Raw genomic sequence first — 141,591 nt, 5'->3', positions numbered from 1 at the left:
GCAGGCAGCAGTCTCCCTCTTTTTCTGTCTCTTTCTCCCCCCTCTGGTTGTGCAGATGCAGACAAAACACAGAAGTCATTATTGAAATGTTCCCCTCTCTCTCTGAAGGAGCAGGAATTAGATTTGTTGGGGCTCATGGCTGTTTTAAAAAGATAGGCGACAACATGTGACAGCAAACCTACACAGATGTTTGGGACATATATTGGTGAGTCTGACAAAGGTCAGGACCCATGTGGTCACAGTCTGCATTGGCAGAGACAGACTGCACATGATTGTTCCTGAGGCAGACTCTGATGCAACTTTTTACATAATGAGCACATCAAGTTGCCCATAAGAGCACCTACAGTAAAAATCCTGTAAATACATCATAAAACATGTTGAAGAATAGAAATGGTATTACTTTAAGTATAATTTAGCTTTGACTAAATGTTTTACAACTCCTTACAAGTTTTTACAGCATTTTCCTCATTGGTCAAATATTTCGAATACACATCCATACTTATAAGTTGTAACTTATTCCATGCAACACTGGAGTAAATATACAAGTGTAATGCATCACTAACAAACTAGTTTGCATTATTTGATGGAAATAACACCAAAATATACATGTTCCACATCATACATGTTCTAATGTTGTAATTTTTGACCCTTTAGTTTCATGATTCAATTATGGCTAAAACATGTAGCTGCAGTCAACCAGCGAGTTCTCATTAAACTCCAGAAATACTTACATTTCAGAGATTCTGAATATTCAAATTTTAACAAAATACAGTTACTGTACTGTATTTTATTGTCTTGCGATTAAAGAAAAGGTGCATAAATATACTGTACACTGTGACACATCTCTGCAACTAAACTGTGTTAAAATAATGTTTGCCTATAACTGAAATGTGTCCCCATGTTGTTATTGCTTAAGAATATGTGCTTAAAAAGTTTGTTTGGTTTTGGAATTAATAACCATTTAGCTATGAGTTGTGACTTTTAATAAATTTAAATCAGCTGTTAATGAGGAGACCCCAAGTGAAATCTTTAATATCTTCTACACTAACTCTTCAAAATGCTTTTCCTTTTAAGCGAGCTGCATTCATTAGAATGTATATTCAGCATAACGTTCCCAAGGAACGTAATGACTAGTTATACTATCTGATATCTGGCACATCACCATGCTTATTAGTCAGTGTGTTTTAGATCTCGCTCACTTTTTGTATCCTGCCAAATGAATTTTAAATAGATTTTTTTTCCAACTGTGTAAACATTTGCTCTGGGGCTGGTATTATGAGTGTTTGAAGCATGAATGGACTTGGCAAAATATTCTTTTTTGATATTTCTTCCTTATCAAGTACAACAAGGGGAACAGGCCGTCCGTTCAAATATGGGGCTTATTATAGCTTTCAGGAATACCCCCAGGAATGGAGGAAGAGTCATTCTAAATATCACATTTCCTTCTTTTAGCTTGGTCTCTACAGATGGCAACATGAGGGGGGGCACAGAGACTTTGTTGTTATTTCAAGTTTGTGAATAAAAAATAAAAAATCCTCAGCTGTATCTGCAAAATGTGCATAATGTTGTTTTTCCACTGACAAACCTGCCACAAGGCTGAATGTTTTAATATTCAGAAGTGTAATAACCAGTGTAAATACAAGCTCATATATGTGCTTATGTTTATTCTTATAAAAAAACGGTTCCAACCACACTGAATGGTTTAGAATGTTGACAAAACAACATATAAGGCGGCTGAGGTGAGGAGAGCATGTAAATATTTATATACATTTCACTGACTGATTACATACACTGATAGATGGATCAATGGAGATATAAGATTCAGGATACAGGCTGATTTGTATCTGAACTTTGCCTTTGACAGTTTTATTGCATAAGCTACTCATTCTCTGCCATCTGCTGGACAAATGTCATATTGCATACACAACACACTGTTATATGTCTATATTTCTATACTAAACAATGAACTTTGTATGTGATATATTGCTGCTCTATAGCAACAAAATACAATATAACACATTTTTTTTGTTGTTTTACTACTGTAAAACTTTTTTTTGCACTGTATGACAATAAGGACAAGCTGGCTTTGTGATGGAGGATTATTTTGTCATTTTTTTGGTAATGTGTCACCAGTAAATCAGTCAAAATCAAAATAAATCAAAAAACACAATACTATGTGCAACATCAACTTCACTGAAATCCTAGGGTAAAGTAAAGACATACAGTTATGAGGTGGCAACTTAACTTTTTTATCAGGCTTCTGTAGCCTGACTGTTTTCATTGTGCTCATTTTAAATTGAGTGTGACACACTTTTCAATGTTTTTGTATAATCCTTTGTTCACAGACTGAGCCAGTGGAGGTGAAGCTGGAGTCAGAGAGGCCCTCTTCTCAGGACATCACTCTTCCCATGTCCATAGTCTACAATGACAGTGACACACTTGCCCATCCTAATGTAAGTTCACTTCATCACCCCAAGCCAACTCTTTACCGGCCTCTGGGCCAAAAAGGACTTAGCAGTCCTCAGGCAGGCACGCTGAGGTTGATTCAACTATCTCCTATGATGCTTTAGGTTTTTGACTGATGGCCAAACTTGGTCAACTCTTTCTTTTTAAAAGTCTCTCTCCACCACCACTTAAGCATATTCTGATACAGTGCTTCACATCATGCAGGATACTGCAGTTGAACAGTTTATAGCCTCCTAACATCACCTCCTCCTCTGACTGCAGACCAATGATGAAAAACGAGAAGGAAAACTTTAAACTCCAATAACGCTCCCTGGGGCTTCCCAGTCATCTATCTCTACTGGGGGAAACTAAGTTATGCCCTGACGTATGCAGATAACCCCCTTACACACACACACACACGCATGCACAACATCCCCCCTGGAGTTCAATGCACACACACCCTCAGACAGGCTGATGTATGGTAGCAATATGCCCCAGGCGGGCCCCGGCCCCAGCTCCACTTCCAATTAGAACAGATGAGTCCCATTAGCCCAGCTCAGATACTGTCATCCCACACACACAGCCTCATTAGCGCCATGACACCGGCACAGGGCCGACAGACAAGAACTCACTGCTGTTGAATCTAACACACAGACAACACGTGGTGCAGCTGGAAGCAGCGTAGGTTAAGGACGGAGGATTGATGTGCCTGTGTTTACTCAACAATCTGCATAATAATAGACACACATCATCACATAGTGCAGTATGTACACATAGCCAGCGTGTCAACATTGTTCCTTGCACAAACACACACAGTGTATATAGAAATAATCTTCCAATTTTCTCCTATGTCTCAGTGCCGTGATCCTCGGCCTCATAGTCATTATGTTACTTCTTAATAAACAGATGCCTTCATTCATCAGACACATGCAGCAGCAGCAGTTTTATAGCCCTTTTACAATCAATATGATTACAGCCGGTGATGTACTACGTTGAATACAAGTCACATGCCGCCTCACACACATACTTTCCCATCAAAAGGCTTACGCACAGAGGCCCACAGATGAGTTATATATGATTAAAAAATGATGCTGTAACTCTAGTGTTATAGCATCATTACCGAGGTCACATTGGGTGCCTTTGTTCAGTGCTGACAACTCACAGGGAAAGAGAGCTAACTTATTTCCATCAGAGGTAAGAGGTTTGGAAGGTAGGACTGAGCAGCCATAACAGTTACTACTACAGTTACTGTCACAAGGAGCTGGTGGACTGTGGAACACTGCTTACACTGCACCTAGTGATTAAAAAAAAGGTTTAAAGTGGAAGCGTATACTTGTGCACCCATCTTCACCTTAAGCACCATAGGCTGTTGTCTTATGGCTTCTACTGAATGTCAAACTGGTTTATAGTGTGCATGTATGAGTCCTCCAGTAAATGATAACATATGAGCAGCTTTTCCTTATATTTCTTTGAATTGATGTTGACATTTCTTGGTCAGACAGACTGACATGTCCTCTCTGCACTGTTCTGCAGCTGTTCATGGACAAAGAGAAGGCAGAGGAGCTGTGGCTAAACAGACTGGTTGCACTGCGACAAGAGAGGCTCATGGGAAGTCCTGTGATTTGAAGGAACCCCCGACCATTCTTCCTGGACAGTTTCAGCTCACATCCTATGCCTCCTTTATTCTGTTGATTCATTGCTGTTGATATTTCATTTGACACCACTTCCACTAATTGTTTTTTGTATTATTACACAGACCCATAGACAGTTTTTGGTCCTGATGTGCTCATTACCTTTATCAAAATTAACCAAATAAACAGTTTTTCTTTATTTGGCATCATTTGTTTTGTGAAGGGAATATAAGGTGTTCTGTTGAAGCATTTGATGCTTTTTCCCTTTTTGTAGATGGTTAATAAAGGTGAGAACTGTTTTGTTGAGCTTTTGCAAGATAGTAATAAACAAACAACTTCTCAACACTACCTGGCACATTTGTATATCTGTTTTGTCTGGATCAGGGATTGACATAAGAAAGAATTATTTTCATTCCCAACCGCATTGAACTTTGCTACTTTGTGATTTCTCTTTTTCCAGTGTTGTGTCCCTGTTTGAGCAGAGGTTTGCAGCAGTGTATAGAGTCCACACTCAGGCCTATTTGTGGAGCTGCCACATGGTAAACCTATACTGAGCCGAGGACACAGTGTGTCACTTCTCCTGCACCCTTCAAATAGTCTGTGTTGTAATAACATAATAAATAAGAATGAACAAGTGATTCAATAAGGCACACATTAAACCCAGCTGTGTGAGTGTGTGAAATATGCGTTCTCACATGTGTTGACTAAAGGTTTGAAATCTTTGCTGTCTACTATTGGCAAAGGGAACCCAGCAGTCCCTAATTTAACTGTAAAAGTGTCCTTATCTAAAGTTTTAACATTCATTGAACTTTTTTATTTTTGTGTATAAATTATTCTATAAATGTTATAAGCCTATGTGTGGTAAGATATGAGCACACAGCATGTTTTTTTGCACAGTTTAGACAGGAAAATAAGACTTTTACAAGAAATTACTAGAGTTGCGTTGCCATGGCAGCCACCCACAACACCCATCGACGGAGGGAACCTGTTGGGAGCGTTTGAATTAACGAGCCAATAGGAAGGCCGGATTCGCGTCACATGGCCGTTGTCACAGTGACCAGTGACTTTGATTCTGGTGTTTGCGGCGACCTCTTGTGTAGTGATACCACAGAGCCTGAGCTGCGGTGCAGGGGGGACTCCTGCGGCGGATTTATTTAGCTGAACATCTTGATAAGGCTTCTCTTACTTTGTGTTTAAAACTGTAGAAATGTTCAACAGCGTTCCCAGGGATTTTGATGAGGATCCGTTCTTCTCGTGAGTAGCCTAAAAGCCTCACTTAATCGTTATTTAGTTTGAATGTTTTGACTTTACATTTAGATGTTGGCTCTTAGCCTACTATCAAAGTTTTACAATACTGCCACATTTAAGCACAAGCTACTGCATAAAACACCAATTCCACATTGAATTGATCAGACATGTTAAAACGGCACATTCGCAGTTTAATTTGTTATGTCGAACTTTCTCGAATAGTTAAATGTGTAACCTGATAATACATTAGCTTCCAACTCAAGGGGTCTGTCCCTTTATTGGCTGGCTGACCAACTTGTGTTGTTTTTCTTGTGTTGTTTTGCCGGGTTTAGTATAGTTTTAAATATGTTTTTTAGCAACCCCTGCTAAGCTACCATGTAAGGGCTACTATAAAGACTGTAAAGTAATTCTTATATTGCGTGTTGAAAAGTAATCTTTAAATGCAGTGACCTGATGTGGGTGGTTTCATGCAGGTTTTGTCATTATAGCAGAAAATAAAAAATAACATTTAAATATTTACTAATAATGTGTTCGTGTTTGACATTGAAGTATGACACATGACATATGATATATGAGTGGATGCCTGCTGAGTTAGTGTGGCCACACTTGACCCGACTTCTTAAGGCGACTGTTAATGGGTGTCTGTTATTATTTTAGGGCTGCTTCTTTTTTCGGTGTGTTGTGTTCATTGAGGAATTTATCACTAATGAGCTCCATGCTAATGTGTCAAGTCACTCTCAAATATAGAGTGACTTGTATTCAGATGTCTCTGTTTCTTGCATTTAAAATTACTTTTGACATCATGCAGAGTTGATCTGTGAATGTGGGTTTTGTACTTTGTGTTCACTTTCTTTTCCTCCTCTACAGGGATCCATTCCGCGCACACAGGGAGCACATGCGGCAGATGATGCGCAGCTTCTCTGAGCCATTGGGTGGGTCCTTAATGCCGAGTATAATGGATGAAAGAAACCGTGGCCGCAATGCAATAGAACATCCTGGGCCATCCCTGAGAAACGAACACAGGGTGAGGACATCAGTTGAAAAGGCACTCCTTTTACAGCTCTGTACACACACACACACACACACACACACCATACATATCCTTTCTCATACATCTAATGATACTCTCATGGGTTTATAACCTTATAGGAGTGATTGGAGAAGGTTTACTAAAGGTTATGGTGGAAGCTGTACTCACTGGCAACCTCACTCACTCAACTCTTGCGTGGGGCCATGTGAGTCTCTAGTTTTGTGGAGAGGGCAACCCCTTGGCCTCTCTGGACAGTTATATCTAGCCCTGAGGAGCCCTATTTATAGTGCATTGTTCCACTGACACACTATGTTTTCATGAATACACACTCACAGCAGTGTGACCCCTGTGTTACTTTCTTCAAACATAAAACATAAATCAAACTTTCTTATATATATCTTATATAAAGGACAGAGATCACTCATGGAACAGGCGTTTGCCCTAGAAAATGTTAAAGTTTATTCTTCTAGCTTGTAATGAAAAGCCAGTACGGTAGTTTTGATGTGCCACATTGCACCCATTGATCCCAAATCTCCCCCTTCGCTGCCTAGTTGTCCCTGCTAACTCAAATTTAGTCCATGTCACCTGCGTTAATCCCACTACCTCATGAGAGCCTGTATATTTATCCTTGATAATGACTTTCATCAGAAGCTGGGCCTCAATTGCCAGCAGGCTAGCTGCTTTCTTCTTATTAGCATTATGCTATTAACTAGCTAATCACAGCTGAGAAGGGGCTCTGAGTGCTTGACTAATGCTTGACAGTGAGTCAAATGGGACTCACTGTCACTGTGTGTTTTTTTAGTGTAAGCCTATTATTTTATTTAACATTGGGTGGACTTTTTTTGGTTTATTAAGGTGTGTTTCAGTCCAATGTTTTCAAGGAAGGGGTTCTATTATTTGCTGTTACTGAAAGGGACGAAACTTCTTAAACCTCCAGATGTGTAGACTACGTGGTAAGATTTGACGATTCGATATGGATAAAGGCTGTTGTTCTAGCCTGGTATCAGTGGGAACTGTCAGGTTTTTTGTCAGTCTGCTCAACCGTGTGTAATAACAGGAAAAGGTGTGTTAACGGATTTCTTCGTAATTGTGATTGGCAATAGTCATCCAGCTTATAAAATCACTGCAAAGACTTATTATATAGAGTGTAGTGTATATAGGCAGGACTCCTTTGGAGATACAGCTAACCATAACTTCGGTGTATTTCTATTACCTGAAAAAAATTCTTTCCAACTGCAACAACTCACCTCCCACCAGATTTCAAAGCAAAGCCCCCCCATCCTGGAACCCCATCCATAATGTTATCATACACTCACATTAACAATCAGAGCCTTTCAGGAGCACTAACAAACACTTTTATTTTTACCCCAATTAAAATACAAAGAAAAGTTAGGCTCAGGTTCATGGCTGTTTGGCAGAACAACTCTCTCAAATCTCTCACACACTAGATTATCTGATGATAAGGAGACGTTGTGCCCCGCATTGGTCAGTTTGTGATGCTGTGTGTTGTTGTCTTTAGAAAGACATGTGTGTTCAGATGACTGTTTTCTCATTGTTGCTCTTTTCTGCCATCTGTTTCGAAGAACGTGCCTTGGCAGTGCTGGTGCATTAGTGGCTAGATGACAGACAGCTCTCTCTCAAACTGCTCTCCCAATATCACAGGCACAAATGTGCACATTGAAATACATACAAATACACAAAGAGGCACAGTTACACAACACAGATGCACTGGCATGTGCATACACACAGAAATGCACACATACAATGCTGGAAGCCTTGTAGCTCTTGTATTAGCTTACTAAGCATTAGATTTCCTGTGGGTATAAGCCCCTTGTCTTACCTTCCAAAGCTGCTATGAGGACTTGCATTTCTCCATTGCTTGCCAATATCAACTGCTTCATATCACCATTCAAAGCACTTATTCAGCTGGGCACTTGTTTACTAAAGTGTTGTTGAATGACAGGCATGTGCTTCCTTTGATTCTTTAGTTTGTTTTCTGGTGCTAAGGCTTCAGAAAATGGGTAAACAGCATAGGAAAAGCTAATATTCGGTCAGATTAATACTGCTTAAGTCAGATGTTCCAACTGTAAATTGAGAAGAAAAGTAACATTAAAATGGGCAGGGCTGTGACCACTGTCAGATATTGTGTCTCCTTACCCTTGCTGGAAGCAGTGAAATAAAAGCCCTCTACATGCTTGGTAAAATTGTCCTGACTTACGTGTACACTTTGGTTTAAGTCATAGCTCCCACTGGGGAGTGGGAGCTAGAGAGCACAGTGGCAGCTTCAATATCAGAAAAGGGGATGTCAATAGTCCAGACAGCCTAAAATAATGTGTAACGTGTACACCACTGGGTCTGTGTTCCTTATTCTGCGCCCTCAGTCTCTCCTCTGCTCAGCCCTAGGCTAAATATAATGTGGGAAGATATGTAACTGGCATTTATTAGTTCATAGATGCCACTGTGGGATAAAATTGGCTGACAGGCTTCATAGATACGGGTCATCAGCTTGACCTTTTGAAAAGAGCTGAGAGAGCAGCCTTGGACTCTCCGACCCCTGTCAGATCCCCGTCCTGGCCGGTCCACCCCTGCCCACCATAGCCTTCCTAGAATGAAGCTCAGTTTCAGTGTTAAACCCACGCTAATCTCTGGCAATGCGACCCAATTACACATGGAACACAAGTCATTCAACACTCCGCTGATTACCCACAATACCCCTGCACATCACACCCTAGCCAAAAGAACTGACACACATAGTGATGGCTTTTGAAATGCTTACCCAGGGCCAGTAGGTCACAAACACCTGTGGGTTCTGGCCCAGTCTGACAGTAGGCTGCTCGCTCCTCACATGCTCCTCGCACTTTGGTGCTCACACTCCCAGATGGTTGTGGCCTTGAATGGCTGTGCTTAAGGCCACGAAGAGCTATGCATGTGTGGCTCTGTCAAGGGCTTAGTAATTGATGTACACAACCTAACAGCTTACTGGTAACAACCTCACCAAACATGCAGAAAGTACACGATTTGCATGTAGAACATCAAAGAGTTAGGGTATGATGCTAATATCGCACTTTCTGACAGGCAGCATGATTGTGTGACACAGGTGGTGTTTTTTTACCCTTGAGTATCAAAGACTAGCATCTGTGATCATGTTTTTATTATATTTATTTATTGTCATTGTTGTAGTCTTCTTAGGAAGTGGATCCACTTCCATGGAGTACGTCTGCCATGTTGTTTGTATAGTAGCCCAAAGTGGGCAGAGTGTTAGCACTAAAGCAGAAGGACATTTATTTGTATTCAGTTTGACAATTTACTGTGACATGGCATGGCAAGTTCTCCACACTGGTCTTTAAACATGATATTTGGTCTTAGATAAAAATGGATGGATAAATTAAAATGATGTAGCTCATAGATGATTGGCATGTCTTAAATGAAAGGCCTGACCTTCCTAAACTCTTGGATACCATATGAGTCATTCATCCTAACAGCCTTGGAAGGATGCACACCCTGAATTAAAACATATACATACTGTGTGCAAATATTCAGATGCAGTACCACAGTATGTGCTAAACTGTTGTTTGAATCCTCAGGATATGAGCCGGTCATTGCTGCCATTTGGCAGTGTGGACAGCACGGTCAGTGGACTCCTCTGCTGTGTAACTTTACTAACAAATATTGGGCTAGTGCATGCTCTTTTTTTGGAAGTCTCTCAGAAAATCTAATGTACAGATTTTGTGAATGTATTCTGATTATACAGCTATGCTTTTTTATTATTTAGGAACCTCCTAAATAAAACAGGAATTTTGTGCTGGTTTGTAATTTTGTTTTAAATGTCAGTAGGTCACTCATGGTGAGGTGATAAAATTTGAATGCCCTGGTTACAGTGTCCCCGAAAGCACACTGCTTTTTGACACATTTAGCACACTGCATTTTGTGTGTGCATGTTTGTACACATGAAGGAGTTGTTTACGAGCTGTTAATGCCCACTGGCCAGGTGGAACATGCACACAGCTGCTTGACTGTTATTTTCCCGTTGTGTGTTTGCCCAGGACATGATGATGAACCCTTTTGGCATGATTGACAACATGATGTCCAACGTGAGAAACAGGATGGAGGAGATGAACAAAAACTTTGTGAGTTTACTCCAGTATTGAAGTTCTCCTGTAAACAGACTGCTGAGTTACATGTTTTGTTTTTTTAACTGTATCTGTGTGTATTTTAGGGGAGCATGGCAACAGATTCAAACGCCCACTCATTCAGCTCCTCGTCAGTGATGACATATTCAAAAGTGGGAAATGAGCCTCCTAAGGTCTTCCAGGCCACCTCAACAACACGCCGTGCCCCTGGAGGGGTAAGTATTCACATGTATTACTGTATCATAATTGACTATAACATAAAATGTTGTGTCATATTTTTTCCTTCCAGATCACAGAGACTCAGCAAGCACTTAAAGACTCTGAGAGCGGCCTGCAGAAGATGAGAATCGGTCACCACATCCAGGACAGGGGTCACGTTGTTGAGAAGAAATACAACAAGAAAACAGGAGAGAAGGAGTTTAACCAGGACTTTCAGAACATGGATGAGTGTACGTATGTACAGTTTTTCTGTAAAAAGTTCCTGCCTGGGGACATGGAATGTCACCTCGCTGGGGGGGGAAGAAGCCTGAGCTTGTGCGGGAGGCTGAGCGGTATCGACTAGATATAGTCGGGCTCGCCTCAACGCACAGCTCGGGCTCTGGAACCCAACTCATTGAGAGGGGTTGGACTCTCTTTTATTCTGGAGATGCCCATGGTGAGAGGCTGGTGTGGGCTTACTTATAGCCTCAGTATGTGAGTTTTCCCTAGTATGTGAGAGGGTCCCCTCCCTGCGCCTTCGAGTTGGGGAGAGGTCTCTCGCTGTGGTTTCAGCCTATGGACTGAACAGAGTACCAGACCTTCTTGCAGTCCTTTGGAGGGGCGCTGGACAGTGCCCCGACCGGGGACTCATCTTGCTGGGAGACTTCAATACCCACATGGGCAACAACAGTAACACCTGGAGAGGCGTAATTGAGAGGAACGGCCTCCCTGATCTGAACCCGAGTGGTGTTTTGTTATTGGACTTCCCTAACCCACCAACAAGCCTTCCTAATAATTTAAGGTAGTTACAAATTGCAAGTCACTGTCCTAACATAGTAATTATTTTCCACCTTCAGCTGAAGCACAGTCTTTTGAAGACGAGTGGCAGCAGGTTGTGTCCAAGTTTCAGCCTTCTGCACCCATGTCTCACCTGAAGGAACCCCAAGCCCGCGCTGTTCACCGGGCAGCCATCGCCGGCCCTGAGCAGACCAACAGGTGACACATACTGAATCTGTAGATCAGGATAAAAAGACAAACAAAGTGGAAGACACATTCAGTACACGATGCTGTTATTAAGATATGATACCAAAGTGAATGAAATTTTGTCTGTCTGTGTTTCTCACAGAGACCAACCAAGGAGCAAAGGTGTAGGAAAAGGCACACCTGAAGCCTCCAGCTCGACAAAGCAGTGAGGACATCTGTCCGTCTGTATACTCAATAAAGTCTTTTAACATCATACAGTACTCTCCAGTGCTTTCCCAAGACTCCGACACAAACCTGGACTGCTTTTACATGTTTTGGCCCAAGTGCAGTTATTGTGCATTACTGCTGTAGGTTTCTGTAACATGCTGCACAGATTTAACAGTAAATGGCTGCTGAACACAGAACGTTGAATACTTAAACCAAAGTCCCAGGTATTCCAGGTATAAAAAAAATCATCTTTTTACCTCAGTGGCATTAAAAACGATCAAATTTAAATTGTGCTTTTGAGAATGGTTGCCTGTCATGTACAATTATTATGCAACAAGACACGGATTGTAGTGAATTACTGACTTGTGTGAAATCCACTAATGCACTTCATTTCAATTTGTCTGTTTGTAATTATGTTGTCCACACCCTGATGTTATAGATTCATGTGTTTTATCTGCTGTAATCCTTGTAAAAAGAAACACCTTTCCCTTTTTATATTGTTACTTTGGTTTCTCTAGTTTTTCATCTGATGAGCTCAGTGTTAGACAGCACAAACTCTTTACAGCTGATGGATGATTCTCAGTTTTATTCTTGTATATTTGTACAAGCTTGTCTGGAAATAAAAAATGTGAATTTTACTCTGGTGTGCTATTTGTTAGATTACAGTTTTAAAAAAAGCTGAATAATTGTTAGGTCTATGAGCACAAGTCAGTGTCGTGGTGAACCTCTTATACCCTGGGTGGTATTTTTGGAGCTGAGCACTTGTCAGAAGCTCAGATTGGTCTGAGATGTTTCACAGCTGCAGGCCCGCCCTGCTCTCCTGTCACGTGCATGTATGTCACACGTTGGCATACAGTAGGAAAATCTAAAGAGCCTTACTTGGCCTAGAAATAGACTGTACAATTTCACACATCCATTGTGTTGTTAGTGTGATGGTGGTAAATGCAACACAAATACAGCAAGGAGAAAACAGGAGTTTCATGCTACTGCTCTGTTGCCACTTTAGATCAACAGGATCCTTCTTTTAAAATATCCTCAGAGGGCAGAGAGCTCAACTTGTTATTCAAGCATGTGACTTCTTCTAGTGAATAGACACTTTATTCCACTGCCTCTGTGAGCCTGGAGCTTTCTTATTTTCAATGCAACATTTGCGTGCACAGTATTTATGGTTGCCAGGTGTAGTTGTGTACAAAACAGTTTCTGCTTAAAGCAGTCTGGGAATCTACTTGACTAGGGTCGAGTTTTCTGAAAAGAGAAGTTACTGTTTTTCCACTTTAAGCTCCACATGAGTTTCATCGAGTTCTTTTACATAGAAAGAAGGCAGAAATGTCCAAAATTCAGCACCTTGCATCAAAACAATGTAGGGTAAATATTACGTTTGTATTAAATTACCCCTCTAAATCTTCATGTAAGATGTTACCAGCTGACTCTGTGTGAAATGAACAATGAGAAAACTTAAGTAGCAGTAGAAAGGTTTTAATACAAATATTCTACAAAAAGCCCTCAACTGTGACTTGGCTGCCACCTGCTGCTCACACAAAAGATGTTTGCAAAATATATACGGCTGGTGACAAAAAACAAAAAAAATCAAGTTGAAACTAAATATACAAGATTTTGGAGAATCAGCATCTTCACCAGCGTAGACTGAGATTTAAATATGGGACAATCCCAAAATATAAAAGTCCACCAAAAACAGCCGAGAAGGTGATCCCAGGTCCTACATGATTCCCTGAGGTTGTCCCTTTCCTGCGATCTTCTTTGAGCATTCCAGCAAAGCATTGTGGATGTCTTTAGCACAAGAGATCTGAGACTTGATCATGCTGAGGTACTGCGCATAAGACATGGACTCTGTTTGCACTGTGTCAGGCTTGGTGGCTGTTGGAACCAGGTTGGGTGAGTGTTTGGCGCTGTCGATGCTCTGGGAGAGGCACTCATACGCCAACCGCTGCAATTACAAGAGAACACATGTTTATCTTATGCACATATAGTATGGATAGATTGATTGGATCTCTCTACAATGAATGGGCAACTGCCCTGGGGGTGTTTTTGAGGTTAAATATTACCAAGCACAGCTCCAGTTGATCACAAAGGCCATAAAACTCTTCTAAGCTTTTGTCAAAGCGCTGAACGGCGGCGTCGCTGCTTTTGCTAAAATCAAAACAAGCAGGAAGAGAAGCTGAAACCTCGAAGAGCTGACGGACAGAGCTATCCATGTTCAGCATCACACCAGCAATACAACCAGGCTTACTTACATGCCGTTGTCTATGGTCGTGTTATGGGCCAAATTCAGAGAGGCAATCTTCATTACATTCTAAATGTGAAAAATAAACGGACATGTTTTCAGAAATTATGAGGTTACAATATTCAGACTGTGAACATAGCAAAACCAACTTCATCGATTGTGTTTCTGTTGTGTGCTCTGTCCGCTAGCTCAATGCGTACTTGCAAACTCTCCTTCAGCTGCGGAATGAGCATTTTAAATCTGTGGACAGGGTCGAAGTCTTGTTGTTGTTGCTGCTGTTGTTGTTGTTGTATTGAGGTGGGCTGTTGTAATCCAGGTTGAACCATCGGCCCACCGGGTTGCTGCTGTTGAGACGCCATCTTAACCAGCTACGATCATCAAATGACAAAACATCCGGTTTGTAAATTTTCAAAGTAAAAGCACTACCGGTAGTATACGCCTACTAATATATGCATTTTTTTTAAAACAATATTACATTTTGCCATCATAACATTATATCGGTCCTGCCTTGTTTGTAGTTTATGTTGTGTTTTTTTTGTTTAGTTTTTTTTTTTTACCAACCACAAGTTGCAAGTCGTAATATTATCAGAATAAAGTCGTATTGTGATAAAAAGAAGTACCAATTGTAACAATGCACTTTCGTTTGTTAACAATTCAGGGGTTATTTTTGAGGCTCTGTTTTGTTTAGACGGACTTAATGGTGAATTGCTGTTTTCTCGGAGGATACTTGAAGGCAGCAGCGGAGGAGGGAGGGCCCTGCAGCCGCTCTTCTCTGGCAGAAACCCCGTAGTGCAGCACAGCAGCGCCATTCGGTAACTACAACAGTATCCAAAATGGCAGGAGCTGATGGAGACGACTCTCTCTACCCTATCGCCGTTCTCATTGATGAACTGCGAAATGAAGACGTTCAGGTTGTAATATTGTCTTCGAATTACCTTCCTTTTTTATATCGATGAGTAAAATTTTAACACGTTGCGCATCTTTTTATTTAGTCGACTCATTGCTAGCTAATAGCAATTATGCTAGCTAACGATCCTGGCTAAGGCCTCTCAGGAATTTTCAGCCTGGCGCACCCTGTCATTCCAATCTGATTTGTTGTGTTAAATTCGAAATGTTATATCTAAATCATCGTTGCTTACGCCGACAGATACTTAATGACATAAAAATGTTTGAATGACAAGTCAGCCGGCCATTGGTTTGGCAGCTAGCTGTAACGCATCCCTTGTATATATAGCAATATGCTAGCTAACTCACCAACGTCAAAGTTAGCAATCACAATAGCAAAATGTTCAGGGCCGCAGTGGTTACACACGACTGCTGTTAGCATGTATATTTTATGTCAAGTAATATTTAGCTTTGATGTAGGTTTAGATTTTTATATATATAGCCATTTTAAATGTTTGCAATCTTAGCTAGCTAGATAGGAGGAAGACGCGGGCCGTAACGTTAGACAATGTTGTAATAATCTTACGTCTCTCGCAAGTTGTACCTGTTTTAACAGGACGATGCATATTTGTTGACTTGGGCCATTAAATGTGCTTACATTTTTGTCTAACATCTTCAAATGTGTTTGTATTGTTTAGTTACGTCTCAACAGCATTAAGAAGCTGTCCACCATTGCTCTGGCCCTTGGTGTAGAGAGGACTCGCACTGAACTCCTTCCTTTCCTAACAGGTGATAATGTCTTTTTTCTCAACTCTTTAAATCCTTAACCTTACACTTTATTTTAACATACAATAGTTTTATCTTCAAATTATTGACACAGTTGCACACTGGTTTTACAAATGTTTATGTTATTCCTTAGACACTATCTATGATGAGGATGAAGTGCTCTTGGCCTTGGCTGAGCAGCTTGGCAATTTCACTATGTTGGTTGGAGGGCCGGAGTATGTCCACTGTCTCCTGGTAAGTTTAGTCATGGAAGAGTTGATGCACAAGTGCTGATTGTGTTATGTATTTTCTGTGGCTATAATCATAAGTTCATATTCTCAGTGATATGCAATATAACTCTGATCATTTTTGGTTACCAGCCTCCTCTGGAAAGCCTGGCTACTGTGGAAGAGACCGTAGTCAGAGACAAAGCTGTGGAATCCCTGCGGAAGATCTCTCAGGAGCACTCTCCAGTTGACCTGGAAGTACATTTTGAGCCTTTGGTGAAGCGGCTGGCCAGTGGTGACTGGTTCACCTCTCGTACATCTGCCTGCGGTCTTTTTAGTGTGTGTTATCCTCGTGTCTCCAGCACTGTCAAGGCAGAGATTCGTCAGTAAGTAGCTTATTAATGGAGGAAAACTGCTGTAAGTTGCTGATATGTCCTGAACTAAAGCTGATTGTGTCTCTAGGCATTTTCGCACCTTGTGCTCAGATGACACTCCAATGGTGCGTCGTGCTGCAGCTTCCAAACTGGGGGAGTTTGCCAAAGTCCTTGAGCTGGATTATGTAAAAAGTGACATAATTTCCCTCTTCACTGCTCTGGCCTCTGATGAGCAGGTTTGGACTATTTCTACTTAAAATAAACTGCTATTGCATTCTTGGAGTTTATTGTTTGTTGTGAGTGTTTAGCGATAAAACCCAGAAATTACCAACCACTAAAATTTCCTGTCTCCATCAGGACTCAGTGCGGCTGCTTGCAGTGGAGGCTTGTGTCAGCATTGCCACTCTGCTGCCTCAGGAGGACCTGGAGACTCTGGTGATGCCAACTCTGCGCCAGGCTGCAGAAGATAAATCTTGGAGGGTCCGTTACATGGTAGCAGACAAGTTCTCTGAGGTAAGCAGAAAGTCTATGTGAATTTTATGACAGTTGGAGACACCTAATTAGAGTTTCCTTTAGTTTGTCCTTTTTCTTACAGACACTTGGTTCTGCCAACACAGCCATATTGCTAGACATGTCTATTTTTTTCCTCAATGTGTTAATTCCAGTAAGTGCATACATTTAGCTTGGTGATATCAACATTCAAGTTCAATGATGTGTTAACCTCATTCAGGAAGATTTCCCAGACGTAGCTCCGTCCCTTAGAATCCATTTTACCAATATGTTGTTGGTACCTAAATAATCCATACTACTTTAATTAGACACACAAATGTTATTGAAAGACTTTTTGATTTTCCTCTGTAGCTCCAGAAAGCAGTGGGACCAGAGATCACCAAGAACGATCTAGTCCCAGCCTTCCAGAACCTTCTGAAGGACTGTGAAGCTGAGGTTCGTGCTGCTGCAGCAAACAAAGTCAAAGGTAAGAGATACTTGTTGAAAGTAGGGGTCCTCTAGGTTAAACGTATTGAGCCTCTTCCATTAAATTTTTAATGGTGTGTATTTCTTTTTCTTTCTTTTTTTTTTAGAATTCTGTGAGAACCTCCCAGAGGATAATCGTGAACAAATCATCATGACCCACATTCTACCCTGTGTCAAGGTAAAAAAAAATCTGTTATTTTTTTCTTCTCAGTTGAACGAGACAGACTTTGATTAAATCGGTTGTTGATCATCAAAACAGTGGCTTATCTTTTTATTGTCCCCAAAGCATTTATGAAGACATGTGGTTTTGTGACCTCAATTAAGCATTGGTTTTACATACTACATCTTATTTTTATACTATTGGCCTTCCTGTTGATGATGTAGATATCTGTAGATATCAGAAGTGGTCAATAACAGAAACAAGTTCAGCAGCACTGTGTGACTTGCCTACGGGTGTAAAATTAAATGTTTATAGAGCACATAAAAAGAAAACATGCGCTCATGATAAGGTGTATGGTGACTCAGTTCTGTCTGTCTTGATTCATATTCGCCTTTTTTTCTATACTATGGAAAAACTCCCATCAGCTGTTTACAAACTGTACAAGTTAGCCTTACAAGAATGTTTCCACTTTTGTGATGTGTGCCTGCTCTAATGGCCCCATTCAAGTATGCTAAGAGGCTAGTGCCAGTGGTCTGACAGTCAGTAGGGACAACATACCTTTAGAATCCCAAATTAGCCATCTTAACATAACCTTTGCAGTAAGTGGCTTTCAGGGTTATGTGGTTTGCTGGGCTGTGAGACATTGTGAGACATGGGTGTTTTTTGAACAGCAGGTGGCACTATTGCTTTTTTTAACACATCAGTTAGTTCAGTTGTAGTGTTGCTTGTTTGAAATTCTTATCAAACTAGTTGATCTCAATTAAGTAATTGTGGGGGTAAACGGATAGCTGTGTAGAAGCTCCAAAACAATGTCCTAATTATATTTGAATTACCAAAATACAGAAAAACACACTGAAAAACTGCTCAAAGGTTATGATAATACTACAAATATATAGGCATTATGTAGCCTAGCACATGCCATTGGTTCTGTTAATGTGTCAGTGACATGCTTGGATTGTTAAGCCTGAAGAAAGTATATTTGAATGTTGTTGCTGAGGTAAAATATTTTTCACCTCATTTTTTAAACATTACTTTAGTTAATTAATATTTTATTGAAAGCTTCTGTGTGTTATTTATTTGGTCAATTATAATAGTAACCAGTGAACTATAATTTAAGTGCAGCAACTGTTGTATACACTATTATTAAGTTCACTTTACTGTGTGTTTACACACAATTCAATTATGGCCTCCCTGCAAGTAATGTGTTGAGAATTTGACCCAGAGCCATACTCTTTGTTTATTTTACTTCTGAACTAATTGTTTGTACTAAATTCTTTGCCTCCTGTGTGTCCTGTCCCTAACCAGGAACTTGTTTCAGACACCAACCAGCATGTGAAGTCAGCCCTGGCTTCAGTCATAATGGGCCTTTCAACCATCCTGGGCAAGGAAAACACAATAGAGCACTTACTGCCTCTCTTCCTGGCTCAACTCAAGGACGAGGTAAAGAAAATACGAATTTATAAATGTGGGCTCCAATGCTCTTCTGTATGTTTGAGGCAGTGCTTAGTTTGGCGACATGCACATCAAAAAACTTCTTGGGAAGTGGCTGAGTTTGACCAGCGTCTTTGAACTTCTGTGATCAGCATGTCTGAGACGGCAAAGCTACTTGGCCACGTCTATCGGGTGTACCTGGCCACCACCTGGCTGGGTAGGAGGATGATTCATGCAATTGGCAACAGTGAGACCAGGGAGTTTGAAGACTGATTAGCTGTCTCTGGGTGGAAGTATAATGAGAAGTCGGCCACAATTTGAGATATGTTTCCCCTACATGCAATTTGACTGCATTTACAAAATGGATGGGGAATTTGCTGGTTAAATAAGGTTCCTTATCTGCGGTGCACATAAAACAGCTTTGGAATGGAGTACAGTGTGCTGCAGTTGTTTGCATTTTCAGTTATGATTTACTGTGAGGATAAGACATCTTGAACAGTTTTACCCAGAATGATAGCCCATTTATATCCTCTGGAATGAACACACAATGTCAGATTGAGTATAGAGATCAGATAAGTGTTTGGCAGGTTAGACACAAAAAGTAGATTAATGTTTTGGGAGGTGTGTGATCCAAGTTCAAGTTCTTCAACTGCTTTCCTTTAATCCTATTTAAAGATGGCCCATTTTCATCACAGTAAAACACAAGCCCAGTAATGTCTAACTAGATTACAGTCAAAACTGACTGCTTTGACTTGCAAATTTTTAATTTCAGGCATCGATCTGAAAACATTTCTCGGATAGGGAAACATTCAAGTCAAGAGTTGTTCCAGTACCAGGTTGCAACTGTGGCTGCTAATTTGCTACCTGTCTCAAAAACCAGAGCGATGGAAACATGAGTAAAGTAACATTACACAAGTTAACTATAGATATTATTAAAAAGCGTACCAATAAGTGTCATGAGAGCCTGAAATGCCCAATAATCACTTAACATTGGAAACGGTGCTAGAAGCTATACTGTATATGGCAGGGAAATTAGCCCTGACTCAAGCATTAGTAGCTCTACTTCTGATTTATATCTTCACACCATGACAATCGGAAGAGAACAGGTTAAAAAGAACATTTCACCTCAAAGAATCAGATGAAGCTTTAATCATTAAGCCTCAAAGGTTTGTTAACTTAGTTTATTTCTGTTTTTATGAGATGTTGTGATTAAAGCATAGTGCTGTAACCTTGACTCTTTCCTTGTGTCAAAGTGCCCTGAGGTGCGTCTCAACATCATCTCCAACCTAGACTGTGTGAATGAGGTGATTGGCATCCGTCAGCTCTCCCAGTCACTGCTGCCGGCCATTGTGGAGCTGGCTGAGGATGCTAAGTGGAGGGTCCGTCTCGCCATCATAGAGTACATGCCCTTGTTGGCAGGACAGCTGGTGAGTCGGAGTCTAAGAAAGATGGCAGATACACAGTATATGTTTAAATGGCGTCCTATTGTTTTTTCAAAAAAAAAAAAAGATTGTGAGCTGTGTGCAGACAAAAATACTATCGGGCCTGGTTTTAACTGAAGACATCAAGGAAACTGCTCTCATTATGCTGTGTCCTTATTTCCCCAGGGAGTGGAATTCTTTGATGAGAAGCTCAACACCCTTTGTATGGCCTGGCTAATTGACCATGGTAAGGAATTCTTGTGTGTTTTCCAAGGAGTCATGAGAGACAGTGACAAATTCCTGCCCACTTCAAACACAAAAATACTGTTCACCGTCATAACCGGGATGATTTGGTTAGAGTGGATTCCCAAACCAACGTGTCTGTGGGATGCTTTTTTTTAAAAATCGTCTTTATCCTCCGAGTATGGGTTTATATATTTAACCTCAAATATTATCCTGGTATTTTAGTCTTGGGCAGATTTGCTTGAGTTTTTTACAACACACCTTTCAGGAATCATTAAATTAACCCTGAATCTTATGTTTTATTGTCCAGTAGTGGTCATTTAATTTGCTCTGCCTTTCTGCACATTGTAGCAGCCTGTGACAACCACACTCAACCTTAGCTCTGCTCAGTTGTTACACACTTCAACAGGTTTACATTCAAGCAGTTGTATTTGACTTTCAAATTCTGTCGCTATATCTTAAAGCACCAGTGTCCTATATCTCATTTCTCTATCACTGCTCTTGTTTACCTGATCTTGGCAAGGAAGCAGACAAGTCATCTCTAACCACTGATACTATATACTAACACAGATGCACAGCCTGGGAATAAAAAGAATTAAATTTTTAAAGTGTGGAGGGTGGTAGTGGAAAAACTGCAACCTAAAGGAAGGACAGAATGTGGTAATCTTCCACACTGCTGTTTTCTGCATGCAAACAAGAAGACTTGCTGCTTCAGCTGTCAAAGGGGAAGAAAGTATGTGCTGTACAATAAAGGTTGGGTTCACAGTTTTAGGTCAGAATTCTTATGTAAAAATGGATTTTCAGTCATAGTTACAACTACAGAACAGCATGTCGTCTGTGCTTTAGGTTTTTTATTGTGTAAACAGGCTTTAAACACTCAGCTGGGACACTTGTTTGCAAGTTTGCACTCTTCTGTCTACACAGCAGTTTAAACTGTCAGAGGCAGAGGGAGTTATGTGCCCATCGGACTACACAACAAAGCATGCTGCATTTTATAACCGAGAATATTGTGTCTAGTTTTTGCACTGAGTATGTAGTGTTCTCTTGACATTGAGTTTTCCAGTTAGAGACACATGCTCCCTGTTCAGGACAAAGGACCAGCTGGATTACATCATTGGAATGCTGCTGGTGTGAGTTTCTGTGTGTATAGCTGGGGTTAGGGCTGTGCCACCCTTACGTAAGACCATCAAAGACAGACAAGACTACACGAATCAGCCCAAAATCTTTCCTCACAGAGAGAAATGTTCTGATCATTGTGGCTTCTTGCCTAACATGCTATAGTTTTCTAGAGTTAAGCGATGAAATTTGAACATTTGTCTTTCCACAGTAATATATATATATATATATATCTGATTATTCTAGTAAGATTTTTCACACATGAAAGGAACACCTTTGCTCCTAATTTAATCAGCCCAGCTGTCATGTCATGTTTTATTACATTGGTGGCCCACTGATCCCACTGGAGCTCCTGTTATCATGCTGCTCCTGTTGCACCTGTGTAGATTCCCTTTTAAAACATTGGAAAGCATCGAGTGAACATCCCTCCGGGCTGGTGTATCATGCACTGAACACTTCATAGAGCAGAAACACAAGGGATGAGGATATCGAAATGGGAAATTCTAAAAATCTGCCACCTGTTGCATCAAACGCATAACATGTCAACCACACACCTATAAAATGTATTCTAAATTACTCCTTGTTTTTCTAGTGTACGCCATCCGTGAGGCAGCCACCTGTAACCTAATGAAGCTCGTAGAGAAGTTTGGTGCAGAATGGGCCCAGAACACCATTGTGCCCAAAGTGCTGGGCATGGCCAACGACCCCAATTACCTCCACAGGATGACCACTCTATTCTGCATTAATGTAAGCCTACAACATCCTCTTATGTTCTTTGTTTAAATATTGATTCCATTAAAAATAATGTTGGCCCATTACATGTAAATGCTTTCATCCTTGTTGACTTCCTGCATTCTGTCCCAGGCCTTGTCAGAGGTGTGTGGCCAGGAGATCACCACTAAGCAGATGCTACCAGTGGTCGTGAAGATGGCCAGTGACCAGGTAGCCAATGTACGCTTCAATGTGGCCAAGTCCCTTCAGAAGATTGGCCCTGTGCTTGACAACAAGTAGGTCCTCACTACCAATGGATATTTGTCACCCCTATAAAGTGTGGACCATGTTTGTTTTAATTTTTATCCTGTCTTTGTCTTCCAGTGCCCTTCAAACACAAGTGAAGCCAGTGCTTGAACAGCTGAAAGCAGATTCAGACATGGATGTCAAGTACTTTGCCCAGGAGGCTCTTACTGGTAAGCCATTCGCTCCTGTTCTCTCATTCTGCACAAACTTTGAATTGAAATGATGATATATTCATAAATGTTTCTTTTCCCCCCACAGTTCTGGCCCTAGCATAACCACCCCACCATGGCTAAACGTGACACCCACCCAAAACAACAAGGCAAACACTTTTACAGAATATTTATTGATGTTCAGGAACAACTGGTTAATGTGTAGAGAAAGCTGTTAACAATTGTTTTATCCTTTTTTCTCTTTCCTGTATTTTTTGTTTTTTACTCTCTTTGACAGTAGTCTATGTCTGGGCATAGCACAGGCTTCATTGTTAACCTTCCTCTTTGCTGTAAATGAGTTTGGCAAAGTGTGAAGAAATTAAAATAAGTGGTGCATGCTGACTGTGCTACTGTATTTGCTAGGCATTGCTAATCAAAACCCCGTCTCACATTCCTCCCTCTTACACCTTTGGCCACTGTCGTATTTTAGTCAGTCGTTGCCGAATGCCGCGTCTTTGTTAGCTACCTAGGCCCGTGCTAGCTCTCTGTGCTGCTCCCAGTGCTAGATGGAAACATTTGGCAACAAGTGTTTATTTTGCTGAGCTTCCTCCTGAATCAGCCTTTTGATAGTGCTCTCTTTCCCAGAGACACAGATGTGGCTCTCCAGAGAAGTGATTGAACGTTCTGTGCGGGGCTAGTGTGCTGTCTTTTTGTTTTGTTTCTACCAGATAAAACCTGTTGTTGTCTCCTAAATGCTTCACAAGCTGTAATCTACAAAGCTCTGACAAAGAAATAATGGGGTGTCCATTACTGCATGTAATCTGAACTCAGTGATGTACTTATCAATCTCAAATAGTGTACGTTCCCAACTCCATTCAAAAGACCACCATGCTCTTCTGCACTGCTTGTTCTTTGCGGCAACACCAATTGAATTGGTCAAACAAACTAATTACCTCGGCCCAGTGTAATAGGGACCAGCTCAGTTGTAAAGTGTTGCTCATAATTATCCCTCCTCCAAATCCTTGGTGCATGTGTTAATGTGCAAGGGTGGGAAGTAGTCAGTTGTGAATGTTCTGCAATATGTTCTCAGCATTGCTCTTAATGTTTGTGCCAATGACTTTGATGAGCAGTGGTGTTTTCTTTTAGTATGCCTGGATAAACATTGTTCACCTTTTGTGTAAAGAGACGGTGTTCTTTTCTGTAAGAGACACTTTATTCGTCTGACGTTAATGGGATGCTAAAAGTAAATTGACTACAGCTTTTAGGGCCGACACAAAAAAACACGGCACTTCTTGTGCCCTTGAGCCACCCGTTTTCCTTGAATGCATGCAGAGTCCTCCACTAAACACGAGGTTTGAAAGCAGAAGGTCGGTTAACATGTGGATCTTTGCTTACGAATCTCTACACAAAGCGGAGAACAAGTGCATGCTTTCAAAGAAAGTGGGTTGGGGTGAGGTGGAGCATGTGTACGTAAGGCTGCATAACATTTTATGATGGGGTGGGAGCTGCGGGTGGTTGTGGGTGGGTTGAATAAATGTATCGTCTGTTTAAATAAGAAACTTTTGTCTTTCCCTGAACGGCTCCTGTTGTTCCCCTCTCCTCCCTCTCATTCTCTTCTCTTAAATAAACCTTGATTGTCCTGTAACACAAATACAGTGCTTTTATTTTTATTTTGAATTCTCTTAGCAATTGGGATGCTCTACTACTGTATCTTGATCTGAATAAAGTAACACAAATGTACCAGTGTTGTCATCTTTTAGAACTTGCTGTTAGTACATGAAGATCTATTTAAATTGGCAATTTGCTGCAGGGTTAAGTGATTGTTTTGGTCCAGGACATTAGCTCTTGAATTAAACCATGGAAAATGTTTTTTTTTTTCAACCTCATAACATTGTAAAAACCTGCATAGGACATGAAAGCAGGAGATTGCCCTCAGTTTGAGTCTGCACAGTTATAACATGGTTTAGAGGCCACTACTGTACCTCTGTGGCTTCCTCACTGAGCATCTTGTTGAGAAATACTCAGTCGCTGTTCATTGCAGACTGCAGCTGGACGTCCTGAAGGAATTCTGTCTTTTTACCGCATTAATTTTCTCCTCCGTCTTAACCAGCTTTCTAGGCCCAACTGGGGGGTAGCTTCCCCAGAACAGCATGGTGCCACCCCTCAGGCTCCACGATGATGCATGAAAAGAAGCCTGAGGTCTAATGATGAAGATATAGGTCTGTCTAACCTGTTCAGCCTCCAAACTGATGGTACATCCATCACAAATGATTGAATGACACCTCCATCTTTGCTCCAGAGTGTCTGTTTTACCTTCACCAGTACTGGAAAAAGGACTACAAAATTTCCCTACTTCACGGCCTACGTCACATCCACAAATGAAGTTCAAAGTCATGGCTGAAGCAATTAGAACGTGTTGATAGAGTGAGGAGTCCATACTTTAAATCCGGTCAGCTTTTTATTTGGAGCTTGTGGCAACAATACTGAACACGCAGTCAGAGGGAGCAAAGTGATGAAGCTGTTACCGCGGGACATACACACCAGAACCACAGACTACTGAGCATGCGCGCATCCTAGAGGTACGGCGTCCACGTAGAGCGCGAACACAATCAATCACTGGAATGAGAAGGTGGTGTCCTGGCGAAAATAAAAGATGAGCGTGATAAAGCAAGAGATCGAACAAGGATTAATGTCGGCCCGGCTTTTAGTCGCTGGCGAGAGCAGAAACACGCAGAGGGATGACCCAAATGATCTGGCGCCGTTTCTGTTGGATTGGTAAGTAAAGTTGATTGTTAGCTAGAAGCTAACATGCTAGTTAATTGATGATAGTCCTGATGACATGTTGGAGCACACAGCTCCAGCTTTGAAGGAGCTTGCTGGTGTTTCTGGCTGCTAGTTAACAAATATGCGTGTAGAAATATGTTAGCACAGTTGTAGCGGACGGTAGCGGTCATCGGGCTGCAGGGGGACCCCTTGGAGGAATGCCTCCAAACCCTCCATAGTGTTGCTTTAAGTGTGGGATTCACTTCACATGCTCCTCTTCTCATATTTGCTCAGCCCCGCCTTGCTCAGGAGATGAAAGCGCAGGTCATCTGGGCTGTTTTGGCCACAGGGAACCATGCGGAGCAGGGCAGGACCTGCAGCTGACACCTGACTACCACCGGGAGCGCTGCAAAATAAAGGGCTGGGCGAGCTGCTGAGAATCTGTCAGTGAATGGAAAACAAGTTGAGCAACTTTAACACTTGAATTTTTGCTTTATCCAGCAGATCTGAGACGCCCCGTCGTCTTTTGTTAATTCCAAATGAGCAGTCAGCACAGAGGATCAGGGCTATAAATCACATGGCATAGATCTTTATGAGAGTCTCAACCTTCCTTTTTTTAATCTTTTCAAATCTCCCATCAGCCCTGATTGGAGCTGTGTGCCCTCCCAATCCTCTACCCAGCCCTTTTCACTCTATACTTCATTGCCTGAGCACAGTATGCACATACAGTGTAATGCACAGGTTGCTGTGTGTCAGCACATTTTGTGACACACTCAGGACCCACAAAGGACAAAGCAGGATGTGATTTGAACCACACTCTTCCTCACATGTATCAGATGATGGAAGAGTTTTTTTTAAGAAGCTGCAGAGCTGGAGGAGGAACATGCCAAGCTTTGAATTGCGATTTTTTTTTTCCTCCTGCAGAACATCTTCATTAAAACACGATTACTTCAGGACGAGGGCTAATCCGCACCCTAAATCCACTGGAGTTCATGAGGCAGTAATGAAACAGCAGCAACCTATTTCTTTCTATTTAGATCCTGTTATTTGGGGGGGGGGGGTTTAGCAGCTAGAGCCCTTGACAGAGCTGAGAGCCCTGACGTCAATGCAGCTGCCTCCCAGGACTGTGTCATTTATAATGAAAGGAGTCAAGCAAAGCCCCCACACAGCACGGCGGAGTGAGGTCAGAGGCTCTCAGGGTGACAAATGACAAACATCAGTCAGGGAGAAGGAGGAGCTCTGGCTTCCTTAAGTCACCTTCAGCTCCCCTCTCCTTTTTCTTTTCAATGATGTGTCTTATGCAAACTTTCTCCAGATAATATCGTGACAACCACTCGAGCAGTGTGTGTGTCTTATGTGTGTGTGTCAGAGAGAGAGAGACTCTTGGCTGCCTGTAGAACCTGAATTTTTTAGGCACTACTGGGTCGTGTGTGCTGGGATTTTCTGACTCTGTCCATCTGCCGGTCAGCATGTGTTCAGCCAGTACTCAGAGATGAGGAAATGGGGGACATATGCCTCTGTGTGTGTGCAGTGTGACCTTCAATAAAGAGCTAATTTAACATAAGAAAATCTTTGGCAATCCTCCTACGCACACACACACGCACACCAGAGAGCATTTACGTCAGACCCACTGACTACAAACCTGTAATGCTGTACTGCATGGATGCAGGTTTTTAAATGATTTTTTTTAAAGATGTTGCATGAAGAGGGGAAAATGTGCAGCTTTGTGTCTGAGTATTTTCTTTTTTGTTTCCTCTTTTTGGTGCAGCTGTAATCCTGAACTGTGCTGTGATCTCGTGCTCTAAAAAGACGCAGTAGGATGTTGTCATCCACCCTCCTACGGTTGTCATGACAACCATTGATGTCATTACAGTATACTTTGGCCTGATGAGTGAATAGGCCTCTGATATTGTGATATTTTGCTGGGAATGGGAGGGAGAAGAAGAAGAAGCAGAAGATAACAGCTGTCTGTGCTTGTATCAGCTTTCTTTTCTTTGTCTCGTCCCCTAAGAGTGTCTGTGACAGACAGCATGCTGGAGGTCTTGGCGGCATTCAAGTGAATAGACGCTATAAATAACTGCATTTAGCGAGAGAACGCATAGAAATCTGCTGAAAAGGTTAACACCTTTCATATAAATAAATATATCAGTGAGTTCGAGTAGACTTATTATTTATTCTGCAGGACATCATTTGAAGCTGCTGTATCTCATTAACTTTGCATTGAAGACTACAGAAATGTGATCAGCATTGGGGGGGGGGGGGGGGGGTGTACGATGAGTGTGACCCACCCTGTGTTTCAGACTTATTGGTTTGGCTCAGCCAGTGCCCCGCACACATGGCCTGATCCCAGGAAAAGAAGTGAGACCCTGGTTTCCATGAACAGATTGACCCCTTCCTCCTCCTCCCCTTCCTCACCTCTGGTAGTAGTGGGATTAGCTGTTCCCTGTCTGAGTGGGCTGATTGGATTGACGTGTTCTCCCTACATGATCCTTTTCCAGAGAAGAGGGACAAACCTCTGCCCTCACAGAGATCCCTCCACTGTCTTGCAGCATGTTTTTGTTCTGCACTTCATCTCAGATCAGGACAGGGAAAAAAAGTGTTTGGGTTGTTTGATAAATATTGACAGTGGAGACTAGAATGCGATATCAGGGCGGTGATCTCAGACACTGCTCAGAACCTTTAGTTCTTATCAGGGCTGATGAATTATTCAGCCCCTCCTGCCTGTTAACACCGAGTATAAAAGAGGCCTGTAATTGAGTGTAGCGCCTCACGGCAGCACAGAGGGAGAACGAAGACGTCGTCTGATGCGTGGTGGTTTTTTTGGTTAGTTAATTTTTAGTATGAATCGTCCATGATAATAATAATGACTGCATTATTATTATGCAGTTTTTGTCCCTATGCTCAGACGCCGTCCGTCAGTACCAGTTTGTAGATTCTTGGGAGGATATTTAAATATATCGATATGTCCGATATGTTTTGAACTATTTGTCACCTAAACAGCAGTGAGCTGGAACGACAGCGTTCCTGGAAAGTCACGTAGATGACTCATCCAGCACTCATGGGTGTAGACTGATTTTGTGTACAAGTAAATGCTTTTAAAATTCCCTCCCGACATCTGTGAACATGTGTCACCCAAGAAGTGACATCATCATCTTCAGTTGTCATTAACTCTCAGTCCAAAGCTGCTTTATGGTGCAGCAGCAGACCTTTTGGATTATTTATCAGCCCAGCAAGCTTCAGTAAACATTCCCTTTGTCAGCTGCTGTCAGTCTTGATTTTGCTTGATGTTTATTTAATGTTTTTACACGTGTTGTTTTTTCTTTTTTGTTGTTGCAGTGCCCGTCCAATCAGAGCAGGTTTTTAGGTAAGATTGTAGCCTCTTTTAAAAAAAATTCAAACATTTCATAGAAAGAATAATTGTAGATGTGATGGAAAATATGCAACACAGAAGTGGAGCATGAGACGGATAAATATTTATATGCGGAACAGAAGCAGCGCAGTAGCTGCTGCTGGATTGTCCACCTCGGGTGCTTTAGTTCTGGTTGAAATGATTTCAGGTTTCAGCTATGACTCAACAGTTTATATGGAGCTCTTGGTGTGATTCATTTTTCCAGGTCATTAACCCACGCCTCCACCATGAAACCCTGGGGCGCTATCAGACGACTGCAGTGTGAAGTTACAGGACAATTGGATTATGTGGAGAAGACGGCGGTGTGTGCAGGAGAAAACACTCAAGTGTCAGCTGGGTAACTACGTTTTAAAAACACAAACACACACACCGACTCATCAACACAAAACAAACACACACGTTATTCTGTTCAATAAACCTTTTTAATCTCAACAGCAAGTTAGCTTATGTGTGGTCAACATCAATGAAGGTAAATATAAAATTTCTATTGATAGATTTTTTTTTCCGTTTGTTTGTTTTATCAGCAGTTGGTGAAATTATGATACTTGGAAACACATCCACTAGAATCTTCATGACTTAGTCTTCAGCTAGAGAAATATTGCTATAATACTTTTAAATGGCATACACTGATTGACCAACAAGAAGAAAAAAAAAAACAAAAGCACGGTAGAGAAGCAGACAAAGAAGCTCCAAAACTCCACACGGTGGGTCGTACAGGGAAACTTCTTAGGGACTTTGGTTTTGTACCTTTGTAAAACCTGGCTCTACTTACTTTCAGGAAGAAAACACAGAAAAGAAAGAAGTAATCAGAATAAAATAAACAATAAAAGGGTCCAACCAGAAATAATGGTGCTATTCCCAAAAAAAAATAATCTTAATTTAGACTGAAAATACGAAAAGTAAAAGGCACACTGAACACTATTCACGTTCAACACAGAATTCAGCGCAACCTGAGTGTGCACTGACGATTCACTACACCCCTAATCTGTACAAAGAACAAACTGAAGTGTGTCACTCTTTCTTAGATTAAAAACCAACAATCAAATGTTACAATGTCTGGTCTTTGAAAGAAATGTTGTTTTGTGTCCATTATTGGTGGGGAAGAGAGAGGAGAAAGATGTTTCCTACAGATTACGGGTTTGTTTCATCTGCCAGGAAACGGCAGAGCGATACAAACCTTTCCCACCTCCACCACAGTCACCTCCTCCTTTCTCGCTACATCTCTTCTCCCCCCTTGTTGTCAAAGTGCTCCAGTATTCAACTTCCACAGATCATCCTGTAGCTTTTAGCCTGACAGTAAAAAAAAAACATCAAAACATTCAGGGTAAAATCCACCCTTAAATGCTCTGTCACCATTACTATTCTAACACTTCTCAGTGTCCCACAAACCGAGTGTGAGTCAATAAAATGTGGCTGTATGATCATACACACCATGCAGCAAGTGGACTCATTTGTAAATTGAAGGGTGGAACCTTTAATGCAGCCACAGGACCTGTTTTGCAACATGTCTTGTGGCTGCTGTGCACTCTGCTGGCTTTATTAGCATCCTTGTCCATTTGACTGGTAAATGTGGAATCAGAATTTGTTTGTAGATCCTGCCAACAGTGTTAGTGTGCAGTAAATGGCGTGGCACAAGCTGCTTTTTGATTAACAACATTGTTAAACGTGTTTGACAAATCAAGCCGTCTGAATAAACCAGCTGGGCTTTGATTTATCATCTATAGGCCAGTTATGGAAACTGAAGGTGATTGATAAGTCTGTGGCCTGAGGTAGAAAGAGATGCAGTTTTTGTGGCTGCATACATCATCAGATCACACACACGCAGCTTCCTCTTTCCCAACATAAAGAAAGGACTCAGTAGTTGTATTTTGACAGCGGTCACACAAACTAATCCTAGCGATGTGGTTATGTCACGTGACTTTCTTTTGCTGTGCAGAGGATTGTGGGTCAACAAAAGGCATGGCTTTAAAACACAACCTGCTACTTCCTGCCACATCTTAAATCATACAGCAGCAGTGATGTTGGAGCTTAGCTAACATGTGCAAGTGTAGCAGAGACTGAGTTCTCTTGTTGACTCCTTCTGCATTAAGCCACAAACTTATCAATCAACAGTGTAGTCAAGCCTTTTAGGGTGGATTTTTCCTTTAGCACAGCACTGTGACCACAGTTGGTTCACTTCTTCTTGCCATGGACTGCAGATTTAACCCGCCTCTGTACAACAAGTCTGATTGTGAACACTGTAAGATATGTGCTCAGTTTAACCACTGAAGGTGGCGCAGTCTTCAATAATCTCATCTCAACCCTGTGATGTTCATCATCTTGTTATGCCAATTGAGAGATTTTTTAAAATCATGTGTCAGAAGTTATATCTGTGTACTTCAAGTAGACAAAAAAAACAAAAAAACCTCTCGTCTTGTTGCTGGCTTGCTGTCATCCAACAGTGAAAATCCAGCGTTCAGCTGGCTTTTGTCTCACAGCAGACGTCCTAACGTCAGAGAGGAAACATTCTTTCATGACATCTAATGCAGGGAATCTTTAAGGGGGCTGTTCCATTAGAACAAACATCATTAAAACAACGCAGAGGCATGACTGGAGCAACGAGGATGTGAACCAGAATTCATCTAAAAGCTACAACTGCACTAAAAGAACACAGTTTGTGTTTCTGAATAAAGCTGTCAATACAGTGTTTGTCTTTTTCAGTAATAATAAATTGTTGCGATGGATGCTGAAAATCTGAATTGTGCAAACATAATCACTCACACACACCCTCTCACGCTCTCTCTCTCACACACACACACACACAGTACTGTGCAAAAGTTTTATCTAGGGAGGCATCTGAATGGTCCCACATTCATTCTGCAGCACTGACTTCAACTTCTATGGAGTCAGTCTGAGATTACATGAAGCAACTGAGACGCGACAAGATGCCGGGTACCTCAAAAAAAAAGCATGTGCAAGAGGAGAACTGGTGCTGTTTGAAAGGCAAAGTATTTAGTTTAAAATCTATTAACGCTTCACTTTTAGTGCCTTAAAACGTTTTGCACAGTACCGTCCACACGGCTGTCACTCTGTTACATCATCAGCTCAAGTGATGTCACTGCTGACGACTCAAGAGATCACCGGTAACCAATCAGAGCTGGCTGTACAGGCGAGGCTTCCATTCACAATCCCTCCACATCAAGGATTAATATTGCTTCAGTATTGCCACAAAAATAGAATAATAATATTGACTGTTCAACACCGCAACATCTCAACCTACCATGTTAATTACATCAGCCCTCATTTATCAGGCAAACGCATGACCCACATCTCAGCTGTTGGAACAGACATGTGCCTGCAGAAACTGGCGTGCAAACGGATGGGAAAGTGGAAAAGCTGTTCAGTAGTGTAAGAAGTACATCAGGATCAGTAGTTACAACTTAAAACAGAACATTTATGTGTCAGATAGCCTACTACTAGTCAAAGCACAGAGGAGGCATGTTGAGGGAAATTATAAAGCTACCTTTTGTTGTTTTCAAGGAATACTGCTAGTGTTTAAATCATGTTAGCTTTTGCACACTGGTGTGTAAATAACGAAAACCTTTCACATCTGAATCTGTGGTGATATTCACGGTACCATGATAAATGAGGGCCACTTTAACTTGTTCAGTATTTTTTTTTTTTTTTTTAAATCTACTGGAATCTTTAAAAAAAAAATGCACAAAAAGTGTTTCAAGAACCAGTCTACTGTTGTCCATGGTGTCCTATTGTAAATAAAAAAAGCACTGCCAGCCATTGTGCTTTTGGTTTCGGTCAATTCTAAATGAGTTCAAACCATTTTTCGGGTGAAAATGCTACACTCTTATAGCAAGACTCCATGATGTGCAGCAACCCACCCAAGGGCTGCATGATGCAGTCTTCATGGGTGGCACAACGTACGTGACAACAGCAGCCTTGCCAGGTCGGCATGGCGAGGCTCATATACTGTATGTGCCACGCATCCAGCCTGTTCCTGCCTCACAGGGCTGATGAGAACAAGAACAGAGGAGTAGAGGGAGACAGGGAGGTAGGTTAAGGGAGGATTTTGGTAGAAAGGTTGAGGTTCATCACAACTAAGTAGTAAAGTTTGTATTAGTTGTACAGAAATTAACACTTCCATCCCTTTTGCTACGCTTATGGCCTCCACTTACATCTCCATTCTCTCTGCTCTTAATGCTGTTTAGGTTCTCATTGCTTAATACTGTTTTAAATCAACCCCCATCAGCTGGTTTAGTTGACCAGTACAAAGCCGTGCTGTGAGTCCACGGTCTCCATCATCTCACTGTCCAGGAGGGAGCCCTGCAGCTCGGGCAGGCTCAGGCCATCTGACTGCCCTGAAGCAGCCAGAACTCCAGCCATAGCCCCAATCTCAGCCTCTCCCGGAGCAGGTGGGGGCAGTGAGAACTCATACTGCTCTGGGAGAAGAACCTCAGTTGAAGGCCCCAGGATCTGCTGCTCACAGCCTGCAGGGTAGCTGAATCCCAGACTGCTGACAGAAGCATCATGAGGCTGGGTGCTGAGGTGGAGCTGGTGGTGGAGGTGCGACCCTGGAGGCAGGTGTTGGGGGTAGTGGTGATGGCTCATGTAGGGATCGAAAATCAGGCCTTCGCCAGGTTCCATCAAAGGGCTCAGACTGTGAGGGTGGCTGAAGGGAGGAGAGGCCTGAGGACTGCCCTGCTGCTGGGGCTGAGGCTGGTGGGTGGCTGACATGGGGGGGCCCTGAGGGGAACTTTGAGACGCTGCCACCGGGTCCAGAGCAGGGCTGCCTGGTGGGTAGGATCCTTCAGCTATCTGCATCTGGTTGAAGTAGGCCTGCAGTCCCATGCCCTGTGATTGCTGATGCAGATACATCCTCTTCTGGTTCAGTCTGTGGACAAAGCACTGGCACTCAAAATGTATTCATGAGCACTTGTGAGCAAAATGAGGCAACATTCTAACATAATATTTCCTATTGGCTGAATCCCAATCAGATAAATCAAACAGGCCATCAAACAGCTGTTATCCAATCAGTGCTTAGTAAAGTCAGAGATGAAGAAACAAACTTTTTATTTTTTAGATTTAGAGCCATTTAAAAATAACCACAAAAACATGGTGAAAAGCATGAATGAGATACAGGTAGAGCACAAGCCACTACCAAAAACCCGCGCCTGAAGCATTAATTTGAGTGGATGACATGACCCAGTTTCCTTTTAGAATGTTGTGCATGTAGCAGAGTAAACAACAAAAAAAATCCCTGAATGGAAAAGAGGCAATAAACGATGTGCTGTGGGTTTACCTGTGTTCCTGCAGCTGTTGCTCTAAACTTCGAGGAGTCTCCTTTGAAAGGAAAGGATGGCAGCTAGCAGGACTGTTAGCCAAGACGTTGGCCTTGTGGGCAGAAGAGAGATCGGGACTGATGACTGTTGTTCATGATAGTTGCCATGATAACTGTCTACAAACTACTCACGCAGGTATAAAAAAAAGCATGTGTAAATTCAGACTGTACCTGTAGTCTGTGAGTGAGGTACTGTGTCTCCAAACTCTGTCTGCGCGACAGGAGAGGCGGCTCTGGACCACCATGGTATAAAGCTAAGCCCTCCTGCTGCCTGCATGCCTCACCCTTCAATCAAAAACATAAAGCATTAGAACAAGGGATGTTTGCGCGCACGTCAGAACCTAGACCCCTCCTCTCCTGTCTGTTAATAAAGGAGTGTCGAGGTCTGGGTGCTTCAGAGTGTAGCCTAACTAAATTATCTTTGCCATCTCCTGCCCAAATGCCTGTGTGGTGACTTATCAGCCAGATGCGTGTCTCTAAATGGCCTCTACCATAGGGATTACCCATTAGGTAAATGAAATGAAAGCAAATTAAAAGGATGATGGGGCATGAACATCATAACCAACAAAGAGCTGCTTCATTGCATTATGCGAGAAAGAAAAAAGGAAAACAGCTACAGTGGTTCTTTTCTGCTTTTACAACTGATATTTTTGAGGAAATATATGCAGTTTTCATCCAACATTCCCCCCTTTCACGTGTGTATCATTTTGTGTGTCTGGGTGCCCCTCTTTTTGTGTGACTGTAGTTCCAGTCACTACTATGGCTAAGTCTGATGGACTTCAACAATGGCTGCATTCAATGTGGCCTAGGCGTCAGGCCCTAAGGGGACGGGAGACAGTAAACAAGCCACAGTTGGCTGCCTCTCCTGGGGTTACACAACAGCCTGGGTGCCTGTGTGTTTTTTTTTTTTTTTTTGGAGGCAACGTGGGGTCAGGACAGTAAAAGACTGAAGCTGAGAACGGGTTTGTGAAAAGAACAATTTTAACGGATGCTGTGTGTGTGTGTGCTATTATGCAGCAGGACCGACCTCCAGGAGATTGTGTAAGTGGTGCTGCGGTCCCAGGGGGCCCATGGCACCCCCTTCTCCGGAGCCCATCTGCTCCACCAGCATCTGGACTTTGTTTAGTTCCAAGATGCCTTTGGTCCGTGCCAAGTTCTGAAGGTGCTGCCGAAATGCGACCAGTCCTGAAAACAAACAAAACAAAATTCACATCTTGGATGTGTTTAACAGAATCACATTCATCTTCATTACAGAACGCTAACAATTTAGCAAGTTAATCTATCTATCTATGCTAAAAGTCCTGTTCTTTCAGACAGCCAGGCTTAATCCTCTTGTTGGCACTTTTCATTACATCTACTGACAGTGTGACTGGATGTACGTCAGGAACTGTTTTCAGTGTGTATTTGTGCGTACACATGTGGCAGTCTTTCGATATGTGCATGTGTGCGTGTGGATCAGTGAGTAGCTCTGATAAGACCCATCCAGTGGTGACGAGCTGTGGCTTTGAACGATAGGACATGACTCACTGTGATGGTAGGAGTTATTTAAAACCAGAGTCAGCAGTCTGACGCAAAAGAATCCACCGCATCAACACTCTCCAAAGAGGATTAGGAAAAAAATAAATAAATAACTGAAAATACCAACTGGGAGTACACAGTGCAGCCTATCAATGTGGAGTCAGGAGAGGAAGGCGGTCTATAGGTTCTACTTAAGCTAAAGCACAGGTGATTTATAATGTTTGGGGAAAAAAGTAAAGGAGAGGTAGATGGAGGTAGTTTAACATTCTCTCTTATATTTTGGCTCTGCTTTCCCTCTGATGTGGAGAAGAAACAAATCCTGTCTGCCACACATGATGGAAACTTTGAAGAGAGAAAGAAAGGCGATGCAAGAAAGGAAGCAGTACAGAGGGAAGAGAGGGATGGAGAAAGAAGGGGGAATAGAGAGAGAGAGAGAGGTATGTGGGCCGAAACCTTCAAATATCTTCCTGTGATTCATAAGGTGAATCATGTAGTCATAAGAGAGACTGCAGAGGATGAGACAGGGGAGAGAGAGGAGGAAGAGAGAAATAAGTGTGTGAAAAAGAGGGGAGGGGGGCATATGAGAGGGTGGAAATGAGGCACTTTTATCTGGCAGCAATGCATACATATACATGTGACACTGCGAGGGAGCAGCTGTAGCAGAGGTGTTGCATTTATGTCATGATTCCTGTTCTTGCTATGTGCATCCTGGATACTTTGTAATGCATCATACTCATGTTAGATATGGCATTTAATCGACAGAAATGTGAAAATCAGCTGCAATTTCAAACCTCTTCAAACCCTTCTCTCAACCCATCTTGCCTGTATCCAGTAAGACAAAAGAGATGTCTGAACCTGCTGCTGTTAGGAATAGCATCACAATGACAGAAGATGTCAAAATGTTTAGTTGTAGGCTGAAAACCGCCGTACTGATTTAGCATTGCACTTCTGCAATATCACAGCCATGGTAACAAAACAAAACTCCAGTAGAACCAGGGATATGGAAGATATTTAACCCATCATGAAGTCAGTGTTGTTTTTATGGCCTGTATGCATACAGACAGCTGCGGGTTCTGACCTTGGGTGAGGGAGGTGTCCGAAGCGCGGCGTCCTTCTCTGAAGCTGATAGGGGAGCGGTTGTGCGTGTCCCTGTGCTGGGAAGTCAGGGCAGCCATTGCTGGATTGGCAGGCCGAGCACTCAAGAAAGGCGTAGGGGCGACGCCTGGGGCAGAGCTGTTGGCCTGCACCACTTCACTGAGAGAGGGGGAATCTTCCAGCAGCCCAAGGTCACTGTGCATGGAGCCCATGTCGTGGCCAATGTCCGAGTCCACACTACCCATAGAGGGGTTGTGGCCTAGAGCGAATAATTTACCTGGAAGAGGCAACATTTTTATTCCTTGTCAGGGCAGTGATCCAGAAACAGATGCATGTTAGAGAGCCTGCTGGGTGATGTCATACCTTGGTTTGAAGGCCCTGGCTGGTTGGTGACCTCAGATAGGGTGTGTCGCCGTTGGCCGAATCGAGCTGTCTGATAGGCCGAAAGTAGGTGGGGCGGATCATCCTCTGTGTCGGGCTCCTCAGTCTCAATGCCCTCATCAATCGATGTCTCCATCATGTTGCTAGGCGACGAGGTGGAGGACTTGCGGAGGACAGTGGGGGGAGGCAGTGGGTCTAGCAGGCATCCGTTCACCTAGAGGGAAAGATAGGAGGAGGAAGAGAAGGAGAGACAGAACAATGACTACACATTTAATATTGATTGTTCCAGAGTGTGACAAAGGCTTAAAAACAAAGTCATGTCACACAAGATGCAAACTCACAAGAAAAATCCATCTTTGTGCTGGACACCATGCTAAGAATCAGAGCACCATTAGTGACTATCCTCCCTCAGTTTTCCCTGCACATAGTTGGTCTCACACTAGGAGTGTGTATTTGTTACAGCATTCAGGCCTGTGTGTGTGTGTTGGTGTAGAAAAGTGGAGGGTGGGGATAAAGGAATGCAGGGCCAGGAAGTGAGCTTTCACTGGAAGTGCCGTTTGACTGACACACATACAACCACACACACAGACATAAAATCATAGATCATCTGCATGAGTTGCCGCAGTTACCGGAAAGCCTGGTGTTGGTCTAGAAAGAGCAACTTTGCCCAATACCCCATCTGCGATGGGATAGGAATGCTATTACTCAACAGACACACACACACACACACAGTGAGGACAAGAGGGGGAAACGTGAATTGAGAAACAGGCAGAGAAGAGGTGGAGGCTAAAAAGAGAGAGAAGTTTCAGTATAAAATAGAAGCTGAGTTATAAAGAGTCGGAAGAACACAAGAATGATGAAGACGGCCAAAAACTAAAAAAGAAAAAGATGAGCTGTTGGTTGACTGGTAGGAAGTCTGGGCGGCGAGATCGCTGGAGCAGCACAGCAGCTTCCTGTCCATGTGTGTTCACTCAGCTCTGCATTAGGTCACATCATCATCACAGGACCGCTTACATAACCAGACTCCATTCACGCAGATAACACGCACTCTGACTCTGCCCTGTTCTGTTCTGTTCACCACAGACTCATACTCACACACTCACGCACACACAAAACAATGTACAAATCATTCATTATTGGAGCCAGGAGTCAGGATAGAAAACCATGTGTTCAGGAGTGTGTGTGCAGCCCTGCAGGTATGCAGGACTGTCAACTCGGACCACTGGTGTCTGTGTTCTGTAATAGGCGGCAACAACAGGCCTGGAAGAAAAGGTTAGCACAGATAAACAGAGAAAAGAAAGCACAGTGTGTGTGTGAGTGTGTGTGTGTGTCTAGGAGCCTTGCAGGACAGGCAGCTGTCCTGTCTGATGTGAGTGCTGCCTGAGTGCTTACATAAGAGGACAACTCAGCTGCACTCTGGTAGGTTGACAGTGCAAGCCGATGCTCTAAACCTGAAAGAAGTCTGCAGCGTGCACACACAAATTTCACAGCACACACAAATTTCACAGCAAGTGGGTAAAATCAATGTCAAGCTTGTACAAGCTGATAATGAACGTAGCAACTGCAACTTCCAAGTTAAAAAAAAGCCAGATATGCACGGACAAATGCAGAGAGACAAAAAAAAGAAGACGAAAAATATACCCCAATCCCCTCAATCCCCTGATTTTTACTGGTTTTGGACCTACTTTGGGTGTGTTGACATCCTCCACCATGAAATTCTGCTCCAGGGGACATGCAGTCTGGGGGAAAGTGAAAGCATCAGAGGAGGCTTGGGGCACAGCAGGGGAACGCAACAGACGAACGCCCTGCGGGAGCAAACCCACCTGGGCTGAACCACTGGTCGACTGTGGAGAGGGAGAGAACAAGAGACAGAGAGAGTCTTTGACAGCGCCTCAAAAAACCTTCTTCAATTCATGACCAGTTCTTTACAAAATCCCACATAATGCCGCAATTACAACGCAAATGAGCTGCAGCGAATTTGACTTTGTAATCCCAATGGTACAAGAGAGCCAGATTCTAGATAGTGAGAAGAAATAAAAGAAAAATTGGTTGGTAAAGAGACTCAGAGGGCAAAAAAAGAAAATAATGAATAATGTAAGTGAGAGAGATGCATTAAGATCAAGGCTGGGTGGAAAAGATTTGCAAGAGAGCACACGAAGATGTGGCTGAATGAATGAAAGGGTTGCATTTGTTCCTGGTTGCAGGTGTGAATAACACAGCTTTGATCAGGGAGGTATGGAGAGTAATCTGTACACATTATTCAGAAGCCCCCTGTTGCCCTGACGCCCCGTGGTTACCTTGACGACGGTCTGTTCGGCGATGGTGCTGGGTCGTCGCTGACGGGCGTCAAGCCTCTGTTCCACAGGGAAACTGCAGCGATGGGCCTTGAGCCGCTCCACCAGCAGGTAGTAGATAGCAGCAAAGTGGTTATAGCTCTTGTTCTGCAGAGACTGGAGGATGACAGGCAATGTAATTGTAGGCATCTTTAAATGAAGTTATTAGTGATGCTAACCTTAACTCTGACACCTCTTCAAATCAAACCCACAAAAAAAGTCTGATAAATCTCATTTTTAATCAATGCTTTGCATAAAGTTCTGATTTCTTCAGTAGATATTAATGTATTGAGTGGGATAATGTGCAGTGAGTGTGTCATTATAGTGAATTTAGCCCTTACTGGAAAGTAAGAAAAAAAAACTATTAATATAACCTGCAGCAATTGCGCACCATTAAGGCATCCCTCACCATCTGGCACAACACATCTGATCTTACTACATATGTACTGCGGTAAAGGGCAAAGACGACTCAAGATAGTTGCAGTTTTTTAAGATGGCAAAGTAGCATTCGATCTTGTGTGAAACTACTCAGTGAATTGCATCTCTCATCTCACACAAAAAGGCATCAGCGGCACTAACACTAACATCACCCTAGCACATTTCACCTCTTGAATGAGGGGGAAAAAAATATTAAAAGAGGTGAAAATCACAAGTCTGGCCATGCTGAGAGCTGCAGCTATGCAAAAGGAAGAGTCTGTAAAAGATAGCAAACAGGACAAAGTCATGGTTTTATTCTATTGTTACATAGGGTCAATTGTGGGACTTATGCCTGTATAGCCTTTCTAATTATGTACTCAGTCTCAATCAAAGTACTTTACACTGATATTTAATTTTACAACAAACTGCAGGTTTCTTGGCCGATTATTTAAAATTAAAAACATGTGTATAACTTTAAGGCAACTTTAAAGCATAATTTACCAGATGTATGTCTCATGATCTTGCATAGGAAGGCATGCAATTTCTACATCTTGGTATGTGTGCAGGTTCATTTCTTACTTGGCAGCAGATTTACTGGAAGTCAAACTCCCTTATAAGCATGCATGTCACACCCAAAGACCAATTTTGCCATTAGTTAAGGATGACAACTGCCCGAGGTGCCCAATTATGGCCTTGGTACTAAATCTGCCCCTGATATTTTCATCCTAATTTTTATCTGTGTGCATGTCGTTCCATTAGACTGCTGCAAGGATGCACACAGTTTCTTCTTATGTGAAGTGACACGCTCTCACCATTATCTCCTTCACAGTCTGAAGCGTCGACCTTTACACCTCACACCTTTATATCCCTGTTGAGTAAATAAAGGCCTTTCTTTCTTTCCAAGCTCCGTCCTCACCTCTACAGTCTTGTGCTGGTCGATTCCAAGGCTGTGCATGAGGCGGAGGACCTGTTCACTGTACTCTCCTACACCTGTTTCGCCCTCTGTAGACAGAGGCTGTTGGTACAGGACGGGCCTCTGTACTGGAACATCCAGAGCCATCCACTTGTGCTCCTTAATCTGGGCCACAGACAGACGCTTCGACGGATCCAGCACCAACATCCTGCGGATCAGGTGCTCACAGTCTGTGTGAGTGGAAAAACAGCAGTTATGAGACAGGACTTTGAAAGCATTTCATTCAAGATCAGCACCCTTTTTAAAGAGGAAGAGTTTTTTTATGTGTGACGCTGAGAACATCTTGTATAAGCTATGATGAAATGAATTAAGCCACAACACATCATGTCCTCAAAGTAGTCTTGATGAACTGGGGCAGAAATAACACTTTAAGAGCTTAAATCTGCTAAATTCTTATTTTCTCCTGCACTCGGTTCTAAACAGCATGACGCTGCTCTTTTCTACTTTCCTCCCCTCCTAATGAGAGCTCCTCACCTCTAGTTAATGGCTAGATGAGTTTGACGTCAGACACAGCTGGGTTCTTAACAGGATTACTGTTCCCCTGGCCGAGCTGCATTGGCCTGTCTGCACCCCTACTACCTACTACATTCCTGCCTGCCACACGGCATGCTTACCCATTTACTCGACCGTTACGGTCTTAAAACAAAACAGGTGCGCTTTTAACAAATAAACCCCACTTGGTTATCTCATAGCATCACAAAAACAGGATTTATGTTCAGTGGTTTGTTTTTTTTCCAGATGAATTTGCACACCGAAGGAACTATTTTCTACCAAACTAGCAACCATATCACTGTGCAAAATGTTTACATGCTGTCACAAGCATGCAGTTATTGGTGAACGCAAATTCTGCATTCTGCGCAGGATATGATAATAAAGTGTTCCTACATGAAATTGCTCACAATCTGTGGGTCATTTGGTCGTCACTCATGGGAACAGATTTACGTGGCATGCAGGATGCCATCTAAATGCACAAATAATGGGGCACAGTTAAGCTAAATCTTATACACACAACCTCCACAGATCGCCTCCTTGCCTGATAGGATATCCTTCTTTCTCAGCACCTCATAGCAGAGAGCCAAATGACCTGTCTGCCAGCATTAAATCCCTGCTGCACATTCTTCTCAGTTGCCCTGCTGATCTACTAGCGTCTGCTTACATCACATTTTTTTCTACCTCGTGCCTGGTAGTTCAGCCAGCACATTTTTTTCCCTCTTGCCATTATGTGCATAACCAGTGTGCCCCTCACTACAATTTTACTTCACACTGAGGCCGTTTAAGTCACAGCCTGCTTCAAATTCAATGCAGGCTGATTTGTTTGACCCAGAAGTTACTCCAGCTCAGCTGGTTGCTGCAGCCATGTTTATAGCAACGGTTAGGGCTGAGCTTTTACAAACCACCAGGGGAGGTTAAGACTATGCAAAGGGGTCAACACTGTGTAGCTGGCTGCTTGATTGATTGACACTGTTCATAGCTAGTATATTACACCAGGATGACTTAACCACAGAGCCATCCCAGTTAACACTTGCAACGTCCCGGTGGTGTAGGGTTGCACTGAGTCCTCCAATGCAGAGAGGGGGGCATAACACTGTGTTGCAAGAGGTTGAAAAGCAAATACTTTATGTGCTTTATAGTTTTTTTAAAATCACACAGCAGCTAAAAACATTGAACATAACAGTAAACATACTGACAGATGAGGTGCAAATTTAAATCCCAAAAGCAACAACTTTTTTTTGCCTCGGTGAGGGCTGTGATTATCTGGTGGAAACGTAGAAAAAAAAGAAAAATGCCACAAACGGCATCACATACATGCACATAGCTTGTTTAATATGCATGGCAGAATAGACAAAAGACAACATCTTTTGTAACTACACTGGGAGTACACCACAACACTCAGAGGTTAAGAGTTTACTGTGCAGTGCTAGGCTGTGCTGTGTACCACAGTGCTGGCCAGTGAGAGCAACGTGAGGAAAAAAGATGGACTGTTTCTGGATGAAGAAATCAGCACACTATGTTCTCCCTGTTCGGGGAAACAGGGGCTGGACTGGGGGTGGGTAGGCGGGTTCGAGTGTCAGCCTTGCCACGGAGCTGACATTACACTCCTACATTCCCCCATATGCCTTAATTGTTTCAAGGTCCTGAACAGAAGAGAGAAAAAAAGAGATCTGGCCGACTTTCTCTCACCCCACCCCCTGTGAAGTTGCTTCAGATTTACAGATGGGATACACGGAAACAGACAGAGCCACAGACGGACAGGAAGGTGTCTCACAGACACAGAGTATGAATCAGACAGACGTACGAACAGACAGACAAAGTCTCCACATAGGGACAGACAGGCGAACTGATGGAGGGCTTCACTGGCTCTGCCCCAGGTTACATAAACAGCTCTGGACTTAATCTGCAGCCAGCTAGCTAGCACAGCCGCTAACAGCAGGACAGCTTTGAGACCGTTAGCCGATCTGACTCACTCTGCAGCCTGCACGCACGCACGCACTCACACATACTGTCACATATTGCAAAGGACAATGACAGAGTGCCTTATACTGTATCCCCTTAAATGAGCGTAATGCTCCATCGCTAATGAAATGACCTCCTGACTGGTTTGAACCACAAGAGAGACTGCCAGCGAGCATGACTCAAATAGGAAAGTGTGATTTATTTGTCTGTGCGTCACTGTTTCTCACACCAAAATTCTTATTATTCTTATGCCTTTTTTCCTCACTTTGACTCCATGCTGTGTTAAAAAAGACTGCAAGGTGTCTCATAGATAGGCGTTGCAGAAATGCAAGGTGTGGGGGTTGACACAGTCTCCTGTTTTTATTTTTGTGTTTATCATGCCAAGGAGAGAGAGTGAGGCTCATCTCTTCTTACCTTCAGTCATGAAGTAAGGGATGCGAAACCTTCCTTCTAGGACTCTCTGTCGAAGCACAGGCAGAGTGGGCCCATCAAATGGCAAAGCACCGCACACCAGCACATAAAGCACCACCCCCATACTCTGAAACATGAAAAGATGCAGATGCAGAGAACCAACGTCAAGGCAGGAGCAACCAGATTAATTAATTAGACATATCTGGGTGAAAATGCAACGCTTAATTTTTTAATCTGCACTGACACACAAATGTACCAACAACATGCACAAGCACACACTTCCATTTTCATGACAGAGTATGGTAAATGATTGTGATATACTGTACTAGAGGCTATAACTGTAACTGTGGTTGGGAAATTACGCCCAACATCACCACAGAATCATGACAGGAACAAAATCTGCTGATGTTCTGAAATTGAAACTTGATTTCTATTGTCATAAATGAAGACTATTATTGTCGATGTCTGGTGCAAATTGTGCTCAAGAAATGCAGAAAAGACAAGACTGGTTATGACAAAATGTATTACTCTCTAGTGAATTTTTTAAAAAGAATGTGGCACAGTTGTCTTCTTTACGCAATCAGTCATCTTACCCAGATGTCCAGCTGTGGGCCCTCATACTGTTGTCCCTCAAAGACTTCTGGAGCAGCGTAGGGCGGGCTGCCACACCATGTGGCCAGAGGCTCCCCGGGCTGGAAGAAGTTCCCAAACCCAAAATCTACACAGGGGGAAAACATCAGGGAGAAGTAGATTAAAGATGAAGTCTGTAATGACCCAGATAAAAGCACATGTTATTAAAAGTGTAACAGAAAATAATTCAGTGTCTTCATGCAGATTTTACACAATGTAATGTGTCATCCTCATATTTGTACGTTGAGGAAATGGGCCTTTGTGTGCAGTTCCTCTCCTGTTGACTGACACAAGGCCATCACTGCTCTAGTCTGATTGGTCATTGGTGGAAGCCGGTCTTTAATCTTCCCAGAAAGAGAACTCAAAATGAGAAGTTCATGTCTGCCTTTCATTAAAATCCAACTAAAAGCTGCACTAAACTCTGCCAAATCACCCTGAGCCAACTTGTGTGCCTGCAATCACTCCAGCCAAACTTTTTTTATTAGTTCATATCACTTGCACATATGTTCTCTCCAACTCATCCTATTTCTCTTGTTCTCAGATTTTCTGCCTCATTTGGTTTTTATAAGACTTGTTACAGGTACAGAAATATGCATATATTTGACATCATGTTATCTGTTGATCTGAATCACACCTATTTTTATTACCAGACCATTATACAAACATTAGACAAAAATAACAGATAAATGTTTTTCAGTTTGGTTCATTATCAATGGGATGGTGTCATGGGACCTGATAGCTGCAGGAGCAGACAATCACAAGCCTCTCTTAACCCCGCAACAACACCCCCACCCCTCCTCTTTTTCCATCATTCGAAACCGTTACATAAACAGAAAAAAAAATTATATTGCAAAACAAATAACGGATTTAAAAAATGGGCTTACATAATGGGGCTGGAGGTAATGTGTTCACAGACACATTAAGCAGTGCGTGAGAATAGGAGACAGAACTAATTCCATCTTTCCTCATTACGATCGTTTAAAAATTACACAATTTATTCTACAACAGTCTGTTTGAATCCAAACTGACCAGTCACACATAACATCTTATTGTGTAGAGCTGTACTGAAGGACCAAATTGACAATTAATATAGTTTTATAATTATCTATAAAGCCTATAAATAGTTTGTTTTGTCAGAAAGACCAAATCCATGACAAAAGAACACGGGTTAAGCCTGTCAGTCCTGGTCTGCTACAAATATCTAACCAAAAGACATGCAATAAAAAAACCCATGGATGAGCTAACAACCAACATACTGCATGAACAAACTTCCAAAACATAGTAAGCTTGAAATACTTGTCAGTCCAAATGTTTATCTCCACATTGCTCCATGTTTGCCTTCTGCTTATTTTACTTTGTTAGCATACAGTGTACTTTCCATGTCGACCAATCACATGATTTTTAGGATCACATCTTGTTTATCCTGTTTGTTAAGACATCTCTGGTCTATGTCCGCTTCCTATTTCAGTCAAAAGTACACCGGAGTTTCTTTGGAAGCATGCAGTCTGTTCGATTCAGATGGCAGCGTTCACTGTTGTTCAAATAATCTGCCCTAACAAAGCAATCACACTACAGTTCCTTTTAATCGAGTCAATCCTTCCAAGACAAATCAGCAAATTGTCACACTGAAGTGACACGGTGATCCTGGATTTTTGCCGTTTTCTGTCTGAATGTGATTAATAATAATTGTTCTGCTCTGCTTTTAGGATGTGGGTGTCTGGCGGTCTAATAGGTTCTACACACTGAGTTCACAGTGGTCATTTCTGGACAGCGACCTTTGCCAGCCTCTCGCTCTCTACAGTCTGCTTTCACATAAAAGCAAAATCAATGAAAAAAAAACTAGACTGCAGACTGCTTTTGATTCTACACAAAAGAAAGAAAGAGTGCAGGATATTTGAGCCCAAATCGAAATCAGATATGAGAGATTAGCACAGTGCAAACAGTGTGTGAGTGCATGTAGTCAAACCATTTAATTTTTGCAATGCAGGCAGCAGCAGGTGTGGCTAAAATAAAGCGGAAGGTGAAGTATTAAGACGTGGGGGGGTTTTTACAAGTATGTTTGCTGTCTGATTGCTGCTGCAAAGGTGAGATGTGAGACGTAGGCAGAGTGGAGCTGAGCAGTGCAGTTGGTTTATCGTCAGAAGCTGTGACCCATTTCATGGAGCTGAATACTGAGCAGACTGGTTGACGTCAAACACTCCAGCACGCTGCAGGCTACCAACAGCAGTCACAGCTCAACAGGAAGGGTGGGATGGTGGTTAGGGAAACGTGGCTGCTGCACACAACAGTATTAGCATAATATTAGCTTAAACATGTCACACCTTAGCAAATGGTTCCTAACAGCGTGTGTGGATGTGGCGAGGATATGAGTGATATCATCATGCTGTGGTCTCAGCCTTCCAGCAGGCAGAAATTTGTCATTTCTTATAACAAGGTATGAATATTGATGCTATAATGGCTGCAGCTCCCATTATTTACAAATTATCCTTTTCCTACGACTCCTCTCCTATGCTTACTGTCACCTAAAAAATATTTTATATAATTCTAACTGAAAAAACATGCACCCCTTTTCGTAACATGTTTGGCTTCATCAGTTTGTTAAAGTCATATAATTCAGACAGAGGTCTCTTTTTGGTTCATGTTCCCCAACAGTCAGCCATGCTCATAACGTGATGGAGAGAAAGACACGGTACATGTGCAATGTCTGAAGTTGCAGGAAGCCTTCTGCCCACTCATGCCTCTGTGATACTGCCCTCTTATTCCTTCTGGTTGTGCAGGTCCACAAAAAGTCACTAGGTTGTTCATTCAAGCCTGAATGTTTGCTGTCAACTTGATGGAAGGATTGTATGTCAGGAAGGGGCTCAAATAAAAAAGATGTTTTTTTTTTTTATTGGAATTAAGTTTTAAAATACATAGTACAAAGACAAAGAATAGTCATAATGCTGTGTAGTACATCAGAAATGTGTCCTGATCTGGAGACAATTTGTAGTGTCTACATCGTTTAATTGACCATTTAACACCATTTAGGGTTTGCTTCACTTCCAGCAACAGGTTCCTGTGGATGGTTTCAACCTTAAAAAAAATCGTTAATTGGGCTGTATGTTCATAACATTATGAGACAATATGAGATGGGTATTTTTTTAGTTGGCCCTCCTATGCAGTAGCATTTTTGCACATGTAAAGTGAATGGCACCCATGATCCTAACATTTCTTGGCTAAACCACAAGCGACTCTGATCCTTGCGACTCACTTTTGTTTTTGTTATTCCTCCTCCTCCTCCTCTCTTTCCATCTTGTTCAAATCTGTCAACTCGGACGTAAAGGGGCTGTTTGAAGTGAAAACATTAAGGGCGCTCCCTGCTGCTACGGTTCCAATCTCCTCTAACGCCACCATGAGCATGACCTTTCTTTGACTGACCGTCGGCTAAGCTTCATACAGACTGACCAGGGGTGGCCTTTACAAAGCAGGGAGGTATAACCCCACAAGCATCATCTAGACTTTTTGTCTGCACCTGCATAATCAGAGTAGTAATCAGAGCAAGATTATAAACTGATAATAATTTTTTTAGATAAACAATAAAGATAAGCGCACAATGTAGACACTGAAAGAGAAATGAGGTGATGGACATATCTGCTCAGATTGAGTTAATCCAGCCCTGCAGTTTGGACTTTGGTAACTGATTCACATTATTTACCTTTTTTCTGTCATTTTTCAGACACAAATTACTTCTTCAGTTTAGTCAATCATTTTTTGTTAGTTGCCAATTTTCATTTTATGGGTCAAGAATAATTGCTTGAAAATGTAAATGGCTGTTAGGTAATCCTGAACTCTCTCTTCCCCTGATTGCTGTAAAATGAGCCATTCTCATGTACTAATCTAACATGTGTACTCATCTAAACTTCATGTAACTTGTCAGAGCTTGTTATGGGTAAGAGAAGCACATGCTGTACCTTTGCCGCTTATGTCCTCCCAAGAGACATTTTCTCTAATCACAAGCCAGGTAATGTTCTGTTCATTGTTTTCCTGCTTTAAATCTAATCTGCTGTGCCGACAATCGGCAGTGAGTCAGACATGTCTGTGAAAATTACTGCTGGGGTAATAACATCTCCAGGTTATCATCTTAGGGGCCTTCGAAGAAACACTGGACAGGATGAGGGGAGTACTGATGCAGGTAAAACACTTATCCTACAGTTTGGTTGTTTTGTCATCATCTGGTATAGAACAAATAAAATGCACCGATTTGAGGTTTGCATCTGTGCATTTCCTCACTGAAGTACCAATCTTGAGACTTATAAACGATTTGAAGATGCTGAGTCATACTCAGCATCTGGTATCCTCTTCTACCTGTATTTTTAGCCACTCACCTAAGATGGATTTCAGTATGAGCTCTGAATAAAGCCTCAGATAAACCTCTTCTCTGATAGCTCTGTCCCAGCTGTGGCCATGTCTCACTGCTATGCATGCTCCTTATCGCTGTCCCTTCATCCTCTTATATGCTACTATGTCTCCAAAGTAGCCAACCCATTTTTATCACCTTTCACCTTTCATTACACTCAAACTCACCCCTCCTCCTACCTCCTGCCTTCCCCTTCCTTCTCCACCTCTTGGGACACAGCAGTAGGGTGACATTCTCACTAGCTAGCTCTAAATGCCAGTTGCTTAACCCTCATGCATTGTTCGCAAACACTACCCTAATGTGTTGTTCGGGGACAAAAACGTCCTCTAACTTTAACGGTTTTAAAAATATATTAGATAAATATTTTTTTGAAATTTTTTTGCATAGACCTTTTAATTAACTTCAGTTCTAATCAACAGTAGTGAAAAAATCATTTTCCCCCAGGATTTTAACCCTTTAATCACCAATTTTATAAGGGGTGGTGCTGAAAATTGAAAAAAAAAAAACACAAAATGGCTCATTTTTAATAGAAAAGGTGAATGTGGACTGGATTCTTTTGAACCTTTATTACAGTCTTGGTCATGTCAAACATCAGTAAAAAAATTGACTTGATTGCATTATTAGTTTTTGCACAGCACTGGATTTTCTTTTTTTCTCCCTAATGTGTTGTTCGGGGACAAAAACGTCCCCTAACTTTAACGGTTTTAAAAATATATTAGATAAATATTTTTTTGAATTTTTTTTGCATAGACCTTTTAATTAACTTCAGTTCTAATCAACAGTAGTGAAAAAATCATTTTCCCCCAGGATTTTAACCCTTTAATCACCAATTTTATAAGGGGTGGTGCTGAAAATTGAAAAAAAACCACACAAAATGGCTCATTTTTAATAGAAAAGGTGAATGTGGACTGGATTCTTTTGAACCTTTATTACAGTCTTGGTCATGTCAAACATCAGTAAAAAAATTGACTTTATTGCATTATTAGTTTTTGCACAGCACTGGATTTTCTTTTTTTCTCCCATTTTGTCCCATAGACTTACATTATAAACACACTTTTTTTGACTGCACAGCCATGGCACTACATAATCATGCATTCTTGATTGTTGGTGGTTTACCCTGTTGGTAGGAGGTAAAATTTGTGATTTTTACAGTTAACAACTTAATTACCATATTAACCCTTTACCTGCAGGCCTGTGCTCATGTAGTGTAGTTTCTGGCTTGTATATGGAGTTATAGGGAGTATTTTAGCACATAATTGTGTGTCTACACACTGTGTGTGTATGTTAGAGAGGAAGAGAGCCATTTGCACACTGATCTTGTTGTCTGTGAGTACACACAACCACAGAGTCTTCATAGTAAACAAAAACAAAGAAAGTGTTGCTATGCACGTGTGGCCCTTTGATGTCTACAGGTGCAGACTAAACAAAACAAAAAGGCAAGTGGTCTTACATGTGACCTTGTGGTCATTTGATGGTGAGAAGAGCAGAAAGCAACATGAAGAGAGGATTCACTTGTGCACAATCTCTGGAAATGATTGTGCAGCCTGGCTCTATGAAGGGCCAGGCTGTGAAGCTGTGAAGGCTGCACAAGTAGATCCGTCACTTGTTCACAAGCGAATCCTTCATTCGTTCACAAGTGAATCCTTCACTCATGCACAGGTGAATCCTCTCTTCATGCTGCTTGCTGCTCTTGTCACCATTAAATGACCAGGAGGATGCATGCAAGTCCACTAGTGTTTTTGTTTTGTTTAGTCTGAACCTCTCAGCATCAAAGGGCCCGGCACTTACTTTTAGGGCTGCAACAAATTTACTTTACTTTACTTTACTAAACTACTTTTAATACTAATTTTAGTAGGGGACTAAACTGTAGATTAGATTTGGTTAGTCAATGATTATTTATTATGTTATCAAGTTATCTATCTATGGTGTCTATTTAGTAACATGCACATGTACGTATGGTCGTGTGGAGCGCAACACACCATGGAAAAGGGGCACTTAGACCTCACTTAGACTAATTCAGTGATCTCAACTGAGACACTAACCTAAAAGTAAAGTCACTCTACTGGAGGACGTGTTTTCCGAAAGCTAAAAAAAAAAAAAAAAACAGCTATTTTACCCATCCACAACTTCAGACGCCAGAACTCCTGGATGTTTTCATTTTACATGCTTATGCATTGCCGTTGTACGTCTGAATTAGGTACACTTCACTTACTTAGTAACTTTATTTTCCTGACTTTCCTTCCCTGACAGTGTGCAAATGGCTCTCTTCCTCTCTAACATACACACACAGTGTGTAGACACACAATTATGTGCTAAAATACTCCCTATAACTCCATATACTTAAGCCAGAAACTACAGTACATGAGCACAGGCCTGCAGGTAAAGGGTTAATATGGTAATTAAGTTGTTAACTGTAAAAATCACAAATGTTACCTCCTACCAACAGGGTAAACCACCAACAATCAAGAATGCATGATTATTTAGTGCCATGGCTGTGCAGTCAAAAAAAGTGTGTTTATAATGTAAGTCTATGGGACAAAATGGGAGAAAAAAAGAAAATCCAGTGCTGTGCAAAAACTAATAATGCAATAAAGTCAATTTTTTTACTGATGTTTGACATGACCAAGACTGTAATAAAGGTTCAAAAGAATCCAGTCCACATTCACCTTTTCTATTAAAAATGAGCCATTTTGTGTGTTTTTTTTTCAATTTTCAGCACCACCCCTTATAAAATTGGTGATTAAAGGGTTAAAATCCTGGGGGAAAATGATTTTTTCACTACTGTTGATTAGAACTGAAGTTAATGAAAAGGTCTATGCAAAAAAAATTCAAAAATATATTTATCTAATATATTTTTAAAACCGTTAAAGTTAGGGGACGTTTTTGTCCCCGAACAACACATTAGGGAGAAAAAAAGAAAATCCAGTGCTGTGCAAAAACTAATAATGCAATCAAGTCAATTTTTTTACTGATGTTTGACATGACCAAGACTGTAATAAAGGTTCAAAAGAATCCAGTCCACATTCACCTTTTCTATTAAAAATGAGCCATTTTGTGTTTTTTTTTTTCAATTTTCAGCACCACCCCTTATAAAATTGGTGATTAAAGGGTTAAAATCCTGGGGGAAAATGATTTTTTCACTACTGTTGATTAGAACTGAAGTTAATTAAAAGGTCTATGCAAAAAAATTTCAAAAAAATATTTATCTAATATATTTTTAAAACCGTTAAAGTTAGGGGACGTTTTTGTCCCCGAACAACACATTAGGGGGTAAAATTTGCCCACAGTGTACCGTTGACCTATGAAAAATTTTAAAATCATATTAACAAAATTTATGTAAAATTAAGCTTATTGAGGAAAAATGATTCAATTTGTCCACATATTGACAAAGTTATGGCCAAAATAAACAGAAAAATTTCTCTCAGAGGACAAAAATGTCCCGAACAACGCATGAGGGTTAATAATCACACTTTGATGCTTGTACTACAGACCTCCAGCTTAGTCTCAAATCTCTGCCTCTGGGTCTGTTTTTTTTTTTCTTTTTTATGTCCTCCGTCTTTAATGTTCACCCCTTAAATTAAAGCTGTGGGCAGCTATTTGCCTCCTCTGATAAACATGTTTAAAAAGGTTTAGATTCATGCTGAGATTTTAAGATGACTACCGTGGCATCTTTCAGCCAGCAGCTATCTTACTAACAACCGCTGACCACTTCTCGACACTGGGCGAACAGCGCAGGCAGGTAGAGATTTCCGAACGACACTTAGCACTGAGACCTTAGCAGGCAGTAGATCAAAAATTTCCATGCATGTGTTTACCTGCAATCTTGATGTTCATGTGGCCATCCAGCAGCAGATTTTCCGCTTTTAGGTCTCTGTGAACGATGTTCCGGTTGTGACAGTACTCAACTGCTGACAGAATCTGCCAGAACTTCCTCCTCGCCTCGAGCTCACTCAGACGGCCATGCTTTGCCAGATAGTCTGCAGCCAGAGAGACAGACACAGGAACAAAAAATGACGTGCCATGTTAGAACTATATATTTTATGATTACATAACATGACTCAAAAGCCCTTTCAAACACAGTATTAGGTATCATTGCACTGCTGAAAAGAATGCATTCGAGCAGATTTTTCATTCCACTGAGCGTTAGTGGTTGTGCTGAAAGGATAATTTACTTTTGATGAGGTGCCGGCCTGTTGCCAACAGTAGTTTACAGCTGCTCTATATTACAGCATGCTCTGTAAACTGATTCAATGAAAGATGTATGATGTAACTTTTCTTACAAAAACCCCAGTGTCACCCTGTGTGTGAGTGCGTGTCCCTGTAGGCACAAAGGGGAGGAAAGAGATGTCTCAGAAGTGGTCTTCTACTGTATTATGTCCACATTACTATAAGCTGGATCACAATCTGAGTTTGGAGGGGTGGGTTGATGTAATAATGACTATTGAGTATGTTGCTGTAGGATTGCAGCACACAAACTTGACAATTTGAAAGACAAGTATGAACCCAAGTTCTTATCCAATGAATAAGAAAAACATTCGATTTATCTGTTTATATGTGAAGTGCACAGGCTGTGCACGCATGCTGAGTTTGTGGTTGTTTAGAAAGACACAAGAAACTAAAGTTCATGCTGTCTCTGGGGGGCCAGAGTCATAAAGTGTACTGCTGTCTTGCAAAGATCTAGATCACTGAACTTTCTTTCTTTCTTTGCTCTCATGCAGCTCTCCATTTTTTTTACAAAGTCAGCTGGACATACTACTTTACAAGATGCATTTTTTATTAGCAGCCCCATGAACTTTAAAAGTGTAATGTTTGTTGCTGTCCGCAGGGTTCCTCTTCACACCTCTCTGTCCAGATAGCTTGCTAACTCTTCAATTCACACTCAGTGGTAAACAAGATAGGACACTCTGTGTTGGCTTTCCTTCCAGCTGGCAAGAATACAGATACCACCGACCAAACCTGACAACAACGCACAGCAACCACAAGATACCCCAACAACAAAACATCATATAGGAGTAAACAGAGCAATATAAGGAACAGGGCCTCTATGAGAAGGGATAGTGAAGTCACATAAAGGCAATTTTACAGCCTATTAACATAAAGAAATGTGCTGACTAAACATGAGATACTTTATTTCCTCAGCTCATAGTGGACCAAAGGGTAAGAAGTTTGTTGGGACAAAGACTGTACAGTTAAAAAAAACACTACAGGGAATTGATGCTGTTCCATTAACAACAGCATGGTTGATAAATAGCTAACATGTTACAGAGTTGAGAAAACCTGATTAGACCGAAGCTGGGAAATTCCATCAAGGAGGCCTTTCTATGTAATAACCGGCTTTCAAGCAACATTGCTAATCAAAAAACACACCAAGGAGGGGAATGTGCCAAGGAGGTCCAAATATGCACCTCCGACAACAACTGGAATCCAAACTAATAATTGGTGTGGGATTATAAACCTTTTTTTTGGTGTGTTGGCAAGCAATCTGGTGGTTGTGCCTCCCTGTGTTGCCAAATGTTGTACACATAAGCAGTGAGTGAAGTAGCTTTGTGAAGAGACAAAAAGGAGCTTAAAAGAGACACCCTGCATGCTTCTTCACCTGCACACATTCAAACGAACTCTGCGAGAGACAGGGTGTGAACTTGTTGGACAATGTCTAGAGCTGTGCCGATAAAAAAATTGGCAGTTGTCAGACCAGCAGGTCTGTGCTGCATTACATCATGGTGTTCAACTGTGGACACAGATATGCACCAAATCCACAGACATCCACTAACATTTCACAGCCTCCCACTTTCTTATACTGGGAAGTTTCTGATGGCACCAATGGACTATACATTTATCTTATCAATACAGCAACTGTATTATCTTATATTGATTTTATATTGTTCTTCTTCTTCTGTTATTTGTATTATAAACATTTTTGTAGTCACTGGTTGGTCAAACAAACAGTTCATTACCTAAAGAGCTCCATCCATTAAAAAATGATTGCTTTTAAGGAACTAAGACATTTAAAACACCAGGGCATGAACGTCACAACTTATCTGACCTCTAAACAGCAGTACTGTGTAGCTGCTGCTTGTTCTACAGTAGCATTAGAAAAACAAGCCATTAATGTTTTAGCAATCACACACACACAATGCAGTATGTTGCTCCAGTGGAAGGATGAGTAATCCACTGGTACAATGTTGGTGAGGGTAAGGACCTCTGCACAGTGAGGCATGCAGAGCTGCATTCTGGGAAAGCCAACAGAACAGAAGCATGAATCATAGGGGTATTAGGGAACAGCTCAACAACCACTGTGTTCCACTTCTGCTGAGAGCCGAGTGAAGAGCTAAGTCTCTCAACAGCTGCTAAGGTTTGGAGGGGACAAACATCATGGGTACAAACTGGCTTGTTGGATAGAACTCTGGCTGGGCTTCAGATAACACTGTAGGACAGGCGTGGGGAGTGTAAACATGTGTGTGTGTGTGTGTGTGTACTTGTGGAAGACAAGGGCGGGCAGCCACGCTCTCATACACACACTTTCCACATCGGTAACCGATACCTAAACCACTTAAATACAGCCGCCTCATTAAAGCCACATCTACAGTATGCATGTTGACAGACGTGGGTGATGATTTAATACTGGCACCCTAAAGGGTTAAAGTTGACTAGATCCAGCTGGATTACCAGCCAAAGACATTTAACTTATTTTCCAGTGGGTACTGACAAATACTCAGGGGGCAGTGAAATAAAATGAAAAAAATAAATGAATAAAAAGCTCTTGAAAAGAACAAACTTAACCCTTTTGATTCAAACTCTTTGGTTGTTTTAAATCATCTCTCCTCTGGGAAGGGTTAAATATAGTGGGTAATGTGTCAGTAGTCCCGATTGCTCACATTGCTATATTTTACCTTTGTTGTGAGATCATCTGAGCATAGTTCAGAATGTGTGGGCCTGAATTAAAGTGCAGTTCTAAAAACACATCCATGGCTGGATGAGCTCATTCATTAATGAAAGACAAAAATATATATATATACCAAACATTTAAACAGCAAATTTAGAGTGTCCACCTACAAATAATTTTTTATCACTGGTGATAGAGAGCCGTTTTTGTTTTTATCCAGTGTGAAGCAGCCTTAATGTTAGTTTAATATAAAAAGACACCACAGACACCACAAGACTGTGTAGGTCATGATGACACATATCTTAACTTATTAACCAGATGACCGATGCCAATTTTCACTAATGGAGACATGAACAGTCATAAAGCCAGTAAATTGGTGGCTACAATACTAATAAAGAAATAAATGTCATGATGGAAATCCGATCAGGGATATAGCTCTATTTATTCATTATACAGTTGGACTGATTTCTACAGAACAAAACAAGAGTATGTGTTTTACTAAAAACCTAAACTGCTTCCAAAAACATCAATCAATCACTAAATATGAGAAAATAACTAAACAACACTTCCCTGCTAAAAACGATACATCAGGCTTAATAGACACTCATTTATTTAAGAGAATCTGATAATCTGAAGCGTGATTTCGTTTTTAAAATCTATGCTTCATGTTGTCCCAAAGGTTGGGGCCATTTTTAGGTCACAGGGCACAAAGTTCAACAGGCTCTGTATTCTTGCAGTCATCAGTGTCAAAGCTGCCACACCCTGATGACTGACAGAGAGAAAAATCAAAGCTGACAACCTAACAAACAATGTGTCTCAAAAATAGTCTTTGAAGTTCTGCACATCTCATTCCCCTCCCAACAGTCAGACAAAAGATGTGCATGAGTGATTTTACTCACTGCCAGCTATTATACTCCCCTCTCTCCAGCAGTGCTTTCTTAAATATGCATGCCCTACATTTCCCCACCTTCCAAAATTCAAATGGATGTCCCCTGCTCCATTCTCTTCTGCCTCATATCTCCTCCTGCCTCTGCTCTCTGCAACTCTGCCTTATTTGTGGTTGACCCAATTTCCAGGTTTGATCCATCCTGCGGTGTTGAGGCAGACTGTAAAGCAGCAGACTGACAGACTGACTGACAGAAAGACACAAAGGCACATCAACAAGCTGGCATCGATGCCTATGCTGTGCCCATTACTGTGCCCACCCACCCCTTCTGCAAAAATGAACCCATCACTATCCGCCTCCTGGTGCCAAACCCAGATCCGCTTCTTTGTCTCTTCAGCTCCAGACTCAGACACACACACACGCACATACAATCACATACATCCGCATGCTACCCCTCCTGCTCCTCCACAACCATTTACTATTTGGTCTACAGAGAGAACTGAAGGCTCATCCATCGTCTCACTGATTCGCTGTAACCGGGTGGGCTGCTAAGCCTCCACTACACCACAGCTCTACATCCTTTGCTCTCTGTGACCTATGGTCAGGAGCTGACCTGAGAAATTCATCATGTCAGCAAAGCAGAGGCAACTCTCTGGAGGGCAGTAGAAGCAGGAAAAAAAATGGAGCTCTAGCTTGGCAGCTTATGCATGTGTTCGTGAACAGTCAACAGCTTAATCCACCTCCAGAAACTGTATTTAGAAATCAGAAGTGATTGAATACTGTAATAGTTGTCTACAGAGCGGTGCTGCAGCTACCAGTCAGTGTCTGCCTAGACACTGAGTTAAGACCACTGTTGCTGCTGCAGCTGATGATGACATAAATGTCTTACATAACTACATTACATTGTGCAATCAGGGCAGAGGGGTCTGAGGAATCAGGACACAATGGTTTTGTAATACCCAGACATGGCCCATGAGAAAATCTATGTATTATTACAGTCAATGAGGCTGACCAATCATGATTGACTGTTTTTAAACAGGAAAGCAAAAGCAAACTATTGTTAAGATCTGGATGACATGTGTGACCTCACACTTAGATGACAGGTAAAAAACTGAAGGAAGCTTTCAAGCTTTCAATTAAGTTGATTTAATCTTGGTTTCTCTCAAGGGTGGTTGGTCTGAGGTATTACCTACACTAGATAACAGACATGCTTCTAGTTTGTAATAGGAAGCAAACTGAAGTGAATGGGGGCAGTAACAATACAAACTGAACTATTTTAGCCACCTAAGACACTATTCCAAAAATATCAATGCTTCATCTTGTTGTCACCAGACAGACCACCAGACTACATTGTCATTGTCAAAAGCAATCATTTTACTTTGCAGACAGCAGGAGACGCTGAGCTACTGTTTCAGTTTGTTATGTATGACTTGGCCCAAATTACAAATGAATTGTCTTGCTTAAAAAAAAAAATCAAAGTCGCACAGCAGCAGAACAGCGACTCCCAGGTTCTGCAACATTAAAATACTTTAAAAAGTCTGGTGGCTTTAAAGATACAAGGGAGCAATAGAACAGCTTCTGATTGGAAAAGACTGTGTGATGATGAGGTAAAGCAGTGACAATATTCTAAGCATGTCAAGGATTTCAGGATTGGATGCAGTTCAAGAGTGTTTTTTAATGCATGAGGCACTTTCTGTAACCACTTTGTAACATTACCAAACAGTAATTAATTAGATGTCATGTTATTTTGCCTCATATTCAGGACAGACTATGTAAATATCCCATACTTTTAGTGTTTAATACAAAGACAGCATTATAACAGCTCTGCATTTCTATTTAAGCTATAGACATCAGGCTAGGTGGCACTCTTGGTGAGAAGGAGTCCTATTAAACATGTAAAAACTGGAGCATTTCAGATATAATCATTTCCTCCCTTATATAAGTAAGTATGTAAGGGAAATTTGCTGCAACGCCAACAGCTGCCAAAAACTCAAGCTTTTAAGAACTTCATCGTTAAGGACCTTAGGAGGAGGCTCATCACAAGTTGGTTGCAGAAGCAGAAAGAAGTACTCACAGCTTCAGTGTCAATACTTCTTTCTGCTTCTCCAACCAACCACCACAAGTATACGACTGACAATGGATGAGTACATGTCTTATAACACAGTACTTCCTCGCGCTATATCCATACTTAAGCCACATTCTTGGCATTAAAGCAAATGAGCATATTTTCAACAACACAGCCTGAGGGAGTTATAATATCAGTTACTGCAGTGACTATAACGTTCTGTTCTTCACATTTTCACCACACTATCCTATCATTCATTTTTTCTTGGATCTGTTCCCTTGCTCTCTCTTTCTGTAGGTCAGAGGAAGAAGAGTTTGCTACTGCTGAGTCAACGTCACAAGTGGAACACTGACCTCACCAATTACAAAAGATACACACACACAGACGTGACCATTAACTTCTTTACCATAGACTTGTGCTTAGGTAATCCTCTCAGCTCCTGCGTCTGGAAGTAGGCTAACATTCTCAGACCGTCTAAAAGGTGAGGCCATTAATCGGTGTGGATCACGAACCACGTACAGGTCGTCCACGTCAGACAGGTCTACACCTGTGTTAATCATTTCCAGAGCACTAAAATGGGGGATATAGTTCATGCCTGCATGATTACTTTTGAAATGAACTAAATATTTAATACAACATCCAACGTCTCAAAAAAATGGGCTCATGTCCAACATACTGGATTGAAGATTGCCCTCAGTACACATTGTACAAATTGAGTGTGTGTGTTGTGCATGCTTGGCAGTGATAGAGTGCATGTGGTGCTAAGGCAGACCAAGATAAATGCTTATCTTCATGTACTATTCTTGCTATGTTCCGACTTGTCTGTCCCCTCTAGCGCCAATTCCATCAAACCATGTGCACTTCTGACCACAACAGTGTGTGAAGTTTTACCGACTCACTGGAAAGACTCATTACTATGCTGCATATGCTCAGAGACTGTCCACTTGGAAGACTTAGAGCATCCACTTTTCATACCGTTATTCTTAGAATGCTGTTTAAATGACTGCTGTGTGCCACTTCAGATAGTTTTAATAGATTTTTTCTTAACTGATCTCTTCTCCAAAAAATTGGAGACATAGCAGAACTTTATTATTTTATTAAATTAGCTGATTAAATAAAATTTAAGTGATTACTTTATTTGTTTATTTTGTAAGTTGCCAAAACATTCCCTTATTCAAGCTTCTCAAACACAACAATCTGCAGCTTCTGATTTTGGACTTTTATACTAAACTGATCGTCCTGTTGGAGGTTTTGGTTTCTTTATTAGACATTTCTGTCTTTCTAATTTCTAGATTTAGGACAGGAGATCCTCTTCAAGTCTACAGCTTCTTAGCACATGATTTGCCTTTGTTATCTTTAATAGCTGACTGTATAGTGCAAATAAAGATAAAGTAAACAAAACTAACAGCTGCACCTACACAAGATGTTATACGTTTCATAGATGGTATTCAGTTTTTAAATCAATTGTCACATCAATTTAATTGCTTGCCAGCATGAAGACGGTAATCCTTACATCTTGAATAATCTTAACATTTGAGCAGTAAACCCATCAGGATGGGTGCATCTGCAGCACATAACAATAAATCAACCCCCTTTGCTCTTTGAAGTTGCTTCTCTGATGTCATTTTATGTGGTTAGAAAACAATGTCAGCACTTTTACAGCAACAACACTAGCAGCACATGACAAGGGTTACATCAGGATATTCCTCTCAGATTTCAATCAATTATATGACCTTTGAGACTGAGGCTAGGATAACTGTAAGACCAGCGCAAACTTAACAAGACTTTGATACTTCCTTGTTTGTCAAAAACATAACTGACGTTATGTACAGAGCTGATTACTTCTTTTAAAACGGATACAGGCAGATAAATGAAGTGGGTGGGACAATGTCAGTGTAGTGTCAGACTGATCTTATACTTGAAAAGATCACTCACCAAAGATCTCCCCATTCTTGGCATACTCCGTGACTAAGTAAAGCATGTTCTTCGTCTCCATCACCTGAGAGAGGGAGAAGACGAAGGAACAGGGGGCCGAGGAAGAGGGGAGAAAAAAGTAGTGAGCAAGAGTGAATACACATTTTTAATAACAATATTACCATATAATCTCACAGTCTGATGCAACAAGAGAGGATTAGAATAAGAAAACCAACACAAATCATCACAATGTGACACCACTGACCACAGTGCTCACTCACAAAAACTGGTATCTACAAAGTCATGAGCAAAACCACCAAAAATAAAATCCATGAATGGCACAGGGTCTAAAAATGGCAACCATGTAAGAGAATGAAGGTGGACGGCTGGTGCTGCAGAGTATATCTGAATGGTACTTAAGCCCTTTCAGTCCTCACACTGCGCTGTGTTGTGTAGGAGGAGGAGAACCGATTTAGAAGCAGAAACACTCATGAGATGAATAGAATTAAATGCGGAGGAAAGAACTGGAAGGAGAGGGAGGATGAATCAGACACAGCAAGCCAGACGTTCACACTAGAAGTCCCACGCTCATTTTTCTGATCAATTTTCCATCTGTTACACTGACCAATTCATGGATTTAGGAAATGAAAGCCATTGTTTTTTGCTGATTTGGTCTTGTGGTGGTGTAGTGAACGTATTTTGTTCTCTCTGACCGCAGCTGATTGATTAATTAAGCCCGGATATTGGAACTCTGTGTGAGCTGATCTGATTATCTAATAAACTATCTAAAACCTTTCTCACAGCAGACATTTTGACTTTTCACAGCAGGAAAAGCACAGGTGTAACTAATAGTATTAAGGATGGCTCAGTTTCATTTTGGTGTGCCAGTTAACCAGCATGAACATTAGCAGGGCTCTGGGTCTGGCACACCTTTGTGGAATGTAGCCATTATTTTTGGTATTATTCAGACACGTGTTTAAAAGGTAGAATACACAGTAAGTGAAGCCATCATTCATTTAATGGCCTATATGTTTCTGACGTTTGTTGCTTATGCTGTGAGGAAATTACGCAGAAAGACTACTTTACTATCTACGTGCATTAAGTTGACTTCCCCTTGTCCTCCTCCGTACTAAGAAGAGGGGATGAGAAGAAGACAAAGAAGAAGAAAGAGGAGGAAGATGATGAAAAAAGAAACTGTGTCTAATCAAAGAATAATGCTGACATCCACTTCTAGATTGCTGGGTCAAGATGTCATTTAAAGCAATCTGAACAAACAACTGCACTTTGTGTTCAGTGTGTTTTATGCTCAGACTGCCCCCTCACTGTTATGGTCATGAAAAGAGGTTAATCATTTTAAATGTAATTATTTAAATGGGTTTAGGACTGATGATTGATTATAGAGTATTGAGTGTATTGGGTTATGGCCAAAATCTAATTCAAATAATACAACATTTATTTTAAAATGATAAATCTACATCAAGACTGAAGTGCTGATAGACACAGTGACTATATTTAATCTTTGTGCTTTATGAAACAGGACAGAGTCAGAAGGTAGTGAGATGTTAGAGAAAAGAGACTGGTGGCAGACTGTGGGGTCAAGCAGAAAAGCACACTAGACTGGGGTACACAGTTGGTTTGTCTCCATCTTTGTGTGTGGGGCTTTCTTCCGGGCAACATAGCCAACCCCAGTTTATGGGACTGGAAAGGAAATCACTAATTGACCAGCACCAATTGGATGGACAGCCTGCTGGAAATAACGATACACACAAAAATAACACAGCACAGTGCTGGAGCTGTGCCACATGGTTGTGTAATGATAATGAACACTCATTTACTTTTCCTAAACAAAGCAACACAACCCAAAAACTTATGTAATGTAACTGCCTCCCCAAAAACTAGGGTTAATGGTGGTTTTAGGCAGGTATATGCCAGAATGTAGCCTTCATGACAACCTGGCGAGTCTTCCTTTGCCTGCCTAACAAATCGATTAAGTGCAACAACTTAAACAAATCATTTTAGAAAAATTATTTCTGTCTTGTAAATTCTCTGTGAACTTACCTTATAAATATGGACATGCCTGCAACTATAATAAAGATGACAACAGGCATGAGGGAAAAGACACATGTGGGGGGGGGGGTTACTTCTATAAAAACTTTCAGCAAACTTTAAATTGTTGCACAGACAGCTGTCCACCAAACAAGATAATTCCAAACTTTTAAATAAACAAGAAATTATTTTGAAATCAGACACAATTTTGAAGAAATACTTAGGACAGAAAAACACCACTTTACAGAATGGATTGTGTCTGAATTTTGTTTTAGAGATGTCAGAGAGCCAACCAGTTTGTTGCACAGAAAGGGAAAAAGTGCATCTTCACTAAGACAGACAAATAAATACTTATTTATTACTGTCTAAATTGGGCATAAAATGTATTTACTGTTTTAAAAGGTAAGAGCTGTTGTGCCAAACAGTATTCAAACATTTATATTATCTTAAACTAGAAACAATAGTTAGTTAAAATCATGCCAGTAGCTCACTAACATGGTGCAGAACACATACAGAGATGCAAACAGAATCGAGAGCCCATCAGTCATTAACTATGTCCTCATATCTTTATCCAGCAATGGCAAGTTCTGCTAGGCGGCACTTGTTTGCTAATGCATTAGAAAAAGACCTGGATTGGTCCTGCGCTTCAACACCCCAACTGTTTAAATACCTGGAAAGAACATCAACAAGGAGCAGCAGTGAAATCTGCTCCACAAAACCGACTAAATTCTAGTCAACACAATGCAACGTATGGTTTGTCAGTGCTGCTCTCTGAGCGGCCTTCTTAGACCGGCTCTCTACAGCTTTGAGATGGATGTTTTAGAATTCTGTGCAAATTGAATAAAAAGAAAAAAATTACCAAAAACTGTTGTTTAACGCCTCAGTTCTATACAGAATGCAGTTTCAGTTTCAGTTATGCAAGCTTATCTTTCCTTAAAAAAAAGCTTTTAGAACAGTTAACCCCACAGCCAAACATCTACATGTACGGTACATGTTTAACACAATGCTGCACTCTTCCCGCCCTCATTACTTGCTCCTCAACATTTTTTCCAAACTACAAATGCTTTAAAGTACTCAGAAAATGCAATTAAATCTGGCCTAATGCTGTAGGCTATGTAAAGATATATAATTTTGGAAAATAGTCATTACATTACAATAGTCATTAGCTAAAGGAATAAAACAGGAAAAAGGAAAACAACAAGCAAAAACATAAATTTATGTCATCATTTTGCATGTATACTAGTGTAGCTGCAGACTCACCTGGTAGAGTTTTATGATGTGTGGATGATCCAGCATCTTCATGATCTTAACTTCTCTGTAGATCTTCTCCAGGTTTACAGCATCCAGCTGGGTCTTGTCGATGATCTTGATGGCCACCTGAACAACAATGACGCATCAACAAAACAATTGTAAACAGTCTGTTTCTCGACAGTATACAATAGAGTCATTGTTGGGGTTCATTAAACTTGACAAACACCTCCTCAGACTCACACAAACACTGGCGCAGACAGTAATTTAATATTCTCCAAGCAGCAGTAATAAGACAGCATGTCATCCCTTTCAACTTTTCTTTCTGAGACACAAGATAAATTGTGGAAAACAGCTTGTGCTAAAACCTAAAACAGCCTAAAAATCATTCATAAACAGTGCAAAATAATCTGAGGCATAGTGTAAAATCATATAAAAAAAAAACAACACATGCAAACACACCTTGGCAGATACACCCACATGCAGACAATGACAGAAATATGTTCCATTTTGATCCAATCAATTAATGTTTGATAAGAACCAAGCAACATTTTCTAACATCTCCTCTTCAGACTGGCACAGAAACAACATTTCATGAGCGTGACCTAAAGTGTTCTGAGCATCTGTGAGCAGAGCTGCAGGAGTAAACAACAGGAGATGCCTGTTGTCAGCACAACACTGGGAGAAAACTCAGACTAAACTGGTATAAAACATGAATGTCTAAAGTCAGGTACTAGAGAGACACAGATAATGTTTGACTGATGAGTAGATTACAGTTACAATTTGCTTATGTTAAACTGATGTCTGATGACCAGACAGAAAAACTACATGAATATCACTATATACTTGAAAACACAGTAATCAATGACTGTAAGGTTGCAGCCCTAAGACAGACACTAAACAATGGGTCTATCTGTACCTAGGTGAGAGTAACTCTTCAATAACTCTGCCTCCAACTAGCATAGTTAGTAATGGAACACTGAGTGCAAATACAGGAAGGTGAGATTTGTATAAAGATTTCTCAGGTGCCACAACAATACACTGTCTGATGCAAGATTCTTCTCTGGAAACTTATCATCGTAACATTTAATCCTCCAGCTTCACTACTCTTATTACAGGATATTTCTCCAGGAACGTACAGATGCATTGACCCTGCGTTTTTTTGCATTGTCATGTTCACTGTGCCAGTGTGGGAGCATTATTATAATGCCCTAATAAGAAGCCTGTCGCCTATTTTGATCCACCTTTGGCATATTTGTAGTTGACACTTACAGAGTGTAATGGGTGTTTTGATCAGTTAAACACTCTCCATTATTATCTCCCGAGCCACAGTACAGATTGAAACAGGTATGCAATTTGGCAATAAATCCTGTGAAGACATCCAAATCTTTTAATGGCACTCAAGCTATAAGCAGGGACCTCTAGGGCATAAAAATCGAACATCTCTGGTCTGGCACAGAGGGACAACTGGGTACTTAGCATGAAAAGATCTGAGCAAAGGGGTTATATTGTCTACAATACAAAAATACACACACATCTCAAGACTTCAGGTGAGCTCTGCTGGCACAAGGTCGTTTGACCTCAGAAGTGATTTTAGCTTATACAGAAAGAACTGTAATCAGAAAGAGGGGACAATGCTATAATTAGGTTTGGATAAATGTACAGCTGATAGACAGGACCACGAGGGAATGGGCCAGCAGCTCTATGTAAACCCACAAGCTGCAGTATGTACATAATGGGATGAATGGGTCAATATAACACGTAGGGGCCACGTGTAGAAAAAGTAGGTTATGCACACAGTGATGCACCTATCCAGCAATATGCACACACCGACACTTCAGATGTGCTGTTTCACTTGTCATTACCCTGCTTTTCTTTACACACGCACACACACACACCAGACTATCTTTCACCGTGGCATATTCCAAAGGCAGATGGTATCACATAAAGTTGATGACCTTTGGCCACTGGGCTCTGGCCACAGGTCTGGACGAGCAGAGCAGCTGCAGTAGTCCTCTGTGCAGACCAGCAACAAGCGACCTCTAACAAACGAGAGACCTGAAAACAACATGCGTGTTTTCATTCAGCAGCTTAGGGGAGAGGTGCATCAGCTCAGTGAAATCACCTGATGCATTCAGGCAGTGTTACAGGGCTGCAGACAGCCTGGCTAGACTAACACTGTGCCACTTTGCAGATTTTAATAACCAGATTAACACGTTAAGAGCATTAAGATCCATTTTCTTGCCTTGGTAATTATTACACCTTCCAAGGGTCCTGCTTGGATGATGTAAATCTTTTGTTTTTCAGTACAGTATAATCTGTCACATTCAACAACAAGCAGTTCTAGAGATCAAAGATTAAACTCTGTTTTTCACAAGTCTCCCACATTAGTCGTTATCCTCTGTCTCAACACAACACAGCGTCTTTACAGTTAATTCCTTGTGTCTCTGCGTGACAATAGAAAGTCGTGGCACTCCGTGGTACTGCTCGAGACAGGCCTCTCTGCAGAAACTGACAAAACTGCAAGTATACTCAGACAAATCCAAGCCCTGTTCCTTTGTGTGCTAGGGCTCCACTGCCTCTGAGCGTGCAGTGTTTATGTGTATGTAATATCCAACCCTCTCAAAGCCAAGTGAAGACCCCCCCAAAGCAGTGTCAGTGGACTGACTGTCTGCATGCATGCACGCACAACACTTTACTTTCCAATTACTCTAGCTGGCATATCCTGCTCCTCACAAAGCTCTGGGCACTGCTGAGACAAGAAACCACTAAAAAACTCACATCATTATTTGGATTACATAATGAGACCACCGACCCAATGCTGCATGCCCCAGATACTACTGCAACTGTGGATGTTCACAGAGTTTGCACACACTGTGGAAACTGGTCTGGGTCATCACAGGTGTGTGATGCCGGTTTCGCGTGGAAAAAAAAAAAACAAAAAACAAAAGAATGCATGCATGTTTACAGTTTATGTTTCCCAGCAGCACTGGTGGTCAGAGCTCTTACTGGCAGTGATGTTAGCTGAGGGGGGTGAACGTGCAGTCAGTCACCACTCCTGTACCTGCAGGACTCAAACACAGACACCAGCTGTTGCTTGCACCAGAGCAGCCAAGTGTCCGGCAGTTACATGATCCTGAAGTTGCTAATAGTGCACCACGTGGACAGCATTTCGGTATCTGGGGTGTCAACTTGTGCATAAAAAAAGTTATATAACTCAGCTGAAGAGTCGCCTAAGTTAGCTTCTAGGCTAACTACACTCACCTCGGTCTTGGTAATACGGTGTCGGGCCAGCTTCACGACAGCGAAATTGCCCTTTCCTAAAGTGCGCTCGATGTCGTAGAAGCCCACTCGGACCGGACCCCGGATCAGCGGTTTCTGGACACTGTCAGCCATGACCATGCTGTTCTAAATGGGGACTGTTTTGTGGAAGAGTAGGAGGTAGCCAGACGAGAGCAGGGACACACGAGGGGGGCTCACACACGGGCAGCTACAGATAAAGACGAAAGGAAAACAAACCGCCCGCCGCCGCCGCCACCGCCGCTCGAAGCGTGTCCATTAAAAAATAGACAAAGTTGATTTTTGTGTCGCCCTGCCAGCTTGAACGCCAATGTGGCGACACTCTCCGTCAGCGCGGCGATACGAAGCAGGCCATTTGCTGAGCCCCGGGGCTGTCACACCACGTTCTCCGACACAATAGAGCTATAATATTTCAGCTTGAGGTGCCTCTATCAGCTACAGAGCACACGAGTTGACTTGCAAAGAGGCATCATGTTCTCCGGTTGACGTGTATTGACGTCAAAGCCATAGGGGTATTTGTACAGGGGGCGGGGCCACGGAGCGGCTCCACACTTCAGTGCCAATTGGTTGCCAAGACAACCAGACCCACCTCTTACGTCAACCGGTAAAATTGCTATTCTGAAATCTGTTTGCTTGCCTGCACTCCTTGATTGCACGCATAGGTAACTTTGAAGTTTTGCCCTGCAGGTGTTTAATAAGCTTTTGTTAAAAAAAAACCAAAACAAAACAAAAAAACAAAAGAAGAAGAAAAAACACAACCGTCCTGAAGCTGCCTCTTTTTATACAAACAACATGCTCTGCAATAAAATCAATAAAATTAAAAAAATAAATGGAAAAATATATTTATATATATATAACATGCAATTGCTTCACATATGCATGTGCATACTTTATCTTACATAACCCAGCAAAATATAAAATGCAATGGTCATCTAAAATCTATAACATTATATAATGTAACATGCATGTAAAAACCAGACATTTTATCAGCCACAAGGACACTTTGGTGAGCAACATGACAGCGCCATCTGTTGGCCAAAACAGAAAATTGAAGCCACTTATTTATTTATTTGTTTATTTTTTTGAAAAATGCTATTCTCACACCACTGTAGTGTTAATAACACACACTCCTACACACTTGATTTCAACATGTTGTAATCTGATTACTTTTTTAAAAAACAAGGAGCATTCACTCCCAGCCGTGGTGTTAGTGGAGTCGCAGCCCAGCAGAGAACAACAGACTGCTGCTAAGCAGTTTGCTCTGAAGGGCCTCCGCTGTCACGCACAGACTTCCTGAATGTAAGAGTTCCAGATGTGCTTTTGGCATTTCCTGTCTAACATTCTCCAAGAACACACTCAGCCTCTCCTTGCTGGGCTGGCTACATCTTTTCCAACACAGCAGCCCACTCAGTGCATATGCAGGAATAATAATAACACAGGCATTTGATTTTTACACATTACACATGCACACTAACACTGATGAATGTGTAGCCCATCATTGTTATATGATATGCTTCTCACAGCCAGGTGGAGGCAGGAAAGCCCTCAGCTCTGTGCTTTACTTTAGTCAGCAGAGTTTCTGTCATCAGTGTTTCCGTGGGTTCTGTCCTGTTCAGAGTCCAAACAGGAAGTCTAACACAGGGATGGCACCACTCTAGAGAAAAGGTCAAAGTAGTCCGTGAATTGGACGACATCACAGCACAGACAGAGCCAGCAGGATCCTTTTTGTCTCATCATATCTGGTGACAAGATGAGTAACCTTGTGTGTGTCTGCGCAGTTTTCTCAGGGTTACATACGTAATCTGCCATTTCAAATTATGCTGCTGCACCATTGACATGACTCATTATGATTATGCGGAACCTTGCACTTAGGATCATATGACATAAGAAAATATGTGGATTAAATACAAAAATGTATATTGTTCCAGTTTGAACATCTATTAGCATTTTAGCCATTTTAGCCAAGCCAAGGACAACAATAATACATCACTTTAGAAGATCAACAACTTTGGATGAACATTTTTTACACACTTTACACACTAAAAAAAATGGCTGCATTATCACAGCCTCAGCTGTACTTTGTGTTTGGTAAAATTAGTACACATTAACGTGTTTCATTAGCAGTCCTCAACTTTATTTATATTTTTTATTTAAAAAGGATTTGAAATGTATGTGTTTATTTCATTTTCAGGCCCTACATATGTAGTAATAGGTGTCAACACCCTGCTATAACCTGATATGCAGTTCTGGATGCAGGATGTCCTGGGTCCAACACAGTTTAGAAATCCAGCACCACACAGGCACAGAGAGAAAGAGACCAGTTTGTGTTCCTCTGTGCAGCTGAGTTATATTCAATGAGGCTGGCGGCCCCAATTGGTATGAACAGTGTTATCCATAGATCTCATTCTCCACCCACCCCATCTGACCACGGCAGCGCCGGCTTTGAGCTCTGCAGGTCTCGTAGATGTCATTGGTCACAAAGCCGCTCTCCCTGTCTGCACATGACACGTTCTCATAATCTTCACACTGGGAGTCATGGGCAGGAGTACGAGGGTACTTTGTTAGGATGTTTGCAGGGACGCTGCAGTCCAGGGCAGTGTGAGGCAGTTTGGTAACGTCACTAAAGGCATATGGTCCTTGTATGGGGCAAGGTGACGCTGGATATCTCTGTGTTTCTGTCTTTCTCCTGCACATGAGAGATTACTGTTACAGTCTACTCATCAGTGCTTTTACAGACATGTTCTAAAAGCACATTAGACAAACACGTTAGAGTCACTGTACCTCTTGGCATGCTGTTTGTAGCAGAAGAACCCAGCCGCTGCAAACAACAGCAACAACAGAGCAGGAATTGTTGCATAAAGAATGTAGGAAACATAGAGTGTGCTGTCGGAGAAAGATACTGGAAAGAAAACAAATGACTCGTTTTAAAACTTTGACTTTTAGTCTTCAGTGTTTACTGCACATCACGATCTGATCATCTAAACATAATTTTAACTAGTATCTGTATAAAAAAGACCATTAATATCAAAAAATGTTCCTTTGCTTACCTGAAGACTCTGGCAGTCTTATTTTTATCCTTTCATCACTTTCTGTAGTTGAAAATATGTTTGGTCTCAGAGATGGAACTAAAGCAATAAGAAAATATAAAAAAATAAATCCTTGATCTTTAAAACAAATCTTATTGTTTATATTCCACAGAAATATGAAGCATGGAAACTACCTGCATGTGCTGTGTTCCCGTCCTCTGTAAATACTGGTACCTTCTCTACAAAAGGCAGATAAAAAAGTCTTTATTCAACTACTTAAAATATGCATGTGTCTTATCACATTTTCAAACTAATAAAAAATGCCCTTTATTAAAGGTATCAGGTAGGCAGAGGGAAACAAATCTTTTTTTAGGTTGTCTTTTTAGGAGTATTACAGTAATTTAAGCACTCAGCATCGTCCTTAAAAGAACAAAATATAACCAAGCATTAGCAAATGTCACTATTTCCCAGCACTGCAGTGCCAGATAAAACAGCCGTGTCTGCGATCCAGAGGCTCACCTTCCGGGTATTTGCAGACAAAGTTGTTCTTGGAGTTGCAGTTATCGTCATTCCACTGGAACAGGAAATGACCTGCTTCGTCAGGTGGTGCTGAGGGCTGGTGGTACAACACCACACACATTTCACCACCACAGGATGGCTCATCCCAGTGCCAGTTCCTACAGTGTATAAATCACAACTTCACATTGGTATAGGTGCAGCAGCTTACTTTATATTTCTCTTACCAAATCCATGCGGAGGGCATTCCTTCACTCCCACACAAGCATCATTTAATCCAATAATCTCTGACTGCAGGATTTTTCCACTTCCATTTTAGTGCTCTGTGTCCTTTGAGACACCTCTGCTGAACTATTTTCACTGATGCAGCCAAAGCATTCAAACACAAAGTTTAAAAAAAATGACAAAACCTGAACTTGGCCTTGCTTCCATCCACCCAGTAGTACTGTGAGGGACAGCCTGGGCTTGCGGCCCCTGCCCTGCGCCACTGTGGGTTGCGGCGGAGCCCGATCCAGAAGTCTCCATCTCCGGGTTTAAGCTGCTGTATAAACTTTTCAATCAGCTGCTGCTCACTTTCTGTCTCGATACTGAGCAGCTCGCCTCCATCCAACCTGCAGGCCTGCCTGGCATCCTCAAAGGTCAGCCTCCGTCGGCTGTCCTGGATGAAGGACACCTTGTAGCAAGGGCGCTCCGTCCCACACCGACAAATTGTTTGGCCTGGACAGCGAATCAAGAAGAGAAAAGATTTTTTTTTAAACAAATGTTCTAAGGCACCATATCCTGTTTTGTCCTTGTAGCCAAAACACAGAATTTTTAGGTTTCATTCCTATGCCAAATTCTTCCCAAAGCAGCTTGGGTAGAGTAAACAATATGAATCCAAAAATGTCAGTAGAAAACCTGTGTTTTTACACTGAGTCTTGTGCCAGTCAAAATAGTTCTGATGCTGTAGAGTTCTGTCCCTGACAATATGAAATTACATGTCTGAAATGCAGGGATCCAGCTGTTATTGTTCAATCGTTCTCAGGTCATATTACTAGTTAAACATCATGTAATTTTCATTTCTGTTCTGATATGACGCTCTTGTCGCCTCCATGTGTAACTTCTGCAAGTCTTCCACAAACTCTTTACTTTGCTTTTGTGCGTGAGCACAAGTTGCTCAGACCATTCAGTGTACTGTGAAGAACTATTAAAGGCATGCGTTAGGTGTGATTGGTGACAGCAAGGAGCAATTTGAATGCTTGAAGTTGACATTGCATGCTCTTTCCTTAATAGTTTCCAGTGTGTCAGCTCCAGAAATTCCATGTGTCTCTCCTCTAGCAGCCCTGTTCACTCAGTCTGAATGTGAGAAAAGTCTGGGCTTACAGCTGATTCCTTCAGTTAACTGATGGTGATAACCAACATTCAACATTAGACATAAGCTAATCAAAATAAAAAACATCTACGAGTTAGCAGATGCAGTGGTTTCCAGTCACTGACACTTCAACACAACGAAGACATGATAGGAGCAGAAATATGAAATCTGAGGTCTGTGACCCCAGACGAGGTCTGCACGTTGATCACGTGCTGAGATGAAGTTAGTTTTAGTTTGATAGCTGACAAACTGACACGAAACCAGACACACACACATACACACACCTTCAATGCTGACTGGCAAATATGTAAACTCTGATTACAAATTAGACTGAATTGGTGTCCTGTAGGACATCTATGTTGACATCTAATGTCTGATTAGTTTATTTAAGCTTAGCCTTTCATACAGAGCCTGAAATTATAATGAGTCTGTCGGATGTGCATCATAAAACCAGCTTCAGTGCTGCAGTGTTGTGGTTGTCTGTTCAGAATTATGATGCGCAGACACTAATGGTTTTAAACTGTAAACTCTACGTGGAAATTATATGAATGCCATTGCATTAAAGTTCGTTACACTACATTTAAAACTTTCTTTATTAAACCAAACAAGCTGAAGTTCTACGTAGAAGATAAGCACACATTTGTCTACAGAGTTTGGAAAATGAGACGCTTTCCTTCCTCCGAAGCGCATTCTTACCAATGACATTAGACGCGGATCCAGGGTGGACCAAAACGGCAAGAACGGTGCCAAACAGCGTCATAAAATCCATCTCTACATGATCACCCGGTGAACTGGACGATTGATCTATACTCTGAAGTAGTTTGATTGGAGATGATCGATCAGTTTCAAAACCAGCACAGACTAATGACAGAGAGCGCAGAGTGGGTCTGTTCCGTCAGAAGTGGGTCGACTGCTGAAGGCGTGCATATGGCGTCTGTCTAAGGAGGGAAAAATCAACAGGGAGAAAGTCCAAGTTTTTTTTTGTTTGAAAAGAAACAATAATAAAAAAATTGCTGTTTTGCTGTTGTCTTTCTTTTAGCTTCACTCCTGTTCATTCAGTGAACACTTCTAAAATCCTGTTTCACATCTGGTAATGTCATTATGGGATGAATAGAGTTCTTTGTGTTTACTATCATGCGCACTGTATTAAAATAGCTCAATTAATGAGTATCTCCCATTCCTACACCACACACACACACACACACACTGGTGTCTGTGGAAAGCAGGAGAAACAGAATACATTTTTTTTCAAGTTTATTGTCCACATATGTGAAGTTCACTGCTACAAACAAAATCCAGGAAAACAAGTTGAAGTGTTTAAAAGGAAACTGAGTCATACTGTGCTGCAAGTAGACACACAGCAAGGACACAAAGAGAGAGAGGACAAGAGAGTGAGAAGATAAAGGAGGGGTGCACATGGAACAAAACATGCTGAGGGGGGAAGAGGAAAGGACTTTTTTTTCCAGAACTGTACTTCCTGTTCGCTGCTTTGGTTTGGTTTCCAGGCATTTCACCTTCATTTCCAGAATGTGTGACTGGCCATGAATCATTTTTACATAGAAAACATCACACTGAGATTACTCTCACTGAGAGACGGGGGACACATCTGCTCAGCTGGGATTGGTTGGAAGTATTGTTGTTGATTTTCTCTGTGAATCATGGGACCACACTGTGGGGCTGATCAGTGGGCAGCTGCCTGCAGCAGTCAGGGCTTATGTGCCTCGCTCAAAGTCACGTCAGCAGTGCTCTCCCCCATCCACACACATCCTGGTGTGAAAACAGTGACACTGGTAGGTCATGTTAAACTGTGTTTTACTAATTTTATAGTAACCCCCCCCCCTTTGTTTTAAACCTTTAAATCTTTTAATTTCTGTTTGAATGATGACTTTCATTTTGTTATTTACAATAAAATGGAATGGAAACATTGAAAGTTGAAAAGGATCAGAGCCTTCCTTTGTGATTAAGATTATTAAGATTTTTGTGTTTATAGAAATATTTATTTATTTGTATCATTTTATGACAACCGGACAAACAATGGCAGCCAATGTGCTGGGGTGGAGGCACTGGTGAATCACGAGTGTATCAAACCCAGTAGACAACAAGGGCTCTGAGCTCTGCCTACTTTTGTCCAGCAGATGACACCAAAATACTCATGAAGTGAGGACAGACAACAGCTTTCATTCATGTACTGTCCAATGGTGGAAAATAATTAAAATAGATGCTGTATTCCTATATGGGAGACCTGAAAAATAGTCACTTATCCAAAATGTTATTCCTAATTTATTAAAATATTGAGTGTCATCTTCACAGCTTTAACAGAAGAACCTGTTTCCCCCTTCTGTGTTTTGGTGCAACTGTCATCCACTAGGTGTCAGTATAGGACCAAAGCAAAGACAACTTGTCTTTGTGTCTGTCGTTTGCACTCTGTAAACATGCAGTGTTTGCTAAGGTACTGTATACATGCTGTTTGCTGTCCTTGTAATTTAATAAACAAATGTGATAGCCTTTGCCTATTAGCCTATTAGAAGTTTATTATATTACTGGTGTTCTAGCACCCTCTTGTGGTCATATGTGTTTTGGCTCATTCATTGTAAAGGGCCTGTTTTAACAGGCTTTTAGGGGCCTTTATATGCCAGATCCATATCCTGTTTTGTCCTTGTAGCCAAAACCTGACTAGAAATCACCTCATTCTGATGTTCATGTGTGAGCACAGGTTTCCCTTCTAGTAAACTGGAGTGAAGCTACAAAATTACAACATTAAATGCATACATGAAGTGCCATTGATACATGTGTAATTGATATTTTGGTTGCAGGGATGTGATTTAAAGTAGTTTTATTGTTTTTTAAATACTTGAAATTTAACCTAACAATTACTGGTGTGTGTGAAATGCTATATAATTACACCCACAGGGGTCATTAGCAGAACTGGTGATCGTCTTCACTGTACATGCCCACAGAGTACAGTACCATCTCCTCACAAGCTTCCCAGTGTATCCTCTTTCTCCTGCATCTAAATATGTGTCTTCCCCTGGGCCTTGTTTTCATTGTTTTCTAATGTGATTGTATGCCAGTAACTGATGTCGCAATGAGGGGGATCAGTACAGAGTTGCACAAATATTGTCCACACTGTCGCAGTAATCCTGATGTCTGACAGACATTAGCTCTCCTGCTTAAAAGTCGATCTATGCTGAATTTTTATTCTCTTCTCTGCAGCTCTGTGATTAATATTGTGCACTTTGATGATTTGTCTCAAAATTTGCATAAGTTAAGAAACTCCTGACAGGTACGCATCATGTCCAGACATCCTGACCCTGCAGCCAAAGGGATTAAAAGGATTAAAGTGCAAAGGATTGACCAGTGAGATGTTTCTAAACAGGTTTCCAGGGAGGGGACTGAAGAGACTGTAAAAAAAAGACTGCTGAGTGACGCATCTGTGGATTGTGTGACAAATGTCTTCTCTAACCATAGGCATTTTGGCAAAAGCACATTATGCTCCTTTTCATTCTATATTTCTGATGAACAATGGGTCTTCTCAGCTAAGCAGTAACAGTTGTGGCCCATAGCTATAGAGACAACCTGTAATGCAGACAATAGAGGAGAGGATTGACATGCAAGGGAAATTATGAACGGTTTCTTCTGGTGAGCACTTCATAGCTTTTGGCAATCATGATCACCTTTCAAGCATTCAAGTTTTTTTTTTATATCTGGGAAGAACTGTGCCAAGCTGACATACAGAAGATAAAAAATGGAAAAATAATAAAACAGAAAATAAAAAAATATGTATTATTGTATTATAATTGCACCAAAGTTTAAACCCTTGCCCCCTCTCTAGCTATATGACAACAGCTATAGCCACATATTCCATTCTATAATCATCTTAGAATTTATTTATTTCCTTATCAAGTCTCGCTGATGCAGTCAAGGTTGAAAATCTGACATGAAACCCTGCCAGGAGCTGTTGCTGCTTAAAGTCAAGCTGGATCCTACGACGGCGTATTAGGGCCAATGTAAGAAAAAAAAATACTGACCCGGAAGAGGAGGGGGGGGCAATATTCTGAGATTTAAAGTCGTAAATTTACGAGATTTAAAGTCGTAGATTTACGAGAAACAAAGTCGTAAATTTACGAGATTTAAAGTCGTAGATTTACAAGAAAAAAAGTCGTAGATTTACGAGATTTAAAGTCGTAGATTTACGAGAAAAAAATCGTAGATTTACGAGAAAAAAAGTCGTAGATTTACGAGATTTAAAGTCGTAGATTTACGAGAAAAAAAGTCGTAGATTTACGAGAAAAAAACTCGCAAATTTACGGGAAGACCTCAGATATTCTCTGACATTAGGCTATAAAGTCGCAAATCTGGAGACACGCTGCTTGCTGTCACGGTCGCCGTGGAAAAGCTCATCAAGTTGTGACAATGCTGTGAAGAAGATAGCACCGTTGATAACCTTTCCTGCTTCAACCTCCCGACCATAGTCAGGGAGCACAGAGGACGAGCTACGGTGCTCGTGGTTAACCCCCACCGTCACAAACAGCTGGAGGACCAGAGCACTTTCCTGTCCTTGCAGGCAGCTTTGTTCTCATATTCTTTACGCTGTACATATACTTCTTGTTAATAAATCGCTCCTCTCTCAAGCTAACAAGTCATCTTCTCTTCCCCTCCTACACAAACACGCTGTCCTGTATCCTGCACACTCACACACAGGTAAGCACACACGTACTCACTGCCTTCCTATTATAAGGCATATAGGCCTACAACTCTCACAACACCGTGATAAAAAAACAGTTGCTTTTTATCCAGTTTACACATATGTAAACTGTACACATAAACCGTGTGCATGTATGCATGTATGGAAACGCGACATAATTCCATGACCAGGAAAAACGGATGCAAATTTCTGAGTTTTTTTCTCGTAAATCTACGACTTTAAATCTCGTAAATTTACGACTTTGTTTCTCGTAAATCTACGACTTTTTTTCTCGTAAATCTACGACTTTAAATCTCGTAAATTTACGACTTTGTTTCTCGTAAATCTACGACTTTAAATCTCGTAAATTTACGACTTTAAATCTCAGAATATTGCCCCCCCCTCCTCTTCCGGGTCAGTATTTTTTTTTCTTACATTGGCCCTAATACGCCGTCGTAATACGCCGTCGTAGGATCCATACTCCGCGAGACAAAGACATTTTCCCCCCCTGCAGACGTTACGCCCACAAAATGACGTCATTTTTTGTCTCTGACCGCCCGCTGATCCGCACTTTTGTGCACAGGGTCCGGGCCGAACTTTGTCTTTCAAGGCTGTGCGGCAACCATGCTGTGATTGGTCGGAATTTTATTGTGGGCGTGATGAAAGTGGAGAAGCGCAAGAGCCTCTCCAGGTATATAGGTAGGTGTATAAACAGCGCTGATTCAACAGATTTAGATAAGACCATACTGGTTTTGCATGATGAGCAATAAAAGAAAGAAAGAAAGGCAAGTCAGGGTGATTTGTCACCAATAACTCCAGACATTCACACATACCAGATGGTGACTGTTATTACCATTCTATATACTCCTACATACCCGGGCATAATAGGCTCGTTTAACAATGTCTGTATATCTTTGCTATTGTTACTTTTAATGTCGCATTTTCACAACTCATCGCCGGACATCTCACGCTGTTGCAGGCACCCTCTCTGTATAATGCCCTCTTGCCATGGCACAAGTCCTTGTGGTGTGTTAAAAAACTCAGTAAAGTCTTTCCTTATAGTTTAGTGGGCGGGCCGTATGAGGAGTTCTGCACACACGCGTCTCGCGGAGTATGGTACCTCAGTGCGGAAAAGACCTTTTTTTTTATCTCTTACCACCCGTGGAGCGCGTTCTCCGCTCTTTGTCTCGCGGAGTATGGAACAGCAGTACTGTTAGCAGTTAGCAGTACTTGGAATGGACCTTCCCACTTGGGTGAATGCCAATGTTTGCGTTTGATGCTTTTAACTAGGACCCAATCGCCTGGCGTGACGAGGTGTTCCTGTGAAGAGACAGATGATGAGTTTTCAGTTTCTTTGTTTACTTCCTTCTGCCTGTGTTCAAACAGCTTTCGCATGTGATCTGCGAGTGTGACTTCCTCTGCTGTCTCCCATATGTTATTAAAAAGAGGAAGTCTGTAAGGTTTACCATATATGGTCTCATATGGAGTTAAACCTGTTGTGCTAGTAATGTTAATGTGTAACTTCACTAGGTCTAGACACTGTGTCCACTGTCGTCCTGTCTCATCCATAGTTTTCTTTAATCTGTTTTTAATAGTTCCATTCATTCTTTCCACTAACCCTGCGCTTTGGGGATGGTACGCACAGTGATTTCTGAGGTTAATCTGGAAAGCCTGACCTATTTTAGTGATTACCTGGTTTACGAAATGTGAACCGTTATCACTATAAATGGTTTCTGGAATACCAAATCTAGGGATGATGTCTTTGCATAAAGCTTTAGCGACAGTTAGGGCGTCAGGTGTTTTAGTGGGAAACAACTCTATCCATTTGGAGAAAGCATCTATGATCACCAAACAGAATTTCTTCCCTTCACTCTGATTTAATTCAATGAAATCCATATGTATGCTTTGGAAAGGATATTGAGGTGTAGGGAATTTTCCTCGTCTTGGCCTGAGGTTTCCCTGTGGATTGTGTCGAGCACAAATTAAACATGCTCTACAAAAATTTTTTGAATAGGAAGTAAACCCATAGGTTGTATATGTCCTGTGTACCAGTCCTACCATCCCTCCTGTTGAGACATGAGTTGATCCATGGCTCAATATAGCCGCCCATTTATATAAGTTTTTTGGTAGGATTGGTTTGTTTTCAGGTCATACATAGATATCTTTTGTTTGTTTTGCTCCATTTTTTGTCCATATGGCTTTTTCAGCATCAGACGATTGTTGCTGCATGTCTTTTAAAGTGTCGTGTGACATTTGGTCTTCTGAGACCACACAGAGTTTCATTTCTTTCAATGCAGCCGCTTTTGCTGTTTGGTCTGCAAAGTCATTTCCTTTAGAGACTGTATCAGTTCCCCGTGTGTGAGCGGGACATTTGCATATTGCAACTTGCTTTGGCAGTTGCACAGCTTGCAATAGTTCTGCTAGTAATTGTGCATGCGTGACTGGCTTTCCTGTTGACGTTACCATACCTCTATTATGCCAATGTTGTGCAAAAGAGTGTACCGTTCCAAATGCATACTGGCTGTCTGTATATATAGTTACTGACTTGTTTTTCATTAGCTTGCAGGCCTCTGTAAGTGCTACTAATTCTGCTGCTTGAGCAGAATAGTGCTGCGGTAAGGCTTCTGCTTTTAATACTGTAGTCAATGTTACTACTGCGTAGCCTGTTTTTGTTTTTCCCATGGCATCCTTTTTAGAGGATCCATCTACAAAGATCACTTCTCCTGTTGAAAGTGGTGTATCTTTCAAATCTCTTCTACATTTAGCAGTAGTTTCAGCTAAAGCCTGACAGTCATGTGCTTCTCCATCTTCTTCTGTCGGTATCAATGTGGCTGGGTTCAGTGCCGTGCATCTTTCTATAGTTATATGTGGTTGTGAGAGCAGTAATGTCATGCAGGATAAATGTCTAGCAGGTGATAAAAAGGTCATTTTTGTCTGCAGTAATAGGGCTGACACGGCATGTGGTACTCGCAAAATAAGTGGGTGAAACAATACTATGTCTGCACTAGTAGTCACAGCCATGGAGGCTGCAACTACAGCACATACACAGTGTGGGAGTGCGCATGCTACTGCATCTAATTTAGTGGAGAAATAAGCTACAGGCTTCAATTTCTCACCATGCTTCTGGGTCAACACAGAGGTCATATATTTTCCTTTACAGTCAACCATTTGAATGAACGTCTTGCTGTAATCTGGAAGGGCCATAGTGGTAGTACTTACTAACGCCTGTTTTAAAGCACATAGTGCTTTTTCTGCTTCTGGTGTCCAAGTTAATTTATCAGTCATTTTTAGCGGTTCTTTATACATGAGATCTGATAATGGGCCTGCCATCTCTGCATAGCACGGAACCCAAGCACGACAATAATTAGTTAGGCCTAAGAATGACATCATCTGTTTCTTTGTTACTGGTTTTGGAGCCTTTAAAATAGCTGTCTTTCTGTCTTCCATAATGGTTCTTCCTCCTGCACTTAGCATGTGGCCCAAATATTTAACCTGTGTTTTACAGAGTTGTACTTTATTTTTGCTTACTTTATGACCTTCCTCTGCTAGGTGTAACAGTAAAGCAACGGTGTCTTCTTTACATTGCTCAGCTGTTTTAGATGCTACAAGAATATCATCCACATAGGTTAGAATCTGACTGTCTTTTGGAGGGTTGAAAGTTGATAGACTGGCCTGCAATGCTTGTGAATAAATAGTGGGGCTTTCACAATAGCCTTGAGGTAATCTAGTATAAGTATATCTTTTTCCCTCATAGGTGAAGGCAAACCAAAACTGGCTGTCCTTATGTAATGGAATAGAAAAGAAAGCATTGCTTATATCTACTACAGTGAATACTGTTGCCTCAGGATCTAAACTATTCAACAATGTGTGAGGGTCTGCTACACAGGGTGCTCTTTGAATAACAGCGTTGTTTACAGCTATTAAATCTTGTACCATCCTCCAGCCGGTGGATGGATGAGCTTTCTTTACTGGAAATATAGGTGTATTTACAGGTGAATCTGCACATTCTACAATCACTCCTGCCTTCAGTAAATCATGTATCACTGGTCTAATTCCTTCCTGAGCATCTGGTTTTAATGGATACTGTCTAATTCGGGGTCGATATTCAGTTTTTGGTCTTATCACGACAGGTTGGGCTCCTTTTACTAATCCTACATCTGTGGGGCCCTTGGACCATAATTTGTCAGGAATTTCAGCCAGTATTTGTTCCTCTTTTTCTGTGAGTAGAATGTATCAGGAAAATCTGGATTTCATGTGAACCCCTGCCTGTACTGTTGTGGTGACCTGCAGAAGTTCTCTATAGAGACCTGTAGAGGGACTGTATTGCTGACCTTGTGGGTCACTCCTCCAGTCTTTTGCAGCCTCACCTCTGTTTACTATGAAACCCAAATCTTTCCATTCGTTATTATGGGCTTTGCACAGTGACACGTGAGGGGTAGTCCACCCACGATAAAAAGATTTCAGTTCCTCTGGCAGTGCCACAGCTGCCACAGCCGTGGCTTCAGTAATGTACAGGTTAGTCAATGTTATCCGGGCTGGGGTTGCTTTATCCAACCTCTTCTTGTATTTTTCATCAATATGGTCAGTAAACCACATGGTCACATGTAAATTTTCAAAAGACATTTTGTCTTCAACACGTGACACTGCTGCAGAGGCTCTTTCTAACAGGTGCTGTCCTGTTTTCATGGGTGGTCTGTTTGGAATGTCCAATGAGTAGTAGTAATATGGCGTTCCTACCCCTTTAAGTACATATGTGTCATCTACAACTTTGCACATTCTTCGAATTTGCATTCCGTTTGGAGTAGGAATGATAGCCAATTGAAGTTCAGTGAGTGCATCTCTGCCTAGAAGATTCACTGGGCATTCCTGTAAAAACAACAATGGCATGTTGCATCTTACTCCCTCAGGGTCTCTCAACTCCACTGGTTCAGTAATGGGAACATGTTTCAATGAGCCCTGTGCTGCTCTGACTAGTGATGATTCATTACTTAATACGGTTCTCGGAGGAAGTGTTCTGACTGTAGTTTTACATGCTGCACAATAGCATCTTTGCTATTGTTACTTTTAATGTCGCATTTTCACAACTCATCGCCGGACATCTCACGCTGTTGCAGGCACCCTCTCTGTATAATGCCCTCTTGCCATGGCACACGTCCTTGTGGTGTGTTAAAAAACTCAGTAAAGTCTTTCCTTATAGTTTAGTGGGCGGGCCGTATGAGGAGTTCTGCACACACGCGTCTCGCGGAGTATGGTACCTCAGTGCGGAAAAGACCTTTTTTTTATCTCTTACCACCCGTGGAGCGCGTTCTCCGCTCTTTGTCTCGCGGAGTATGGAACAGCCTTCACGATACAAACACAAAGACTGCGTGTGAATCTCGTGTGTGTGTGTGTGTGTGTAGGGGTCTATAATTAGAGGGAGGGTTTGAGACTTACACTGTTGTGGTTTTGGGTGTCTGGACACTATATATAAAAGCTTGACAACCTTTGTAACAAACACCTGCTCAGGTATACCAGCAAGCAAGGTAAGACCCCCCTCTCATCTGCCTCTGTTTAAAATGCATTTTTATGTTTTCAAACAGCAGCTTCTTAAAATGTTATGAATAAGCTGCTGTAACTTTAATTTCACTGTAAACTAAATTTGCAACATGATTTAGTTTTGCTTGCAGACTCCAGTTAGAGCAAATCTTCTTAACTGATTGATTGAACAATCAATTGAAATTTTGCTGCAGCTGGTGTGTGTCCTTGCTTCTACCTTCATTTACAGGATTAATCAAAAGGACTGAGCCTGCTCCACACAATATGACCCCATACTGTTGTCTCCCTCTGCTGGCTGTGCTCCTGCAGCCCGCTTTGTGTCTCTACAACTGCTCATCTCAGTATCAGAGGACTCCAGGTAGGATTGAACTTAAAAGAGGGAAAATGTTGCATTGTAAAACTTTGTTAAAAAACAAGACATTTAAATTTAAATTTATATAATATGTATATGTATTACTTCCTCAGACAACTCAGACTTGATAGTAGACTGTGGCACAAGCATGATTAGTCTGAGCATCAATTTATGCACGGCTCAGTGGGCAGGCTTTAACGCCTCAGACCTGGCTCTGAATGGGAACCACAACAATTCTGAGTGTCAGGGCTCTCTCGACACCAGCGTGAACCCTCCGATCATCCGTTACCAGCTTCCTGTAAACCACAGTGATGCTAACCCCTGCCGCCAGTCCCTGCAGGTCAGATCTCTACAAGGCTCTGCATAATTTGCTTTTATATATGGAAACTGAGCTCTGTGTAATGTGTATTCTTCAGATTGTGAACGAAGTCCCGGACCCCACGGGTCCCTTCAGCAGCTTCTTAAGCATTCAGTCAGTTATCATCACAGGATACATCGACACACCCAGATCTGACCAAGGGGTGATCAGCTACGCCACAGACCTCTATTATCACTTCTCCTGTCGTTACCCGCTGGAATACTTGATCAACAATACACAGATTGTTGCGTGAGTAATTAGGAACACATTTTTATTGTAATTTTTTTTAAAATAGAAAATCTCAAAATGTGTAATCTTCTCTCCTTTTAGCTCCTCAGTCTCCGTGGCAACCAGTGATAATAATGGGACCTTCATTGACACACTAAAAATGGGTGTTTTCAATGTAGGTAAAATTTGGATTTCAGCTCACTCATACAGACATGTATATGACTAGCTTCACTGTGTTTCACCAGGACTCTGATTATGGCTTTCCAGTAGTGGTACCTCCAACAGGACTTGAGCTGCGGACCAGGATCTACGCGGAGGTCAAGGCTGTTAATCTCACAGGGAAGTAAGTGAATCTCTTCAGGATGAATGGAGGCTCATAGTGAAATAAAAGTGACTACAGTGGATTCTTGACTGTGTTTCAGTTTCTATGTGCTGCTGGATCACTGCTTTGCCACTCCCAGCCCGTACAACATGTCTCAGAGTGAGCAGCACAACTTCTTCACTGGGTAGGAGAGCACACATTAAAGCATACATACAAAATAAATACGATCATCATGTTATTATTTTAAAATATACATGTATCTTCTTCTCCAACCAGCTGTTCAGTAGACCAAAGGACGACTATGACAAGCAATGGCATTTCCAAGATTGCAAGGTTCAACTTTGAAACCTTCCGCTTTGTTCAGCATCGTGACCAGGAGAAGTCCAGCATCTACCTGCACTGCATACTGAGACTCTGTGAGCCCAACAAATGTCAAGAGCTGCTGTCTGTGAGTGGACACAAATTATGGTCAACAACAATTCTCCAATCCAACTGTTTTCTGTAGCTGCTCACTTATTAGATAGCTAAAACTGAAGAGCAGACAGAACATGAGGGGAAAAACGAAAACACCTGCTGCAAGGTTCACTGACCACACGCAGTCCAGGGACGCTCTGTGTTACCACAACCTAAAACTTGGCACCTTTGTCCTCTGTGACTTTTTAGTAACATATTTTATATAACATGTGTAGGATCTTGTGATATTAAGTGTGAGGTTGCAGATCTCAAACAATTTCTAGCCAATTGTAGAAATATGTTGGGCTCAGTGGAGGAACATGCTCATATTCATATTTATTAAAGATCCACTGTTATTAGACATAGGCTGAACTTAGGTGGATGTTTTTCAGGCTTGTCGTTCCAGAAGAAGGAGATCTTTGACTCCTTTTGGAGAAGAGAGCAGCGAATCAGCCACTGTCTCGGTCGGACCGCTGTACGTGGCTCGAGAAGGTACAAAATATATAGATTAGCATTTTTCCTGTTACTTTTTTTAGCCATGATAAACACTCTCTGTGTTTTCTTTTCTTATCTTAGATTTGTCCTCTGCAGCTGCCTACAGTGAGTATACTTCAGTGATATTTTCATACATGTCAGTCTCTTGGGGGGGTCTGAAAGCTTCTCCTCTGCGATCAGGTAACAACATTGCCTCTGAGAGAGACGATAACAACGTGACGGGCCTGGTCGTTGGGGTCGTATTTGGCTCAGCAGCGGCTGCGCTGCTGGTTCTTGGTGGCTGGTTTGTCTTGAAGAGGTTTTATTGGGCGGGAGGATTATCTCATGCTTTTGGCTGACAGATCAATCATCTTTGCCTCATCACTCCACATCATGTTGTAACTGTGCTGTAGGTGCATTTTAAACTCAGATAATGTGTTTTTTCTTATCAAGTGAGCCTGGAAAGCAAACAAATATCCTGATAGCTCATGTTGCTTTTTTAGGCCTATATTACTGCATTCAGTAGTCAATTATCGGTTATGAAGGACCAGCTATACCTGAACTGTAACAAAATATATATATACAGATACTATGGATAATAAGGAACTGAGTAATATTCATATTTTGGGAAGGTTTGCCTGTGAAACTAAATATTGTATGTGTTTCTACAATGTTATAGATGTCTTGTACAGTGTCCTAACTGCACCTTATATCAAGTGTATTCTTTTAAAATAAAAATCAAACAGATCCGTGGCTCATTAAAATAAAAGAACGGTAATGTGTACATTATCATCAACAGCTTTACTTTACAGAAGCAGCATCTTTTTACATAATAAGCACACACTGAGGGCTACTCGTTCTCATACACAAGTATAATCTATATATATATCTATATATTCATACACTCACAAATATTTACACTTTTCTTTACAAACAACTCTCAAAAACAAGAGTACAGGTCATGAATCACTTCACTGGGAAAAGAACCAGCTATTCACAGGTTTGTATGTTATTGCACTGAGTGCAGAATGTCCTGGATCAGAGCAGAAAGTTTAGCTGAGAAGTCCTCCTGCAATGGGCTGCCCTGCTGTGTGGATGAAGTAAAAGACGGAGACAGGCTGGAGGGTCTGTGGATCACTATGTCTTCCTCTAGTCCCATAAACAGCCTCTCCAGACGGGCCTGAACTACTTGGCTCTGCAGGGCTTCATTTTGGCAGAACCATTCCACACTGCCTGCCACTTCACTCTTCGGAGGCTGTGCTGATCCTAGCAAGGATGCGAGCTGCTCTTTGAGAGTCCCCAGCCTGTTCTGTGCCTCCTCCCTCAGAGAATTCACTTGCTGCCCCAGCTTGGAGCTCATTTCCTGCCAGACCTCCGTGTCTTCCTCACCGGCATTGATTTCTTTCAGATGTTCAATCACTCCATTGGCTGTGGTGTGGAAGTCATTGATGATGTTCCCTACTTTAAGGCTACTGTGCTCCAGAGTTTGGCTCATCCAGTGGAAGGCTTCCTGATACAGAGCTGGACTAGGCTCTGCTTGAGTCTCGGCCACCTCCAGGCTCTGCAGGTAGAGACTCAGCTGGCTGCACAGATCTTGGGTGTTGCTACTGAAGGAGCGCTGAAGCTGCTGGGTGAGAGGGGTCAAGCGATCCCTCATGCTGGCCAGGCTGGAGCTGAGATGGTCTGGAGATGGGGACAACCTCTCCCGCAGCTCGGCTAACTCTTGGCGCAGACGGATACGGAGGCGCTCAGACTCCATGGCGAGCTTTCGCTGCATCTCCTCTGCGACTGGATTTTTGTTGACACCTTCCTCTTGGCTGTAAAGGCCGTGGCTGTCTATATTACTTTTGTAAAGATTGCTGTTTAAAGAAAGAGAGATTTACTGCATTATACAGTGCTAAGACACTACAGTCATCTTTAGATTGTGCAAATTCTTTTGAAGATGTAAAACATAGTCACAACTTACTCCACATCTTTTGTGAGGTTTGTCTTATCATGAGCCTGGTTGGCCTTTGAGTCAGCCCAGGTAGCCTCCCCACTGTCACTGTATAGCGGGTGTGCTACAGACCAAGAAAACACATATTAAAACAAAATAAATATAAATTGTACATTATTAAATATCTGAGGGATAATGCATACCTAAAGTTGTCAAGAACGACAGGGCGAAGATCACAGCTTTAAGATGCATCTTTATCTTTCTGTGGAGCACAGATGAGAGAAACAAAGCTTCAATAAATCTTCAATACATTCAACAAAATCTACAACCTTCACACATTTCCTCCTTAAAGCAAGGAGAAATTAAGTATGTGAAAAAGTGTGGCTGCCTTTACCTGAGGATCAGGGGTCTGCCGAATGACTCCTCATCTCATCCGACTTATAAAGGTTCTTGTTATCAGGGCGGCTGCACACTCCTGCCTGTGTCAACAGCCAACATGTGGAGGGTCACACGGATGACAGAGCACACACATGCAGGCACGCACACACACACACACACACGCAATAACATCCTCTGTTTAACTATCAACCCTTAACAGAATTCTTGCAGCATTGATTTAGGAAAGGAATGTCACTTTGATAAGATTGTCCCACTTTCAGAGTCCCAGAGGAAGTCAAGACTATCATAACTACGTGATAAAATACGCATAAAACTACTGCCATTAGACAGATATACTGTTGTAATATTCTCGCCTTTGAATTCTTGTTTGAGTTTTTTTGTTTGTTTATTAAAATGAGGTGCAAGTTTACTGGAGCGACAACAAATAGTTCAACAAGTTCAAGTTTGTGTGTCCATAGTCAGTTGGCTGAAATCCAGTTGTTTTAATGTCAAAGGCCTGAAACCAGAAACATGTTTATGGATAATTACACTGTAAATGTACATGTTTTTCACATATTCTATTCAATGCAGGAGTTTGCTTATGTTTATAAATATTGTGATTATTTCAGGCGACTGAGGTCAAACAGCTTTGATTTTCATTTTGGATCTTTGACAATCAACACAGAAATGTTTGTACTGCTAGCCAGACAGAGCAGATCAAAACAGCTGAAGTAAACACTGCTGATTATACTGAACTGAAGAGATACTTAAATTTTATTTTTTGCATTTCCACCTTTGTAGTTGAACCCTTTTTTTGGTGGTGACAAAATGTTTCCGGTGTTTCGCGATATATAGTCTGTTTTTTACACATGCAATGTGGACAGTCCCCCCCCCAGCAGTGACATGGATATGTGGGTGAAAGGTGAGCCTTGTTCAGTTAGGTAAGTCATCATTGAATGCTCATAGTCCATGTCTACATACAGTGATGAAATATGTAGGTTATTCCAGTTATCCAAAGTCCAACATTTATTCTAATACAATAACACTGTACATCCACACTTAGCATACACTCTCAGTGCACACATATTGTGGCATGAAAGTAGCAAGTAGTTGTCATTTTAGAAAATATTAGACTCATTGCATAATGCTTGTGCTGAAATGACTGGGCAGCTCATTACACTTTATATCATAATATGCTCGGACATGCCTGCTTCATTTAAATATGGAGCAAAGGTCTTGGTTATTTAAACCAGGTGAAGTAATGTGAAATGCTGGACTTTGCATCAGATAAAATGTTATTCAGATGATCTGCCAGTGGACCACACAGACCTTGACCTTCACGTTGCCTTCTAATGCAAGCCACTATTGATACATGAATAAGAACATCAATAATAACATTCACTTTTAAACTGGCTCCTGTACAGCTGTGCTTACATAATGCATGATGCTGTATCTGAGCAGATGTCCCAGTGACTTCAGCAGTAGTGCTCAGCAGAATTCTTCTAAAGCAAAGCTCTGTTGATGTACACAGGGAGCCAAATCATTAATCAGTATCACGGTAGGACTGAGAAGAACAAATGCAGTAACTTGATCTGGCAGCACCAGGCAGCCGTATTGCTTTCTAGTCATTCCACTGTCACTGTCACCTTACCTTAGAGGCTCCATTAATCATTTAAAGAGCCATTGAAAGTCATGCAGACTAACTAGCCCTTCGCTTATCTTAGAGCTCTGTCTACCAAGGGACACATCGGGACAGGAGTGCAGAACAGCAGACAGAAGTGTTTTAATGAAGGAGAGCTCCCAGAATCTCAATACTTTGAGAATACATGCCGCATTTTTTCTGAGTTTCTGGTTCACCTGTCCTTTCCTCCACCAAGTGGACATATTAACCATGCTGTGGACATGCATGTGGTTTGGGTGGCTATCTGCCTCTGTGCTACTTAGTGTGATTAATGGAAACAACATCAGTCAACCTAATCATGAGAGGCCGCACTGCCAGCCAGGTAGGCAGACCTGTCTGCAAACTATGGTGCTTGTTTTTATTTTAATAACTCAGCAACAATACAGTACCATGTGCATTGCATGTCAGGGAATATTATTGTCTTTACTAGGTTTCTACTACCCACTGGTGAGCCTCACTCCACTGCCTTGTCCTAAGGGCACCTATGGGCCAACTGCTGGAGCTTTGTCCATAGACAGCTGTCTAAAGTGTCCTCCTCAGCACTACTGCCCCAGACCAGGCCTACGTGCTGCTCTGCCCTGTGGTCCTGCTGCTCAGCAGCTTCTCTCTGGCCAGGACACCTGCACCTGCCCCGGAGAGGGACAGATTTTTCAGGTGTTGTTCGCATGTTTGTAGTGTTTTGAAGGATCAGCCCAGTCATTCTTATAGTATCTGGGTTACATGTATCCATGTGTATATTCAACATCAGGGTATTAGTCACCCACTTTTTCCATTGTCTAGTGAGTTCATGTAAACCTAAAGAAGAACTCCAATTACTAAAGCCCCTTTCACAGATAAAACCTGGGATACAGTGTGCATACAAGTGCAATCATGAGAGTTGCTTCCTCGCCGTCTATCAGAAATTCTAGACTAAACAATCTGTAGCTTCAAGCTGAAAGAGCTCTGGCTCATGTTTCCTCACAGCAGGCTCTAGTTTCCTGGCCTGCTGCAGTGTGCGTTAGGTGTTGAGGTCTGTACTCATCAGGTCAAACTAAAGGAAATTAGATTTGTTTCTGCCTGTAGCCTGTGTGAGAAGTACAGTTGAATAAATAAAAGAGGGAGGATGTAGGATAAAGGAAAAAGATGGAGGAATGTTTAATGTGTGTGTGTGTATTTTAATATATGTCAACCCTGGCATATTAAGTAACAAACTGAATGAACTGTATCCCACAGATCAGTGATGGGCGATGCCACTGTACCATCGGCTATCAGCCCGCCAGCAGTGGAGATGCGTGTGTGCAGCAACTGTACAGTGTCTGCAGAGACGGAAAGACCCGTTCACAGCATGGAGACTGTCTGGACAGATATCAGTGGGCACTTCACTGTGGACAGCAGGTTAGGCCTTCAGACTCAGATGTACTGCACTACAAGTAGGGCAAAGGTAACTGGTCAATCTTTCACAGAATGACACTAGACAGGAAACTCAATCTAAGGGTATGTGACACAAGTTCAGTTTAAAACTATGCTCTGTTTACAGAACACACTGACTAAACACACTCTACAATCACAGACAAGGCTAATGAGTACAACCTAGATGTCTTTGCCCTTTCCTCCATTAACCTGGTAATAGCTTGTAGTCCAACAATCGTTTACTAAAAACCCTGCTGATCCTGGCTTTGTGCTCTTGCAGGTGTGCCAAACTGAAGATGACTATCGGGGTTTTGATGGGGAGCTGGGTCTCTGTGTTTGTAGAGAGCCCCCTGGAAGAGCTGCATGTGGAGGACTATGCAGGAGCAGAGGGGCTGCTACTGCACTGAAACTACAGTGTCGATACAATGGAGAGATGGAGCTGGTTTGGAGTCGTGGCAGGGAGGTGAATGGAGGGAATTTTGGATGTACACACATAGATTTTCATGCTTTGAAAGAAAGAGTACTGAAAAATCAATACTACATGCAATCCAAGAAGTGTGATACCCACAACACTATACAATTTCTGCATCAGACAATGCATACATCTGCACAATGTTGTCTTTATCCCGCCTGCAGTGAAAGCTTAAGAAAGGTGTCTTCTGTTTTGCTGTGACCTATAAACAGCAATCACTGTTCATTGTGTGCGTGCAGGAGTCGAGCGTCTCAGGCAGCCTGCTGGAGACGCTTTTTCAACAGTGGGACTCCCAGGGGATTCTGCAGTGCAATAGCCACCTCAGCTCCTCACATGCTGTCTACATTGTTCAGACAACAGGTGGAGATTCACATTCACAAACACGCACAATGGCCTCTCTGTTCTGCACTTGATTTTCTTTGTGGCTCCCTCACTCTCACGTCTTTCTTTCTCTCTTCGCTGTCTGATTGCAGAGGCAGGCTTCCTTGGCCTCTTCAGTGGCCTCACAAAGGAACTTGAGCAACTGTTTCCTGATATGTCACAGTGGCACTCTCAGAGCTCAGCTGGTTTGTCACAGCCTAATTATATTGTATTGTCAGGAAAACAAATAATTACCAATGCATGAATTTACCTGCGAACTACTGTTTGATTTTTCAGAGGAGGATCAGGAGTTTTTGCAGGAGGTCACTAATACTGAACAACAGGGAGATGAAGAAATGGCTTCCAGAATGAAAGGAGCAAGTGAAATTCAGGAAGGAATTCTCAACCCAACAACATGTCTCCACCTGGGTGATGCTCTGCTCTTCACTGTAAACACACGTCACTACCCTCAATATAATACGTAAGTCAGATACTATTAAGTGTGCATTCACATCTTCCTGCTTTTAATGCATTGGTTGACTTGTTTTTCACTAAATGTCTTTTAGTGACAACCTGTACAACACAAACAGTGGTTTTGACTGGGGTGCGTTCAGACAGCTAAAAGAGGAGCTGACACTGTCTTGGACTCCTCCCAACTTTTTTTCAGTGGTATTCAGTCAGCCTGGAGTTTACGTTTTTACACTGAGCAGCCATCAGCACAAACACATGGTAACTAAATGTCAGATAATACAAGAATCAGAGGTACCCTTTGAACTCGAAATGTATAAAATATTTCATACAGAAAAATCTATTCACTCTTTAGTTTATGCACACACACATCAGTGCCTTGCTAACCCCTAATTTTGGTCTTGCTCAGTATGTGCGAGTGATGCCTGCAGGAGGCCAGTGTTATGAGCCTGGTCCTTTCTTTCCCACCATCCCTCGTCATGTGACCAGGATGGGAATCAGCCGGAGACGAAACCTGTTACTTCGCCCAGATTGGCTGGTGACTGGAGGGCTCTTATTTGGAGCCGTGGTCATCCTGTGTTTATGTGTTACAATGCTGGTTAGTGTACAAATCAACAGATATTAAACTCATGCTCAACGTGTCATTCGCGTTAGTAAAAGCCTGTCTGCCTGTGTAGATCCTGTTCCGAGAGTATGGATGGCCGGAGAAGGAGCCTGTCAGAGCACGGTATCGCATGTTGCAGCTGGCCTACCAAATGGATGACTACTCTTCAAAAGGTTCAAAGGTGATCTCACTACGGAAGATTCATCGAAACCAACAAGCCAGAATGACGCAAGACTCCATTCAGCCAGGTGGAGTACTGCACAGACAACACACACACACATACACACACACTGCTCATTCAGTGAAGGCCTGAAGGCCACTACACGCATGAATGCATGAATTGCACCTCTTCAACTAATGCACACATACAACATGACACTTATGAGCAGTATGGAGACCCCTCTGGCTTCTTAGCTAAGCAAGCTAAGAGTGGTTCTCCCACCCAGCCGATTACTATTGAGAAGACTCCATGTACTTCTTGTCACATGCAGTGACTGAAAAGAGACATAGTGCCAATGTCATAGGCTCCAATAAAAGGGTAATAATCTCTTAACATTTGAATGGTCCCACTATATATTAATCCACCGCCTGTCAGTCATTTAAAAGGGGTTCAGGGAACATGTGATTATGCTTGTGTTGTGCATAAATTAGCAACTGCACACACCAAAGAATTAATTTTGAAGGGACTGATATGGTATAAAGTTCACTTTCTATCTGTCTCTTCATCTATCTGTATTTTCTCTCTCTCTCTCTCGCTCTCTCAAATGCAGTCTGTGCAGACGCCCTAGAGGAGTTCTGGGATTATGAACACCAAGTGGATCTGGAGGCTTTCAGCAGTAACACCTTCTACAGCCTTCTGCTCAAACAGAGTCTGTCCGTCACTACACGGCTGGGACAGCTCACTACTGAGGTCTGCTTTAAATGCTAATTTATTGTAATGTCAAAGAACATTGCATACACACTCCGATGCCTGCCATTTTCTCTGAGGAAAAATTCTCCATTGGACTCTTGCATATGAAATACCTTATGCCACTCATGTCCATGTTATTGTTTTATGAACAGGTTATGAACAATTTAAGGCATCAGGTGCCAGTTTAAACGAAGTAGGTTTTGTTTGCATTAAAAAAAAACCCACACACTTACAAGCTCAGAAAAAACAAGTCCATGATGGATTCCTGTTAATCCTGCCCTCCAATGGTCATCTATCACCATGATTGACAAGAAGTTATAGACATATCAGAGTCAAATATCTCTCTGATGACTGCTTCTTTTGCTTCTTTAGCTCCACGGTGACTCATTAGCCCATCCTGTGTTGGCCTATAAAATATTATGAAATAGTAAAGTACATGGTTACACCTGGTTAGCATACTGCTCTTCAACAATACTTTTTCAAAACTACAAATGACCCCTTTAGGTATAAAGCTGTTAAAAAGAAGAATGTAAAGACTGACCAGCCAGGTCAGGTTTTTTTTTAAACAGATTGGATATCACACTGGAATGCCTCTGTTTCTCTGTGTTCTTCCTGTTTGTACTGTTGAATTGCTGTCCACAGTGTACATGACAGAGATTGTTATTTCAGCCCTCCGGACAGCTGAGGTGATCAAGATGTAAGCGGAGATGGTGCTTTTTGCATCCACAAAACGTGCATGTCTGCTGGTTAGATGTTTTTCTATAGCTCTATTAGGGTGTGGTTGCATGTGTGTAATCTGATTACTACTATCTTACAGTGTGTATGTCTGTGTGTAACCAGGTAAAGGAGCTTTACCAGGGAGTGGTTGGGAAACTACAGATCCTCCACCCTCACCTGATCACAGAGGACAGGGTAGGGGAGGGTTACGAGAGGTTGAGGAGGGAGATCGACAGAGAGGTGGTGCGGCGAAAATCTTTAGCCTCGCAGCTGAGGACGCTTCTCAGTGGTCAGCTGCAGGTAAACGGTGTTACAGTACATGTGAGGACATCTGTAGTGTCTAATTAAAGACACATGTACATCCAAGCTCTGATATAGTGTGATTCAACTTGTAACAGTTTGTGATATAAAGTTCTACATGACTAGTTTCATGATTTTGTGTAATCTGAGAGGCATAAATGTTACAAACATTTTCAAAACTGACTTAAAAAGATGCTGCCTTTGTGCTTTACACCTGCGCATGTTCAAATTTATCAACTTCTATTAAATCTGCACTACTACTTTCTCTTGTAGGCTATGATGCTTCCTCATAACACCAATTTTCTTTTTTTGCTCAAGCACACTTTTCTTGAACACTTCCAAGCAGAGGCCGTACTTGTAGTTATGATATCTTTATGCAGTGGCGCCCCTGCTCAGCTCGACTAAGCAGACATGCTGGTTGGCATAAACCACTTCACAGCAGTTGATGATCTACAATTAGACACAACATTTTTAGCTCCCCTATGAATTTTTTTAAAAAATGTTTTCCATGTGCTGTTTATTGGATCAAAGGAATTTTAACATTTCCAAACATACTAGTTTTATTTAGGAAGGAACATTATTTTCTCACTGAAATAAAATTATTTCCTGAAACTTAAATGAATGTATAACAAGGTTAAAATGAAGAACACAGATGGAACTGTGTGTTTTCCTCCAGGTTCTGAGGCGAGAGCAGCAGGCTCAGCAGAGGGTTCACAGTGTATTCACATCTCATCTCAGAGAGTGCACCCGACTGCTGTCCAAACTTTATAACAACAGTCAGCCCTCATGTGAACTGCACCAGCAAATGTAAAGCTGCCATTAATGTCTTTATTAACAATTCAGTGAAATTATCTGCTATTAGTTTGTGATATCTTCAATCTGAAGTCTGCCATGTTCAGGTTGATCCAGAGGTTAACCTCCCTTGTAGATGAGATGGGGGAGCTGGTGTCAGCAGAGTGCCAGCGTCAGGGGGCCTGGGCGTTGTTGGGTGAGGGTACAGGGGCCAAGCTGCTCTGCCCTGACACCGGAGCTGTCCTAAGCAAAGATGATATCTTTTGTGAGTCTGTTTTCAACTGAATTGTACAGAAACAATGCCATCTACTGATACAGATGTGCACTGCAACATAAAATCAGCATGAAAAGGCTGTCCGTCATTTACAGTTTGCTCTCATCTTATCTTCTATTTCTGTTGCTTAAGGTCCTGATGGGTCTCTACGTGTCCCCCGAGCAGTTCACTGTGATTCAGTCACAGGCCTCATAAAGCCAAATACTCACAGCCATATGCTGCTAAGCAACGGCCATAGAATGGCAGTGCCACCTGACTTCTTTGTTCACCCGCAGACTGGCAGAGTTCTGCCCATTGCTGGCAACGTGGCCTACGATCCTGCCAGCTCCACATTAGTGTACACCACTGACACTTGTACAGGTAATATAGAGGGTGTTTGTGAATTTTTTTTTTAAATCTGCGCAAAATGAGTCACAGCTTGATCTTCTTAATGATAGTGGTTTCTAAAGGAAATCCTGGTTTTAGTTCTTCAGTGTCAGTGGAACAGCAACAAAAAGTTAACTGCACCCCTCTGTCACAAATATCATTAATTACATACAGTAAATGTAATTTATGCTGTGCCATTCTGCATTCCAGGAGATAACAGGAAGTGGGACAGTCCTCTTTTTCCCTTCATTCCGTATCCAATTTCCTGCCACTCAGACCAGCCTCTGCCAAACACTCGGCTGAGGGGCCTCAAACCAGGCCAGAGGCTGCAGCTGGGCGTTTCCATGGCAGACCCAGAAACAGGGGTCCCAGTGCCAATTCTGGCGGTAACCATCCACCCTCAGACTGGATTAGTTTACCCACTGGGAAGGTTGCATATGTGCCCCCTCACTCGCCTGCCACAGCCCATACAGATTGGCTACCCTATGCTGGACTCCAGGACAGGAAACATTGTGCTCACTGTTGGGGTCAGTCTAGATCCAGTAACAGGTTAGTGCAGCTGGTGTGTGCCCAGTGTTAGGACTACTGTACTTGAGTCAATGAGTCAAACTTCTCCTCTGTGTGGCTGTGCAGGAGATGTGCTGCCAGTAGGTGGAGTTCTGCTGGCTGAGTCCTTCATTGAGCCTCTAAGTGGACGGATGGTGAGAGTGGGAGGGGCCAGCATCAGGGCTGGACAACTGGTTCCTAGTGCAGGGAGTTACCAAACCTTACTGGTGAACACGGTCAGTTTACATCCTTTTGACAGTATTTAGAAAACAGTGTGGATCTTTCAATAAATGATGCCTCCAGTATGTGGAGAAGCCTTGATGCGAGGTTTCTCAGCACTTCTATGATTATGTTAAAATAAAGTTGAACCCCCTGAAAGCACTGATAAACATGTTTCCCAATCAGGTTCTGGCAGCAAAGCTGAAAGTATTAGATGTCCTGAAGCCACTAATAGAGGAGTGCGGTTCAGATCCAAATTTACATCTGCAGTCACATCCAGGCAGCGAGAGGGGGAGTGGTCGACAGGATTATGTTCTCGCTGCTTCCAAGGAACTCCAGCAGGCCTGGGGAAGGAGTGTGCACTGTCAGCTACAGCTGCAGACCAGGCTGGAGATCCTGCTGGACTGGGCTGTGGCTCTTCAGCAGGATGGAGGGATTGTGGGTGAGAAAATTCCAGCGAGTGGGGGTGGGGGGACGGGGGTGAATGAATGGATGAATATGAGCTGCTTTTTGTCGGCACTTCCTCAAACACTATTTTCTGTAGATGCGCCCCTCCCTCTGCTGATGTGCACATTTCCAGTGAAACACAGATATTTTTTTTATCTTTCAACCTTTTCACATTAATCACTGCTCCTCATCTCTGCCACAGATCTTCTCAATGTTAAGAGGAAAAAATATGAGAAGTAGGTCTGTTAAAAATTAAAACAAAGCACCACTGAATGCATAATATTTCTAGACATGGATATATAAGTAAGTAATTTCTCTTTTTGGAAGTCATGAGCCTAAGGAGGATGGCATTTTCTATCTCAAAGGTTATCTACATGACCTTTGTAATGAGCAACCATGCTCCACAAAAATTAGGAATGCAACCCACATACCAGTGTTATATAAGTATGCTTTACTGGCTCATATGCTACCATTTTATAACACAGGGAATGAACCCTTATCCCAAGAAACAGCTATATGAATGCATTTTGCAAGAATAAAACAGGACAAAGACGGCCTAAAGAGAAGCACACATTTACACATAAAGAGGAAGGACAAAAGCACATCGAGGGAAAGAGGGTCAAGGACAACCATACATGTAAGAAAGAGAGGAAAAGAGAGACAAGCGTAGAGGCAGCTTCTTCTGGAGGAAAAAACAAAATCAAGATCTAAAACATCTGGAAGATTTGAAGTGCAGAGAGGATGCAGCAGGACTTTGTAGTGAGAGTAGAGAGCATGGCAGAGATTATGAGGTTTAAAGAGATCAGACAGGCATGAAAGGGCATGAACACTTGGAATTTTGTAAGTCATCTTGCACGGAAAGGGGGCCACTGAAGGGAAGTTGCGCAATGTGCTCAAATTACTCTGCAGAGAAGTACGGGAAGAGAACTGTCATTTTTCTTTTTTACCATTTAATTAGCTCCTCATGGAGGTCACACAGTTGTCTTATACCGCTCCAGTTTTAGGTGTGAAGTGATTCATATGTTTTAAGCATGAAAGGAAGTTTTAAGCCAAAAGACAAATGACAGTTCTTGTCATGTGACCCTAATTTTTCTACAAACAACCACACTCTACAAAAGCTTTGTCCAACACATCAATACGAATACAACCACCAATCTAAAATGTAAGCCTCAACAATGTGTAATCACGTTGGGGAACATTTGGATGTTTATATTCACTTGGCCCTCCCCCCAGTAATGTAAGGCTTTCTAGCTGTAGCATTTCTCAACTCTTTAGAGACTTTCAGTGCCAGGCAGGCCAGAGTTAAGTGAAAAAACAGTTGCTGAGAATTTCTGCGCTGGTAGGCCTCTAACCACCATTTCAGAAGTTTGGCTCCATTTCAAACTGAAATCGAGGATTGTGATTATTCTCACTGATTAGACAACAGAAATATGTTGCTTTAGGAACAGACACATTGTAATTTAGTGAGCAACAGCAGCGAAAAACATCTGGTTTTGATTTATCTAATTTGCATTCCAACCTCCTGCAGGCTAGCTAAAAAAAAAGTTGCAGGAGGTTGATTTTCTCCTCGTAAAAACAAAACCTGTGACCATATTTCTCCGGCCACATTGTCAATGTGTTGGTTTCTTTGTAAAAGACTATCAGGAGAAGAACTATTTCTCAGTTGAGAATTTATTGAAACAATAAGTTTAGTTTGACCGAGGACCTGTTCTGTCCAGAAAAATCACAGGCTGCAAGCAGTTAACTGTAACCGACCTCCCAAGGATGCAGATCTTCTTTAAACATGAGCTCATATACTATCGACTTAATAACATTAGAGTGGTTAACTGGGGTTGGGGCGGCCCCCGTGGTTTAGACTTGGCCTGCCCTTCATTGGTGCACAGGCTGCTCCTCTTCCTCTGATGCGCAAAGTTGCTCCTACTCAGCACATCCACACACACACACACACACTCTTTCACTCGCCCTCGCCCTGTCATACAACAATGCGGTTAGCTCGATGGAGAGAGGGTCTAGTTGAGTAGGTGAAAAGGGCAAGTTCCCCGTTCCAGCTGCAACTGTTTCTTGTTATTTAGAACAGGAAGACACACTTCTCTGAACCTGTCTCAGGCAGTAAACAGCAGTTTTTATTTTAAAGTTGGACACTACGAGTCAATTTCAAGTCACACTTCAAGCACTATTAAGCAAAAAGAAAATATATTTTTCTCAACAACATCTGTAGTGTTATGGGGGCAGGGACTTGACCCGATGGCAGCTGAAAATGGCGGGTGTGTGTGAGCAGTTTTCCTTGTAAAATGTATCTGAAGTCATCTGTTTACCATCCCCCTATCCTATAAGGCATAACCTTAATCAGTCCTTATTTATGCTGAAGCTATGCTGTGGACTAAAGCAAAAGTCGACCACATGAAAATGCAACAAAGTTAACCACGATATGATCATGATGAAATCAGCCAATAAGATCATATGTTCCTTTAATGCAAATGCAAAACAATATCGTATGTCCAAAAATACGTTCATATGTGTGGTTAGCAGTAGAGTAATCAAGAGTAGTATCAGGCGGGCGTGTTGCTGTGGTTTTTCATGAGGATGTGACACTTTCATCCTGTTGAGTTGTGCAATATAATAAAATCAGTGAAAAAAAAAACAAACCAAAAAAAAGACTAGAAGAGACATGATATATGCAGTTCATCCACAGCTCCACTAGAAAAAGGAGCCTTCAGATATCTTCATACTAATCTCTTCTACGGTTCAGTCAATAATAGTAAAATAAAAAAACTGAAATTTAGAAAGAAAACACATTTTAATATTTTGTTTCCTTCACTTCTTTCTTTGTTTTTACTTCTCAATCCAGGAGAAATGCCTCTGTCAGGTTCAGATATGGGCGTGCCTGCTCTGCTGGGAATAGAGTACCCTGACCCCATGGGATCTGGTCTTAATGTACCTGTGCTAGGTTTCCACACTGACCTCATTTCCGGGAATGTTGAACCGTTAGCAGGGACCATGGAGGATCCACATGGAAAAGGTATTTTTAATTGCATGTCAACATGTAAGCAATTTTAAATAGCTTAAAGTTTATTATAAGTTGTCACATGTTGTTACGCTTCACAGGCTTAGTGGCGATCCGTTATGGATCTCAGACGGTGGACCCAGTGACAGGGATGTTGGTCCCTGTGGTTGGATTGAGACTTGATGTGTCGAGAAAACGCGTTGTGCCTGTTACAGCTTCCTACTGGCTAATGGTGGCAGATCAAACTGATAGTGTGGAGGTGGGGAATATAATAAGGAACATTTAGAAATGGTTTACTTTAAAATTAAATATTTTTTATTAGATAAGACTATGAGACTCTGAGTAGAGAATTTGGCACAAGAAAGCTAAACCTCACTGCTCCAGGTGATTGCACTATTGGAGCTCTGTATCCTCAAATGTTATTTAACCAACTATTGTTTTGATATGAGTTGCAGAGTTTTGAAACTATAGAAATTTCTGCCTTCTTTCCAATATAATCCAACTACCTGTATGACACTAAGCTTGTGGTGCACTAAGCACCAAAAGAACTATTAAAAAACTCTGTCGTTTTCCAGAAATCGTAACGTGGTTACTTAAGAAAATCCACCGACCTTGTTGTCTAGCAACAAGGTTTCTGTTAATTTTAAGGAAACTGTCCCTGCAATTGGTAAAATAAATCTATTTTTTGCTGTTGTGTTACAGTCTAATTTATCTAACAGGAGGAAAATTTGTGAATTCACTGAAAGTGATTTGTGTGTGTGTTCAACCTCCTGGTGAAATAGGAGGTTAAACTCTGTGTGAATCTGATCTTTTTTCGCCAGGTTGAGGCCCTGCAGCGAGAAGTGTGTGTGCGAAACACTTACTGGCAGCAGCAGAGGCAGCGGGAGGAAGATATTCTTACTGATCTGGACTCCGCTCTATTCCAGTGTCTCTTTAGAGTAATGGATGCAAATCCTTTTCAGGTCAGGAAGGGGTAACGGTTTTGGCTGTAAATGTGTTAGATAGTTTGGAAGTCTTTCAACCTTCTGAACATAAGGAAATAAATAAAAGGTTGCATGAGTGTGTGTATATGCTGTATGTGTGTGTACGTGTTTTTTGATTGTCAGCATGAGTGTGTTCAAAGTGTAATTGTGTCCCCTGTTGCAGGTCCAGTGGTCAGGGCGGCAGCTGAGGGAAGCAGCCATAGAGCTGCAGGATTCAGTGCAGACTGAAGCCCAGAGAAAAGCAGCTCAGCACTCCCACTTGGCTCTGATCCTGCCTCCACATGTATTACACATCCTCACATCGGGTAAACTGGCTGGCAAGGTGTTAAGAACTGAGTTTTATTCATTGCTTTCCAAAGCAAAGGTGCTTCCTGCCAACGTGTCATAATCACTCATTTCAGTCCTGAAGTAATTAACCAATATTCATTTTTATTTATGCTGGCAGCATGTCCATTACTGTATCTCCATCTGTGGGTGTAGGTGACGAAGAGGAATGGGAACAGCAATGTGTTTGGCACTCAGACCTCATGTCCGGCCTCGATAAGGTAGATGTGTGTATGGATCAGCTGCAACGAGACCAGGAAAAATGGACGACACAGACAGCAGGCCGGTCTGCAAATCTCTATTCTACGGTCAGAGCAAAAGCATCGTGATTTATTACTGGCACTGCAGCTTAGTAGGCATCTGAGAATGGCAGCCAATGTATGCCATAGGGAGTTTAGTAATTGAACTTTGGTCCGTGCAGTGGAACGCTGTTGTCTAAAAGTGAAGATGTGGGTATTTGTCTTTCAGGACAGAGAGCTGAGACACAGAGAGTTGTGGGAGCAGTGCTGTTCCAGGCAGACTGAGATGGAGGCTGCCCTCAGCTGTCTGCACTTTGTCAGACACCTGTCGCAGCTCCGAGCTGACACTGCTCAGGTGACAACGCACACTGAATATAAATGCAGCCTAATACAAGAGAATAGAATGATAATTCTTCATTTTCACTAATTACCCTGGTGCTATAAATGAAAATGCAGTCAAACAAGTCTCCTAAGGTAGAGGGAGTCATGTTTAGTAAAGCTAGCACATTTATATATCAACAATCCTATACAGACAACATGTGAGTTACCTTATCCTGCTTCTTTGTCTAGGCAGTACTGTGCGGCAACTTTTGGTTCAAAGAATACGGCCTGATCCAGTGTAGCAGACAGAGGCCAAATGTGAAGGCCATAGGCTTGATACAGCAGAAGGCTTTGCCTCTGCTGGAGAGGCTGAACCAGCTCTTGGAGGAAAAACAGCCAGCAAGCTTCTCCCCCAACACCTGCAATCAGCACATCTCCGGTATGGAAGCAATACCAGATGTTAAACAAATCCCACAAAAAGCAAAAAGTGGTGAACATGTATGAAATGTGATACTATTTGTACAACAGCAAGTTCAAACAATTGTTCATAGTCAAGAATGAAAAACACCATAACCAAAGAGTTATTAGCTACAGTGGTGGATGAATAGCTGTGCTCGATTAACATTACCAGATCCTTTAAAAATGTAACTTCTAACATTTAGGTTTGTCATCGAAGCCGGTATACGGTTTGGAGATGGCCTCCAGAGTCTGGACAGCCTCTGTGCCTGTGGTGAAAGGTATGTGTTTTTCCAGCCACTCAGGCCAGTGATAACATATCAGTGTGTGTATAGACAGAGGGTGTGTACATAGAATGTATAGTAATATTCTGATAAGCATGTATGCTCACCTGTTGACTGTATGCTACATGGTTTGGATAAGCATGTTGCATTATCTTAGGTTTCAGAGACTGTATGACCAGTCAAACACATAAAGTCTCCCTGGCCACTTCCTCAAGCTCATCCAGGGGATATCAATGCCTTAAAACTAGGGTCTGTGTGGCCCAAAATAAGAGTAAATGAAATAATAATTTAGATCTACACTGGTCACATGATCCACGATGTGCCCTCACTGCCCTGATGTGCTGCTAAGCTGCTAAAGATGGTTGGCCACTGCTAGTGGGGAAACTGAGGCACAACTGGTCCGGTAAGTGGGTTTTGCAGCGGTGTTTGATGGTGCAAGGTGTATTCTTGTGGAAGAAGGAAGCGAAGTGAGCATCCTGTGTGCCGGCTGACGCACGCACCTTTCACAAGTTATAGCCGCTAGTTAACCACACACAGCGTGAAAAAGTATGTCAGGCTTCTGTTTGTTTTTCTTGTCATGGGAAAAGTGCATTTCTGTTATCATTTTACCTTCAAGCCATGTTTTCCTCATGTTTCTAGTCTAGAGGCAATGAGGCATATGTTTCACTAAAACTATGCAGTATACATATTCATATAATTTTGGACTATTACAGTATAAATACATAAAGGAATTTGAATTGTGATTATCTCAACCTATCATTTGTGTGTAATAAACACTGTACTGTACTGTAATATTCCAGAATTATGCGAATTTGCATGGTTCCCTGTCCCCTCTAACCCCCCCTCTTACCTTTCCTCTATTCTCATTAGTCTGGTTGATACTAGTGATTCGTGTCATAAACTGTGTTTGCTGTCTTCTTCGTAGTTTAGTGCCTCTCTCTCTCACTCTCGCTCTCTCTCTCTTTGCAGGTCTCTCTGCCTCAAGACCTGCATGCTGAAATGCAGTCAGGCCCCTGATCATTCCAATGCTTATTGACTACTTACTTTTGCCTAATTACTATTAAATTATTAATTAATTAAAATCACTATTTATTGACTGACGATTTATATATATACTATCGTTCAAAAGTTTGGGGTCACTAGGAAAAGTCTTTATTTAAAAAACATGTTTTTTTCAATGAATGAATGAAGTATACCTTTTGAACTGTTTTGTCTTGCTTGACAACATCAACAACCATCATGTTTGTTCCTCGCTCTCTCTCTCTCTCCTTTTCCAGTTTTAATGACCTGGATGAATGAGAGCATCCACAGAAATCTCTCTCTCCTTCATCTTCTCTGTCCTGTCTCCCTCCTTATGAGCCGGGTCCTGCTCAAGGTTTCTTCCTGTTAAAGGGAAGTTTTTCCTTGCCACTGTGGGGTTCAGGCTCTGGGTTTCTATAAAGTCCTTTGAGACAATTCTGAATGTAAAATGCACTATATAAATATATATTGAATTGAATTTTAGTAAAACATATTCCTCATTGACTGAAATCTCTCTAATGCACTTTTCCCATGACAACAAACAGAAACAGAAAGAAGCCTGACATACTTTTGTGTGTCGGCTGTGTGTGGTTAACTTGCAGCTATAACGTGTGAAAGGTGCGTGCAGAGTCAGGCGACACACAGGATGCTCACTTACTTCACAGTCATTTTGCAAGAACACAAACAACCAAGCAAGCCACAAAACCTACTGACTGCACCAGTTGTTGGTCCCCTTGGTTTTGCCACAAGCAGTGGCCGACCATTTCTAGCAGGTTAGCAGCATGGCAGTGTGGGCACAACTATGTGATTATGTGACCGACCGACACAGATCTAAATTATGATTATTTTGTTTCATTTACTATTATTTTAGGCCACACAGACAGACACGTAATAACAGAAGATGCTGTGTGAAAAATCACTTTGACAAAAGGGCACTTTGGGGATCAAGAGGCAAAGGGGCAGGTGCTCTAGCACCCTCTGCCCCCACATGCCTGTTCCTGAATATAAATTTCTTTTTTTTAATCCTACACCCTCAATATAATGTATCTTTAGAGACCTACTTTTACAAAGCTAATCTCCACAGCAGTTTATAGGATAATATGTTTTGCACATTTACATCATTAAAAAGGCCTCCTTTGTATTTCTAAAGGAACCTCCACGCAGTCTTTGACGGACCCCGTCATTGTAACTCAATCCCAAGACACTGGACTGCAGACCAGCTCCGTGCCAACACACAACTCACAAAGACACACAGCATCCTCTGGCATTCACTCCCAAGGTGAGACAGAAATGAATACAAATAAAAGAAAGGGCTCCTTTGGTCTTTGTTGTGTTGTACTCTGACTCAGCTCTAGTTTGAAATTATCAAACATTCTGCTCAGTCTACAGTCTACAGAGAACACACAGACCTCAGAGTTCCTCCTCAGGAACCATTAGCTGGAATGGACAGGACAAATTAAAAACAATTCCCTAAATGACAGAATTGAAATGCATCTTTCTAACAGAGAGCCAACAGATGAAGGAATTTTCTCAGCCTACACATATCACTGTCCCGACCATTTCCGGTAATATTATGGTTTCAAATACTAAAACCTGGAATTGTAACCTGTATCCACCACACATCAACTTTTTTCCTGCCCTGGGTTTGTTTATTCCCCAGAGGAGCAGTGGGTCCGGCTGCTGGAGCTGTCACCTCTGTTCCAGTTGTTGAAGAAGGTGGAGCTACAGATGAAGAGCTGGAGGCTGAAGGCCGGATTTTTTAAAAGAGAGCTCATTGGTACGTTACAGAGGGCCAAGTTGCCTTTTTTGACTAATTGTCACACAGAAAACGGTCTGCCTCGTAATTATATAACTGACGTTGCACAACTAACATGCAAACAGAATGGTTTCCTGGCAAATCATCTCCACCCAGGAACACTTTTGCATTTCCCGCATCATTAACTGGCTTTGAAACAGCATATCTTGGTTCTGTGAAACTAAATAAAACGGATCTGTTGAGCAGAAACAGTCAGGATCGTTACTGTGTTAGTTTATGTTTGCCCCACCTTTATAAATAAAGCTCTCATTTTCCCACACGCCTCCTCACGTACCCATGCACAACCATGGAAGCCCCCTGCTCCTAGATTGGCTGCAAACGCTGTGTGGATTGTTTTCAGCCATTTTGTTTTCTCTGAATTACACCGTCACAAACACGCGATATAAGTAACACTTTGACCTCTCATCTAACTCTCACCATGTTGCCCTGTGTTTTCTGCTCTTGGTTTGAATTTGAATAGATTTCTCCGTCCCTACCTTAAAAAAGAGATTTCGTGAACACTGCTACATAACATTGTTGAAGCATTGTTTAAATTTCAGCTCTGCCTGCGTGCTTCTCAGCTGCTCTTGATAAAGGCCAGATGGCAGACATTATGTGAACTTCGAGTGTTCAGGCATATGTTTTGGCTTCAGGGACTCTAGGTTTAATTAAACACCCAGACTAGTCTTGCAGAGGCACAGTGGAGGAGAAAAAAGGATCATTGTGTAACTATCAGGAAAGTGTTTCATTAGCTCTCCTGCCACATGTGACTCAAGGGATTATTTTCTCAACTCATTAGATCCAGACTGTATAAAATCAAATAAAATAGGATGGATTACATTTAGGTGAATTTACTTTGTACCAATAGTCACAGTCTCAACAACATTCGTTTGATACTCCAGCGCGACAAATGCTTACACTGAGCACATTTTACGAGGTACAACTGTTCCACTGTTTTTAACCATGGTGACTTGTCCCGCCACAAACAGCACCTTCAACATGCGACCAGCAAATATGTGCACAGTGTTTGTGTCCTAAGCCTGAAAATATTGACCTTATATCACAGCTATGAAGAGCTATACAATAACATGATAAACATGTTAGCAATCGGCTTGATGCAATGATGCTTTATGTTATTACACTTGAATTAAATGCATGTTTGTAATTGTACATGTGTTTTGTCCACTGAGGTCAAAGTTTCATGGATGTACTGGATGCTCAGTGGGAATGTGAGGGAGAGCTTATCCCTTTGGACCTGTCTGTCCTGAAGCCCAGAGAGTTCCTGGTCTACCAGCATGGACTGTTCCTGATGCACATGTTGACTAATCTAAAGCTGGTTGGTGCCTTGTTCCACTGTTGCCCTGAACCTGCTGTTTTTATTATGACTCAGCGGTGACCGATCTGTCTACAACATGTCTACAATGTAGAACTGTTAGGGTTGTGCGTTCAATGCAAACACACAAAAAAACAACAAGTCCAACAGAAACAATGAACACTGACATTCTTACCAGTTTCTGTAATGCCTCGCAAACTCAGACAAGTGCTTATTTTTATATGTACTTAAAGTATTAACAGTAAAAGTACTCATGCACCGAATATTGACATCCACTTCAAAGGATAGCTAAACAGGTTAAAATAATCGAAGAAATCGATTTTTTTTATTTTCTTTTTACTGTGTAAGTATTCCTGCTTCAGATTAATGTTATGATTAATGGATGGATTTGTGTTAGCAGACAGTAGCTAACTAGTTAGCTAACTGAGCCAGAGCACCGGCATCATGACTGAGGCTCATTATAGAAACACAGCTTGCAGCATGACATCAACTCCATGCAGAGTCTGACCTCACATCAGTCCAGCACTGTGTTCATCAAATGTAAAAAGTAACTACAAACATTGTAGAAATGTAGTGGAGTAGAAAGTACAGATAACAGCTGCAAAATGTACTGGAGTAATAGTATAAAGTATGCATAATATTTTCACTTAAGTAAAGTTTAAATACATACAAAATTACTTAAGTACAGTAATGAAGTACAAATACTTAGTTACTTTCCACCACTGCTCATGGTCCATGTGTCCAAGCTGAGGACTAATGGTGACTGTGCTGTTAAGTTCACTCTTGATTTAAATTCTTTAGACTTTCACTTTCATTTATTTTATTTCTGTCTTTTTCAGATATTTCGCCACTAATGAATTCTCCACTGTTATTTAAATGCTACTTTTCTTGCGTGATGTGTGCTGTCGACTGGACTTCAGATTTGTTTTCTTTTCCGACAGACTCCAGTCATTTCCCTTCAGATAGCAGCTGGTCTCCCAAACAACAACTATTTCAACAACACTTTCAGAAATTCTTTTTTTTATCAGGTAAACTTAAGACTTATTATGTTTTTGAGATTTTATTACATCCTTATCAGTATACAAGTGAAATAGATGGATTGCATGTTGCCATAAGAGATTATAAGTTCGACACGCTCAGCACTTTAGTATGAAAACAAAATCCCTCAGATAACACTTGACAATAGAATATCCTCTTCAGCTTGGCCGATATCTGGATAGAAAAAAACTGCCCTCAAATAGGAAATAACAAGTAATGCTGCACCAGAAGTGCATTTAAAGCGTATGTGACCCCAACCTGCAGAAGAGATGTTTGTGATCGAGAAGCTGGGACTTCCTGTTTTTGCCCTCTCACTAACATTTTGTTGTATTTTTTATATCTGAATGTTACAGCTGTGATGAATTAGTGGGAATAACTACGAGATTTGTGGATTGATAGGAAGCAGAAGAGGCACTTTACATCCGTCGCCAGAGACTCCAGTCAGTTGGAGGCTTTTCTTTGCTGCTGCTCCACTGTCTGTGCCATATCAAAGTTAAAGACATGACCTCCGACTCCAACCCTGCCTTTCAGAGGCTTTTCTTCAAGGTACAGGCTCAAATGCTGCTCAAGTGCAAATCAAGTGAAAACACCAAATAAAAGTGGAAGCATAATTGTTTGCAGTATAATCGTTACCTTCATTGCGTGACTATTAGCAGTGTTTAAAATGTTTATGTTTCTGTCACAGGCGCTGCAGGAATGCCTGGCAGAACTGTTTCAGGCCAGACTGAGTGGTCCCTCCTCTGGACAGGAAACTCATTTAAGTCTACAGACTCAGAACCAAGAGGCCCCCCGAGAGAATTTAAAGGGTGCTTTGTCTGACACTCACACTGGCTTCCTGCTTTCCAGGCTTCACAAACCAAGCCGAGGATTGCTGTCAGACAACGTAAGGAGAGAATTTTGCCCTTCCTCTTATCTCACACGCAAATCATTAGTTTAACTTCCTCATTGATGATTCTATAGGAAGCCAGCAGAGCTGCGTTGTGTGTGTTTTTTGTCAAGCACATGTTTGTGATCTACACGCAGGAAGTTGAGAAACTTCAGGGAAGGCACAGAGAAACATCACTGCTCTGCCATCTTGAAGGACTTTTGAGAGAGAAGAGCTGTGAAGAGACAGAGAGCAAAGACCTCCAGACCGGGTAAACATACCGGGTATCCTTTATGCTTCCATATTCATGTGGAATGTGTGGAAAGTTTTCAAATCCAAATCTGTTTAAGAAAAAAAGCCAAAATTGACCATAATCGCCAACAGGTGCCAAAGAAAAAAACAAGTCTGGGTGTTTTTCCATCAGTCCGCTCTATAAATAATCCCACAATTCATCCTTAGACTGTTTCTTTCCGTCTCATTTTCTTTTTCAAATAAAATAGCTACCTGTTGTGTTGTTTTTACAAATGTGTTTTTTAAAAACAGATGGTTGTGTCTCTCTACCCCCCACACACACGCACGCACAGATATATATATATATTTTGTTTCCGTCCGTTACCCACCCTTGTTTTGTGTGCTCTCATGTTTAAAGAACACTGGAAGCAGCTGGAAAAAAGTTTAGTTTTTTTTCCATTTTGCGCAGCAATTTTCTGCCGCCTTTGTTATTTTAAAGAGTCAAACCACACACAAAAAAGAAGACTGTAGCAGTTATTATTTATATATTTGTTTATTTTCTTTTTTTTTAAGAAATCAAGCAACATAGTAGAAAAAGAAACAGCTTTTTTTTTCTTTCTGTATACAGCTGATACAAATAGTTTGGGCTTTTACAAGACCTCACACTGTAGCCAACCTGGGGGTCTTTTTATGGACATCTCAAACATGTGTTAACAAGCACATCCAGACATAGAGTCCTTTTTTCTTTTCTTTTCTTTTCCTTTCTTTTGGTCCTGCGTGTGAAGGAAGGAAGACAATAACAGCATTGCTCAGATTCCTTCATATGTTCCGGTGGAAAACAGGGCCTTCATTGTTGTTGATTGACTTTTATTGCGACAACGATGATTAAAAAAATTACTCCAATGACAAGCGCAGCAATGTTGAGGATCCTGGCAGTCCTTGATGCATCCGTAGCTAAAGTTGAATCTCCAACAGCATTGGCAGTTTGTACCTTTGGATTAAAAAAAGACAAAATTTCACTTTTTAATTTTTTGTTGAACATTGTTTCGATTTTTTTTGCAATATTGTTTACAAATCAACAATATGTTTAAAAAAAAAAAAAAAAAAAAATCAGGTAATTTAAATGATCAGAAGCATGTGGTACGTACCCTGCAGGAGTAGACAATAGCAGCAATCCCTAGAGGCAGGCAGCAGAACAAAGTGTTCAAAATTGACCATGCAAGGTAGGTCGGGGCAACAGAGCGAATCTGTCCTGCTTCCATATTGTCTTTCAGGCGTCTTTAAATGTAAAAAACAATGGTTTGCTGGCAAGGGCTTGAATCCAATGGCTGGGTGGGGGTTACGAGCCACACGGTTTTATCCTCGATGGGTGTGGTTTAGGGGCTTGCTCACACTCAACTGTGGGGCTTAAAAAACTATCTAGACAGAGAAGAAAAGTTTATGACGGAGGCAGGAAGCTCCCAAACTACTCCACACTTTCCCTTTTGTTTCGTGTCATTTAGAAACTCTGAGTGCTACACTTTTTTTTAACTTTAAGCATGAAAACATGTTAAATAATAATGTTACAGCTCAGTTTTTCCCCCCTCAGGTCAAATCCTTCATCTGAAAATCTACACCAGTGACCACTTCAAGAAGAGGAAAGTGCTCCATTATTTACACACCTCAAAAAGAGGGGAAGTGAATCAACGGCTTCCTTTTTAGAACCCGTAAATGTTTGTAGAGTTATTGTATATCCAGGTTAATGTTTATACAGATGTTAATGTTATCATTTACTGTAAGTGGCGACAGTTTGAACAGCAGGCTTCTAGTTTGACTACAGTAAGGAAAACAATCTGTTACATTGGTTTTTATTGGTTTCTGTATTCCGAGGCTATTCAGATTGTATAATTACTCATATTTATAGTTTCAAAACAGCATAATTTTGCCTTCTGTATATAGTTAAGTGCAGTATTGAAGTGTTGTTCTTCATTTTAAATAACCTCAGATAAAGACTGGAGCCTCAAGCAGAATGAGCAAAGGCGGGAAAAGTTGTTATGAAAGTCATCACTGTGCTGTCAGTGTCCTCTGAGACATGACACCACAACATCCACAGCAGCTGGAGTCTGGTCTTGTGAGAGCACTGACTGTAAGCTGTTGCAGAAATAACCCATAACAATAACATTCTGTCCTCCTCCTGTTCCTACAAAAGACAGCGCAGCAGCATTATTACTTCTTAACAGCTGATGACTCTCCTAATAATGATGCACTTTGTATAAACAGCAGCTGAACGCAGATAATAACACGAAGCTTTTATTTTGAAAGCGTTTCTAAACTTTACATCTACAAGCTGCGTTTGCTGTATGTGTGATAAATGTTCAGGGAGTTGTTTCTGCTTCTGACTTTTTCTTGAACTTGGAGGTCTGGTTCTGGAACCCCCCCCCCCAGGAGTATTTTAGGACTTTTAAAGGGTGTCACTGTGGAATGTGTGAAATGAGAGCTCAGTATTTGTTTTAAGCCCAGTGGTGACAAGCTACCAAATCATTCATGCAATCAATACAATTGGAACTATTACTAATACAATAAAAGATGAGAATGCTCAGTTTAAGGGCCTCTTATATTGCGTAAATGAGGATAAAGATCTTCACTGTCTGAAGGTGACTCACTGGGATCTAACTGTAAGAGCGGGGGCACTAGAGGGGGGTGAAGCCCATGCCTGCATTCCTTCGTGTGATACTTCATACAGATCATTTCTGCTGGACTGTGTGATTGTGAGAACATTTCAGGGGTCTGTCCTCAGTCATTTATGTGAGGAAAATAAATGATAAATAATATAATAAATGTTAGAATGTATGACTAATATTACATGTCAATGTGGCATTACAACTTAATGTCACATTTTAATTTGATTACTTTCAGAGCGCTTAAATAAATAAAGGGAACTGTGGTGCTGACGTAAATGACCCAGATGAGCTCAGTTTGACATTCCTGAGCCACACCATGGAAATGCATTCTGTTAAAACAGCAGCCCTCCCCTGGTGGTTTAAGCTGTCTGCTTTGTAATTTTAATCTGTTCTATAATTACAGATATGTAAACTTTAACCAAAAGATGCATTTCTGATTATTGAATGATAAATACAATGCATCCAGGCAGCATGGTTGTGTAAGTGCAGTCCTTTCTGAGGAACCTCTAACCTGGACAATTTTTTTTTCTTTCTTTTTTTTTTCGACTTTTCTAAATAAATCTTTTTTTTTCCCTTTTTGCCATCGATTTTTTTAAATAATAAACTGAAGTGGCTACTACTACTACTACTACTGTATTTTTTGTTTTTTGTTAGCCCCATGTTTTCTTGGTTGTGAGACGTATTGCTGTGTTTTCTTATCTGTCCTCTCCTCCCCCCTCTTTACTGTGTGCATCCTGTCCCTGTCTGTCTCTGGTGCTCCCTGTGTTATCCCAACACTCACAGTTCAGAGTTCAGAAAGATCAGAGTGCACACAGATTAAGTAGAGATGAGTTTGCTAAAGAATGTGTAGCCATTTTATGCATGTAAAGTCAACTCTTTTTCCTTCCGGAACTTTATAACATCACATGTTTATCTGCTATAAAATCAAAGCCAACAGATGTAAGTCTGCAGATGTGTTTGTAACCACATGGAGGCAGTATAGATCTTTTGCCTGGAAAAGGAAGGAGGATGTTCTCACATCAACAGTCACTGAAGTGTTGAGGAGATACACACCATCTTTGGCCATTCTGTACTGAACCACAGCCTGATATAAGCACAGGACACACATGAAAGAACAGACTCATGCAGAAAAATAAGAAGACATCACAGGATTTATAGTGATTAATTAAAAAAATACACGTTATGTAGTGTTTGAAATGCTGCCTTCACTCACTCTCAGAAGAAACATAAATAGAGTCAGACAGAATGACCTTTTTTATGCGTAACGTTTTTATTTAATATATAATAACATTAGAGCACAGGTAGAAAGTCATTTAAATAGCTATCATTAGCCTACTATAAACTGTGTGCCGTGTCCGCGTTCGTGGGAGAGTTTACGGGCGGCCCTGAAGGCATCACGACGTCACTATGGTAACAGCACGCTGAAAACGAGACCTATCGAAGGAAGCTGTGAGATAAAAGAAGTAGACGTAAGAAATATGGAAAACCTCGAAGACTTCGAGACTTTCTTGAAGAAGGTTGACAATATAAGTGAGTCGAATCTGCACCAGTGTGCTCTAAAATCATTGGTACAACTTTAGCTAACTCAATTGTTAGCTAGCTAGCGTCAGCCATAAATGAAGGCATGTAATGAGTTGTGATTATTTAACCTCATTAGCCATATGTGCATTACTAAATATACGTATGTTGTCTCACTATTAGGCTGCATAAAGACCGTTTTATTGTGTCACAGGTTTTCTACATTGTAACATAAACCCCAATCAGATCAAAATCTTACATTTTCATACACAGATATGTGATTCACTTAGATATTGCACATGCAAGTCTGCAGGAAAATAAATCACAGATTCTTTTCAGGTCAGCTAGTGGAAGATCTAAGGTCGTCTGATGTCGAAGTCCAGCATAAAGCCATGGCAAAGGCTGATTGTTACATTGCAGCCTCGGGTGAACCTTGCAAAACAGAAGTCAACAAGACTACAATCAACACATCCCCACCAGTCCAACCTTCCCTGGTAAAAAAAACATGGCCAGAAGAACAACCACACATAGTTACTGTCCTGTTGTTCTGTCTCATCCTTTCTCACCCTGTCTGTCTCTTTCCCTAAAACACATACACTCAACACAACTATCTGTCTTGTCACTGCTATCCCAAGACGTTGCACAGCAAGTTGTGACAGCGATGATCTCCCTTATGTTTACATTCTTTTAATACTGTTTCCTGTTTTACAGACTCATCAGAATGAAAGCCCAGGTGAGTAGACTTCACTAGAATTCCATTAAACACAATAGAAGTTTCCTTATACTCATGTTATCAGATATAAACAGAGAAGACCTTGATGATGTAACCTATTAAAGAAACATGTACAGTTATGTGTACGTTTAGTGCTGCCTTGAACTGCTCTGAATTATGGATATGTGTGATGTGTTTTTGTTCGTTTGTTCAGAAGTCTCCTACAATACATAGCTAAGGAGAACAGTAATTGGAATCCAGCCTGTTCTTTAGTGTGAAGTATGATACTGAGGGGTGATATTTTCACCTCTGTTATCTCAGCCATTCCTTTTTTTAAGTATCTTGTTAAATTTCAATTGATTAAAACTAATCAGTTACACCAAAACTAAATACTGCACTAAAAACTGCAAATACATGCACATATACACCTCTCCCACCTTCCTGGGTGAATTTGCTAATATTGAAATGAACACACCATTCACTGATTTCATGGTAAGGAAGTTGTCTTAAATTACTTCCAGCTGATATTTATAGAGTAATATCTGTCTTTGTGTGAACATTTAGTGCTAAAGTACACACTGTGTAGTCTGAATCTCTATAATCACCTACAATTGACTGAAGCGCACACTACATCACATGTCGACAGTGGTGAAAAAGAGTATTCAGATCCTTTACTTAGGTAAAACTGCATGAACCCTACTCAAATATATATACGTACATACATTTAGTTTTAGTAGCACAGTTATTTGTAATGGGTTGTTTTTAAAAGCTTGTTTTATTGTTGATTAGGTAAAGCTAAAACTGTCAGATAAATGTAGGGAAGTAGAAAGTACATGTTTCCTCCTGAGCTGTTGTACTGTCGAATAGGTGGTGTGTGGTGCAAATACCTGATAAATACCTTGAGTAATGTAATGATTAGATTTATTTCTGTTATTTATTTCTGTTTGTGTGATTAAAAACGTACACTGGCAGTCTTAACACTTTCCTCCTCTGTTCTAATACTGATAAGACTTTTTCTTTTTCTGAGCAGAGAACTTCATGAAGATTATGGAGAGAGATGCTGAAGACAGGTGGCTGAGGAGAGCAGCAAAAGAGAAAAAGGCAACTGGTGTGTTGTTTTTGGAGCTGAACATTTTGCTCTGACCTGGAAATGTGTCATTTTTTAAAAATGTTGTACTGCTTGTATGGCTGCAGCACTGAAAGACAAGGGGAATGAAGCTTATGCACAAGAAGACTATGAAGCTGCAGTGAAGTACTACGGTGATGGCTTGGCTGAGCTGAAGGACATGCAGCCGCTGTACACCAACCGAGCACAGGTGATAATCTTTCACCGAAACACAAATGATGTTTTGTAGGAAATGTTTTTCAACTTAATTTTATGAAGAGATACCGCTTGGACTGTGTTTTGCGTTTAACATCCTTTAGCCTGTGTACAGTTAATTAGATTATAAAATCTGCACGTTCCATTTCAGACAACCAACATCTTGAGAGTCTCCTAACAATCGTAATCACATTCCTTACCATGTTAGGCCAGATTTATGATTTGATGCCCAATTACAACATGTTCAATCTTTTAAATTTTAGGCCTACATCAAGCTTGGAAAGTACAAGGAGGCCATCAGTGACTGTGAGTGGGCCCTGAAGGTAAAGTCTTATTGGCGGGGGACTGGGATCATTTGTCATTATGAGGCACTGTAATTTGAAAACCTGTGAGCTCATCAGCAGAAATGCTGAAATGCTGAAATTTAGAAATGCTCTCAGAAGAGGACATTGTGTTTGGAAAGGTGAACAAAATGAATAGTGATATAATGAGTCTGTTCTAATTTTGTCATATCTTTGAAGATGTGTTTTCTTCATGTTTGTCTAAAATGCAAATTAGCAATAAACTATGCTTCTTCTAGCTCTGAATGGCAAATATGCTCCATATAGCAATGTTAAAACTAATTATTTTCTTCAGTCATATCACTGTAATGCACATCGTATTTTTGTGTCCCTGCAGTCTAGAAGGAATATCTGTTTCTTACTGTGTTATCAATGCAGAAACATTAAATATCCATTACGTAGATGTGCAGCTGATGAAATGCTGTAATACACTTCCATGATCATTTTTCTCTATCAGTGTAATGAGAGGTGCATAAAGGCTTATCTACACATGGGCAGAGCATATCAGGGATTGAAGCAATATAATGAGGTAAGTATAATTACCTCTCATTACATCTAATCACACTTGTTTTTTTACACATTGCTCTGCTGACAGCTACACTTGACATTTCATATAACTATGGAGGAAACGGGACTAGCATTATGACAGCTGTGCTTAATTAAAAAATAAAGAGTTAAATAATAAGAGTTCTATAGAAAGTCTGAGCATGTTGAAGCATTAGTTATTGCAGCCTCACAGCAATCTTCTGTAACATCAGTTTTCATCAAGTCCATTCACGGCAAAATAGGTTTCTACCCAAGATTGATTTCTGGGAAAGAGAAAAAACACAGTGATTGTAAACTGCATGATAGTTTTCAGTATACCATACGGTGTCACTCTCCTTGAGATATTGGTGTCTTTCAGAGAAGTCACAGAGATTTCTTTAAAAAACCACTGAAGCACGTCACATAACTAGCAATGAAGAAAGTTCTTCTCTTTTTCAGGCAAGAAAACGCTTTCAAAAGATTCAGGAAATTGAACCTGGGAGGGAAAAGATGGTGAAAGGTAAAGTTTTTTTTCAGGAGTTGGGTTATATAAAAGGCAATGTATTGCATTCTTTTTGTGAAAATGGTTGATATTTTGCCAAAATTGTCATCATATGAAATTATTTATTGGTGTTGATTATGGCCTCTGATATATAAGGGGGCCCTGTGATGGGCTGGACTGGTGACATGTGCAGGGTATACCCCGCCTCTCACCCGTAGATAGCTGGGATAGGCTCCAGCCCCCCGAGACCCTGTACTGCAGGACAAAGCAGGTTCAGATAATGGATAGCTGGATGGATGGATAAGGTGTGATTGATGAGTTTGTGGCCCAAAGTAGTGAGATAAGGAGGGACAGCTCTTCTTCCATGCAAAAGCTGTTCAGCTAGTCGAGTGACTATTCATAAAGTTTTGCAAAGTTATGCAAGGCCAGCAGAAGGTTCCAGTGTTAAAAACGGACTCCTTCTATACAAGACTATAAACGTATCAATTGCCCATCGCACACTATACCCCTAAAAGTAGGCTCTTCATTCTTGTTCTGTTGAATTTCAGTGTTGTGGTCTCACCTAAACTTCTTCTACTTTGCAGAATACCTGATGAAAGTAAATATGGAAGAGGAGAGAGAGAGTCAGGAGATGAACGCCCTGCAAGAATTTGACAAGGGTGAGAGGAAGGCCACATCAGTGCCCCAGTTGCTGGAGAAGCTGTCACTGCCTGGCCAGATGCCACTCTACTACTGTGGAGGATTGGAAATTCTGTCACACATGGTTACTGACTGTGAGTGTTCTTTTGGAAGAAGCTTTAAGTAACTATGTTTCTCATCCAGTCAGTTTGTGCACAGGGACCTGGTTCACCGGGGAAGCATTTTACTGCTACTATGGCTAAAACAATCTCAAAAGATCAGCTTTCAGGTCGGGAAGGTTAAAACGACTAGAAACAGAAAAAGATACAGACAGTAAACATCTTAGGGCATGACATCAGGTGTAGGAGGGCTGGAAAAACAAATTACTTCTTGTCTTCTGTGACAATGGAAAAGAAAAGAGACCTAACACCGTCCATCACAGATTTCTCTTCATGCTCCATTTGCTTGTCACAGTGAGCAAATGTCCAATATCCAATATGGACTGTAAGGCCAAGGTGCTGAGGATATGAACTGCATACTGTACTGGATACATACTGATACCATACATAGGCATAGATGATGAATTGATAGTTTCTGTAATTAAATTCATAAAAAGCTGTCTGCAAATTTGTCAGTAAAACCTGCTGGCATGATTTGATTTGTCATCTGTTTCCAATCAGTCAGACATTCCCAGGGAGTATAGATGATTAAAAAATGTGACTGCTAAACTGTAAAGTGGGCTGAATTTAAATCACCAACCTCAACTATGTCATCTTATGACTCTAAAAAACTGTTTGTGTATGAGTTGCTAGCATTACAGTGTCCCCAACAGACATTAGCCTTCTGTATAAGATGCATTCTGTAAATTCTCAGTAGAAGAGAAAGCTAATGCCTGGGTAGAGCATGTGAAAGATGAACACTGCTTGGGCTCAGTCAGGACTAGGGACCCTAAAGGTAAAAAGTCTGCTTCTTGTCCGGTCTGCCTGACTCTACTGCTCCAGGTACTGTGTAGAAATGTACAGGGCTGGCTGTGCATGTGTGAGAGATGCTGAAGTGATGGGCAGTGATGGGAGCTGTTTTGGGTGTAGTGTTATGAAGCATCGGTGATTGAAGATGTGTGTTCAGTATTCTCAGTGGTATACCAGCAAGTCAGATTTTCATTAGGTAACAACTGCATGTTTGCACCTGCCCATTGAAACTGCAGATGGATGACAGTCTAGCCTAAGGCCCTCTAAGCTGTCTAGAGAACAGAAACATGGCAGGGGGTATCGATACTCATATATATTTCAGTCCAACAGTGAGTTGGAAACGTAGAATTTTAAATGTGCTGTACCTCATCAGGTAAAAAAAAAATTAATCTAGCTTGAAATGAGCATTTACTTATGCTGCAACTGAACTGACATAAAAGCACCACTTGAAATCCCATATGCTCCCATGGTGGGTAAAATAGTATTTAATTGTGTGCTTGTTGCTCAAGGATTCAGATGAATCAAACCTAGGCAGGGAGAGGCCTTGACTCTCCCTGCCATTATTTTTTTTTTAATCAAAATAAGTCTGGTCTCTCAGTTAGGCACAAGCTATTTCAGCTTATAATGACAGCATCCTCCTAAACACTAATTGATATTTGTTTCCCATGTCCTCTGCTGTCTGAAAATGGGCCATGGCAGACAGGTAGCCATTGATCTCCACCAGGTCTTTCACCCCTCCCTGGTCATCTGCTGGTATTTTTGTGAACGTTTTTGACCCAGCAAATGACTTTGAAAGTCCACACAGCTATTGTAACGCTTTTAGTTATTGCCATAAGGCAGGACTTTTGTACGACATCACTACAATTCATCAAAGTCAATGACCCTCTCAGGAGCATTTATTTTGTTCATTTCAGCTAAGGAGGAAGTCTTAATGAAGTAGGTCTGACATGGTCTTGCCTACTGGTGCTCTGTTACATGCCTGGTAAAACATGTAAGACGCAGAGTCAGGCTTAGAGCTCACTACTCTCATAAAACTATGAAATGTCATAATGTAATGGTTTCGTTTGTACATTTGTAATACACCAAATTATTTTGCATTAGCTGTCCTCAGCAGAATGGCAAACATTTTTGATCTGCTTTCTTCATTTAGATGAATAAGTGTCATGTAAAAATGATATAATACCTTTCACACAGTGCCATTCAACAGAAAAGGGCAAAGCTTACATAACTTAGGTCTGAAAGGAGCACAGCAGGGTTGACATTACAGTCTTTCTCCCCGAAAAGTGCCCCTTCACTGCTCTGCTCTACTTTCTGCAGCCTCCATCTTATTATTAGTGGAAAATAGACCATCCCTCACTATATTTTTCTTTTCTCAACATATTTTATTTATTCTGTTCTTTGTCCTTGAACAAGGCTAGCTAAACTACACAAGAAAGGTGTTGTGTTTCTGTAAAACCCTCCAGTCTGCCAGGTGATGATACACAGCTTTCTGCCCCCTTACAATCTACTGTTCTCTTCTAACAGGTACAGGACAGACCCTTTTTAGGCTGAACAATGGCTTTACTATCATCAGCAGCAATGACATGGTGAGAAGGTAAGGAGACCAGAGGGAGAGGTAGCAGTCAGCCCTCAGTGGAGCTTTGACAGATGGACCCAGAGACAGGGGCATACAGAGACAATGATGGCCTAAACTGGAGAGATCATTCACCGCCCCCTCGTTGTTTGTGCGATAGCCCAAAGAAAAAAAGATGATCACACTAGAGATTGAGATGAGCACTGAAACGAGCAAAGGGGCCTGTGTTTTGTCCCAGAAAGAGGGTTTGCTTTGTACAAGATACAAATTATGACTTCCGCATGTCAGATCAGTAAGGTTATTATTAACTTGTCACTTATTTTTTATTTTTCATGTTGTCCATTGTTAGCACTGTCATTATTCAAATTAGGACACTGTGTCTGGAAAGTAGAGAGTGCAAAGAAGCTGCAGTCTGATCTGGAAGAGGGGAAAAAACAGCCTGAAAGGATGCTGTCATGAGCCAGATAAACCAACTGAAACCTACTTGAGCCATGTAGGAAAGAAGAGCAGGGCTATTGTTGCCTGTCCTGATCACAATCTGAAGGGGCACTCTGGGTTCATGTGCTCTTACCTCTGATATAGAAAGCTTATTCTCTTTTGAGAGTTCAAAAAAAAGTATAAAAAGGTCTAGAGTGTCTTCAAAGTTCTCGCTATATATATAGAATATATAGTGCTGAAACTTTGGTGTTCAAAAATAAACTTTACTCATTAATTTTTGATAGGATAATGCTTTTTGGTGCTTGTTAACTGCTGCAGCACGATGTAATATGAGTAAAATGTTGAAATATACTGCTACTACAACTTAATTTCCCTACAGGATTTAATAAAGTAAATCTTAATCTTAAACCAGGCATCTTGCTATGTATCTAGCTGCTGTATGTAGCTGTTTCATGTTTGCGTTTAGTTGTTTTCCACCCTTTGTTGTGTCTTTTGATATATTGATATGTATTGACTTACTTAGATGTACATTACAATTTATTTTCTCCACAGTTGCCTGTTGCAGGAATCAAATGATCCAGGCAGACATGAGTTATGTGCATCCGTCCTGAAGTTATGGACAGTTGTTTGTAATGGAAATGGTGGGTAGAAAATAGACTTCACTATGTCTTTGATGGGGCATCAATTTGCTCACTAAATTACAAATATAATTCTCTCCTTTGGACTTGTGTCAAAACTTCGCAGCCTGTCATTTTTCTGTCAAGCTTTTGTTTGTCTGAATTGCACAGCCCGTGTGTGTGTGTGTGGGCATCAGCCTGTCAACTGTTTGTGCAGACCTTCTTAATCTATTTAATTGTATATTTACACAGCTATGCACAATGTGTCAGGACACAGGAATAACAACAATAACTATACGTCCAATGTGTCTCTGCGTTTTCCTTTGCTTTCAGATGAAAACCAGAGGATGCTGATGACATGTCCAGTCGCCAAACAGTTGATTGTTCAACTGGTAACATCAAAGCATGTCGCAGTACAGACAGAGTGCTTCAGATTACTGTATTTGTACTCCCAGATGCCACGTTTGGCAATCGACAACCTGAATTTGGTCATGTAAGGCGTCCCTTTATGTTGTTAGATAGTCAATAGTAAGAATGCCTTTCCTGCTCAGTACCTTAACTTTGATGCATGGAAATTATATACTGTATGTATGCACTCCCCCTCTTGTTGTAAACTCTGAAGGCATATGTTTGTTATTGTCACTTCAGTTACTACATCCAATTAATTTAAAAACAATCGTAATCTTGTCTGTACATATGATTCTAATCTTAAAGCATGCACTCTTTGCCTGTTTCTCCTTTGCTCTTACATTTTATCTTCCTTTGACTCTTTTATGTCCCATTACTCTTAATCTAAAGGTTAGTGAGGAACCTCATGGCGTGCATCTCAAAGCCAAAGCAACAGCAGGCGAACACAGCAGTCAATGTTCTGAAAAACTTTTCAGCAGAAAGCAGGTATTAATTACACAATTCACAAAACAAAACTCTATTATCCTCACAGATGCATCCATAGATATTTCTAAATGCACCCACATCATCAAAGGTCCACAGAGGAACAAAATGTGTGGCATCTTTAATAAATCAACATGTGCGATCCAAGTGTTAATGTCACCGGGAGGCAAAAGCCGTTCTCAACCTGTTTCCTTTTCTGGCGCCTCATGAAAATAGACATGAAAGGACAGCCCAGACTCTTAAACACAGCGGGAAATAAGTCGAGGTGTCAAGCAGTGAAATGGACAGATCAATTTTCCCTGTCTATAGCTCAAAGAAAGTCACTCAAAAGACGTGTAATATCCTACAGAGGTTTTCTGTTCAGCTAGGTCAATGTTGGCTGTTTATTGATGTTTTTTTGTTTAAAAATAATAGTACACAAATGGTAAAAAATTGATTCCAAATTTTTGCATACAAGTTACCACACCTTTAACAGTTTGTATATGTGGAACAGAGACGTTATTTTTAGTCAAAAGTAAACAGAGATAGTGGTGTAGATGGACAGAAATCTTCAGAGACGTGACAATCAATGCTAGTTGAACCCTGAATTGAATTATGTTGCTTGTCTTGTGTTACTCAGACATTTTGTGTATTTGGAGAGTGATAAGATAAAAAAATGGTATTGTATTGTGGTTTCAGCCACATGGACAGAGGTTCAACAAAGCAATCATAGAAGTTATTTTAGCTCAAGATGTTTGCCTGCTTAACTGTAAAAAAACTCAAAATTCAATTTGCCTTGACTCATCAAGACCTTCAGCCTATGTCTATACACCATGTGTCCCTGTAATATTTGCATCTTTCTCTGCAGATTTTGCATTCAGTTAAGAAATGAAGTGCCAGTCGCTGTTATTAGGCCCTTCACATCAATACTAGTAAGGCATATAAATACCTATGTTAATGTTTTATATACAATATGTGTGTATATTGGCAAATTGTGCTGATCTATTTGCTCCATTTATTTCAGAGAAATATCACCATATCCAATTGTCATGTCCTTCCATCACTGATATCAGCCGTTAGCAGTCTGGCTCGAGATGACGTCATCCATCAGAAACTTGCCCATGATTCACAATGCTGGGAGACCTTTGTGGTTGCCATTGTTAGTATGTTTATATTCAGTTCAGATGCCAAGGAAATAAGACGCTTCAGTATTGTCTTGATGTCACAATTAGACATAATAGATGACTGCTTTGTATTCATTGTGGGGTTTGTTGTGTTTCTCTGCAGAGGCAGTGCAGTACACCTGAATACAAAGAGATCCTTTACTCTTTACTCAGCTTGATCATCAACCTTTCAACCATCACCTCTCCAGCCATTCAGGTACGATAGGTGATGCCTGCCTGAATCTGCTGCTGAGTGTTTTCGCACTACTTGACGGATGATGTTTATGTATCTTGTGCAAGGTCAAGCTCAACAGTTGCTTGGTGGAAAGTGCTCCTTCTGTAAGACTGAGTGTAATGAAAAAAATCTATTACAGCCAGTGAGCTAGTGAGCCAGTGAACCGGGTGGGAGCAATTTATGTAGTCCATGATGTGCGATGTCACCTATTTAGAGGTGAAATGTATGTGAAAATTAGCTCCACTACTGTTCAATTTCTGCCTTTTTCTAGGAACATGCTGTTTCTCTCTGTGATTGCTGCCTGGGCCTGCTGAGGGGTAATGATGGAGGAATCATAACTGTAAGTGAAATTTAATAAACACTACACTGCAGCAGTCAAAAGACTTTTAACCCTAATGCAGTCCAAACTCTCACTAAACTTCTGTTTTAGGCTGTATTAGCATATTTCTGTGAATAACTACATCCAAGACCAAGAGAGGTTAGGAAAAGTGAAAAATGTTTGCGGAGAAGTTTTTATTGTTTGTTTTCCAAACAAACACAAAAATGAAAATAAAAAGGGATTAATCTTTTTTCTAGGAAATGTGCCTCAGTAGGCAACAAAAGCAACAAATCCTGAATCTGTGTTATTATAGTTGATTTAAAGTCCAGCTCCAGGTGCTGTTGCCTGTGCTAATGGCGGTTGCAGCACTTTCACATTGCCTATGCAGTGCCCACGCTTACATCCATCTGTCTCTTTTCTGTTTCGGTGCTCACTTCCTGGCTGACACTTTTTCCTACTTTACCTTTTATGCATCCTCAATATTTTACTCTGCTTATGTCATAACTTCACTGACCTTACTTTCTTTTCTCTTTAATGCTTCATGACTGTTGCGCCAAGGCCCCCGTCCAGTCTCCCTATCACTTCTCAGATCTTCTCTTATCTGATGATAAGAGAAAAGTTATCCTGTAACTACTTTTTAATATTTTTAAAGATCCATTTATCAAATATCAGTCTGTAAGGGCTCTTGAGCATAATGTCCTAACATGCTCTCTGACTGTCCTAAACATTCTAATGGATGGCCTTGTGTTATCAAACAAGAGACTGTGGAGACTGTATTTTCTGGAGTGATTCATATCCTCAAATTATACTGTCTACTAAACTTCTAGCTAATTATGTGTTTTAAGTGTCAATTCTGACACAAAAATATTTGTATAGAGGCTCTTTCTTTTCATCTTGTCCTTGAAAGGGTCACTTTAATATTGTGTTTACTCAAGCTAGCCTTTTTCTTCAATTGTTTGCTGCAAAAACACTTCAGATTTCATCAAACAGCCATTTTTTTTAATCTTCCAACCCCACTCTCTCATTCCCTTTTTTCTCCAGTAGATGTTTTTCTTTGACTCTTACCTCTCTACTAGTTTTGAGTCTCACATTGCAGTTTTCTGTTGATCTTTTTCCATCCTCTCCATTTCCCTGCTGTGTTTTTCCATCAAGGTTTCTGCCTCTACTTTTCACAATCCTCTGTTACTTCTTTTTATTCTCTTTTGTCCTCCAGAAAGCCACAGGTGTGCTGAGCACTGTGCTCCCTCAGTCCTCTGAAGCTGTTCAGTATGCTATCCAAGGAAAAGTGGTCCGGACCATGCGCAGGCTGCTGAAGGTGTGTAACTATATATATACAACCTACTGGATCTGGTTACCTGACCACTCATTCTGATTTTTTATCTTATCTATCTATATCTGTATCTGTATTTAATTAGATGTACTGCCAGGTCAGAAATATTTGATCAATGTGACATGGATGCTGATTGATTACTCATTATCAACAAATATATAAATATATAAATTTATGTGTGTATGCATCCCATATGCACTACTTGCACTACAGATCAGTTTTGCCCGTACCGTGTGCAACCTTTTGACATGAAGTTAGAGTTTGCAAACATGCATTCTGCTTGTTTAATGTCATTGTTATTTTTGTGCTTGCCTACCCAGGGAGCAGGGCAGACTGCCACTAAGTATGCCATTAAGACTCTGACAGTGTGCACTGCTGCCAGTCACTTGGCACGGGAGGAGCTGGTGAAGTCTGATAAAAGTGAGGAATGATTGACATGTTAGCATTAACAAGCTCCTTCATTAGTCCATGAATAATATTTGATGGCTGACCTAATATTCAAATAAGGTGTGTGTGTGTGTAGTGAGGAGAGTACATGTGGATACCACAAATGTATGTGTGTGTGTGTGTGTGTGTGATTATACTGTATATACTGTAAATCTGCTAATTGTGATGCCATTGCGTGTTTGTCAATATATGTAATATATTGATGTCACGTGCCAATCATTATCTTCCCTACACAGAGCTGTCAGTTCTCCGTCGTTTGCTGAGTTCCAGCTGTGATGAGACGGTGTCAGGAAATGCGTCCCTGTGCTTGGCCCACTGCCTTGAGTTGGAGGAAGTTGCCAGCCACCTGCTGGGCACTGATATAGTGCCGCTGCTGCTGCGGCACGCTGCAGGGGACACTAAGAGGACAGCTGTGCAGCAAAATGCAGCGATTGCTCTCGGAAAGCTGTGTCGATCCGAACCCAGGTGCCCTCTCACCCTGCTCTATAAACTGCAAGTTGTTGATTACATTCTAGAAAGTAGCCTCAAGCACCTCGAGGTCTGATGAAATGCCACAAAGGGTGTTGAATGTGATTGTGTACTGAAGATGTTTGCATCCCAGATATTTTTGATTGTACTATTGATTGTTTTTAGATAGCTATTAATTGATAGGTCAGTGATACACTGCTATAGGCCATTGTGCATCAGAAGCGTAGAATGTAGCACATTCTGATTATGTGAGTATAATTATTATATTATATTCTTATAAATGGGGGCTGTATGTAAAAATATCAATAAAGTTTTATATCTAGGAGGACAATAATTTTGCAGGTTACACTGTCACAGCTTTATTGTGTCAGTGTGGAATTTTAACATTTTAGGTTCACAAAAGTGACTGTTACTGGAAAAACATAGAAACAAAATAAAACATTTTTTTTTTCCATTTCCAGACACTTGATCAAGCTTCGGGAACTGCATGGCCTTGAGATACTGCACTCCTGTGTGAAGCTCCTCCCTCCATGAACCAGAGGTGTGGACTCGAGTCACATGACTTGGACTCAAGTCCGACTTGAGTTGCTAATTTGATGACTTACGACTTAACTTGATAAAATGTAAAAAGACTTGCAACTCGACTGTGACTTGAACTTCAGTGACTTGAGACTTCACTTAGACTTGAAAAGACTCGATACTTTTCCGAAAACATGAAGGTGACAAGTGTGTTTAAAAAGCGTAGACTAATCAATTCATTTCGCACAGCGACTCGCTACGCAGCTGCAGCGCCTCTCTCTCACTTGCACCTACGTGCCTACATGTGTGTGAGAGAGAGAGCTGTCAGCGCAGCAGTAAGTCAAATGAATGCAGGAGGAGCTGTGGATCCTCACACATTTCATTTGACAAAAATTAGTGTGAAATTGTCAACAAACAAAATGCAGCATGCAGACAATGCGGGTCGAAGATACCTCGAGCCACAACATCTTCCAAGTTTGTTCAATGTTCAGAATGATAATTAGAGCTGGCGAGCTAATGCTCAGCTAACATTAGCTTATCGCTATGCCTATAGCTTATTTTCATAACACTGCATGGATGTGCTGTGTGTCATCCAGTTCATATGTTACTGCCAAATGTAAACAGAGTACTGCTGCCCCTGTGCCCCACATCACAACCTGAATGATGTAGACTCACAGACAGATGCATGCAGAGGAAACACTGTGCATGCTTTGATTATTGACACTCAGTCTGTCAGAATTTAAAGTAGCCAAAACCTCAAAATGCATTCTGTCCAAATATCAGAGCAGTACACAATAAAATTAATATGAACACACTGTTGAGGTATTGATTATGTAAGGAGCAAACTGCGTTTTTAAATGCATTTTATGCATGACTATAAGTGGTTTACTGTTTTGTGGCTTAGTTCTTGTACAGATGTCAGTGAGTTTTCATATTACAGCCTTATCGTGTACAAATGACTGACTAACCTTTGCTCTTTTACAAATGCATTGTTGAACAGGGCTCTGAAAAAGACTAACATTGATATTGTGGTCCTTTTAGTGCTGTAGAAATTAAATGTCAGCACATTTCCAATTTCAGCTTTTACACAGTTTTGTAGGCTACATGTGACTTTATTTGTCCTTGTTTTAATCAAATGTGTGACAAATAAACTGCTGATTTAAAAGTAGACACGAGCTGTCAATTCAACAACTTATTACTCTGTTGTTAAAATGACTTAAAATGACTCGAAATTCAAAGTTAAGGACTTTGGACTTGACACAGACTTGCCAATATTGACTCAGGACTTGACTTGGGACCTGTCTGTCTTGACTCGAGACTTGAGGACAAAGACTTGGGACTTACTTGTGACTTGCAAAACAGTGACTTGGTCCCACCTCTGCCATGAACCCATGACAATAGGTTTATGGATGTTTCAGTGTGTGATGTTTTCTGAGATGAATACCCACCAATAAAAACACACATACACACACAAAAAGGAGTCCCTTTTTATATTTGTTTATTTATATTTTTTATATTATATTATATTTATTTTATTAACTGCTCCCCACTTGCATTTTTATAAACAATATGGATTTGGTTGAAGAAAGCTGCAGTACAAGCCTGACTTGAGAAAAATTAAAGATTTCCAGTATTTCAATTGCTCGCCTCCTAATTGCTTAATCTACACTCCACAAACAAGGTCATCAACAGCAGCATTCTTGGCTGTCCCCTTTTTCATGCCCAAGTGGATTTAGAAAGGTAATTACCATAATCACAGTGAGGTACGTGTGCACTCAGTTCACACTCCATCTGCCATTAGTAGACCACCTAATAGTTACATACATCAAGGATTTACAACATAAATTCAAATAGTTGTCTTGATTACATTTGTTAGCATGTGTTGCGGGTTCCTGTGCCATGTTTCAGACAGTGTATACCATATGTTTGTAGGATCTAGATGCAATTTTTGATATATTTTTATGTTTGTATATCTTTGCACCTTTGGTCCCTGTGATGGGGCAGTGACTCTCCAAAGGAAGGGTTACTGGGAAATCTAATCCATGTATAAATCAACGACAGAGGACAAACACTCCCTGCAAGCAATGACACCATCTGCGTATGTCTGCAAACAGCCCATACCTTCTGCTCAGCTCCATGAAACAGTATTAAGAACACTTACTCACTGGGGTTTGAGAACTTTTAAACAGAAATGGGAAGGCTACACTGCCTCACACTTGGACTTTTTATACTTGCAGGTATGTTCTTTTCTTTACTGTTTACTTTGTGTTCATGTACATTTGTTTTGCTTGTAACCATTGTAGAGATGCAGATGCTTGATGTTTTTATCTGTTTTTAATTTGAATATGGATATACAGTCTCACGTTATGAGACAGAAACAGAAATATGTTGCAGCCAGCACCCTGTTTTACACTTCTGGTTTAATATAGCATCTTGCCTGATACGTGTGGTTGCTGCTGTGCTCCCAGTTTATCAGCTTCTCTTTTAACTGACATGATGGATGATGGAATTAGCTACAAGTAGATTTAATTAAAAAAACTGCTGTATTTGTATTGCTATGCTTACCTGCGAGAACATCCACCACCTAACAAACATTTTATATACGTGAGCCATCAGTCACACGCCAACGGGTGTCAACATCATTAACTTTTTCCCCCAACTTTCTGTCTGCCGCAGCAGGGTTCAAATTATTAGAGGCATCCTGTGGAGGTTTGACTGTAAACCAGCAGTTTTGTTTACATTCAATTAACTGTCAAATAATACATCACCTGCAAAATCTCTGCTAGCATTTGAATTAATCTTGTTTTAGTGTTTGTGTACATGTATAATTTTTAATGCATTTATATGTGCATGACTCCGAGATTCTAGAAAATAGGGCTGCTTTGTTTGGCGTTTTTTTTTCAGGTTTTGATGCTAAAAGAAGATGGAAGTAGTTGTATGACATTAACCTTTTCTGTATGGTAAGGTGCAAAATGGTTGTAGATGCTGATAATAAGACTGTTGTGATAGCAATAGAAAGGATGTATCCAGCTGATAGACCTTATGTCTACCAGCTGTCCACAATCACTGGGTGAGACTGGGTGTAAGTGGGGGCAGGAACGCTTCCTTTAAGCATGTTTAAATGCACAGATTTCTCCTAAAATAAGCATTTTTTTTAAATAACATGTTTTGAACATAACTGTATCTCCTAAAAATATACTATTTTGCATAAATATCAAAGCAATCTTACATTTAAAAAATGCTTTTTTTTTTAGGAAGGACAATCTTTGTAGTGGAATTTGAGTGACATGTTTTGCTTTTTTCTCTGCAGTGAGGGCAGAAAAAGAAGAGTTCCAAGGTTACCTAACAGAAGAAACAAAAGGCACAACTGTCACAAAAGATCGGCTGTTGGAAAAGGAAAACACAATTGGTCATGGCAAAGAGGCAATACCTACAGAGAAAACACATCGACACACTGTAATGGCAGTGACTGCCAAGATCCCAGGGGAGATCTTGTTTGACACCAGACCAGCACAACCTTATGAGAGAATACAAATCACAGGGGCAACTGCTATAATTGCCTTACCAAGCACAGAACATTTCGTTTCCAAAAATGAACGAATATCTCTCACATCAACGCAAGATGATCCATCAACTGTCAGGATAAAATCAGAAATCCCACTGTCCTCTAATTATAAGAGGATTGTTTTCTCTTCCACACAACCTGATTTGGAATCAATGATGAATGGCAGCTCTGAGCCAGAAGTCCATTTGTCCGCAGATGCAGTAAAGGCCCCTCCTTGGGATCACGCTCAGCCTGATGTCAGGAATCAGAGAAACACTGACTCTGTTACTCTCACATCTGCTGACAGAGAGCTGGGAGGTCCAACGCTATCTGCATCTCATCCTCGTGTAATTGATAACCTGGCTGAGGGACATAATGACAATGATGACAAACGGTCTCCAGGCAAGGTGTTTTCAAACCTGGAAAGAAATGTGTATGTGCTCAGTACAAAGCAATCCATCTTACAAAGTGATGCAGCTAAGGATTCACCGAGGGGAAACAAGATGACAAAGTTGTGTTTGACCTGCCTGAAAGATGAAAGGGGAGTGACACCTCAAGGCTCTACAGACTCTCATAGTAAAGAGGGACTCACTTCAGACTTCAATCAACTTACAACTTTTTTATCCAGCTTACATCAACAGCCTGCTGGAGAAGAAGAAGAACAGATCAATCACCAAATCATTACCAGCCATTCTAATTTAAGTGAGACAGGAAGATTAGTTTACAATCAGACCTTTATACCCTACAATAAAACAAGCATTCTGAATAATTCCCAAATCAAGCCCTTTTACTCAGATATAGACATGGTTGCATTTGAAACACAGTCTGTTGCTGAGATGTCTACAGTGAAGAAAGGCGCAGCAAAGCTATCAAAGCAAAGCAATCTCAATGAAACTTTTTTCACACAGAGGCCAATGTCGGCAACCTCAGCGCTTCATCTCTCAAAGTTATTTTACACTGAAAGGAAACCAGTAAAAAATGGAGAACAAGACATGTCTGGAAAAAAGGTGAGCATTGGGGACTCGCAGTCAAAACTTATTCATTTCACTGAGAGTAACAGGAATGCTCCCCAGAATCCCTCAACAAACTTAAAAAATGTATTTATTCAAAGACAACCTTTGGACATCAGCAGCGGGTCAGTAAACAACATGCCTGTCATCACTGAAACTCCCCCGGGCAGTCAGAGAAGTGTTCTTCCAGGTAGGGATCACAGTTCTGCTTCACTTCTAGCTGCAAGAATGAGCTTAATTCAAGCTCATACTGCAATAACACCCTTCAGCATTAGTAGGCCGACTACCTCCGCAGTCGAAAATCCTGAGTCTCACTTTCTGACTGGAAGAGCTGATCGTTTGATCTCTGTGCTGAGGAGTAAAACGCCAGCTAAACCGAGCAGTCAGAACAAAGACACTGCGTTGACTTTGTTACCAAAGGACTCTGCTGTCCAGTTTGCATCTGTAGCCACAAAGAGACACTTGACAGATAAGCAAGATTCTCAGACATTTAACACTGTACACAGCATTGTTACACAGTCTATTGTTGATCCCTCAGGGCCGGTGACTAAACCAGTTATGAAAGAGACACAAACCTTCACAACTAGAAAAGTTATGCCTGAGAGTTTGTTTCCCTCAGAATCAAGCCAGGACTTTGGCAATGACGTGTCCCTGTTGACACTAACGACACTATCAAGCGAGTCATTTTCCGACAAATTGACGATGAGCAGACTTTTAGCGACTCAATCGAAAATAATTCCAGAGGGCTCTTTTGGTGTTCGCAATGATAAGAATGTGGCATCAACACAGCAGTCTTCTGCAAAACATAATGGGATTTTAATCAGAGAGTCACTAATAGTCCACAGTCTGAAGCTGGGAGATAAAAATGAACAGGTGTTGACTGAAGCTGCAGAAAATGAAGAAAAGGAGATTGTCAAGATGGAGGGCAAACAAGGTAGAGAAATTCAAAAGACAAAGGAAATATTAAAGTTGCACAAAGAAGGGGAGAGCAGGTTGGAGAACAAACGGGAAGAATTATTTAGATTAGATAAGACAGAAAGTGGAAAACAAGGAAAAATGCATACTGTCACGGAGATAAATCAAAACACACACAAAGAGGCGGAAGAAATGCAAGAACTCAGGCCCAAAACTAGTACGGAGAAAAGCAGAAGGACCACTGGAGAGGAAAATGTGACTCTGAGACAGGACAAAGCAGAAATAAGAGATGAGGAGGAAGCTGAAAGACACGGCGTGACTACAATAAATAAAGAGAACTGCACAAAATGTGTAGCCACAAAACAGAAAGGGTCTTTGACAAAGGAAAGACCAGAGGCTAGGAAAGAGGAAACATCCTCCAAGGACGACTTCAGACGTAAAGGCGAGATTGGGAAAGGGAGCATGACAAATGTTCCTCTCGGACCCACCACTAATTCAGAAGAACTTAACAGACACAAAGGGCACACCGTTACAAACCTGTCCTCCTGCCACACTTTGATTAAACAGTTGGGCACCACCAAGAACAAGGGCGTTCATCTGACCGAAAATACAACACAACCTAAGGAAATTACATATAAGTCACGTTCCCATATAACGACAAGCAATCACAGACCTCCACAATCAACTCTGAGATCTCAGAGTTCTGAACTATCAAACGCTCTGTTTTTTCCCAAACACCCGTACACACAGATTAAAGATCATCAGTCAGCCCACAGAGCGATGCTTCCAGAGCACAGAGCAACAACATTATTTACTACAGAAAGTACTCAGAACAAAGCTGTCGAAGTTGCGTTATCTGTGACGACCATACCAAGATCCCCTCCTACACTTGGGGTTACTGCTTCAAACTATGGAGATGCACTAAGACCGACAGTTTCCACACCCAGCGGTGCAGCCCAATCAACTCCATTAAACAGTATGTTGTCACTCACCACCCTTCGATTGGCAGTCACAGCTGGATTCCTGAGAGCTCAGTCCCACTTTACAGTAAATAGCTCTACTCTCAATGCATCAATTATTTACAGCATCCTAGATCATAGGCATAAATTTAGTACTTCAGTGTCAAAGTCCAATTCAATTTTACATCCTGCAAATGAAAGAGAGCAAGCAGAATACATTAGACCATCAGTGAATCCTGCTCTGCACCAGCAGATGTATAATGACTCATCTACCAGACCACCCACAGCCTCAGCCTTGTCATCTCAGGCCTACATCTCCACAGGCCAGTTGCAGCCTCACCAAGGGCAGCCTGCCCCTCAGATAAGTCAGTCCTCCTCCTCCTCTAGTGACATGACTTCAGGCCAGCCATGCTCATTTAAACTGTCAGAGCAGACAGCCCATACAGATGCTTTGCATGCTGCTGTTGATGATAACGAGCAGAGATCTGCGCAGACCCTAATGGCATCAATGAGGCCTAAGGCGAAAAACAATCAATTTCCTCTCAGCAGCATGTCAACACCGCTAAATCTCAGGCTGTTTGGAGGTGACGGTTTACCTGACACCTATAGAATGACAGGCGTAACCAGATCAGAGACAGTAAAAAATACACTGAGGGATGCTGAGTCCATGTCAGGGACTGCTGATGAGGCAAATCAAACGAAGGAGAATAACAGAGTTCAAACCACGGTGACCTCAAAACACTCGCAAATGACTGGCAAGAGTAGACACTGTGTTAACAACACTGATGAATTCAGCACTGTGTCTGCAAGGCAGGCATCAAATAACATACATAAGACTAAACTGGATGGCCTGATCAATGTCAAAGGCGATGCAACGACAACAACCAAAAAAAACAATAAGTTGTCCCTGTTGGAGGCTACTACACCCGACATGTTTGCAGTTCATTCCATGCAGGAGAAGGCCATAAATAAGGATTTTGTGCATGTTATGAATGATTCGATGCTACCTGTACTTGACACAAATGTCCAAACTGGCACCACTGCATTTTTTGAGTCCAATAGTCTGCCTCACATGCAGGTTAATGATGTGACTAATGATGCTATTTTTGATTTGGCGCATCATGCAGCAAAAACAGCTGAGAAGCAAAACAATCCCTCTGTACCACCAGGCACTGTGAGTGACAGCCCACTCCCTGCATCACATATTAATTTCAAAAATGACCTGACGGCCCTCAATAAATCAACACAGCAGACTGCTGATTGGATAATGAATGTTACGTCTCAATTTCAGATAACCACCATTCAAACCAGTAAGTTTTCAGCAGCAATTGCTGCTAGCACGGGCGGTCACATTATGTCTACAGAAGATCAGGAATCACTGCTGAGCACTACTGAGAGTGTACCTGTTGTTTTTGAAAAGTTATCTCAGGCTGCACATGCTGAGCATATTGTTCAGTCCAATAGTCGCATTGAGGCTTTGTCACTGAGGGAGTCTCTTATAGCTCCTGCTACTGGCAAACTCACCCCTGCTGTGAGACGAAAAATCACAACAGAAACACAGAGTGTAGAACAGACTGAGCAGAGTCAGCATGCACCGCCTGCTATGATGACAATAACACGTCCTATTAATGACCCCAAGCAGAGCAGGCATGCAGGGTTGGTGAAGAATGTCCACAAAGCTGAATGGACTCAGGGCCCAACATCAACTATGCCCAAACAAGTAGGATATTTACCATTGCAAAACAACAAAATTGGCCGGACAACAGAGGTCACTTTCAAAGACAAACATCCGCTAAATGAGACGATGTCTGCTGTGCATACGTTAAACAGAACAGAAGCAGATCAGAAGCATAAATCACCTGCAAACGCCTCAATAAGTCAGCGGATATTTGGAGGTAGGACTGATTCTGTACCACATGCAGCCATCTCACCTACAGAGCTGCTCAAAAGAAACAACTGCAGGACAAGTGATTGTGCTAAGAAAACTAAAACAACAACAACTGGAGCAACTGAGATTGATCATAATGAGAAAGCTGGAAGCACAAGAAGAGATCATTTCAGTGCAGAATACGCAGCTGGCACAACAACGGGATATAGCAACTGTAGCTCTGGATGTTTTGTACCTGGAAAGGCTGTACCACCAGCAGTGCTTTCAGCAGTCACTAATAAATCTGATAATGACAATGCCAGTGTTGATGAGACAATGTCAACACAGGCCACGAGTATGACAGACAAAGCTGCTCATTTTGAGAAGCACAGGACACCTGAGCAGGCTCGGTTCATAAAGAAATCAACACAAAGGCGCTTTCACCGACAGAACTCTGAGGCGCAGCAGGGTATAGCAGCAGAGGTCACTTCATCTGAACCTGAAGAAACTACTGCACAGGCCACAATGAAGACTAGTGAGCAGGTACTACTTAGTGAAAAAAACAGAAAAACACAATTAAACAGAAAAGCAGGCCAAGCTGAGATACTCGAGGCACAAAATGCCACCAGGTCAGTGCGTGCTGTGGGTAAAGGAGAAATGGCAGGTCCAGAGTATGGGCGCAGTCTGTTAGTGCTGGAGCCAGAGTCTGAATCAGAGCTGCCAAGACTGAAGCACAGGAGGACCTCGGCTCATCTCTATCTCTCTGGGTAATGTGATTATTTCACTCTGTTATTCTAGAATATCTATTAATGATGTGTTAACAAATGATGATGGATTTGCATGAGAAAAAGCTAAATAAAAGACCAACTGCTTTCTTATCACAAAATGCAGCTACCATTCAGAGGGATGGTGTTATGCCACTCCTTAATTCATTATTTCTGAAAGTATTGAGGTCTTGTGCTATATAAAAAAACAATGCAGCCTATAATTGCAAAATAATTAAATTATGGGATTCTAATCTAAAGAAAAAAAAGAAACACTCAACATTTGGATAAGTGACATCAGCATCATTGCTGTCCTGCATGCTAGCTCTTGCAGACCCATCTGCAGCTGTGGCAGTGCAGCTTGGTCATAGTGTCACTTCATGTACTATATACAGTGTAATTCTCAGAGTTGTAACAAGCTGCAACTTACTCTGCACTCTGTTCTTTTATAAATGTTATTCATGACACAATTTAAAAAAAGAAGTCCACCAGAAGGGGTGCTAATTATGTGGTAAATGTTAGCATGCATGCCAACAGGGTAAACAAAGATGGTGAATATATAAACATAATGAACTAAAATTCATCATGTGACTGTGGAGCTGTATCCAATTAACAGGTAGGCTGCTTCTTGGCATCAGAGAACACTGAGAAAATCAATCAGTTATGAAAGTTTTAAAAACAATATCTGCTAAATATTGACAAATGCATACAAATGTTAATGCAAATGTTAACTGTATGTTGTCTTTAAGTTAAGATTTGTGGTACACATTTAGGACAAACTTCGTCTACCTTTGAAGAGCACTTCTACACCTCTCACAGCAGTTGTGTTTCTAGTCCAGCAACTAGCAGCATTTTTATCCCTTTACCTCTCTTTGTGTAGGTGCTAGTCATTATATGGTTTGCAATGGGTTTACTGAGGTTTTATGCACTGCTCAATACAGTATGAATGTTTGCTCCATGCACACCTACTGATGTTTTTACTCCTTTGTTCTTTGAAATTCTCCTTTAGCACTTAATGTCAGGCTGCACATTTCCCCATATACATAAGAGCTATATATATATATATATATATATATATATATATATAGTGTCTTGCTTGAACGGCTCCTAATCAGGATGGGTTGCTAAGGTTAAAAGAAGGTGTTGCCTTCCAGCTTCCAGCACATTTAGGACAAACTTCCTTTTTCCGCTTTCAAAGCAATCTATTGATCTGTTGCCACAGAGTATCAGAAGTTTCAGATGACCTGTGTGGCAGTGGGAACTACACAGCAGAAATGAGTGTGAACCTGGGGACAGGCGTAGAGCCAGGTGATGTGGTGCCCGCCCCGGGGAACCTCAGAGTGGTTATCAACCTAAGAACAAACAACAGTCAGATAAACCTCGGGGTCACTTCCTGTTGTCTGTCGCCAACTATCCAGCCTGACCTCACCAACTCCACCTGCTGCCTCTTCTCCAGGTACAAAGGAAAGCCTAAAGTAAAGTCTGCATTATAATCTGTATTATTAAAAAAAACTAAATATAGATGAGCAAAATCAGCAACTACAGGAGTAACACAGTGGGAAAATCACGCTACATTAACTGATCTGTGTGCATCTAGCTCAACTGCATTACAAAAACAGTTTTTGTTTTGTTTTGTTCTGAGAGGTTTTAATATAAATGGCAAAACCTTTACTTTTGTGCACAAGCAGTGTAAATATATCAATCCAGGATCATTTTTAAGAGCTGAATATAGAGTACTGCTGCATGTTCATGGTGTTATCTCTGTGAGCCAGCACCAGTCAGATTGATGGACATTTAGTGTATTCCCTGCATGCTCAGCAGCAGTATGAACGCAACACCTCTAAATATGACACAAAATGTCAGGAGGCTCGTTGTTGACTTTGATTGTGTGTCTGAGCAGTGTTTACACCGTGTGTGTCGTCTCGGATTTAAAACCAAACAAAATAAAACTCAAATATTCTGCTTAGGTGATGAATTAACTTGTCAAAAAATGAACATAGAGGGGAATCAATTTTGGACTAAATACATGAGTAATGATGCTAGTATTATTATAAAGCAAAATAAAATAACCTTTGCATAACATGATTTGTTTTAAGCTAATTCAATTCAATATAAAATATTGATAGCAAACTGTCCTGTGTTTTTCTCTGCTTTATTAATCAATACAACCTCTGTATCTTTTGGCTGAGAGTACACCTGCAGCATTTTCCAGTTTTAGCCATTATCCATATCCTCTTTCTTTATAAAGGAAATGACTAAGGTTATTCTATGTGTTTGTGTTGCTGCCTCAGGTTAGCAGCAGAGCCAGCAGGGATCACACTGCTGCCCAGTGCCTTGTCAACCAGTGCCAGCTTCACCATTAGTCTCTTCCAAATGATTAATTACTCAGTAGTGTACCTACACTGTGATCTCAGTGTCTGCCTGAGGAACCACTCTGACTGTGAAAGGGTAAGACTGCAGCGGGTGCACACATGTAATGAATGCAAGGGACTGAAAGAATGAGCAGCTGAGAGTGATTTAAATTTAGTGACAGTGTGTTTGGCACTGTGAAAACACGCGAGACAGACGAGGAGTGAGCTGTAAATGAGAAACCAAGGTGAGCGAGGCACCAAGAAGCGGTAAATGAAATATATGGCTGACTATGATAGGAAAAAAAATAGGAGAGGATGGAATATTTGCAAGCATGAGGATAAATATTCTTTTAGAATCAGGAGTGGGGATGGTGTGGTCTGATTAAATGCCTCTGACACAGCCAGAAACATCAGTCATGCCATTTTTGCCTTGTGTAGGTCAGAGGAAGGTCCTTGCAAGGTTACACAATAACACTCGAAATGTAACAAAAGGACACTGATACCAACCGTTATACCCTGCTGTTTTGGGAATGAGGTCTGATTTAATGGGGAAAAAAGGGAATTATCTGACAAGTGCATGTTAGAGGGCGGAGGTGAAACGGGGGATAATCTCTGGAGACACATTTTGATGTCTACCTTTGAAGAGCACTTCTACACCTCTCACAGCAGTTGTGTTTCTAGTCCAGCAACTAGCAGCATTTTTATCCCTTTACCTCTCTCTGTGTAGGTGCTAGTCATTATATGGTTTGCAATGGGTTTACTGAGGTTTTATGCACTGCTCAATACAGTATGAATGTTTGCTCCATGCACACCTACTGATGTTTTTACTCCTTTGTTCTTTGAAATTCTCCTTTAGCACTTAATGTCAGGCTGCACATTTCCCCAGACACTCCATATACGCTCCATAAGAGATATATATATATATATATATATATATATATATATATATATATATATATATATATATATATATATATATATATATATATATATATATAGTGTCTTGCTTGAACGGCTCCTAATCAGGATGGGTTGCTAAGGTTAAAAGAAGGTGTTGCCTTCCAGCTAAAATACTATTTTCCATTAAAAAAATGTTTCAACTCTTGAGATTTAATCCACACACACACACACACACACACACAAAGAAAAATAGGTTATATAAATATTTATTTAAGTATCCAATTTCAATTACTATTTCTGTGCATTATACTATCTTTGAACAGGAACACCATCCTTCTTCCAAAAAGTTAATTACCTGTTTACTACTCTATCATTTTTCATGCTCACATGCTTCATATTTCCCTTTTTTTTTTCAGCAGTGCCTTCAGCAAAGGAGCGCATTTTCCTCTGAGGGTCCAGAGACTATTGTCGCCAATCTCAGAAATCGCATATCCTTTGGTCCCATGTTGAAACAAGTGAAGAATTCTACCTCCCCAGAGGAGATAGGTAATTATTAACTGTGCCTTAAACAAAAACGATCAATCTGAGATAACAAAGCGTGCAAAGGAAGATGCTGCAGGGCAGGAAATGAGAGATGACCATGCCATTTATCAATAGTGTTTGAAGAAAGGAGCCATATTATTTGGTCCAAACATATACATAGCTCTTCATGGGTTTATCATGAAAAGATATATTATGAAAGGATTTTTTCCCTCTCTCTTCATGACAGCAGCTTTATCAGATTATCCCCCCCGTTTGATTTTCAGACCCATCACAGCTGGACCTGGTTCTGGTTATCATAAGCCTGGTGGTTGGCTCCTGTCTTGTCACAGTCATGCTGCTCCTTGTGTGGCTGGCCTACCGTCGCCGGGCAGTCTGGCTCCTCCAGTCAGCAGCTCCACCACGAGCCTGCTGTGGCTGTCTGCACCCAGGAGGTGACTTGATCCTACCGTGACCAAGGAGGAACCACTGCCAATTACACTGATAAAGTCCTCACCAAAATAGCTGCAGACAATTACATTAGTCAACAGACAGAGGAGCAGTCAATCATATTAGCCATAGAGGCAGCCGGTCGAATCAGCCGGTATAGGCCAGACAAGACAGTGAGGACCAATCCAATTCACACCTCCTCTCATAGGTGACACAGCTGTTGCAGTCAGATTTCACACTTAACCGTGAGCAGTCTATTACCATTCACTGAAAATAAACACCACCATCCCCAAACAGAAAAGCCGTTCTGATCCTGTTATTTTTCCTCACTGGCAAGAAATCAATACACTTTGTATCCTGCTTTAATTGATAACTCATTAATAATGGTTTAATATAATGCACACATTTGTGCCCTGACACCTGCACTGAGCAGCAGTGATGGACTGTTTAAGGAAAATGTCATGTCAAGCTTGTTTATTCCTGAGAGAGGACTTGCAAACTTGTAGTGGTTCTGTGATCAAATAGTCTGCAATAATGGAGCATCTATATATAAATGTAGCACTTGGACTACACAGAAAGAAGAATGCTTTATCATTATTGGGTTTTAATTCGTGCCGGGTCATTCACCTGAATCATCAATAATTACAATAAAATCACTAATACTGCATGACTTCTGACATTACACTCTTTCATGTAGTCCTTGAAGTGAATCTGTTGCATTACTCATTTATAACACTGTCAGAACAGGCTTTTTCCCCCTCACACACTGAGCATGCAGGTGCACAGCTGTGCAGAGAGTTAAACATGCTTCCAATGAAGGCTTAGGTCAGAAGTGACCTTCACGGTTCTTAGCAGAAAAACTGCAAAACTGTTCAAACAGACAACAGATAACCAGTCCAAGGGATAGCTATAGAATAAATCTTATTCATAAGCAAGAGGTCAGCTCAAGGTTTGGCGAGAATCATTTGAATCAAGTTTCAGAAAAATGTAGACCCATAACTCTCATTCAGACACAATCTGGGCTACGAACTGAGAAGGTATGGCTCAAGGATGGCAGATTAGCTAGGATGGAATATTAACATGTCTGTGTTTACAGTGATTATACACAAATGTTCATTAGTTATAAACACCTGTAGACCTGAATAATTTGTAGATAAATGGCATCAAAGTGAGCAGGTCATCATTCGATGAGCTGTGTGTGTTTCAGCAGCCTGAAAAAAAACAACACACTGGTTCTAAAGCTGTTTTCTCCATCTGAGGTCCACGGTTACAAATCTACAATCTACATAAAAGCTATTTTGTAAACAAAATTTGATCATTTTAGCTTTTCATCAAAAGGCTTTTTAAATCTAAATGTCTGTTTGTGTGAATACCACCAGTCTCATTAACTTTGATGTCGACCGTAGAGACAGAGATTCACAGATATGAGGCATGATGCATTTAAAAATGGGACTTATGGATTTCAGTGGATTCTCTTCTAATAGCTGTGCGAAGCTGAAAGATGTTTTTCTACACAGAGACAGGTCCACTTTTAAACAGGACACACATATGTACTAACCATGCCCTGCAGACATAACTGTTAACAAATCTAATCTGATATAAGCTGCTATGTTGGGACTTGTTTTACTTCATCGAAAAAGATACAAATATTTGTGTACATTGCTGTATACATTTGTTAATGTGTTGTAATCTGCAGTCTCACCACCTACACACTGGTCCTTTAAGCTTTAGTTCAATACAATGCATACAATACATGCAACATTTTAAATCCTCTAACAAAAGAGACTAAAAATGTGCACCATAGAAGGTCTTCCCACAATTCAGTTTAGTCCTTCTTGATCTAGGACGCTGAGATAGATGGCGTCTACAGAGGAAACATCCGTGATGTCACCCATGAAGAGCCTATAACACGCCCATAAATATGCAGAAGTGGGTCACAAAGCTTCATCCCTGTACAAAAAGGAAACTGAAATATAGACCAAAACTGTTCTTTACTGTCAACATGGATCTATGCATCTATGGGGATCTGATGCCACTTTGGAACCAGCCCAGTTTTTGACCTCTTCCTTTGTCAGCCATGAAAGTTGTCACATAATCCAACAATAACTGTCAAATAAAACACATGGTGTTTCACACTAGTAGTAAAGGATTAACATTAAGTACTCACATGCAGCACAAAACATGAATCAGTCTACAAAATACACTCCTGCTGTGCCAGTAGGAGTTGCTACAAGCAATGTCAGAATAGTGATTCATATTTTTACCTTATCTCCACTGAAGTAAATGAATCTACTTTAAATCAGAGGAGTAGCAGGCTTAGTTTATTCAAAAAAATCAAATCTTTTATCCTGACAATTTAAAACAGATATCTGCTGTATATTTAATACGGTTTAGATTTCAAAGGTTTCTAAATGAGATCATACACAGTTTGGAATATATTATCATAGTACTAAAACGTTCCCTCTTGGAAGTTAATCCAACAATGTGCCTCCAGTGGCTATAATTTAGCATGCTGCTCATGCTCATGTGCCTCACATGTTTATAATTCTGTGTGAATACACATGGGAAAATACCTGCGTGTGATAAGGATTTGATTAAAAAAAAAGTTCTCATCGGCAATTAATACTCAAGATTAGATGACCCATTCATCTCTGAGCCCCCCTCGCCATACATTTCACTTTGTTTGCTTATGTTCGGCACTCTCTATGCTCACAGAATATATGGATCAGAGACACTGGAGTTAAGCTTGTTAGTTAATAGAGGACATAAGGGCAATGCAAAAGCC

The 141,591-nt window shown here is 41.2% G+C and overlaps 10 protein-coding genes across 13 annotated transcripts in view; 6 read left to right on the top strand and 4 right to left on the bottom strand.

Moving 5' to 3' along the window:
* rsrc1 (arginine/serine-rich coiled-coil 1) overlaps window positions 1–4,399 on the top strand; it is a 97,002-nt gene extending 92,603 nt beyond the window's left edge. Inside the window, exons 9-10 of the mRNA XM_028419755.1 lie at window positions 2,346–2,453; window positions 3,979–4,399. Coding sequence (XP_028275556.1) covers window positions 2,346–2,453; window positions 3,979–4,071 — 201 coding nt within the window. The 3' untranslated portion in view covers window positions 4,072–4,399. The remainder of the gene's footprint in view (window positions 1–2,345; window positions 2,454–3,978) is intronic.
* Window positions 4,400–5,162: 763 nt separating this feature from the next.
* Window positions 5,163–11,919, top strand: mlf1 (myeloid leukemia factor 1). Of its 2 annotated transcripts, XM_028420283.1 has the most exons (8): window positions 5,163–5,330; window positions 6,192–6,348; window positions 9,939–9,983; window positions 10,398–10,481; window positions 10,571–10,699; window positions 10,774–10,933; window positions 11,540–11,678; window positions 11,809–11,919. In XM_028420283.1, exons 1-8 carry the CDS (start codon window positions 5,284–5,286, stop codon window positions 11,873–11,875), a joined length of 828 nt encoding a protein of 275 aa, XP_028276084.1. In that variant the 5' UTR covers window positions 5,163–5,283; the 3' UTR covers window positions 11,876–11,919. The 2 variants fall into 2 exon arrangements, with proteins under 2 accessions (XP_028276084.1, XP_028276085.1); XM_028420284.1 differs by lacking the exon at window positions 9,939–9,983 and having other exon boundaries at window positions 5,164–5,330.
* Window positions 11,920–13,332: 1,413 nt separating this feature from the next.
* On the bottom strand, window positions 13,333–14,492 carry med29 (mediator complex subunit 29). Its single transcript, XM_028420285.1, has 4 exons — window positions 14,316–14,492; window positions 14,126–14,184; window positions 13,937–14,021; window positions 13,333–13,818 (listed from the first exon to the last, which is right to left on the bottom strand). The coding sequence occupies exons 1-4, from the start codon at window positions 14,472–14,474 to the stop codon at window positions 13,591–13,593; spliced, it is 531 nt and encodes a 176-aa protein (XP_028276086.1). The 5' UTR covers window positions 14,475–14,492; the 3' UTR covers window positions 13,333–13,590.
* Window positions 14,493–14,868: 376 nt separating this feature from the next.
* Window positions 14,869–24,529, top strand: ppp2r1bb (protein phosphatase 2, regulatory subunit A, beta b). Its single transcript, XM_028419609.1, has 15 exons — window positions 14,869–15,026; window positions 15,699–15,789; window positions 15,920–16,020; window positions 16,146–16,378; window positions 16,455–16,602; window positions 16,724–16,879; window positions 17,228–17,342; window positions 17,449–17,519; window positions 18,807–18,941; window positions 20,186–20,359; window positions 20,540–20,600; window positions 22,305–22,459; window positions 22,577–22,719; window positions 22,808–22,899; window positions 22,988–24,529. The coding sequence occupies exons 1-15, from the start codon at window positions 14,949–14,951 to the stop codon at window positions 23,002–23,004; spliced, it is 1,770 nt and encodes a 589-aa protein (XP_028275410.1). The 5' UTR covers window positions 14,869–14,948; the 3' UTR covers window positions 23,005–24,529.
* An 8,054-nt stretch (window positions 24,530–32,583) lies between these two features.
* On the bottom strand, window positions 32,584–67,806 carry sik2b (salt-inducible kinase 2b). Of its 2 annotated transcripts, XM_028419064.1 has the most exons (15): window positions 67,297–67,806; window positions 64,045–64,161; window positions 60,760–60,823; window positions 52,806–52,967; window positions 44,558–44,682; window positions 43,968–44,091; window positions 41,043–41,269; window positions 39,674–39,826; window positions 39,062–39,220; window positions 37,359–37,590; window positions 36,979–37,272; window positions 35,410–35,567; window positions 34,554–34,667; window positions 34,344–34,435; window positions 32,584–33,935 (listed from the first exon to the last, which is right to left on the bottom strand). In XM_028419064.1, the coding sequence occupies exons 1-15, from the start codon at window positions 67,432–67,434 to the stop codon at window positions 33,299–33,301; spliced, it is 2,796 nt and encodes a 931-aa protein (XP_028274865.1). In that variant the 5' UTR covers window positions 67,435–67,806; the 3' UTR covers window positions 32,584–33,298. The 2 variants fall into 2 exon arrangements, with proteins under 2 accessions (XP_028274865.1, XP_028274866.1); XM_028419065.1 differs by lacking the exons at window positions 60,760–60,823; window positions 67,297–67,806.
* Window positions 67,807–68,774: 968 nt separating this feature from the next.
* Window positions 68,775–73,317, bottom strand: laynb (layilin b). The gene is made up of 7 exons (XM_028420656.1): window positions 72,922–73,317; window positions 71,285–71,591; window positions 70,878–71,035; window positions 70,553–70,597; window positions 70,380–70,457; window positions 70,114–70,231; window positions 68,775–70,018 (listed from the first exon to the last, which is right to left on the bottom strand). Exons 1-7 carry the CDS (start codon window positions 72,992–72,994, stop codon window positions 69,721–69,723), a joined length of 1,077 nt encoding a protein of 358 aa, XP_028276457.1. The 5' UTR covers window positions 72,995–73,317; the 3' UTR covers window positions 68,775–69,720.
* A 633-nt stretch (window positions 73,318–73,950) lies between these two features.
* On the top strand, window positions 73,951–85,378 carry LOC114445501 (zona pellucida-like domain-containing protein 1). Of its 2 annotated transcripts, none has more exons than XM_028420592.1 (11): window positions 73,951–74,015; window positions 82,674–82,802; window positions 82,910–83,136; window positions 83,213–83,403; window positions 83,485–83,557; window positions 83,628–83,725; window positions 83,805–83,888; window positions 83,981–84,152; window positions 84,550–84,649; window positions 84,734–84,757; window positions 84,833–85,378. In XM_028420592.1, the coding sequence occupies exons 2-11, from the start codon at window positions 82,709–82,711 to the stop codon at window positions 84,988–84,990; spliced, it is 1,221 nt and encodes a 406-aa protein (XP_028276393.1). In that variant the 5' UTR covers window positions 73,951–74,015; window positions 82,674–82,708; the 3' UTR covers window positions 84,991–85,378. The 2 variants fall into 2 exon arrangements, with proteins under 2 accessions (XP_028276393.1, XP_028276392.1); XM_028420591.1 differs by lacking the exon at window positions 73,951–74,015 and adding an exon at window positions 82,187–82,431.
* A 198-nt stretch (window positions 85,379–85,576) lies between these two features.
* Window positions 85,577–87,018, bottom strand: LOC114445502 (uncharacterized). Its single transcript, XM_028420593.1, has 4 exons — window positions 86,962–87,018; window positions 86,771–86,829; window positions 86,598–86,691; window positions 85,577–86,490 (listed from the first exon to the last, which is right to left on the bottom strand). The coding sequence occupies exons 2-4, from the start codon at window positions 86,817–86,819 to the stop codon at window positions 85,641–85,643; spliced, it is 993 nt and encodes a 330-aa protein (XP_028276394.1). The 5' UTR covers window positions 86,820–86,829; window positions 86,962–87,018; the 3' UTR covers window positions 85,577–85,640.
* Window positions 87,019–88,924: 1,906 nt separating this feature from the next.
* LOC114445109 (uncharacterized) lies at window positions 88,925–110,089 on the top strand. The gene is made up of 35 exons (XM_028420069.1): window positions 88,925–88,948; window positions 89,035–89,280; window positions 89,839–90,000; window positions 90,296–90,478; window positions 90,727–90,847; window positions 90,961–91,053; window positions 91,145–91,328; window positions 91,414–91,576; window positions 91,725–91,913; window positions 91,993–92,167; window positions 92,690–92,829; window positions 93,670–93,846; window positions 94,523–94,653; window positions 94,746–94,903; window positions 95,045–95,272; window positions 95,555–95,827; window positions 95,912–96,060; window positions 96,230–96,485; window positions 99,339–99,509; window positions 99,596–99,753; window positions 100,316–100,456; window positions 100,641–100,782; window positions 100,958–101,109; window positions 101,270–101,395; window positions 101,611–101,800; window positions 102,024–102,098; window positions 104,272–104,400; window positions 104,627–104,686; window positions 104,782–104,898; window positions 106,107–106,252; window positions 107,191–107,277; window positions 107,687–107,833; window positions 107,973–108,170; window positions 108,311–108,423; window positions 109,972–110,089. Exons 1-35 carry the CDS (start codon window positions 88,925–88,927, stop codon window positions 110,003–110,005), a joined length of 5,238 nt encoding a protein of 1,745 aa, XP_028275870.1. The 3' UTR covers window positions 110,006–110,089.
* A 2,374-nt stretch (window positions 110,090–112,463) lies between these two features.
* Window positions 112,464–125,726, top strand: ttc12 (tetratricopeptide repeat domain 12). Its single transcript, XM_028420226.1, has 21 exons — window positions 112,464–112,573; window positions 112,901–113,055; window positions 113,273–113,294; window positions 114,304–114,381; window positions 114,468–114,589; window positions 114,858–114,917; window positions 115,393–115,464; window positions 115,920–115,980; window positions 116,547–116,735; window positions 119,073–119,142; window positions 120,112–120,200; window positions 120,510–120,669; window positions 120,975–121,070; window positions 121,915–121,978; window positions 122,071–122,205; window positions 122,334–122,426; window positions 122,716–122,784; window positions 123,977–124,078; window positions 124,414–124,513; window positions 124,777–125,005; window positions 125,470–125,726. The coding sequence occupies exons 1-21, from the start codon at window positions 112,522–112,524 to the stop codon at window positions 125,540–125,542; spliced, it is 2,091 nt and encodes a 696-aa protein (XP_028276027.1). The 5' UTR covers window positions 112,464–112,521; the 3' UTR covers window positions 125,543–125,726.
* The last annotated feature ends 15,865 nt before the right edge of the window (window positions 125,727–141,591 follow it).

This window comes from Parambassis ranga, chromosome 13, assembly GCF_900634625.1.
Source record: "Parambassis ranga chromosome 13, fParRan2.1, whole genome shotgun sequence".
Taxonomy (NCBI): Eukaryota; Metazoa; Chordata; class Actinopteri; family Ambassidae; genus Parambassis; species Parambassis ranga.
Note: the sequence above shows the minus strand (reverse complement) of the source record. Positions and strands in the feature narration are given on the sequence as shown.

Coding starts and splice junctions, on each gene's coding strand:
- mlf1 (XM_028420283.1), top strand. CDS start 5,284: ATGTTCAACAGCGTTCCCAGGGATTTTGATGAGGATCCGTTCTTCTC. Junction 9,984..10,397: donor TTGGCAGTGTGGACAGCACG/GTCAGTGGACTC, acceptor GTGTTTGCCCAG/GACATGATGATGAACCCTTT. Junction 11,679..11,808: donor GGCCCTGAGCAGACCAACAG/GTGACACATACT, acceptor TGTTTCTCACAG/AGACCAACCAAGGAGCAAAG.
- med29 (XM_028420285.1), bottom strand. CDS start 14,474: ATGGCGTCTCAACAGCAGCAACCCGGTGGGCCGATGGTTCAACCTGGA. Junction 14,185..14,315: donor AGCTGAAGGAGAGTTTGCAA/GTACGCATTGAG, acceptor TTTCACATTTAG/AATGTAATGAAGATTGCCTC. Junction 13,819..13,936: donor ATCAACTGGAGCTGTGCTTG/GTAATATTTAAC, acceptor TTGTAATTGCAG/CGGTTGGCGTATGAGTGCCT.
- ppp2r1bb (XM_028419609.1), top strand. CDS start 14,949: ATGGCAGGAGCTGATGGAGACGACTCTCTCTACCCTATCGCCGTTCTC. Junction 17,520..18,806: donor ACATTCTACCCTGTGTCAAG/GTAAAAAAAAAT, acceptor GTCCCTAACCAG/GAACTTGTTTCAGACACCAA. Junction 22,460..22,576: donor CCACTCTATTCTGCATTAAT/GTAAGCCTACAA, acceptor ATTCTGTCCCAG/GCCTTGTCAGAGGTGTGTGG.
- sik2b (XM_028419064.1), bottom strand. CDS start 67,434: ATGGTCATGGCTGACAGTGTCCAGAAACCGCTGATCCGGGGTCCGGTC. Junction 39,221..39,673: donor CCGAACAGACCGTCGTCAAG/GTAACCACGGGG, acceptor CCCTCTCCACAG/TCGACCAGTGGTTCAGCCCA. Junction 37,273..37,358: donor GCCAGGGCCTTCAAACCAAG/GTATGACATCAC, acceptor TGCCTCTTCCAG/GTAAATTATTCGCTCTAGGC.
- laynb (XM_028420656.1), bottom strand. CDS start 72,994: ATGGATTTTATGACGCTGTTTGGCACCGTTCTTGCCGTTTTGGTCCAC. Junction 71,036..71,284: donor GGAAGCAAGGCCAAGTTCAG/GTTTTGTCATTT, acceptor TATACACTGTAG/GAACTGGCACTGGGATGAGC. Junction 70,019..70,113: donor TACAAACAGCATGCCAAGAG/GTACAGTGACTC, acceptor TCTCATGTGCAG/GAGAAAGACAGAAACACAGA.
- LOC114445501 (XM_028420592.1), top strand. CDS start 82,709: ATGACCCCATACTGTTGTCTCCCTCTGCTGGCTGTGCTCCTGCAGCCC. Junction 83,558..83,627: donor TAAAAATGGGTGTTTTCAAT/GTAGGTAAAATT, acceptor GTGTTTCACCAG/GACTCTGATTATGGCTTTCC. Junction 84,153..84,549: donor AATGTCAAGAGCTGCTGTCT/GTGAGTGGACAC, acceptor GATGTTTTTCAG/GCTTGTCGTTCCAGAAGAAG.
- LOC114445502 (XM_028420593.1), bottom strand. CDS start 86,819: ATGCATCTTAAAGCTGTGATCTTCGCCCTGTCGTTCTTGACAACTTTA. Junction 86,692..86,770: donor GTCGTTCTTGACAACTTTAG/GTATGCATTATC, acceptor CTTGGTCTGTAG/CACACCCGCTATACAGTGAC. Junction 86,491..86,597: donor AACCTCACAAAAGATGTGGA/GTAAGTTGTGAC, acceptor TTCTTTAAACAG/CAATCTTTACAAAAGTAATA.
- LOC114445109 (XM_028420069.1), top strand. CDS start 88,925: ATGAGAGGCCGCACTGCCAGCCAG. Junction 91,329..91,413: donor CACTACCCTCAATATAATAC/GTAAGTCAGATA, acceptor AATGTCTTTTAG/TGACAACCTGTACAACACAA. Junction 94,904..95,044: donor AAGCAAAGATGATATCTTTT/GTGAGTCTGTTT, acceptor CTGTTGCTTAAG/GTCCTGATGGGTCTCTACGT.
- ttc12 (XM_028420226.1), top strand. CDS start 112,522: ATGGAAAACCTCGAAGACTTCGAGACTTTCTTGAAGAAGGTTGACAAT. Junction 112,574..112,900: donor GAAGAAGGTTGACAATATAA/GTGAGTCGAATC, acceptor GATTCTTTTCAG/GTCAGCTAGTGGAAGATCTA. Junction 125,006..125,469: donor CTGTGTCGATCCGAACCCAG/GTGCCCTCTCAC, acceptor TTCCATTTCCAG/ACACTTGATCAAGCTTCGGG.